The sequence below is a fragment of the Choristoneura fumiferana genome, chromosome 18 (genome assembly GCF_025370935.1).
Source record: "Choristoneura fumiferana chromosome 18, NRCan_CFum_1, whole genome shotgun sequence".
Taxonomy (NCBI): Eukaryota; Metazoa; Arthropoda; class Insecta; order Lepidoptera; family Tortricidae; genus Choristoneura; species Choristoneura fumiferana.
The window spans coordinates 2,111,550-2,255,728 of record NC_133489.1 but is presented as its reverse complement, the minus strand read 5'-3'; the positions used below and the strand labels follow the sequence as shown (position 1 = coordinate 2,255,728).

Below are 144,179 nucleotides of genomic sequence, written 5' to 3'. Positions count from 1 at the left end.
GCTCATAAAAACAATACATTTATCATTCAACTCATACATGGCTCAATACAGTAAAAAGTTTGTGTACCACTTTGCCGAACATTCGGTGATTTAGCCGAATATTCGGCCGAATACGAATATTCGGTAAACCTGCCGAATATGCCGAATACCGAATATTAACGAATATTCGGCCCATCCCTAATTTTCAGACCTATACAGGGAGGAAAAAATTGATGGACCTGGAGAGAAACTGCCATAAATAATTTAGTTAGCTCAGTTTTACTTAAAATAAACATTATTTTTTAAAACCCGGCCAAGAGCGCGTCGGACACGCCTAGGATAGGGTTCCGTAGCCATTACAAAAAAGTCAACCAACCAACCCAACCAAGTATATCTGTGTTTTCTGTACTGCTTACTGTGTTGGTGTGCAATAAAGAGTTACTGTATTGTATTGTTTTTGTTGTCAAGTAATATTTTTCTAAGGATTTCGTATTGTGTGCGGAATCTTCCAAGTTTAGGTATGTTGTATACCTTAGGCTGCTATTTACTATTAAACTACTAATAATTCTCAAGCAATCTTAGCCGTTATAATTTCCCTTATAAATTTGATATACTTATTTACTACCATTCTGATTTTTTTTTAATTATTCCACCCACCAGTTTAGATTTTAGAGAGGGTGGGGACGCTCGATTTTAATGACAAATTGCATTTTAAAGTTGAATATTTCGCAATCAGTTCACTGAATAGAAAAACTGTGTTCGCAACCCCACGATGGTTTTAAAAGACCTATCCAACGATATCCCATAGGGTAAGTCGAGAAAAAGAATCACCCCCACTTTACGCCTGGGAGGAAGGTCCCGTATTTTTTTTTATTTTTTTATTTTACCATTTGGTGGTCTGCTTGGTGCTTGACTTATATGTATATTCATGCCAAATTACAGCTTTTTAGTAATAACGGTCTCTGAACTTAGCCGCGGACGGACAGATAGACAGACAGACGGACAGACATGGCAAAACTATAAGGGTTCCTAGTTAACTACGGAACCCTAAAATAAAAGTGTATTGAATGATTTTGTAAATTGAATATTTTGCGAGATATGAAGGTTTTTGTTGAAAACATATAGAAAACAAAATATTTTTCACTTCTCGTAAAGTTCGTGTTTATGCTGAATCTAGGCGACATAAAATGGCTTTTTATTATCTAGTGTATAAATTAAAATCTTCTTAAAAAAATACATAGAAAATGACACCTCACTCGCATTTTTATTTATTAACCAACTGTACCGTCATTCGAAGCCTAAATAAATGAGAGTGGCAACACAGTTTACCTAATCTATGACGGTTAAAGTGCCTTTTTTCAGCTCTGGTCACACCAATTTACCCGCCTTTTCTCCCTCCAAAACCCCCACCAGCAGTGACAGAGGTGGCTGTCGTGGATTTCAGCTTCATTGGCTTTTAGTTTTCCGAACTATACGGTTGAGTTCCAGAACACACGTCTGCCTGGTGTAAATGAGCCGCAATGAAGCTGAAATCCACGACAGCCACCTCTGTCACTGCTGGTGGGGGTTTTGGAGGGAGAAAAGGCGGGTCATTGGTGTGACCAGAGCTGAAAAAAGGCACTTTAACCGTCATAGATTAGGTAAACTGTGTTGCCACTCTCATTTATTTAGGCTTCGAATGAGGTAAGTTGATTAATAAGCGTTTTATTGGAGGGTAAAACGCTGGTATTAAGCGTTGCCCCCCGCCCATACCCCCTGGGATGGGGTAGGACGTCTAAATTTTGATAGAACTCAGCAGATTCTTATTTCTAGCACCAAGATAAAGTTATAAACAAAGTTTCATTGATGTACATATTTTGCCGCCAAAATAACTATGTTATTTTTCCTGTACCTACTACTAGCACTTGTCTGATTTTCTTAAAGTCAAAACTGAGTGGCGATTAATTTCTATGACACATGGTAGGTAAATGGTAAGTAATTTCGAATCCAATGGAATTAAACAATCGTGTAAACAAAGCAATTTTTCACAATTACTCCTCCATCGGCTGTTTTTCCGGATAAGTGCAATTCAAATAAGTCAATCAATGATGAAGTCAATAAGCTAAAATAACTCAGCTACGACTATTTAGCTACGTCTTCGGCCTCTTCTGTATATTCGAATCCGATGGAATTAAGCAATCTGTTAAACAAATAAATGTGCTAACTGACATTGACACCGACTTGTCTATGGCCCTAGTGATGTGAATGCACTTTAATATACTTCAATCAGCAGTGAATAATTATGTTTACCAGATTGCTTAATTCCATTGGATTCGAATATACAAAAGTGGCCAAAGACGTCGATTGAGTCGTTTTAGCTTATTTACTTCATCCTTGGATAGACTTATTTGAATTGCACTTAGCACTTATCCGGAGAAACAGCCGTTGGAAGCCTATTCCATTCCTTAACAGTTCCTTTTGCCCTCCCTTTGCCTAATTGTATGGCGGCGAAACGTAGATGATTAATAAATTCATTATGAAAACTTGAACATATACCTCCAGTTGGAAGCGGCCTGCATCCACCGTGACCCCGTATATGGAGATAATGGAATAAAAACATGTAATTCCTGCACATTCTCTTCAAACCATATCCGGAATAGCACAATGTCTCTTATTTTCCTCTCTTCTCCTATTTATGTTTTTACTGTGTTTTTGTTGTGATGTATTGTGTTTTTCTTGTCAATAAATGTTGTGAGTTTGAGTTTGAGTTTGTTTGTTAATAATTTCAGGTGGTCTAGTTACAGCTTATGCAGCTGACTAGCGTTTTTTAAAAATCGTTTATTACTCCCAGTAGGTAATCCATCTTTTTATACTACGTTTCGCAAGTCAGTCAGATGGCTTTACTCCGCCGCATTTCGGTCATTTGGGGCCGTCGGAAGTATTATACATGAGATACCATCGGGTTTACCCCGCCGGACCTAATGACAGAAATAGGCAACGTCACTAGCTCCACAGATAAAATAGAGACGTGAGATAGATGTCTACGGTTGCGTATTGTTATTGTGACAGCTGTGACGAAGATGAGGATTTTGGTTTAGTCTCACACTTTCGATAATTAATTTAAAATCAATAGTTTTCCATTATTGGATGACATTGAGATGGGTACTTGATGCGAAAACAATGTGGTGAGATGAACATGTAGTGAGATGAAAATGTGATGAGATGTGAATTTAGTAAGTTGCGAAATGTGGTGAGATGAAATTTTAGTGAGTTGCGATGCGATTGTGGTGATATGTGAATTTGATAAGTACGGAGCGAAACTTTGATGCCGGTGACGTCATTATGACGCAAATTGACATATATGGTGTTTTATAAATAAGTACTTCTTCTTCTCTTTTAAAATATGGCTTTTCTGTCCTAATTAATAGGACAATTTCGCACACGAATATATTTCGACATTTTCAAAATACGCACAGGGCTTATCACGCTAACACACACGAGTAATATTTCAACGGGCAACATTACAGTGGCCGTGGTCACGAGTAGACTGAATGAAGTGTAGGGTGTCAAATCTAAGACATTATAATCTATATATATAAAAGAAGAAACTGACTGACTTATAGATCAACGCACAGCCCAAACCGCTGGGTTTAGAAACTTGAAATTTGAATATATGTTCCTTAATAGGTGTAGACACGCACTAAGAAAGGATTTTTCGAAATTCTCACGGGATAGGGAATAAATAGGATTTATATTTTCACTTCGAAATGGCCCTATTTCAGTAACTATACTTATTAGAAACTTCAAATTTGGCATGCAAGTAGGTAATACTAACAGCTAAAAACACTTTTCAGGATTTTACGAAATTCCCACGGGATAGTGAATAAATGAGATTTGTATTTTCACTTTTAATTAATGACCCTATTTCCGTAACATATAATTATTAGAGACTTCAAATTGACGAACAAGTAGGTAATACTAACAGCTAAAAATTATTTTCAGGATTTATCAAAATTCCCACGGGATAGGGAATAAAATGGGATTTATATTTCACTTCAAAATGGCCTATTTGCGTAACTATAATTATTAGAAACTTCAAATTTGGCATGCAAGTAGGTAATACTAACAGCTAAAAATGGTATTCAGGATTTCTCAAAATTCCCACGGGATAGTGAATAAATGGGATTTGTATTTTCACTTTCAATTATTGACCTTTTACCGTAAGTATAATTATTAGACTTCGAATTTGGTAAACAAGTAGGTAACAGCTTAAAACTATTTTCAGGATTTATCAAAATTTCCACGGGATAGGGATTAAAATAGGATTTATATTTTCACTTCAAAATGACCCTATTTGCGTAACTAATATTTGCGTATTTTCGGAATTATTAGAAACTTCAAATTTGGCAATGCAGGTAGGTAGGTAAAACCTAAAACAACTTAATCAGAAAACGCATAAGCTAAACCAATAAAACTGGGGACTGGAGATTGGGCAAATTGATGTAAATCTCGTAACAATTATTTAGCAGTGACATCCTGCTCATCCTGGCGAGGATCGTCTCTGTAGAAGGGAACTCCTCAAAAGTTGATAGCACACGCAAAAGACTTTACATGATTGTTAAATTTCAATGACAATGCGTTTATATGATAACCACCGCCTGATGCTGCAGCCAGGGTCGTCTGCTGATGACGGAACTCCTCACAAGGGCTGATAGCATAGATACGAAATTTTACATGTACGTTCAACGAGCTGACACAATTACTTGCCCACCCGCGACCTTTATGATAGCTACTTTTGTGCCCATGCAATGTGTATTCATGCAGTTCCTCCACCTCCACACTTTAAGAACACACAAATCACACAAATCCATCTATCACCACCACCACTTTACACTGACGTACGTACGTTTCGAACTCAACCAGAGCTCATCTTCAGAGCAACACAACCATTCAGCATGCTACGGTGTGAAATTTGGCATAGATGGACCTAAAGTAATGCAGAGGTGCACTAGGCCAAATTTAGAGAAATATAAAGAATAGGAAAATATCTCAACTTGTTTGTTTCTTGTTTGTTGGGTCATCTCTGAAATATTGAGCTGATATAAATAATTCTTTTATCAATAGAAAGATACACTATCCCTAATTGACATTAGACTACTTACTTTTTTAAAAAAATTGGAAACTTTCCGCAGAATAAAAATAAGTTTCAATTTTGAGGGGATTTTCAAAATTATTTCAATAATATATAGCTACAATGTGTCTCTAATCGACAATTAAGAATATTAAAATAGATCATAACAGTAATTCATGTCCCGCGGGAACTTTACAATTTCTCGGGATATAATCCTATATCGTGTATGAAGTCGCGGCAAAAGAAAACGCGTATATGTACTTTAACGTTTTCTAAAATTCCAATCCTGAATCAGCAACAGGGTTTCAAAGTTGGTAAGAATTATAATTAATTACGTATGTAGGTCGATTTGTATTATAAAATTTGCACCATCTGTTTAAAGAAAATCTGTCTGTATTTGTATTTCCATATAATCCTCCGAAAAATTAATTAAAACACGAAAAAAGGATCACAGAAAGTATATGTATGTTACTCCAAATTTAACGCGAGTGAAGCCGCGGGCAAAAGCTAGTAATAAAATAAATATCATGGGACACTTGACACCAATATTGACGTAGTCCCAAACTAAGCAAAGCTTGTACTATGGATACTAGGCAACGGATAAAAATACTTATAATATAGTAAATACATCTATTTATAATTTCGTCCAGGGGTACGGTAGACTCGAACAAATGCACATCAATTGAAGAGCGTAAAAAATTAGTCGATCCGAGTCGAAAATATATCCGCAAAATCGGATTATGGAGATTTCGTTAAATCTAATGGCACTGAAAACAACCGCAGTCGCCATTTGGGTAGTTAATAAACGTTCCGTTTCCATACTAGCTAGCTCTAGATACGGTCTGCCTTCAACACATCGCGTGCGTCACGCCAAAAAAGTATCCATTACAAAGAACTGTGACTCATGTGACTGTGTAAAACGAAACGTCTTGCGGAAACTTTGAATGGATCTTATCAAACTCAAAACTATCACCAACTACCTTCACTATACTATCTTCAGTTGTTTGACGTTTGTTCCGAGTCGCAACTTGTAGGTAGAAAATTCGGATTTAGCGAGTATTTTCAATAAAAATGGAATTAATTACTGTAGTAATATAATGGCGTGCGAAGTAACATGTCAAATCATCACATCAAAGTGGCGTGAGTGTCACGTCATCACGTGTCACAGGTTTTGCATTTCGTTCTCCATTGTGACCTTTTAAGGGCCCACACACGGTACGATTCGTCGATTTTCATCAATCGATCGTACAGACGGATCGTACCTTATATGGGCCTTTAGGTCTAATTTCTTTGATTATGAGACAGACATACGTAGTCGTCCCAAAGTTTCTGTCACTGGACATTATTTTTAAATTTAAACAGATTTTAGAAAAATTTGATTGAATTCCATTTTTTGATGTTGTCAAATTATTTTAAAACAATAAAACAGTCATTCGCTGCAATTTCTCACGATGGAGTGGACGTTGAAAGAAAACCGAATAGCTGTTTTAGCATTGCACCGCTGTGGGCACTCGCCAAGTACATTTTCAAGTTGCTCAAAATGTAATATAACGCTTAGGTTTGTGACCGTACGAATTTGACAGGTAAATGAAGTCTCCAGTGTTGAGGACAAGAAAAGAATGGCCGGCCTCGCTCCGTACAACACCAGCAGTGATCAAAGCGATCAAGGCACGCATAGCAAGAAATCCTGTCCGAAAACAGAAAAGTTGTTGGGCTTTGCAGATGGGGTCAGTAGAAAACCGTCAAAAGGTTTTAAAGAAGATCTTAGTCTGCGAGCATACAAAAATAGAGTGGGCACTACTTAATGCCCGTCTAAAAACAATAAGGTTTAAAAAGATCGGAAGTTGTTAAAGCGGTACGCGAAAAATCGACACGTGATATCCTCTTACAGACGAAAAGATTTTCGATATTGAAGAGAAGTACAATAAACATAATGATAGAGTGTACGCTAGGAGCTCTGAAGAGTATTCTCTGATCTTATTACGGGCCAATGAGGTTCATTTTGCGAAAAAGGGGTCAAAATCAGTGCGAAAGTGTACCAAGAGACGGTTTGGATAAGCATGTCAAAGATCTGCCCAACACGCTATTTTCAGGTCATAATTTTGTGTTCCAGCAGGATTCTGCGCCAGCACACAAGCCAAGACCACTCAAGCCTGGTTTGGCCGTCAAAAAATCGACTTTAATAAGACACGAAGAATTGGGCTTTCCTCCCAGTCCGAACCTTAATCCTCTGGACTTTTAATTTGCAGGTCTTATAGGGGAAGGTCTGTGCTAACCCCATAAAAATTTGGAGAGCCTGAAGTCATCTTTAAGAAAGCAGTCGCTGAAATAGACATGAAAATGGTGCGTGCTGCGATAGACGACTGGCTGCGCCGATTAAGGGCCTGTATTAAAACAAAGGAAGTCATTTGGATAAATTTTAAGTACTTAAAATTATTTTTTTATTAATGTACTTTAACTTGGTATATAATTTATTAAAAATGATTGTACTTTGTTTTTATCATTATTCATTTGTGACAGACTTTGGGACTGACTACGTAGTTATTTGGGCAAATAAGATTTAGGAGAAATATCTACTGGTGAAATACCGATACGTAGGTTAGCCGTTAAAGTGTTTGTGATAATAATTAAGGCTGGGAATATACGTCAGATTTTTCGATAAGTACGACAGTCTTTTACTGGCAAAAAATTTTTTCAACATATTATTATGAGTCTACATTTTACCCGAGCGAAGCCGGTTTTCTATCTAGTAACTTAAATATTTAAACATCCAAGAACCGNAAGCAAAACGCTTGTACAGTCAGCAGCAGCAGTACATGAGCAAATGTGTTCATAATTATCTAAACAGTCTCTGACTTATTACCTTAGTAAGAGTAGTAGAGCCGTATGTAGATCATTTGAACTGCTTATCCCTCTACTGTTGACTGATATTCTCGTGATTGTCGTGAATTTGTCATATGTTGATGATTAAGAACAGTCGGACTAAAGTCACCGGACAGACAGACGGACATACGGGTCAACTAATGTAATTTCACCATAGCGCAATAATAAAACTAGTGTGGTAACCGAATCCCTCCCTTCCCAATGCCAATTCAGGCAGTTTGCGCTGAGATAAATAAGTCTGTGTTTAAAATAGTAGATTGTACAACGAGAGCATAGAAGGAGTCATTTTACCCGAGGGTTCATATAGGCATCCGAGCCGGTACGGCGAGGGTGAATAGACACGTCGAGGAAAATGGGTGTAATGCTCGAGTTTACACTCTGCTTTTCATTCGATGGCGAGGAGATGAAATTATAACAACAGTGGAAACACTGTTCACCTACTACCTACACCTTTTATTTTTTCATTCATTGCTAAATAATTATAAATATTTAGTTTTCTTCATTAATTTGATTTATTTGATTGATTTTTTTAGTTTTAGAGAGATTAAAATAATAATAAAAATAAGGCCGAGTGCCTTGTCTTAGACGAAGATTTTACTTTATGCACTAGAGCATAAAAATTCATTTCATGTCGTCTAGATCCAGCATAAACACGGACTTACGAGCATGAGAAGTGAAAATAATTTTTAATACAAGCTTTTTGCTGACTCTACTTGCATTGTCATCAGACTTGCGTATATACACTACATTTCAAGTCATCCGACCACTGGAAATCGTTCAAAATGAGCTTGCAAGATTTGACCAAAACAAACAGGGCAAGTTAAACAAAGCTTGTCAAAGTCAAAGTCAAATATCTTTATTCAATTTAGGCTACGAATGTCAAAAAAAATCTACCACCGGTTCGGAAAAACTCTGTTGAGAAGAATCCGGCAAGAAACTCAACGAGGTATATTTTTTTATACAGATTTACAATTGTAAAAAACGCCTACTATTAAAAATGATCAACGCTGTGGTTTCACTTAATACATACAGAAATTAAGTAAAATTTTAATAGGTAGAGCTACTGATTTTAAGATTAGTTTATTATTAACTAGCTTAAGCTCTCCTTGTATCGTAGCGTGATGCTACTGTCTGTTACGGTCAATTTGCTCCGGAACTGCTGAACCAATTTAATCGAAAATTGGTACACATATGTAAGTCAGTGACACAATGACGGACGGGGTACTTTTGGTGGTTAAATTAGAAAATTAAGGGACTGTCCCCACCCATTGATTAATTTTATTTGACGGATAGATGTGATGCCGTCTCCGACTATTCGAAGAAAACAAACCGAGACGGCATCACATTTATCCGTCACATTAATTAAATCAATGGATGGTGAGACAGGGGGGTAAGAAATACAAACTACCTACATCATATCGTGTGACATATCAAAAACTTATATCGCTTACAATTTTAAAATAAATTTTGAAGATATTTAAGAAAATAGGCAAAAATTAACTATTCAAATTTACATACATAAATAAAATTTACTTTAATTAAAAAAAAATAAGAAAATTATTCTTATATTTTTAGATTACAGGAAACCCTTCAAAGTAACGTAAGAAATATTAAACCACGCAACCCCCTCTCCATGCGATTTTTCCGCACATATAAAGTAAAAACTAAAAATAAAAGTAAAAAAAAAAATTAGCGCTGGTTGAGTTCGAAACGCGTCAGTGTAGTGTGGTGGTGGTGATAGATGGGTTTGTGCGTGTTCTTAGTGTGGAGGTGGAGGAACTGCATGAACACGCATATCTTGCATAAACTTAGCTATCATAAGGTCGCGGGTGAGCAAAGAAATTTTAGTTCATGGGGATCAGCTTGTATTAAAAAATACTTTTTTACAAAATCTTAGCTATTATTGAGAGGTAACTGGTAACATATATTTATAAGCTTTCCTGCGTTCCAACCAGAGATGTGCGAGGATGGACCGCGAGGAATGTGTATTTCATGAACCAATAGGAATGCTTCATTTACCTTGTCTCGCTCCGCTCAGCTGTTTCCACCAGAGCGGTGATAACCGGATAGGTAAACGAAGCGTTTCTATTGGGTTAATGAAAAACACATCCCTCGCACATCCCTGGTTGAAACTCAGCCTTACTGGTTGATTTCTTGGATTTATTAAAATCTACACACGCTTAATATTGTATGAACAAGCAGAATACAACCATAAGTTAAAAAATGAAAAAAGACGCCATTTTTAAAAATAGTTCATTAAAATTGACAATGGTTTGTAAAATTTAAGTTTTTTCCAATATTTTTTATTCACATTTTTATTTTTGAAAGTAGGAATATTCTGGAAACACTTTGATGTAGCTTCAATTCGCTGAGCTTATAACCAATAGAGTTAAAATTTGATTTAATTTGAAGAAAACGCGAGTAACCAAAGCAGCCATGGTCAAGCATGCTGCTAGAAAACTTTCAACTCCTGATCACCAATTAAAAATAATCGTGTATATGACGAATTATCTAAGAATCTATAAATCATTTTCTAAAAAAAATATTCTAGATTTATGGCTACTTGCTGGAAACACATAAATCTCGAGTTAGCGCTCAGTTTAGTAGTGTCAAATTGTATGGAACTGTCAAGCTTAAGCCTGGATTAACTACTAAATCTCGATTTGTTTTTTCCTGCAAGACGGCCTTAGTCCATTAAACTGGTTTAAGCTTTAACTTCATACAGGTTAAATATATTGACCCGGATAACTCACGTCTTAAATCGAGTTTAGCTCGACATGTTTCGGGCTAATCCGTAGCCTTCGTCTTCGGAGCAACGCGACTCAGCGGCTGCTGCACACGCGCACGTGCAGTCGAAGACGAATTAGCCCGAAACATGTCGAGCTAAACTCGATTTAAGACGTGAGTTATCCGGGTCAATATATTTAATATGAGTGAGTCTCACAGTAGTTTCACGTTCAAAATTCATACAGGTTGATATCTTAACTGAACTACACTAAATCGAGATTTTTCTTTTTCATCAAGTGGCAAAACAAGTCGAAAACGAAAAATATCGACGAAAGGACTAGTGCTATGCTTCGGCTTTCTTGGCACTGACGGACTTTCCGAAAGCGCTGACATACAATTCGACGCCTACTTACAGAATAAATTTACGATTTCTTTTACACAATAGACTTGTTATTTTAATAAAAAACTTTTTTTTTAATTTTACTCATTCTTGTTGTAACTAAATATTTTTTTAGTAAAAAGGCAACTAAGGATTGCATTTCATTTCATTGTCATTGCAAAAAGAACGAAGCATAGTAAGTTTTGGAAGTGGATAGCCAGCATTACAACTCTACTGGTTATATGCCCGATACAAATACAAAATAAATATACACAACCAACAAACAAGCACAAAAAACACAATCAACCATTACAATGCGAAATCATTAAAAAATGTATTATTATCACTTTAGGAGTATTAAATATTTACCTACATAGTAATGGTAGATAAATAATTAATAATGTACAAAGTTGTCTAAAATATTTGTCACCATGTTTCATCTCTCCCTTGGCCCCCGATATGTATTCCTGGACCTTAGCCTGGAAGTCTACTTTGTTCTTCTTGTACATTGCTGCCTCAATGTTGAGAGGGTCTTCAAAGTTGAGAAGATCCTGAAACATTTGTTGATTATTAAACATTTTCAATCAAATACATTGTTACAAAAAAAAAAAAAGTATACTTAGTTTTTATAGCATTAGAAAAGGGTAAACAATCTTGATGAGATTGAAAAACGTTTTTAAAAAAACAGTAACTATTATTTATGATACAAAAAGCATGTACATAATTGTGTCCTTAGTAATTGTTACATATTGCTGACTTATTTTCAAGTTTTTCAATAAAAAACTGAATATCGCATACTTTCTTTTTAATACTAAAAAAAACGAAGTATAGATAACTGGTTAAAAAAATCATTATAAGCACATGCCAGATATTGTAGTCATAAAGGATTATCAAATCTATACAAATAAAATGATGTATAGTAAAATATGGAATCATACAATTGTGTGTCAGCCAAAAATAAATTTACAATGTCAAATTAGAATGCCAGCCTTCTGGGGTACAATGAGCAGCGACGGTGATCTGGGGGGTTTTTTTATTTGTATATAGGATAGTTTGTTTAATTTGAATTTTTGTATATAGTTCTTTTTTTTATTTAAATCTTTTTAAGTTATTGTTAGAAAGTTATGTTTATAAAGAAAATGTGTATTTTAAAAAAAATAGAATTAAGTTTAAAAATAATAATAATATTATAGTGAACATGAAACTACCGTGAGACTCACTCATAGTAAATATAATGACCCGGATAACTCACGTCTTAAATCGAGTTTAGCTCGACATGTTTCGGGCTAATCCGTAGCCCGACATGACGAGTAACTCGATTTAAGACGTAGTATCCGTCATATATTAACATTATAGTGGACAGAAAAAGCATTTATTTGTTTTATAAAAAAAAAAGATTATCTTGTGGACTTGCAGTGAAGACCGAAACATCCACAAGCGAGTAAACTTATAAGTACAAAAATACAAATGAAAAATAATAATGAACAAATAAAAACACTTACACTAGTCTTAAGACTATTTCAAAACTGGCTGAATTTAAAATTTATTTCAAAATGAAAATTAGTAAAATAATGAAATAATTAAAATGTCAATGTGATAAAATAAAAATTGAGTATGAAATCAAAATAATACCTAATAATATTTTTACAAAACCAAAAAACGGACCTACCAACTTATAGTATGTAACATTATAAGTAATAAGCAATGGTACATAATACATACCGTAAATAGAGAATTAAGTCCCCAAACCACATCTTTGAGCCGGCGAGTGGGGCCCAACCATGCTCGTCAATGAAGTCTGCCGGAGCAGTGAGAGGCAGATGTCTCCATCTACATTGATGTTTGGATGCAAAGACGATCAGGCATTTCACTTTTGGAGGCTGTTGAATAGGATTGCAGATTTATTACATTACTATTACTCATGTAATAATAATATACAAAATAATTATTTATTAATTTAATTTATTCTTATTTATATATTGTCTTATATTTCATATCATAATACATATCTCAAACATAATAATCTAACATCTAATCTATCTATTTATATATATATATTAATAGTATGAAATAATTATAATAAGCTAGGTTACAATTGTAACCTGCGTTAGACAAAAAAAAACTCCTGTAACCTTACTGTCTATTACCTCTTCACACTTAACGCTGAACATGAAATAAGAAATAGATAGTTATATAATATTAATTCATCCAGCCTATATACGTCCCACTGCAGGGCACAGCCTCCCTCTCAGAGCAAGAGGGCTTGGGCCATAGTTCCCACGCGGGCCCAGTGCGGATTGGGAACTTTGCACGAACCATTGAATCACTTCGCAGGTTTGTACAGGTTTCCTCACAATGTTTTCCTTCACCGCAAAGCTCGTGGTAAATTTCAAATTTAATTCCGCACATGAATTTCAAAAACTCAGAGGTGCAGCCGGGGTTTGAACCCACGACCCTCAGCTTGAGAGGCGATAGGTCAAACCACTATGCCACCACGGCTGAATTATATAGTGTAATCAGAATGAAATGTGTTTATTATTATAGTGAAAAGCCATAAATAAATATCTCAACTAGAAAGTTTATTCATAGATGTTAGGATCTTATCCTTATTAGGGCTGCACAGCCATGGAAAACAAACCATTTAATGTCAGCTAACACAATGGTAATAAATATTAGCACATAGGTACAGTTTATGATAATGTCAGTAAGAAAATTGGAATTTAGAGGACTACTTACAGCCATATTGTAGTCATCAGTAACGAAAACACTAAATTTAAACTTGCCCCCTGCCAGAAGCCTTCATCCGGGGTAACCGTCAGAACGAACTCATTCAAGACGTTAGGGTCATCATAATGTACGGAGCACGTTCTGGAAGATTCTCCTCCATCTCCTGAACTTCTTTCACTAGCAGTTTATCCCTCACTGATTTCTTTTACTCGTTTCAACTGTAATGCCATTAGGCGGCTCCGTATGTTCATTTTTTATCTTCCTATTAAGCGTAATCATTGTAATAACTAGTTGGGCTTATAAATACTTCAATATATCGGAAATAATAACATTCCACAATGTCAACTAAAGAGTTTACAATATTTGCGTTAAAAAATAGTGTTTTCTATTGCTACTGCAATCGCGCGACGTTTTTTTTTTGCCTTAAGTCAATCAAAAATGTCAAAACAAGCCATAGATAATAAACGTAGATAGTGATGTTGTTGTTGTCAAATGTTGTAGGGATCATACCAGATACCAGATTTAAGTGCTTTTAGTGTGTTGCTACCAGGGCTGTTAACGTTACCAAATTCACACTATAAGTAACGTTAAATAACGGTAAAAATCATACATATACCTAGTACCGGTAAAAAAATATAACGTTAAATGGTAACTTAACATATAGTACCGTTACCTGATTAACGTTATTTTTACCGGTAAATTTACTTTACATTGTAGGGCTAGTTAACGTTACCCAATTCACATTATTATAACGATACCAAAGTAACATTTCGGTAATATTTGCTATGCTACCGAGTGTTGCCAATTTAGCGACTGTCGCTAGAACTAGCGATTTTTGCTTAAGTGTTAGCGACCAAAAAAGGTTTTCACGACAAAAATGGTTTAGCGACTTATCTGGCGACTTTTTAACCGACTTCAAAAAAGGAGGAGGTTCTATGTTCCAATGTTAGTATTTTTATTATGTATGTTCGCCGATTACTCAGTCAATTGTGGATCGATTTTCAAAATTCTTTTTTATTCGAAAGGATAGTCTTTTGAGGTAGTCCCATTGTCACCAAGTCAAGATCTGATGATGGGATTTTAGGGAAATCGAGGGCAAACCTCAAATTTTAAAGGCACACCTATGGCGATTTTGGCATTTTTAGCATTAAAATAAGCATTTACATTCAGAAAGTATCATTTGGTAACTTATACCTGATGAAGAAGACCGTGATGACCAATGGAACTCATCAAAGCTAAGTAATGCTCGCTCGTCTATAAACGATCATGATGAATATACCTAGATAAGCGACTAAGAAGGAGCTTTAAGTTAACTGATCTGATGCTGAAGCTGCAAGGTAGGCAACGGAACTCTGTTATAAAACAACGTACCTAAGCCGTGTTTGGGCTTAATGGAATCGTTGTGAGATGTTCTTTGGCTACGAATCACTAAAATGTGAGAAATAAAGAAAAATTATAACAAAAAATAAAAAATAAAAAAATAACGGAAAATGGAACTGACTACAAATCCCTTGAAAATATTTTTTTAGGTACAGTCACCAGCATTAATATCTGCTACAGCGGAGTGTGCAAAAATATCTGACACGTCCTTCCGGCCCTAGAAATAGAGTCGTATCAGATATTTATGCAGATTTGTTGTGTCGGATATTGGTGCTGGTGACTGTACCTAGTAGCTCGAAGTCGGTGACTCAGCACGACCCAGCAGGATGGAACCCATAGTATGTAGGTGAGGTAGACGACTATTGTTTCATTCCTGCAGGGCTACTACGAAACCCGAAACTCGAAGTTCGTGTCGTGGGGTCCCTCTGACACTTATACTATTTAATACGAGAGCGAGCGAGAGGGACGGTATGATTTGAACTTCGATTTTCGAGTTTCGTAGTAGCCCTGCACAGTTGTGTTTCGACCGCGCGTTGATTACATTACAACGCCACGCAATGACAAAGTTTTCGGCGAAACTGCAAATGACAGCAGATCCACTCTGAAAAAGGATGGAGTGTCGTATTTCAAGTTTCCTTTAAATTTACGAAATTGCATAACTATCTTGATGTTTTTTTAGCATTTTGCTAAAAATTTACATTTCAATTGCTAAAACAAAATATGCTCGCCCCGTGTTCGTATATGTCTTTTTCGCACCTTAATCAAACTCTCGAGAACAAAAGAGACAGTCTAGCTTCCGCGGAGTGGAGAAAGCTGTGGACTTGAATAGTCTATTTTTTTATTTTAATGTTGAACGTAATTATTAATAACTTAATTTAACTTTGTTTTTCTATTAATTTCATTTTATAATTGCTGTTAATAAATTATTATTGAGAAAGGATACTATATTCATTTTGTCTGGCTTTTTTTCAACATTAATACATTGACAACATGAAGTTAAACATAATTTGTTAAAGAAAATAAAGATCATTTTCCCAAAAAAAGTGATTCAAAGACAAATATACGATCTCAATATAAGTATGACATATGCACTGTCCGACCCTCTAGCTATATACTCAAAAAGAGCACTTATGTAAATGGAATAAAACTTTATAATCACTTACCTGAATATTTAAAATCATTAGATGGTGCACAATTCAAAAATAAACTTAAACAATTTTTAGTGTGCGAGTGCTTTATGATCTAAATGAATACTTTTTGAAAAAATATTAGAATTCATGTAAAAATAATAAATTATAATTATATTTAAGTAATAAATTGTACGTCCGAAATGGGCAAACTGTTGAAACTTCTCATGCATAAATGTTAACATAATTTGTACACGGTTTTGAACAATAAACGTTCCTTATTTCTTAATGAAAGTTTAGAAATTTCATTGTTCGCTATATACAATTCAGCATGTAAGTCATCTACTTGGTTTTTAGGGTTCCCTTATAGTTACGGAACCCTTATAGTTTCGCTCTGTCTGTCTGTCCATCCGCAGCTTTGCTCAGGGACTATCAATGCTAGAAATCCGTACTTAATTTTGCAGTAATATATATGTAAATGAACTAAAATAATTTCTCTGCTTGCTTGCTTGCTTGGAAATTATTTTAGTTCATTGATATGGACCTCCGCAAAGTAACCCCTGATTCAATAAATTAATATATATGTAAATTATGCCGACAAAATGGTACTATAAAAAATTAAAATATTTTTCTTTTGAGTACCATATGTAAAGTGGAATGTTTTTTTTTCTCATCCAACCTTGTAGTGTGGGGTGTCGTTGGATATAGTCTAAGGAGGTGGCATGATTTTTTAAAACGTTCTTGGAAACGGAATATTCTCAAGAAAACTTAACCGTTATAGTTTTCTCGTAAGTTCGATATACCTACTACTATTCTGATTTTTTCACCCACCGGTTTACATTTTAGAGGGGGGGGACGCTCGATTTTAATGAAAATTTGCACTTTAAGTTGAATATTTTGCAAACGAATCACTGAATCGAAAAATCATTTCAGCAAGCCCCTAATGGTTTTAAAAGACCTATAGTCATACTTGTTAGAGACAAAATGCTGCACTTCGTGAAGAAAGCAAGCCGCTTTGCACAGTGATAGTACAGACTAAATTGAGTGATTTGACTCGCAGCAGCGGAAGTTTCACCCCTTAGGAACAGAGATGGCGCCACTTCTTTAAAAAATATTTCAAAAAATTCTACAAGCTAAAGTAATAAACCGATTTCAATGTTTAATATCGCAAATGAGAGCCTATTACATACGTTACTTATAAAAAAATACAAAAAAAATATTTACAAAAAGCTTTTGTCAAAAAACGCCATCTTAAGTTTTTTTTCTTACCTGATTTGTAGTTTTTACTTGATTGCCTAAAAAAACTGTATGCAACATGAATGGTTTAATGCATGTACATATTACTGAGTACATAACGAGTATTTAAAAAAAAATCCGACACCGATACCTATCATATTTAACGAAATATGACAGTTTAAATGTGAGCACAAATTTCTTTAAAAAATATTTCAAAAAATTCTACAAGCTAAAGTAATAGACCGATTTCAATGTTTAATATCTCAAATTAAAGCTCATAACATTCATAATTTACAAAAAATATAAAAAAAATATTTACGGAAAACTTTTGGCAAAAAACACCATCTCAAGTTTTTTTTTCTTACCTGATTGGTAGTTTTTATTTGATTGCTTAAAAAAACTGTATGCAACATGAATAGTTTAATGCATATACATATTACTGAGTACATAATAAGTATTTAAAAAAAATTTGACACCGATACCTATCACATTTCACGAAATATGAAAGTTTAAATGTGAGCACAAATTTCTTTAAAAAATTCAATAAATTCTACAAGCTAAACTAATAAACCGATTTAAATGTTTAATATCCCAAATTAAAGCACATAAAATTCATTATGTAGAAAAAAATATTAAAAAAATATTTACTGAAAACTTTTGGCAAAAAACGCCTTCTTAAGTTTTTATTTCTTACCTGATTGGTAGTTTTTACTTGATTGCTTAAAAACATTGTATGTTGTATGCAACATGAATGGTTTAATGCATACTTATATATATTTCTGAGTAAATAACAAGTATTATAAAAAAAACCGACACCGATACCCTTCATACTTCACGAAATATTTAAGTTTAATTGTGCACGCTTTTCTTACAAATAAATTTCAATTTAAGTGAAACTAGTACTCTGATTATAATGTTTAATGTTAAATGAAAAGAAGAACGAAATTACCTAATTTATTAAAAAAAAAGTTTTTTCCTGGTGTTACGAAAAAATATAATTACTAGAGATGTGCCGACTAGTCGCCGACTAGTCGGGAAAGCCGACTATCCGGCCACTTTCGTAGTCGGCGACTAGTCGGCGAATAGTCGGCAAAATGCGCCGACTATCCGGCTTCTTACTTTGTACGTATATTTCAATAAAATATTTATTTTCATGTAGGTATTGGTACACAGAGGGGGAATTACATTATATAAAAACCTTAAGCTGTTAATTTTTGTAGTATTTACTGTTTTTCCTTGCCCACACGAGAAATAATATTTTGTAATTAGTTATACCTACTTGACTTTACGGGAATCATTGTCTAATTGTTCAAAAAATCCTTACACGAGACTTTCTGTTTGACATCATAATGTCAGCCGAAAGACGTCCACTGCTGGACATAGACCTCCTCCAAGGCTCTCCACTCAGACCGGTCTTGTGCTTTCCGCATTCACCGCGATCCCGCGATCTTAACCGGATCGTCGCTCCATCTTGTTGGAGGCCTACCGACACCTCGTCTCCCGGTCCGCGGACGCCATTCGTGAACCTTCTGACCCTATCGGCCATCAGTTCTGCGAACAATGTGCCCTGCCCACTGCCACTTCAGTTTCGCAATTCTTCGGGCTATGTCGGTAACCTTAGTTTTACTGCGGATATCATCATTTCGGATTCTATCCCGCAGAGAAACCCCGTGCATAGCCCTCTCCATAGCCCACTGAGTGACTTTGAGCTTCCTCATGAGGCCCATCGTTAGCGACCACGTCTCAGATCCGTAAGTCATCACGGCAACACACACTGGTCAAAGACTTTGGACTTCAAACACTGCAATAATTTAGAAGAAAAGACACTGCGAAGCTTCCCGAACGCTGCCCAGCCGAGTTGGATTCGACGAGTGATCTCTTTCTCGAAATTGGATCTACCTATCTGGACCGTTTGTCTCAGGTATACATAGTCGTCAACAACTTCGAGCGCAGAGCCTCCGACTATTCCGGAAGTTGGCACAACATGGACATTAGACATGACTTACGTCTTGTCTATGTTTATTTTCAGGCCAACTCGGTCGGAAACTGCTGAGGTCGGCGAGCATAGCAATGAAGTCCCCCATGGTCTCTCAACCATGACTACAATATCGTCGGCGAATCGAAAGGTGATTAAAGAACTCGCCATTAATGTTGATGCCTTGTCCTTCTCAGTTCAGAATCTTAAAAGCAATCCTCCAGTGCAGCAGTGAACAGTTTCGGAGAGATCACATCTCCTTGTCTGACTCCTCGCTGCAGAGGAATAGGCGTCGTGCTCTAGTCCGGTAGTCGGACGGACATAGAGGCGTTTTCGTACAGTCACTTCAACACTTCGATATACCGGTAGTGAACTTGGCACCGCTGGAGAGCCTTCAGCACAGCCCAAGTCTCGATCGAATCGAAGGCTTTCTCGTAGTTTACAAATGCAAGGCAAAGGGGGAGGTTATACTCTTCGGTCTTCTGTATAACCTGCCGCAACGCATGTATGTGGTCTACGGTGTTATAGCCTTTTCGGATGCCGTTCTTTTTGACATGATTAAATTTTATTTTTTTGTTAGCTCTCACTTTAATGAACAATAATAGTAGGCATTATTTTTACATAATATTTTTTTCACAAAAACATCGCTTTGTTAGATACAAAAGCAAAAATCTAGAAATTATATAATACGAATAAAATAAAATAAACAGGTTCCGTCCGACACGCTTACAGGCGTCGGTTGCGACTTGCGCCCAACTCAGCTGGTTAACAAAGCGTCGCGGAAATCCCCGAAGTTGTGATCGGCTTGGCCGACTAGTCGGCCGATTAGTCGGCTTCTTTACAACCGACTAATCGGCTAGTCGGCTAGTCGGCCAAAGTCATGATCGGCACATCTCTAATAATTACTTTAAAATTAGTAATTATTAAGACAATAAATAAAAACTATACCGTTTCCGGCATAGTTGGTTCTTAGATGTAATATATATTGCTTAGTAGTTGGCGAATTTATTTAAAAATTAGCTTTTTATGTGATAGGTAGGGCTACAGCTTATAGATATGTCACATTTGAAATAAAAGACTATGAACATCAATGTTCATCAAATATTTAAATTAAAACCTATAAGTCCTCTTCGGGTTCATCGGCAGATGTAGAACTGAAAAGGAAAAGTCGTTTTGAAGCACTTGTGCTATTCCAATACTACAAAATCACAGATCTTTTAGACACGGACTGTGTTGCTGTAATTACTGTTGAATTATTTTTGTGCCTAGTTGATTACCATTAAATCTAAAATTTTGTGCCTACCTGTGGAAATCAGTGGTCAGCATACAAAATAACCCTGCATTGAATATTATATTAACTTATTTTTGATTTGTACAGCCACCTTTGCAGGATTTACAATGGGCAGTGCATGGTAAGCTGACCCGACGACACCCACAACGCATGGATCGCAGCCAGATTTGCAGCCACAATGGTCCAAGAGGCTTAATTGCGACCAAATCGCTATAACTGCCGACAATTCTGGAGTCCTTCTCTTTTGCCTTAGTCCATCCCAAGAAGATGGACATGGTATGGACATGCTCTCTATAAACATACACTGCGTGCAGCTTACCAAGCGGGCCAAATATGGAGAAACGCTCTGAAACCAAAAGTTTCCGTACCATGTCCATCTTCTTGGGGATGGACTAAGGCAAAAGAGAGTTGGAAAGGAAAGTAAGCCTCTTGGACCATTAAGTATTGTGGCTGCAAATCTGGCTGCGATACCATGCGTTGTGGGTGTCGTCGGGTCAGCTTACCATGCACTGCCCAGTGTAAATCCTGCAAAGGTGGCTGTACAAATCAAAAGTAAGTTAATATAATATTCAATGCAGGGTTATTTTGTATGCTGACCACTGATTTCCACAGGTAGGCACAAAATTTTAGATTTAATGGTAATCAACTAGGCACAAAAATAATTCAACAGTAATTACAGCAACACAGTCCGTGTCTACAAGATCTGTGATTTTGTAGTATTGGAATAGCACAAGTGCTTCAAAACGACTTTTCCTTTTCAGTTCTACATCTGCCGATGAACCCGAAGAGGACTTATAGGTTTTAATTTAAATATTTGATGAACATTGATGTTCATAGTCTTTTATTTCAAATGTGACATATCTATAAGCTGTAGCCCTACCTATCACATAAAAAGCTAATTTTTAAATAAATTCGCTAACTACTAAGCAATATATATTACATCTAAGAACCAACTATGCCGGAAACGGTATAGTTTTTATTTATTGTCTTAATAATTACTAATTTTAAAGTAATTATATTTTTTCGTAACACCAGGAAAAAACTTTTTTTTTAATAAATTAGGTAATTTCGTTCTTCTTTTCATTTAACATTAAACATTATAATCAGAGTACTAGTTTCACTTAAATTGAAATTTATTTGTAAGAAAAGCGTGCACAATTAAACTTAAATATTTCGTGAAGTATGAAGGGTATCGGTGTCGGTTTTTTTTTAATACTTGTTATTTACTCAGAAATATATATATAAGTATGCATTAAACCATTCATGTTGCATACAACATACAATGTTTTTAAGCAATCAAGTAAAAACTACCAATCAGGTAAGAAATAAAAACTTAAGATGGCGTTTTTTGCCAAAAGTTTTCAGTAAATATTTTTTTAATATTTTTTTCTACATAATGAATTTTATGAGCTTTAATTTGGGATATTAAACATTTAAATCGGTTTATTAGTTTAGCTTGTAGAATTTATTGAATTTTTTTAAAGAAATTTGTGCTCACATTTAAACTTTCATATTTCGTGAAATATGATAGGTATCGGTGTCAATATTTTTTTTAAAATACTTATTATGTACTCAGTAATATGTATATGCATTAAACCATTCATGTTGCATACAGTTTTTTTAAGCAATTAAATAAAAACTACCAATCAGGTAAGAAAAAAAAAACTTGAGATGGTGTTTTTTTACAAAAGTTTTCAGTAAATATTTTTTTTATATTTTTTTGTAAATAATGAATGTTATGAGCTTTAATTTGAGATATTAAACATTGAAATCGGTCTATTACTTTAGCTTGTAGAATTTTTTGAAATATTTTTTAAAGAAATTTGTGCTCACATTTGAACTGTCATATTTCGTTAAATATGATAGGTATCGGTGTCGGATTTTTTTTTAAATACTCGTTATGTACTCAGTAATATGTACATGCATTAAACCATTCATGTTGCATACAGTTTTTTTAAGCAATCAAGTAAAAACTACAAATCAGGTAAGAAAAAAAAACTTAAGATGGCGTTTTTTGACAAAAGTTTTTTGTAAATATTTTTTTTGTATTTTTTTATAAGTAACGTATATAATAGGCTCTCATTTGAGATATTAAACATTGAAATCGGTTTATGACTTTAGCTTGTAGAATTTTTTGAAATATTTTTTAAAGAAGTGGCGCCATCTCTGTTCCTAAGGGGTGAAACTTCCGCTGCTGCGAGTCAAATCACTCAGTTTAGTCTGTACTATCACTGTGCAAAGCGGCTTGCTTTCTTCACGAAGTGCAGCATTCGGCCAAAAAATGGCCTTAACAAGTATGACTAGACAGGATTTTTTAAAACGATCATGGAAACGGTTAGATTAATTTTTATGTGTTGTAGAGTGGTCTGCCTGCTATCAATGGTTACAACTTGCTACTTTGAGATATAGCGCATGAAAAAGGCTTCATTGTTGCGAAAAAAAAAAACGATAACAGAAATGGTCAGTTTTAGTACATATTCAAAGTATGGCGTCTCCTCATGTGAAACGAATCGGTCTGCCTGCTCTCAGTGGTTGTCTGGTTGTATATCGGAGCTATGACGCGCGCAAGTCGCTATATTGTTGTGAAAAAAAATACCGGCCAAGAGCGTGTCGGACACGCCCGAAATAGGGTTCCGTAGCCTTTACGAAAAAAATGAAGTACTTAATATTTTTGTAAGGATTTCATATTTTGTACGGAATATTCCAAGTTTAGGTATATTTTATACCTTAGGCTGGTATTTACTAATAAACTTCTAATAATTCTCAAGCAAACTTAGCCGTTATAGTTTTCCTTGTAAGTTTGATGTACTTACTACCATCCTGAATTTTTTCACCGGTTTAGATTTTAGAGGGTGGGGGGGGACGCTCGATTTTAACGAAAATTTGCACTAAAGTTGAATATTTCGCAAACTAATCACTGAATCGAAAAATCGTTTTAGCAACCACCTAATGGTTTTAAGAGACCTATTCAAAGATACCCCACACTACAAGATTGGGTGAGAAAAAAAATCACCCCCACTTTACGTCTATGGGAGGTACAGTCAGCGTCATTTAGTACGTAGGAGTCACGATCACCAAATACTTGGAAACATACAAAATAGTCATTACCAGTGACTCAGTCAAAGCGTTCAAATTGTTCGAGACATCCATCGTGTACAAATATACCGGATCCGTACACAATACGAAATCCTTAGAAAAATATTAAGTACTTGATTTTTTCGTAATGGCTCCGGAAGCCTTTCTTGGGCGTGTCCGATACGCTCTTGGCCGGTTTTTATCGGTCAAATATAAGTCAATGTAGCCAAACTTTTTACTTAACCAAACTGTATTGAGCCATGTATGAGTTGGTGGTGTTAAACGTGTTATTTTAATGAGGTAAGTACAGTGAGGCTTTACGATATGTTCAAAGAAACTCATTCATTACAATAGAGTTTTGAAATAAATAACAATTAAATAACAACCATCCGTTGTCTCCGCTTTACTCCACTGCCTCCGTTCCGCTCCACTACCTCCACTCCGCTGCCTCCGCTCCACTCTACTATCTCCGCTCCGCTGCTTCTGCTCCACTCTGCTGCCTCCGCTCCGCTCCGTTGCCTCCGCTCCGCTCCGTTGCTTCCACTCCGCTCTGCTCTGCTGCCTCCACTTTACTCCACTGCCTCCGCTCCACCCCACTACCTCCGCTACGTTGTCTCCGCTCCACTCCACTGCCAACGCTCCACTCCGCAGCCTCCGCCCCGCCGCCTCCTTTCCGCAGCCTCCGATCCGCAACCTCCACTCCGCAGCCTCCGCTCCGCAACCTCCGCTCCGCTCCACAGCCTCCGCTCCGCAGCCTCCGCTCCGCAACCTCCGCTCCGCCCCGCAACCTCCGCCCCGCTACCTCCGCTCCGCTCCGCAGCCTTCGCTCTGCATCATCATCCTCATCCTCATCCCGTAAAATGAAGCAATGGAGTGCCGAAAAAGTTTCTCGATGAGGGCTACGGCATAGATGTCGCTAGCGTCACTGCTTAAGTGGCTAAATAAGAAACAAACAAGCTGAGATATGAGGTGCATAGGGGAAATTCGTGTCGGTACCGTTGACCATCAGTGGTGTAGCGGTATAGCACGCGGTACGGAATACCGAGGACCTGGGTTCGATTCCCAGTGATGGTCTTATTTTTCTGGTTTTTCTGTGCATCTATATTTCAGTTTGTATTTTCAATTTAGGTTTTACGGGATGACCGTAAAAGTAAAAATTTGGAATTGAAATAAAAAATACAAAAAGATTCCAAAAAACCAATCTTAACCATTTTAATGACTGTAGTTTTTGATTGCCTTGACTTGAGGTTTGATTTTTTCACAGCTTTCGGGACTATTGACCTGAGTTTAGGGTTTTAATTTCAACTCGATACCTATACTCCGCGCGTTTACGAGATAAACGGACGGACAGCAAAGTAATCCTTTAACGGTTCCCTTTTTATCCTCTTGAGGTACGGAACCCTAAAAAACATTTGTTCCGACGCTTTTCAAATTTCGACCTATTTACTTGAAAATATGGGGATGAAAGTTCTTAAGGAATTCCAAACAAATTTACTATCAGTATATTTATTACAAATATGTGTAGCTATGCTTACTAAAAATGCCGTCTTAAGTATACTTAATCCTTACCTTACCCTCCTAACTTACAATAAAGGACGTAAGGTGTCAAGAGCTCAATATGAAGAATTAGTCCTTTTGTGTTGGCAGGGTAGAATACACGTCGTATTGCTAAAATGTGGCTACCCGCAAAATATTGTATGTTTTACCAAAGAACATCGGATGGATGGAAGAACAAAAAAAAATAGTTTATATCTATAGCAATGTAATAAAAATAGGTTATTTCGGTAAACCGTAGAAGTTTTTATGTACCTACTATTATTGGCAGAATAGGTATCCTAAATAAATTAAATACTTCCCAAAGATACTATTCCACGCGGACGAAGTCGCGGGCAAAAGTTAGTAATTACATATTACATACGATTTAACAATCGAATGTTCAGAGACAAATCCTTTAAAAGGAAATATTTTAGTGTAAGTAAGTAATCTTTAACTAATAAGGTTTCAAATGATTAAAACAATAAACTTTAATTTATAAAACATTCAATTGTATTTATTTCCTAAAAACTCGAAAATCAATCATATTCTAATAATTTGTCGCTCGTACAAAGTCACATAATTTTCCGTGAAATCCGCCGTGAGTCCGCGAGCAAGCGCCAACTTGTCAATGGGCGCGCGAGAAATTGAGGTTCCTACCCTGCCTACTTCCTTTTGTAAATAAATAGTGCTTTCTAAAAGTATCGCGATTAATACATGAAATAACTAATTAGGTACCGAATAATTCGTTCAAGTTTGTAGTCATATATTTATTGTAATTTAAAATAATAATGCTTAAATACATAGACAGACACATTTTAAGTAGGTTTAAATAAAAATATATGATTAACGATTACATTTATTTACACATCTAAGCCATACCTACATACCCTATAGTACTAGGGTTTTGCGAAAGTCAGCCCTGTGTGTCTTACGCACACATTGACGCGTGTACAGACGTCGTCGTGCCTATGTAGATTGGTAGATTCAAGGACGCGTATTTTGTATGGCGTGGCCGCCCTGTGGCGCCGTTGTACGTTCACGACGCCGTAACGTGCACCGCGCGGCACCGTGGCCCATCGGCCGCCGCGCCATTTTACGTTGATGACGCCGCAATGTGGACATGTGGCCGGCAGGGCTACTACGAAACTCGAAGTTCGTATCGTACCGTCCCTCTCACTCTCGTATTAAATAATATAAGCGTCAGCGGGACGGTACGATACGAACTTCGATTTTCGAGTTTCGTAGTAGCCCAGCGGGCCCTTCAGTCCCAAAGTAAGCAAAGTTTATGCTATGGGTACCTAACCTACTAAGCATCGAATAAACAAACATTCAACATAATTTTAAACATTTAACATTATACATACATACTTAAATTAGTACATTACTGCAGAGGCCATGAAGTAAGGGATTGATGGACGAGTTCGGGGTAGACGGATAAAACGAGTCCAGCAATCCCTGTTCTGGCCGAGGTTTGTGTAGTGCTTTTCTCAAACAATGTGAGGAAATATTTCATTCATCCATCCATCCATCCAGCCATCCATCCATCCATCCGTCCGTCCGTCCGTCCGTCCGTCCGTCCGTCCGTCGCATCGCATCGCATCGCATCGCATCGCATCGCATCGCATCGCATCGCATCACATCGCATAGCATCGCATCGCACCGCTTCGCATCGCTTCGCACCGCTTCGCATCGCTTCGCACCGCTTCGCATCGCATGCGAAGCGACGCGAAGCGATGCGATGCGACGCGAAGCGACGCCAAGCGACGCCAAGCGACGCCAAGCGACGCCAAGCGACGCGAAGCGACGCCAAGCGACGCGAAGCGACGCCAAGCGACGCGAAGCGACGCCAAGCGACGCGAAGCGACGCGAACCGATGCGAAGCGACGCGAAGCGACGCGAACCGATGCGAAGCGATGCCAACCGATGCGAAGCGATGCCAAGCGATGCGAAGCGATGCGAAGCGATGCGAAGCGATGCGAAGCGATGCGAAGCGATGCGAAGCGATGCGAAGCGATGCGAAGCGATGCGAAGCGATGCGAAGCGATGCGAAGCGATGCGAAGCGATGCGAAGCGATGCGAAGCGATGCGAAGCGATGCGAAGCGATGCGAAGCGATGCGAAGCGATGCGAAGCGATGCGAAGCGATGCGAAGCGATGCGAAGCGATGCGAAGCGATGCGAAGCGATGCGAAGCGATGCGAAGCGATGCGAAGCGATGCGAAGCGATGCGAAGCGATGCGAAGCGATGCGAAGCGATGCGAAGCGATGCGAAGCGATGCGAAGCGATGCGAAGCGATGCGAAGCGATGCGAAGCGATGCGAAGCGATGCCAAGCGATGCGAAGCGATGCCAAGCGATGCGAAGCGATGCCAAGCGATGCGAAGCGATGCCAAGCGATGCGAAGCGATGCCAAGCGATGCGAAGCGATGCCAAGCGATGCGAAGCGATGCCAAGCGATGCGAAGCGATGCGAAGCGATGCGAAGCGATGCGAAGCGATGCGAAGCGATGCGAAGCGATGCGAAGCGATGCGAAGCGATGCCAAGCGATGCGAAGCGATGCCAAGCGATGCGAATGCGATGCCAAGCGATGCGAAGCGATGCCAAGCGATGCGAAGCGATGCCAAGCGATGCGAAGCGATGCCAAGCGATGCGAAGCGATGCCAAGCGATGCGAAGCGATGCCAAGCGATGCGAAGCGATGCCAAGCGATGCGAAGCGATGCCAAGCGATGCGAAGCGATGCGAAGCGATGCGAAGCGATGCGAAGCGATGCGAAGCGATGCGAAGCGATGCGAAGCGATGCGAAGCGATGCGAAGCGATGCCATGCGATGCGAAGCGATGCCATGCGAAACGATGCGATGCGAAGCGATGCGATGCGATGCGATGCCAAGCGACGCCAAGCGACGCCAAGCGACGCCAAGCGACGCCAAGCGACGCCAAGCGACGCCAAGCGAACGCCAAGCGACGCGAAGCGATGCGAAGCGATGCCAAGCGATGCGAAGCGATGCAAGCGAAAGCGATGCGAAGCGATGCGAAGCGATGCCAAGCGATGCAAGCGATGCGAAGCGATGCAAGCGATGCGAAGCGATGCGAAGCGATGCGAAGCGATGCGAAGCGATGCGAAGCGATGCGAAGCGATGCGAAAGCGATGCGAAGCGATGCGATGCGAGCGATGCAAGCGATGCGCGATGCGAAGCGATGCCGATGCGATGCGAAGCGATGCGAAGCGATGCGAAGCGATGCGAAGCGATGCGAGCGATGCGAAGCGATGCGAAGCGATGCGAAGCGATGCGAAGCGATGCGAAGCGATGCGAAGCGATGCGAAGCGATGCGAAGCGATGCGAAGCGATGCCAAGCGATGCGAAGCGATGCGAAGCGATGCGAAGCGATGCGAAGCGATGCGAAGCGATGCGAGGCGAGCGATGCGAGCGATGCGAGCGATGCGAAGCGATGATGCGAAGCGATGCGAAGCGATGCGCCAAGCGATGCGAAGCGATGCGAAGCGATGCGAAGCGATGCGAAGCGATGCGAAGCGATGCGAAGCGATGCGAAGCGATGCGAAGCGATGCGAAGCGATGCCAAGCGATGCGAAGCGATGCCAAGCGATGCGAAGCGATGCCAAGCGATGCGAAGCGATGCGAAGCGATGCGAAGCGATGCGAAGCGATGCGAAGCGATGCCATGCGATGCGAAGCGATGCCATGCGAAACGATGCGATGCGAAGCGATGCGATGCGATGCGATGCCAAGCGATGCCAGGCGACGCCAAGCGACGCCAAGCGACGCCAAGCGACACCAAGCGACGCCAAGCGACGCCAAGCGACGCCAAGCGACGCCAAGCGACGCGAACCGATGCGAAGCGATGCCAACCGATGCGAAGCGATGCCAAGCGATGCCAAGCGATGCAAAGCGATGCCAAGCGATGCGAAGCGATGCGAAGCGATGCGAAGCGATGCGAAGCGATGCGAAGCGATGCCAAGCGATGCGAAGCGATGCCAAGCGATGCGAAGCGATGCCAAGCGATGCGAATCGATGCCAAGCGATGCGAAGCGATGCGATGCGAAGCGATGCGAAGCGATGCGAAGCGATGCGAAGCGATGCGAAGCGATGCGAAGCGATGCGAAGCGATGCGAAGCGATGCGAAGAGATGCGAAGCGATGCGAAACGATGCGATGCGATGCGAAGCGATGCCATGCGAAACGATGCGATGCCAAGCGATGCCAAGCGACGCCAAGCGACGCCAAGCGACGCCAAGCGACGCCAAGCGACGCCAAGCGACGCCAAGCGACGCGAACCGATGCGAAGCGATGCCAACCGATGCGAAGCGATGCCAAGCGATGCCAAGCGATGCAAAGCGATGCCAAGCGATGCGAAGCGATGCGAAGCGATGCGAAGCGATGCCAAGCGATGCGAAGCGATGCCAAGCGATGCGAAGCGATGCCAAGCGATGCGAAGCGATGCGAAGCGATGCGATGCGAAGCGATGCGATGCGATGCGCGAAGCGATGCATGCGATGCGAAGCGATGCGATGCGAAGCGATGCGATGCGAAGCGATGCCAAGCGATGCGACGCCAAGCGACGCGCAAGCGACGCCAAGCGACGCAAGCGTTGCCAAGCGACGCCAAGCGACGCCAAGCGACGCGAACCGATGCGAAGCGATGCCAAGCGATGCGAAGCGATGCCAAGCGATGCCAAGCGACGCAAAGCGATGCCAAGCGATGCGAAGCGATGCGAAGCGATGCCAAGCGATGCGAAGCGATGCGAAGCGATGCCAAGCGATGCGAAGCGATGCGAAGCGATGCGAAGCGATGCCAAGCGATGCGAAGCGATGCCAAGCGATGCGAAGCGATGCCAAGCGATGCGAAGCGATGCCAAGCGATGCGAAGCGATGCCAAGCGATGCGAAGCGATGCCAAGCGATGCGAAGCGATGCCAAGCGATGCGAAGCGATGCCAAGCGATGCGAAGCGATGCAAGCGATGCAAGCGATGCCAAGCGATGCGAAGCGATGCGAAGCGATGCGAAGCGATGCGAAGCGATGCGAAGCGATGCGAAGCGATGCGAAGCGATGCGAAGCGATGCGATGCGAAGCGATGCGAAGCGATGCGAAGCGATGCGAAGCGATGCGATGCGATGCGAAGCGATGCCATGCGAAACGATGCGATGCGAAGCGATGCGATGCGATGGATGGATGGATGGATGGATGGATGAAAAATATTTCCTCACATTGTTTGAGAAAAGCACTATACAAGCCTCGGCCAGAACAGGGATTGCTGGACTCGTTCTATCCGGCCTCGTCTACGACTCGGCCGTCTACCCCGAACTCGTCCATCAATCCCTTACTTCATGGCCTCTGCAGTAATGTACTATTATGCACCCAAGACTCGAGAACAGATATTCGTATTTCTCATACAAATATCTACCCCTATAAATTTCACCTCGATACCTCCACGCGTTCCCGAGAAAAAGCGTCTTAACAGAAAGACAGACGGACAGAAGGACAAAAAGTGATCCTACAAGGGTTCCGTTTTTCCTTTTGAGGTACGGAACCCTAAAAACGACGAGGAATGCGCGTATTGCGCGTGCATACTCGCTCGATAAATGAGGATAATCTGCCATTTAACGTTACCCAAGCTTACCGGTAAATAGTAATATAAATACCGTTAAAATGATTTAACGATACTTTTGAAATAACGTTAATTTAATGAATAGCTGATAACGTTACCATTTTTATTACCGGTAAAAAGTTGTATAAGTAACGGTAAATCGTTTAACGTTAATTATCATTTAACGTTAAATCGGTTGACAGTTGGTAACGTTACCACTTTTTAACGGTATTTAAAGCCCTGGTTGCTACGTTTCATAAAAACGCTTATGAGAATATTTTACTGTAGCTTAAACAGCGTCACTGATGTGTGATGTCACTTTCAGTTGTCAAGTTTAGATGGAATTAGTGATATTTATGAGTATCATAACATAATTTTATGAAAAACATTAATATTCTTATCAACTGACCATATTAAATTAGTTAGTGCAAATGGCAGAGATATCTTGGCCTTGGCAGTACAGCTTCCCTCCCTTTTTTACGTAAGTAAGAATGATATTTGTTAACTGTTACTGTGTTATCGCAAGAGTATTCGGTCTAGTTTACACATTACACAAACAATGTCCGTTTTGAGGAAAACTTGGAGGTATATTAATGAGGGGAATGTTCATATTGTTATTGGAATCGAAGAAGAAGACGAAGATTCCAACTACGTACTCCGTCTGATCAAAGAAGATGGTAAAAGTGTGCAACTAAATAACATTCGTAAGTCAGCTGATTTTGTTAATTTCGTTATGATGCCATTGATATCAAATACAAATTACGCTCAATTTGAGGTATTAGAAATACCTGCTCATGAATTACGAGAGTTGACCCGAGATTTGGCTAAATTTCGTCCCAAAGAGAGATTAATAAAGTCAAAAATAAGTTGTTATGCTATCAAAACAAGAAACTTAACCATTTTGAAACCTAAAGCGGCTAACTACTGTGTAGAAATTAAGCCAAAAGAAGGCTTTATGGCTTATGTTTTTAGGAAATATGGGAAATGCTATTATTGTCTGAAACAATATTTAAAATTACATGAGCAACAAATTTCTGACACTAGCAAATATTGCCCGCTCGATTTATTTTCTGGTGACCGGAATAGAATGAAAACAGCATTGTTTCACTTGTCAGAAAATCCACAGAACAATTTCAAATTGTTCGAAAATGGAAAGATCATGTTCTGTGAAAGGAATAAAAACCAGTTGACTGAAGTCATAATGAACATGCATATATTTAGGTCAACCAATGAATTCTTTGATTTTGTAATAGAAACATTATTATCTGTTGGATGTAAGCAAAGTTATCATTTAAAAACTGCCACGATTATCAAAAAACCTAGTAGATGTGATAATACTTCAAATCTTAACAAACAAACCCTGTTATTCAAAATATTACAAACCCAAAAACTATCAGAGGAATTAAAAGACATTCCAATAGCAACGCTTAATCTTGATTCTACAGACTATGTGTCATCAATTTTGGAACAAGTGGACTCTGAGACAAATCTTTATATAGACACAGACAGAGAAAAGTTCATAGAAAAGACTGATGCTGTACATTTAGCTTTGATATCTGCTATTGCCAAAGACTGTTCAATTATGATCACCTTTACAAATCAGTTTGATAATGACAATGAAGATCTAGAATATATCAAAGTAGATAAGCATAAAGTTGCTTTCAGACTCTCTGTGACAGATTTAGAACCAAAACTGCCAAAAACTTTGCCCAAAGAAAAGAAACAGAGAGAAAACTGATTGAGCTATATGAGAAACATTTAGCTTGGAAAAAAGATTGTGTAAGTATCAATAATAAATGAAAACTGAATTTTAATTTTAAGTCAATGGCCTGTTTGTGATGAATTAAAAATATATATGTACATTAGAATTTTGGCGTATCAACCAAGTGTATTAAAATTTAAAGTATTCTTCTGGGATTTCACATAAATCCAGTAGGAATTCCTATAAATTACATCTTGAATTTCTGTTATAATAAAGTTTGCGACAAATTTAATTTCTCTGTGCCCAGCTAGATAAAAAGTAGTCAAAAAGTAACTTCATTCCGTGAGTAAGCAACTGAAAAATAAGAGACTCGACTGGCGCATGGCAGCCCACCGAAATTATATCTTCATACATAAAATGTGGAGCGTGCATGGTCCTGACTATAGCAAATTTATAGAAACTTTTGCTTTTTTTTCCTGACTTTGCTTCATCATCAGCCTGAAGACCTGCTGAACAAAGGCCTCCCCCTTTGAGCGCCACAATGAACGACAACTCGCCACTTTCATCCACCAATCGCAACTCTTGTGATGTTGTCAGTCCACCAAACTAACTTTGCTTATCAACCTCAATTTTCAGGATCCAGCCACACTCGGAAACCCGCTCTAAGCAACTCGAAGCATGGCAGCAGCTAATAGCAGAATACCTTAAAACCACCAAACAATCCACCATAGACATAAGAGAGTCACAGAACACACCTCTGTTCAACAACCAAGCAATCAATAGAAAATTATCCCAGGAGTCTATTCTTGTTATACTAGAGTATATGGCTAAGGTGGGACAAGCGGCTCCCCTAGATAAGAGCAAGAATGTGTGGGAAGTGTATTGGCACTCGCTGGACGAATGGGGCAATATGGTGTATACCTGGGCCAGTAATAATGGCATGAATAATTCTGTTTGCACGCTTTTTGAGTTGCGAGAGGGAGAGAATACTGTTGATGAAGGTGAGTTTTGTTATTACGAATGACATGCATATGCATAATTCATAACAATATCAGAATATCCATCTTGACTTATGTCATATCCATTATCCTGGATAAAAAATATACGATTGGTTTTTTGGAGTCTTTTTGTATTTTTTTTTCAACTCCAAATTTGTTATCCGTACAACAAATTTGGAGTTGAAATAAAAAAATACAAAAATACTCCAAAAAACCAATCATAATTTGATTGCTTAGTAGCAACATCTCTTGTCTGGGTGAGCGGTTGGTTCCGAAAGAGTGTGACGTCGGTCGACGCCACATAGATGTCGCTAGTGCTGCTGCTTAAGTAGCAAAGTAGAAATACGCAACCTGAGATATGTATGCATAGGAAAAATTCTTGTCTAGATTCCTGTCCATGTCTCAGTTTGTATTTTCGGTAAAAAATATACCTATATTTCTTTATTTCAATTGCTTCACATACCTACCATTTTGGAGTAGTAATAATAACATTCAGTGGAGAGGATTTTGGGACTGTGAAGTTTGATCCTATGGTTTAGTGCAGATTCCAACAAATATTCAGCTATGACTAATTTTGCCTGGCAGTTCTTGACAGCTGCAATGCCTTGACCTTTTTAATTTTGATTCTGTATTTTTTTTTATTGAGTCGCAAAGGCCAAAGACACTCGCTCCTTGCTTTTGGGTACTTACATGGGGGCATGCAGTAGAAAAATCTATTATGAACTGCTTGGAACGAAACACCCAGCCAGACCGTATCGGACTTTCACTGGCTAAAAAACCTGTATGCATGTCACTAACCCCTTGGAGTTTAGGAGAGGGTTGGAGCAGTTTAATATCTGCTTTTACTTAAGCATTATTTGTTTTTACAGAATTTCACGGCCTCGATATGACGATTCTAATAAAGGCTCTGAAGTCACTGGAAGCTAAAGGCAAATGCGAACTGATGGAGTTTGACGACAACCAAGGAGTTAAGTTTTTCTAACAGTGTTTAGTGTTATTTATAAGTATATTTTTCAATGTATTTGTTAAGTTGACATTTTGTGATGTTGGAGTATATTGCCTGATATTTTATTATATTGCTTTTTATTTCATGATAAGAAAATGACAATATTGCAAACAGTTTAATAGTTTACACATTGGGTAGGTGCAAAGGGCTATTATTAAAAAAAAACAATTGGTTCTGTTCATATAACTCAGTTGGCAAAAATGGAATCCTTGTAAATTACTTTATTTGTACGTCCATCTGTTAAATCAAAACTCTTTTTGGCAGGAAGGCGTAAAGGTAGCAGGTTTATTTGTATTAATATGAAATATCCATGTCTGCCCTTTCTTGGAGCAGTGAAAAAAATCAAACTTCTAACTCAGTGTAATCAAAAGGTACTGTCATTAAAAAAGTCACAAGTAAAATTCGACTTGCAACATTTAACACAAACCAACTAAATACACATGTAAAGTAAAAAATCTAAGACTTTTTTTGTAAAAAAAAGTACTTAAATAATTCCGATTCGTCATTTATTAATTATTAATGCCTTTACAAGATAAAGTTATTCATTTTTGAAAAATATTGTTCAATAAAAAGAATCTTTTTGTCAAAGAGAAATAAAAAGTTAACAGCTATAAAAAGAACACGTTTATTGGAAATAATTTATTTCAACTCATTAATATTACAGTGTAAAATTGTACAATTTCGAAATAACCTTACAAACAAGACTACCGATATGGTACAAAACATTTTAACTTGTAAATTCTAAAACAGTGGAATGTATCAAAAAGGTTAACTGTTAATATGTTATTTTGAGCCTATATCGTCCCACAGCTGGGTGCAGGTATCTTAGCGCGAATTAAGACGCGGACATACTATTAAAACCATATTAAAACCCGACGCCACTCCATGCTTGCACACGCCTTTACTCATCAGTCGCATATATTTAGTAGCTTTTGCCCGCGGCTTCGCCCGCGTACAATTCGGTTATCGCGCGCTGTTCCCTTGGGAACTGTGCATTTTTACGGGATAAAAAGTAGCCTATGTCACTCTCGGGGCCATAAACTATCTCTATGCCAAAAACCACGTCGATCCGTCGACGTGAAAGACGGACAAACATACAAACACACACTTTCGCATTTATAATATTAGTATGGATGGTCAGTTACAGATAGAAACATGGGTCGCACGCCGTGGAGTGGCGACGCGTTTTAGTAGCAGGTATACTTCCGCTTTTAGGGCGTGCTTCCGTAGAAGCACAGCGGATAGAATACGCAGAATCGACCAATCGCAACAATTGAAAGCACGGAATAGACAAAACGAGAGGAAATGGTCACTGCTTTGAAAAAATGTATTTCAAATCAATACATCACCAAAACTGAACCTTGAAATAATGTTCGTAAAGTTCACTCTGAAAAATTATCGATTTTGAGGTTTTTAAATGATTTGTACAGTAAACAGTTTCTTTGTGCATTCATTTACGCTTTGAAATCTTGGCGATTACTTATTGCTTGTAGCTTCTGTTCTATTCGATAAGTAATACTTCTGAACTGGTAGCATTATTAGAACTTTATGATAAAGGTTAAAGAGTTGAATGTACAGGATGCTGCCACCTAGCGTGGAATAGCAGAAAGCTCTGAATAAAAAAATTTAGCCAGCTCCTGATAGATGTCTCTAAATTATTGTATTGTAAAATGAACTCTACGGCAGCACAACAGAATACATGGCTACAGAACTATCGGATGCTACTTGAATTGTCAAATTTGTCACTTCCTCTTGTTTTCTCTAATCTGTGGTTAAAATCAACGTCACAATATCACATTACAAGGGGAACTTCAAACTGTAGTCTATGATGGATCGGGCGTGGCGTGGCGTGACAGATGTTAGGAGGTAATGCCCAAGGGCGTCGCCAGGGGGGGGGCATGGACAGGTAGCTAACTTTTCTGATTCTCCATATCAACTTCCGATATGCTCATAAATGTGGGTACTAATGACGTTTCACAAAAAAAGTAGGACCAAATTGATAACAAAACGCTCGAATATTCGCCCGAGTAAGCTTGCTTTTACAAACTAATACCAACCTTAACTGAACTTATTATATTACATACACATTAATGCTAATAAGGGATCAGTCTTCAACCAAAATGTACATTTACCGTAATAACTATTGAATGGCTGCCAGAAACATAAACACACGACTAGCTAAAGTTTGTTGCAGAATAACGACGCCAGAGGCGCTGGCAATTTGTCCATGGTGTTTAAAACAGTTTTTGACGTTTTTTGAATGAAAAACTTTCATATAGTAGCTCTAAAAGGGTAGAAATTGGAGTAAAGGGGAACACCAACATTTTATAATAACATGATGTTATTGTCATATAATAACATTTTATATAAATAGCTTTAAGCATTTAACGTGAAAGTTGTGGTGTTCATATTCTCTGTTATAATATCTGGTAGACTGTATATGTTTTTATTTCGTGGCAGCCATCATATAAATCAACAAACCTTAGTAAATAAGTGACTAAATAAATATATAAAAATCTAATCAAATATATTATAAATTGTGCCGATACAAATTGTACTTTCTAGTTCATATATATACTAAAGTTATTATCAAATATTGGATAATATTAACCATATAAAATCAACCGCCAAACTATTAAAACCTTATGCCTATAGTTGTTAATTACTTTATTACAAAACGGGGTTATATATAAATAAATTATAATTAAATACTACGACATCACAGATACTTTACAATTACAACGGGATATAATTATTGTTTGGTTTGGAATTATTTTTCTTTATTTATAATCCTAACAATTACAGGATAGGATTATAGCTAGCCTAATCTGACAACATTTAGTTACTCACCCATAAAGCTTGTAACACTTGTAACTGTCAAACCAAAAGTTATAGACAAGCGGCCATCTTGTGCAAAAAACTCAAAATGAAGTAAATCAGATACTTTTATCTGTTTTATCTATAAAATTGACTGATCTCATAGATGTTGACTTAAATCTTTGGTATACGTAGTAGTATACCTACACAACTAAATTGAAATAGATCACAGCACGAGAACAGAAGCCATCTACGTTTACAGCACTCAATTATTCGTATCTGTCCTTAATTCTCACGCTGAGACCTACTACAACTCAGATATATAGCATGGCCACATCATATTTTAGAAGGCAAGTTATAACTGAATAACAGCTGTCAAAATGTAAAAATAAAGGTGTCTTCAAATATTTCCGGAATGTAAAATAATTATGTAATGATAATGAACACCTGTAATTACTATTTTGAACATGAAACTACCGTGAGACTCACTCATATTAAATGATATTATAACTTATAACTCACGTCGTCAACACAACACAACATAACATGTCGAGCTAAACTCGGTTTAAGACGTGAGTTATCCGTTAAAATATCATTTAATACCTGTAATTACTTTTAGAATTTTAAACGTGATTTATAAATGCTTCTACATCTACATTGACCAATGTTTAATGTGTACCGGGGTAAACATTTCTGGGGCGTTTTTATTCTCAATTTCATTACCATTCCAACAAGGTTTAAGACATGATGCTCAGGGTTAACTTTTCATAAAAACTAAAGACAATGAAGATGCTAAATCCAGCGCAATTAAAATTTTTGTAAATTGTCCTTCCGTTGTGCTAAGCGTGGGATGGTAATGAAATGACGTCAAACCGAGAGGCAAAGAGTATTAGTACCTATAAAGGAACCGAGAGGTCAAAACACTCTGATATTCCCACCGAGCGAAAAGTGTGAATACACTTTGATTGAATCCAAATTTTTGAAGAAGAATAAACACATAAATATTCTGGAATAATTTAAAGACACCCTCTAAAGGTACCTACATAGAAAGATCTGTAACTCCGCGAGCAGTCTCTGACACTTTTGTTTTTTTACAACCGAACTATTAAACTCACACAAATAATGCTATATAAACCTATTTAATATTTATTCCGACTGGCAACACTTACAAATGCTCACTGCACTCTAGCGCCGCGTTGCAGTAGCCATTGGCAACCCTGTCACCGTTGGCAGTGTTGCCATTTATGCCATTGGCAACCCCGTTAGTTTTTTCCGCGCATACTACTAAGTCTACTGATGGTACCACGGCATTCGTTTTGCCGCCAGGCGGGCGGTAGAACCACCAGGCCAAGAAAAAGAAAAGAAGAGAACAGAGCTTGCCTAGCAACGCCAAAGCAAGCATGTACCTGAAAGAAAAAGGTAGATAATTTTTAGTTTTGAAATATTGGGCAGTCGTGTGAAAAGACCAAAAATCTGGTATTGTAGGAAAACTCATATTTACAGAACAGTTTATCTGTGTTTCTTTAGGCTGACCATGTATAAAATTAAACTTCTTCTGTTCCTGGCAATTGGCAATCAAGTAACTTTCAGACCTGAAAGCCAGTAAAAAGCAACAATATTTTGGCGTACAAAGTTGCAGAACTTTCTACACTGTGAGGACCTTTCAGTATATGGTCTTCATTGTCACCATTACAAAGATCACGATATCTTAGGAGAATGCCCTCAAATTTTCACCTGCTCATATTGACGTTGTCGTAGAGCAAGCAAGCTCCGGTGTGGTCGCAAGTTTTCCCCCACAGCGAGCATGAGAGGTCGATGAGGAAGCCAAACAGCAGCGGCGCCGGGATCGTGCCCAGGAGACGGACTTTGATCCATTGGATGCCGAGCGCGAACGAGCGCTGGTCTTCACGCACGCATCTGGAAGAAAATGCGACATGTATCATCGTCATCGTCTTGGGTCTTTGTAGAAATTCGTGCTGGCCACAGTGTCTTTATATCATCTGCCGACAATCTGTTGCCGTCCATTGTAAGGGATTATTTCAAGGAGAATGTTTTTTGTCAAAGGTGGATGAATATCAGTCTATAGTTCGACACCTCTACGTATACTGGTACAAGTGCATAATCATAAATTTACAGGAGAGCTGTTCAAAGGTTCCAAAACCTGTAACTTTCTCATTTTATGATATAACTTTTCAAAATTTTGCATTGGTTCCAAAGAAAATATTTGCTTTCTACCTGTATTCATGGAATTTTGAAATTTCTTATAGTTTTTGAGAAAATTGCAGATACACTACTATACGCGTATTTTACATCTTGTAGTTGTGCGGTATACTGAGCTAATTACCACTTGCTCCAGTATACGGCGTAATGCGTAGATTACTGATCTAACGATATTTTTATATTGTATATGAATTTTTAGATGAAATACTTATATGGCTTGCAATGAACAATAAAACAGATGCTCTTTTACCTTCATCTATTGATTTATAAACGTTTTTATCACTTGCATCAATATACGCTAACATTAGCATGCCACTTGTACCAATATACCGCTAGTAATGTTTTAAACGTGCTATACAAAATACAGAAATATACCTTTATAAAAAACCTCACTTGAAATATAAATGGTTTTATTAAGAAAAGTAATTGTATTAAGTGCTTTAAATTAATGGAAGCACATTCAATGGATTCGTATTCCTGTTCAAATGTGTACTCGTATTTTATTGTGAAAGGTTCCTCATGTGATACATATATCGCATCGCACCCATTTGTATCCACATAACGGTTTAGCTTTTTGTGCCTCTTCAGGGTTCCGTACCCAAAGGGTAGGTATAAACGGAAACCCTACTTCTATATACTACTTCGCTGTCCGTCCGTCTGTCACCAGGCTGTATCTCATGAACCATGTTAGTTAGACAGTTGAAATTTTCACAGATTATGTATAACTGTAGTCGATATAATATATATATATAAAAAATAGAACAGAATAAATATTTAAGGGGGCCTCCATACAACAAATGTAATTTTTTGCCATTTTTTTGCTAATCCTAATGAAGTTGTATAGATGGTATGGAACCCTTCGTGCGCGAGTCTGATTAGCACTTTTCTTAAGCCAAGCTTTGACATGAAATATTGAGTCAAAGTCAAAATATCTTTATTCAATTTAGATTGTAACAAGCACTTATGAATGTCAAAAAAATCTACCACCGGTTCGAAAAAACCTCTGTTGAGAAGAGTCTGGCAATAAACCTAGGTATATTTTGAAAACAGATTTACAATCAGATTTTAGTGATATCTATACATCACAAGTATTTAGCACAACTACATATTTAAAACAGTTCTCAATTCGCTATTTGGAGTAAGCACTCGCCAATGCGGATCGGAATTATTTCCAAATTTCCCTATCCATGATATAATTATTAATTTTAATAATACGCCTTATATATTAATGTCTTCTTGACAATAGATTTAAATTTTGTGTCTGTTTCCGAGTCTTGGGAAACTTCTATAACTTCATACTGTTTACCCGTTTTCGCCATATACATAGCCAGGTACCATTTCTTAGGTGTGTATAAAAAATTGTGTATAGGGGGTTATTAAAAACCTGTACTATAGGTTTAAACCACATTAGGGTTACTAATTACTAATATGATCCAAGTAGAAAAATACTGTGATTCGAAAAAAAAAAGTTTTGCATGGAAGTGGAGTCGCAAGAAGACTTTCTAATTTCGATGTTTTCCCACTTATATCGTATTAGTAATCAGTAGCCCTAATATGGGTTACAGTATAGTACAGGATTTTTTTTATCAACCTGTAGGTATATTGAAATTTACTGTTCTCATTTTAATTAAAGCATGCATGCCTTCGCCTTCTTTTTGGGGATGCTCAACTACCAGAATGCAATGTTATATTTCTAGCACGCGTATATGTAGGTATAGCTGAGGAAACTAAATCACGTACTGGTACTGGGGTGGAACCGTTGTACTACCAATGTTATGTTGACATCCCATACATTTGCCAAAGAAATCATAGCGAAATAGATCACGAAAAGGTTTCACATTGGATTTAGTTTCCATGACTGTCTATGAGAAATACGGCTATTGTGGTCTTGCCCTCCGCAATTGTCAGACCAAAACATGTTTTTTTTATATATACTATCAAATTATGTGTTCGTAGAACAGTTTAAACGGTCCACACGCAGCGACGGCTAGCGCGTACACTGAGGCAACTGCCAGTTACACTGGACTTCCCCGGCCCCGCGACAATATCGGTGCCGCGTATAGTGGTGCATGTCGGTTGCCTCAGTATACGTTGTACCGATTAGCAAAACGGTGTTAGATGCATTCATATACGTCACTTTATTTCAAAACTAATAGGAATATCCGTGCAAATTTTTTGTGGTAGGTAAATAAGGAAATATTAATCACAAAATTGCAAAAACTAAAAATCAGAAATTTGTCACTTGTACCAGTATACGTAGGAGGTGTCGAGTTTATCACTGACTAAATAATTCATCAATGTATCCAGATAAAATGAAATGATCAGGTAATCTTAGAGAGGTGCTTTATATACTTCAAGCTATCTTTACCAAATCGCTATCACATCTATTTAAATACAAACAAGCAAGATTGTAATACTCTAAACTAAAAGAATCTTACACAAGTACTACAACTTGCAATGTAGGTAATAACTAACCTGAGCGTCGCGGAGAGAGCTGGCATAGTGGCAATAAATGTGAACAGCATCACGCAGAAGGAAAGAAACACGAAGAGCCAAAGATAGGGACAGGATGACGAGCAGATACTGTTGATTGCTGAGTATGAGACTGTCTCGTTTGAACCTAAGGGAAAGAGTTAACGATATTACGAAGATGACACCAAACATCTTCTGCAATATAGATATCGATCTGTCTAAAGCTTTTGATTTGCTGGAGCATGAGAGGCCTGTTCACAAAATTGAACCCTACGGCCTATCAGCTGTAATACCAAACTTTGTTATGTGCTATCTTAGAACGCAAAACGTGAATGTGAATAGAGTTACAGTCTTTTGCTTAGTGAAGATTGGTGTGCTGAACCTTAGAGTACCACAGGGTGCGATTTTGGGTTCTTTTCCATTTTTAGCTTAGAAAACAAAACTAGGTGGCTGGTGGTAGGTGGTTGGCGTCGTATTAGTTGTAAAACGTACCGTTTCGTAGCCAATATTTAGCCGAGTAACACATATTCGTAGTAGGTATACATAGAAGTCAAAATATTGTCAGTAATAAACCCGATTAGAATTACACGGCCAACACTCCTGCGGTGATGTACACAAACCGCACCGCTGCGACTTACCGGGCAAGCTGTATTCGGTACGGTTGGCGACGCACGCGCAGTCGCTATAGAGTTGCGCGGCGCCGTGCAGCGCGCGCGCGCCGCAGCCGGCGTGGCACGCCGAGTAGTACACCACGCCGTCGGCGCCGCACACCGGCGCGAACGGGGCGCCCGCGCAGCCGCACGCCGCGTTGCATGATGCTGCTAGACGGTCCGACCTGAATTATGAATGGATGTTATACTTTAGTCCAAAGTTAGGCGAACTAGATTGACAACTGAAATGTTACCAGTAATAGCAAAAAAAAATAGGCATAGGAATATGTCGATACAAGTTTGTCGATATTACATTGTGTAGACGCGGAATGAAAATGTTTGTCACTTTTGGACTTTATTTTCATAGCTTTAGGCCTGGAAACGACAAAAAGGATAACAACAAATAATAACGTAAAGAAAATTTCACAATATCGGAAATAGTTCCAAGCAAGCCGATGGCAGAAGTCGAATGACATATGAAATGTCAAAAAAACAACATAGCGGATGGCGTCCTTCCCGATGTTCAACATTTTTTTCGAAATCTTTCAAATAAAAGATTTCCTTTATTATTATTTCGTATTGAGCTTTTTATCAACATCGATATTAAGTTTTTTTTTAATATCGATATTACAGCACTGGTGTAACTGTGGCAACATTTGTGTGTAATACTGTCTAGTTGGTTCGCCTGATTCTGGACTCGAGCATAGAAGGTTACAAAAAGTCTTTCCCTCCCACTGTTTACAGTAGGTATTTCTTGATCCGAAATTTCATCATCATCATTATCATAACATCAGCCAGCATATAGCTGGACATAGGCCTCCGTCATCCCCATCAGATCCGAAATTTATGATCGGAAATTTTAAACCAAACGGCCGATTTTTTTAATCACATAAGAAAAATGTGAATGTTACACACACGCATAACCAATAGTTATTTCAACCAGAAATGCAAACTTACCCAGGCACAGTAGGCGAGTTGTACGCCACAGTGACCCCAGCGAATGGATAGTCGTCACACGTGAGCACGAAGCTGAAGGTGAATGCGGCGGCCACCACCGTGGCGGCCACGCACAGCTTGATGATGCCGGCGCAGGCGAGCTGCCACCGCTTGACCAGCCAGCCGCCGAGGAACGTGCCGCCGCCACCGGCCGGGACTGTGATCACACCTGAAACATCATCAACATACAATATTTATTTGCTTAAAAAGATACAGGTGGCCATGGAAAAAGTGTCCGGTCGACCCTAAAGTAACGGGCTACTTACAGAATAAACTTTTTTTTATGTCCCGACACCATTCTAACGGGAGCGCCAAAGTTCCGCATACACTTCGCTAGTCATACCGTAGGTAATTTTTGTCAGAATCATCGTTTGTCATATTTTTTTTCCACTGAAACTAAGGTTTTTCTGAAATGTTTAAATGGTCATCCTATAGTAAACTATAGGTTAGGTTTACAATAAAAGGTTAGGTTTATAACAATTTCAGAGAGAAGAAAGGAGTTATGACAAACGATCATTCTGACAAACATTACATTCGGACTTTCAAAAAGTACCTATGCGAGCCGATATGGACCCCATTCAAACACCATGTTATAGCTTACTTCTTCAGTTTACTCGTTACCAAGTCCTCTGCTATTGCAGCTACACCACCACCACATTTGATGAAACCGTCGGAGCAATTTAGCAATAGGTACAGGACCTACAACAGCCAGTTGTTAGGGGTGGCGTCGACGGCTGATATATGTACCAGAATGTACCTAACTCTTGGTTATGAATTCGGTGGTGATGAATAAAAACGATGCTTGGTGTAGATAGGTCCGTGGCAAGAATTTCTTTACTTACAAAAATTTTCCGATCTGACCTCTATACTATTATGGTCATTTAAGTCGTGATTAAGTCGGGAATGTGTTGAGTGAAACTCGTGAACTTTAACGCGAAAAGGCTAGACATTACCCAACAGCATAGCCGCTTCAGAAGCGTTCACAGCGAACTGGTTCTCAATCAGCTTGGGCAGAAACGCCGCGAAACCAGATATCAGCATGCCCTCACTGGCGCCAGCTAAGTTCAGAAACAGGAAGGTCGGGTTTCGCAGCAAAGCCGTTGCCGCCCGGGGCAGTTCCCGCAGCGAGCTGAAGGCAGCGGACTTTGAGGCTGTGTCGTGAGCTTCGGATACTTTCGAGGCGCGTATTTCTTCGGCTCCTGGAAAGAAGATTTTATATAAGTGATAGAGGTTGGTTGATTGTTAATTTTTTGGAGCGGCTTATACACACATAGAGTTCAATTCTTTGCGAAAAGGTTGCTCCATCATTTTTCGATGATCTATTTAGATGAACGTCTTGGTCGATAGTATGCCTGTTTTCGGTAGGATAACCAATTACATACAGATAAAGTAGGATAGTTGGCTTGAAGTGTCTTTGCACAATAGAAACTGGAGTAAAGAAATTCGTTTTTCGGGATTCATGTACGAAATTGCAGTGAAAGAATATCTTGACGAACCTACAGACCTACGGAACACCATGCTGGGCCCGCATGGAGACTATAGCCCGAGTCCTTTCATTCTGGTTGGAGGCAGGTACCCAGCAGGATTTAAATGGCATGGACTAAAGCAGTTGGTACATGCGTGTTACCTGGTAGCTCGTACGGGAACGCCAGCAGTGGGAAAGCCACGATGAGGCAGAGGAGCGCTGACAAAAGGAACCCGACCCACCAGGCTCCGATCCACACCGAGCTGACCGGTGTTATGCCCAATCTAGAAGAGAACACATCTGATGAAGAAGTCACTTATTGTTGAAAACTAATAGTTATAAAAGAAATAAACATTTTACTAGGTATTCATTGTCTGTCTGCCTGTCAAATCTTGCAAGTTAAATTTGACCAATTTCCAGCAGTCGGATTGGGTTGAAATTTGGCATACTTATGTAAATTGCGTGACAATACAATAATCTGGTAATGACATCCCGGTAGTCCGGCCTGGATCGTCTCCGCAGGACGGAATTCTTCAAAGGGTAATGGCATCAACTTACGACGTAGTTTGGTTGAGAATGCAAGTAAAATCGACAAAAAGTACAGTCAGCAAAAAAGCGTGCATAAAAAATAATATTTTTAACAAAAACTTATGTTTCACTTCTCATTCTTGTACCTAAAGTTGGTATTTATGCTGGACCTAGGCGACATAAAATTCCTTTTTATGTTCTAGTGCATAAAGTAAAATCTTCGTCTAAGACCAAGGTATCAGGTATCGGGTAGACCACACACAAAAAGTTTCTATATATTTTTTAACGATTTTTATTTTATGTCAAATTAAAAATCAATCAAATCAATCAATAAAACTAAAAATTTATAATTATATTACATAGCAACATGAAAAACAAAAGGTACCTATAGTAATCGAACAATTGTTTCCACTGTTGCTATTTAATTTCCTCTCAGTCGAAGTGAAAAGTAGTGTAAAATTCGACCATTAAACCTATTTTCCCCTCGACGTATCTATCCACCCTCGCCGTACCGGCTCGGGTAAAATGGCTCATTTTATATAGCTCTTGTTGTACAACCTACAATAAATCCATTGTTTACTGTGCCCAGTCTAAAAATTACGAATGCATAGCTAAGCCAATTAAATGAAAAAATAAATTTAAAAATGAATGAGAATAGTCATCGGTATTTCAAAATTCGATGTCTCAAAAACGGTGGAACCGATTTTAATTAAACATACCTAAAAATCACCACAAGAAAACTCGCTATCATGTAAAAACCGCATCGAAATCAGTCCATCCGTTTGACAGCTACAATACCACAGACAGAGAGGAGTTAAAATAGCTAAGTAGGTACTGAGATCAAATTGAACTCTACATTTAATGGCTTTTTATTAGAATTGTGTCTTAGGATTATTGTTTAATGGTAAATATCCTATTACAAGCGCCTTCCCCAACCCATTTTCCGATCACTGAAAGCGCAATTCACCAAAACTTCATTACTGCAAGAACAAACACAAACGTCCTAGAGATACACACCATGAGTAGGGTTACCATACGTCAGGATTTGTCCGGGCATGTCCGGATTTTTGACCCTTTGTCAGGATAATGGCCGGACTTGCCATCTTACGGATTTTTAGAAATTACCTCAGAAAAACAATTGTGTCGGGGAGGGGGCTACGGAGTCAGGTGAAGGGAAAGGGAAGCGTAGATCTACGATACATTACAGCGTGGACCGCAGCACCACACCAATTTCGACCATTTTTAGCTTTGCATTTTTCCCTTGTCACATGTATTGCTATAAAGATTGCTATTATTTTGTTCTGCCTGTGCCACAAATCGCCTGACTGCACTAAATATGTGACAAAAAATGACAGGACTTTTAGGGGATTTCAGGATTTTTGTCAGGACTTTTGAATTTTTCATATGGCAACCCTAACCATGAGCGACACTTCATCGGTACGTAACCGACCGCGTGGATGGCAAAGCAAACCGCATTAGCATGTGAAAACACTTGATGGTTGATGCTGATACAGAATGCCGACTGTGTCGAGCTTTGGGGATGTAGAATGTACTATGGGTTACTATGCGCTACGCGTTTCAAAATTAAGAATGTACTTGCTGAAAAATTAAAATGAATTTAGTAATTTATTGAATCAAGCATTACTTTGCGGAGGTTTGATATGAGCTGAAACAATTACCTACAGCAACAAAACAACAGACTCGCATCTAACATCTGGTAGCATGTGTGAACCGTACTGGTTCAACACTCAGAAGTAAGAAGTTTGAATGCAGAAACACTCAGCAGTATTGGAAAACAGTTTTATTGTTTAAAACTTACAATGTACAACTTAGTAGATAAATCGCAGTACTCTGAGATTATTTTACTAGCCCTGATACTGAAAAAACGAATGTCCCGGCATACCACCGTAGGCCGTCTGTCAAATCTCTTTCCCGCCATTTTACTTGCTTGTGATTGGTCGTCGATAAATGTCATCCCTCGACCGATCACAAGAAAAACACAACTATTTTTAATTATAATATTTTATAAATGGCTTAGAAAATTGTGAAATAAAAGGGGCACAGATCTTCCGAAGAGTAATTTAATTTAGAACTTCTAACTCCACTTTCTCACAAACAGAAGATCAAATCAATATAAGTGACATACATATTTCTTCTTAATGTCATAAGCTACGTAGAGAGTATTCATTACCTCAAAGAGGTTCCAACACCCCCTCTTAATGAGTACTCTCTTGGAAATCAAATACTCCATCTATCATGGTTATAATCAAATCACAACTTAACAACAGTTAAACCTAACTTACAGTAAAACTTTTCAAATAGCACTTTAGCTAGAGGCTTCGTGAAAATGTCAGCTAGCTGTTCACTTGTTTCAACATATTTTAGTTTAACCAAGCCTTTAGCTACTTGATCGCGCACATAGTTGTGTCTTATATCAATATGCTTAAGGCGCTTTGAATCAAGACTCTCTGCGATCTTTATAGCACCTTGGTTATCTTCGTATAAAACAACGACAGGAACACTACTGTACAACGACAGATCTTGCAATAACTTAGATAACCAAGCAGCTTCAGTACAAGCATGGCTCAGAGCCATATATTCAGCTTCTGTTGACGAAAGTGCAACACATTGCTGTTTCTTGGACAGCCATGAAACCGTACAATTAAAAAGTTTAAATACGAAACCAGTAGTGGACTTTCGATCTTGTAAATCTCCCGCCCAATCTGAATCGACATAGCCCTCAATTATATTAGTACTGGTGGCACTTTTGTCAAAAACTAAACCTAGATCCAACGTGGATTTTATATATCTGAGAACTCTTTTTACTGCTACCCACAACTCTTCAGACGCACATGACTGATATCGACTCAAAATCGAAATAGAATTAGCTAAGTCTGGCCTCGTAGCTAACATGCAATACATTATGGCGCCTATAGCCTTTCGGCACTTTAACTCAATAGATGTATTTTGCGACGCCGGCTCTAACTTTAGATTGTCATGTTTTGCGTTTGGGTCCATCGGTGTGGATATTGGTTTACAATCGGACATACCGAAGTTTTCTAGAATACCTTTTAAGTAGTCAGTTTGATTGAGAATCGTACACGAGTCCTTTTGTATTAAGTTTATACCAAGATAACATTTAGCTAGACCTAAGTCTTTAACTTTAAAGCTTTCTTTTAAGAACCTTTTTACGTTATTTAATTCATTATTATCTGTTGACATTATTAAAAAATCGTCTACGTATACCAGGAAATAGGTTTTAATCGAATCACTAAATTTTATATACAGACAATAGTCATTTTGGCTAGCAATAAAACCATATCCATTTAATGTTTTGTTTAAAGTATCGTACCAGTATTTAGGAGACTTCTTTAATCCATATAAGGCTCGATTTAATTTGCAAACTTCATTTAGCCCTACATTAAAGTTTGGGGGTACAGTTACATACACAACTTCATCTATTAATCCATTTAGAAACGCTGTGCATACGTCCATTTGATGAAGTTGAATACCTAGTTTGACACTGACAGCTACGAAAATCCTAAACGTAGCTAGTTGTGCCACTGGTGAGTACACTTCAGATGAAGACACAAAGTCTTTCTGTTTAAAACCACGCGCAACTAAACGTGCTTTATACATTTTGCTTCCATTTTCATCCTTTTTAACTTTAAACACCCATTTTGTGTCTACTGGCGAGCATTCTGCTGGTCTCGACACAACCGTCCATGTCTGGTTTTCTCCAAGAGACGCTTTCTCTTTTTCCATAGCTTCGATCCACTTGTCTGCGTCAGCACAATTTATAGCTTCTTCATACGTCTTGGGTTCTTGCACATCCGCAAAATTAAGTACACTAAACAATTCGCAGCTATCGTATCTTTCTGGTCGGCGAATCAGACTACGATCCCTCAACACGCGCTGTGGTTGTACATCACCACCAGGGTTCGGTTGCGTCATATTGCTATCGCTATTACCTACAGTTTGGTCTACGTCTGTCGGTTGGTCTCGTTGATCGCTTACCTCATCATCTTCAGAGTCTTCATCAGCCCCAGCACGCGAAGTGCTCGGTTTATTGTTCACCACCTCTGTTGATTTGTTATTCAACCACACTATATCTCGCGATACCTCTACAGCGTCCTTTTCGGGTACGTAAACTCGATATCCTTTCACGTTGTCTTCATATCCGACAAATAAGCCGATTTGGTTTTTATCGTCCCACTTCTTCCGCTTTTCCTTTGGAACATGAAAAGATACACGGTTACCAAAAACTTGAAAAACATTAAAGTCAACCGATTTATTTGTCCAAAGTTCATATGGCGTCTTTTTATCTACGGGACTTGTACCTGTTCTATTTAGAACAAAAACAGCCGTGTTCACGGCTTCCGCCCAGAATCGTTTTGACATTGACTTGGCTTTTATCATCGTCCTAGCTGCCTCGACCAAAGTCCTCATTTCACGTTCAGCCCTACTATTTTGTTGAGGACTATAACTTACCGTTCTTTGATGAATAATACCGTTTTTATTTAAAATTTCCCTTACCTCATTGTTCACGAACTCTAAGCCGTTGTCCGTTCTGAGTATTTTTACTTTTCTTCCGGTCTGATTTTCCACAAGAGCGATATAATTCTCAATGCACTTTTTGACCTCATATTTGTTTTTGATAAAATAAACAATCCTATAGCTGCTAAAATCATCTTTCAATAACAAAAAATATTTCGAACCGCCTATGGATGTAACTTCCATTGGTCCGCAAAGATCCGCATGGACTAACGCACACGGAACCGTTTCCCGCTTTTCGCTACGCAAAAATGGATCCCTATGCTGTTTTCCAGCACAACAATCCTCACAAACTGATTTCTCAACGTTTTTAAAGTTTATTTTGTGCTCCGTCAAGACATTTTTGACATGTGCCAAATTTTGATGTGCGAGTCGTTGATGCCAGTCATGCAGATCTAAAACGGTATTGCAGTAATAAGGTTTCTTACATGAGCGAAAAATCATTTTAAAAAGGTTACCGCTTCTTTTAGCCAAAGCACAAACATTGTTATCAAGATTTAAAATTTTACAAAACTTACTATCAATTACAGAGATATATCCTTTGTCTACAGCCTTGCTTACAGAAAACAAATTTACCTTAAGATCCGGTACAAACAATACATTAGACATCACAGTCTCTATCCAGACCTCACCGTTGTAAGCTTCTAATTTAACACTGCCTATTCCTTGTACCGGTAGCATCGAACCGTCTCCAATCTTGACGTTATTATGGCTTCCCATTGAAATTTCTGTAAACATGTCTGCGCTTCTGCACATGTGTTCAGACGCTCCAGAATCCATGTACCACTCAACTTCATTTTCATCTGTGTCTCCGATGAAAGCGTTAGCTCCACCATGACTGTTCACGGCACCATTTACATTTTGTCTTCCACGACCATCATTTCGACCTTTTCCTTGCCTTCCAAATTTATTGATTTTATATCTGCATTCATTTGCGTAGTGACCCTGTTTACCGCAGAAGTGGCATTTAATATCAGATTTACAAAATCTTGTTTCATGGCCAAACTTCTTACATTTTTGACACTGTTTGGAAATTGAGGCTAGTGCTTGGGTTGGTTGGTCTATTTTCATCCTGTTTTCTTCTATTATAAGCCTGGACATAAGCTCGTTTAAATTTTGATTTTCTTTGGATACTGACTCCCATGCCGTAACAAAATGTTTGTAAGCCGCAGGTAAAGACATTATAATTTTAGTCATCATCATTGTGTCTGATATATCTTCAGAATTTTCTTTTAATTTGTTTCGTATCTCCTCTAGTTTTGATATGAACATGCAAATACCTTCGTCTTCATAAGTCGTCGCAAAAAATTGTTGCTGTAGTAAATGCGTGTTGATATTAGTTTTAGGTTCGAAAACGTCCTTCAACTTTGTATACATTTGATATGCCGTCTTGCAGCATAGTATAAGACACATCGCACCATCCTCTAAATGAGTAATTATTATTTCCTGTGCCTTTGCATCCTTTTCTCTGAATTTATCATCAGGATTTTCATTTTCCTGTTCGACATTTTTGAAAAGTAATTTTGCTTTTAACTTTATGTCTATTTGAAATTTCCAACTTACGTAATTGCTGCCGTTACTTTTAAGTCTTATTGTATTTCCTGAATCCATTATCCAGTTATTTGAATAACAAATCTTTAGTTTCTTGCCTCTTCGTAATTTTTTTTGACACCGACCCGCTTTTTTTGTTTTTTTGTTTTTTTTTTATATCATAAGCGGTTATTTTTTCAGAATAAAATCGACAAATGATTTTATTTTATACGTTTCGTGTTCTGCTTGCCCTTATAGCCCATAACCTGTGAAATAAAAGGGGCACAGATCTTCCGAAGAGTAATTTAATTTAGAACTTCTAACTCCACTTTCTCACAAACAGAAGATCAAATCAATATAAGTGACATACATATTTCTTCTTAATGTCATAAGCTACGTAGAGAGTATTCATTACCTCAAAGAGGTTCCAACAAAAATTAATCAATATGTTAATAATAACTAATATATAAATATTTATAACACATGATGAACGGTTGTGCGTTGCTCTGAAGATGAGCTCTAGTTGAGTTAGAAACGCGTCAGTTTAGTTTGGTATATTCTGTGGTTTGGTGGTGGTGATAGATAAGTTTGTGTGAGAGAAGGTGGCGGTACTGCATGGACAGAAATTTCTTGCATAAACCTATACCTACAGAATGAAGACTAGGTCGAGCTTTTGGGATGACGCGAAATATTAGTATAGGCACTACGCGTTTCAAAAATAAGGATTGAATTCAATCAGTACAGCTTGGACTTGTAAAATACACTTTCCCATAAAATAGGAATTTTTAAAGTTCCGTAATCCTACGAGGAAGCCTCACACAAGGAGTTAATTAAGTAACTGAAAACCTGGAAGTATTTTCTCAGAATTGAGAGGATTTTTTTAGGGTTATAGGGTTATCGGTTAGCGCATTTCTCGTCAAACGAACATCACAATCCAGCGCGAAAATGCAGCCAGTCTTTATGTGCACTCTTAGAGTCTTCGCAAGACTTTATCATTTGAAAGATAATTTTTACTTAAATTTTAGGTTTCTTCTTAAATACTTAAATAATTAAAAAAATAACATTATAAAAACTTATTTAACATTTAAAAACAAGATTCACTACACACATTCACAAGACATTTTCCTGTATTTTAAGACATCGCTACTAAAAGAAAAGTCATAATGAAAAATGACAAAAACTCCGATTAAAATGATCAATATCTCCGAAACAACTAAAAATCGCTGAACATACACGGGGGTTAAATCGATAGCTTTTGAGCTGCTCTATCAGCTCTCAACGGTTTGTCGTTGGTTTCTGGGACACCCTGTATATATATACTTAGTTCAAAAAATATATTACATAATTTCCTACACAATTTAAACGGTTCAAAGTTCAACCCATCCCCTGCGAGCTCCAATGTATTTCTAAGAGCTCTTAGCCAAATAGAGCTAAGTACGTTCCTAATGAATTAAAATAATAGAACCCAACGTTCTCCATTGAATTGCTAAACGGGACACGCATATTTTACGTTTTGTTCCATAATTAAATTTTTGAGTGCAGAATTCACACCTTTTTAACGACATCCAACGGTTATTAAATTAGGCAATACGAAATCAGATAAAAAAACAGGGTTACTTTAGATGTCACTTTTCTACACTACGAGCGCTGTCTTTCCAAAGTGTCAATCAATAAATGACAATCATCAATATCGTGTCGGTCGATCCCTCTAATACTTATACTATTTAATACGAGAGCGAGAGGGACGGTACGATACGAACTTCGATTTTCGAATTTCGAAGTAGGCCCTCCTCTGGAACTTTTTCAGTTAGTGTCAAATATCAAAACGAAAAATATAAGGCTGTACTTACGATGGCTACTAAAAGTAATTGACAGAGCACGATAAATACGGATTTTTCCAATAAAATAAGATAGAAAACCATTACGCACTATACATATGTACCTACTCATACCCCAACAAATCAAAACCAGTAAAGTACCTACACCCTTTTCACTCTTCATCTCACGTATCAGATTAAAATGAACCCACAAAAGTGCAGTTCAAAAGTTCGCGAAATCATATTTCGCAGAAACCGAGCACGAAACTGAAATTAATTTTGCTGGCAACACAATGAGATGAAAGCGAGAGGGCAACTTTGGTTGAATGAAGCCGCGCGCTGCCAAGATTAAATATTTAAAAAAAAAGCTTGTCTCTGCTTAATGACATTTCCGCCATTTTGGATATTTAATTTTCTAATCCAGTAATTCTGGTTAAGAATGTTAAAATCGAATTTAAAGTACCTACCTACCTATTTACCTGTAAAGTTTGATAATGCCTCTTAACCATGTTCGTGAGAGGAAGGAAGTAGTATGAGAATATTTATTAACTTTTCTCTGCTTCATAATCCTCGCTCTCATAAACGTGATTATTTTATGTTGTAAAATAGAAAGCTAGTAATTTCAAGATAAGTCCATGACCTCCTGTACTGTATGGGCACTCAATAATAATTAAAGCTTAATTGAAAATATACTGTGTTTAAAAAATAATTTAATACCACATTATTTTTTGTTATTACCTACTCTATAGTAGGTAGGTAGGTAGGCAGGTAGTAAATATTTTCGGACATAGGTCCGGGAACTGTTGAAGATGTCATTTTAAAAATAATATCCAATTCAAAATAGTATTTTATCTACACCCATATATAGTAAATCCTCAATTATGCGTTCAAAAACCATAGGTATGACCAGCATTACGACATTGTATTCTATTATGAACACGGCTGTATCGTAATGGTCATTACGATGAGATTTCAGATAGAGGATTTAATATATGGATATAGATAAAATATTTTATGCAAAAATCGAAAATAACCAAGGTAAAGGACGCTCTACATTTCTCTCAGAGTCTAAAATGGAGGTGGGCTGGTCATGTTGCGAGATACGGTGACAATGGAAATGAAATGAAATGAAATGAAATGAAATGAAATTTATTTGCGGTAAATGTAGTACATTATAGTTAGGTATATGATGTTATAGGATTTTTTGTTTCATACATTTAGACTGTTATAAGTCATGCAAATATTATTTTTTGATACATGCAGCACATGCAACAATAAGGACTCCCTAGTTTGTATCAAAAGATTCTAAGTAGTTGACATTAAGTATTCATATATTCGATGGACAAGCAACATCACAAAATGGAAAGGACCCCTTGGCGCGAGAAAGAGAGGTCGCCCGTGCGCCCGGTGGCAGGACGAGATTGTGGCCAACGCAGGAAGAGACTGGATGACCACCGCCAAAGATAGAAAAAATGGAATTCTTTGGAGGAGGCTTTTACCTTGAGGGGGTCCACAAATTGAGCATGCATAAATATTCTATTAATTTAATTTTATATTTAATTTAATTTTATCTTACAAAAACAATCCAATGTATTCGCTATTGTAATTACCTAGTAGCTTGCATGCAACCAATAATCTAAATTATTTATTAATTGTTAATTTATTTTTGTGGAATGAAATAAAGCTATATTATTATTATTATTATAGATAAAATATTTTATGCAACTGTACGTAATTAGGCCGTAAAACACTCGTGTAACCCTATTAAGAAACTACGCTACGCCTCGTTTCATAAACCCACACTTGTGCTTTAGGACCCCTATTACGATACAGTTGCATAAAATACTATTATAGGTATGCATTTTTTTTATTGGCTCTGGCGAAAACTCCACTCGTTGCCAGTGTCAAATGTTGCCAGTTTTTTGTAACGATGACGAACAGAAAAAGGTTCTTACGCCTCTGAGTCCACTGTGGGAAAGTCCGTGTAGATCTTTAACAACTGTCCGCCCACGACGTAGCCCAGCGCTGGGCCCACCACCGCCATCGTGTAGTACACGCCTGAAACAAAGTTTTTTTTTAAACATTAACCAACTCCAGATGTGCATTATAATTTTGTGGATTGATAAAATTAATTTGAACCAATTTTTTTTTACCTATAAATAAAAAATATAGTTTTTCATCTATCTTCCACTATTTCTAAATTTTGAACTCTCTTTTTGTCGGTCCCTTACTAAATGCTAATTTCATCCACTTTCGCCGTTGTATTTGTTTCTCTAACGTTTACGCTAGCGATAGTTCCGCTTGAACCCTTCAGTTACGGGACCCTAAAAACGAGCACAATTTAAAACATTTTCAAAAAAGTAACTCGCTCTCTTATTTTTCAAAGGCTCCAAGCCCTCTCGTTCTGAGAGGAGGCCTGTGCTCAGCGGTGGGACGTCTATTGGCAGGGATGGTGAATGAGTCAATCTACGACATTTTACGCCGTTTGGTTTGATTCCCTGGCGCTTTTGCGACGCTCGGTAAACAATCGCGCGGTACGTCTCAAAAAGCGCGGCGCTCCTGTTTTTACAGCTAAAAGCTGCCACGGAGATGGCTATAAAGCTCGTGGCGCTGTGGAAGCGTTATTAAGTTTTTACGACCTGACAGACCTTAGACACGTTAGAATTTTGGAAGCTTGCAGGTGGTAGGACCTTGTGCAAGGTCCGTCCGGATTGCTACCACCATCTTGCTCGCTAATCCTGCCGTGAAGCAGCAGTGCTTGCACGTTGTGTTTCGGCGTGGAGAGTAAGACATCCGGTAAAATTACTGGCACGTGAGGTATCCCATGTTAGGCCTCTAAGTTGGCAACACGTCTCAATACCCCTGGTGTTTCCCTGGTGTTGCAGATGTTTATGGGCCATCCAATCGAATAAAATAAAAAAAAAAAAGTTGGTTTTGGTAACGTGCGTTTTAATAACCAAGACATTTAGAATAGCAGTAGCCTGTAGGGTTGATACATAAACGCGCGCTTCTGTACAGCTATTTTGGATATCTTCACCTTTAAAATGCGACTTATACGGGGTGTAACTTCGTAAAAATAAATCCCTTAAGCGCATAATAGAATTATGCAACTCATGTGTAAATAGAACAAAATAATATGATATCAAGCCCAAATAATAAAGGGGCAGGGCAGTCAAAGTGAAAGTCAAAATAGAAAAATGGGTATACACTTTTTTACACTGAATGTTGTCTCTGTATAATTTTATTGCACTGATTTGTGATGCGAAATAAGAAATATTTGTACTGTATTGTATTATAACGTCAATAATTTATGTAAATACAAGCACTTGCCAAAATTTCTAAAAAATCGAGTATCTTTTTGATAAAACATTTGTAGGGTAAAACACAAGGTATTTTTTACGAAATCAGGTGCACTTACATAGTGTCTTCTCCACTCGAAACAATATTTATATAGCTTTATATTGTGATTTAAAGTTCTAGGGTTTTCCAGCTTCTGCCTCGCTCGCACAGTACAACGTTCCCAACCCCTCGATACTCCTCAAGAGCCCTTCACCATGAATAGCTCGCCAGTAATGGAGGCAGGGCTTTCAACGGAGTATGGGCTACATGTGTGGCAACGGATACTGTAAAGGTTATAAGGGTGGCCTGGTAAATGGTGTCTATGGAAATTTTAGTCCTTGGTCATTTCGATTTAAAAGAAAAAATAAGTTACTTTTGAAGAAAATAAGAAAAATAATTTTGGTACTTTAAAACATCCGGGCTATAAAATAAACAATGGTCAGTGATTAGAGTTGTGTGTTTGTTTTGTAAAAATGACTTTCTGCCTAGTTTATTGTAGCGCATTCTTCTTGGCAATATTGGTCTTTCCGAAAGCGCTGGTAGTTTAAAAAAATACGTGTAAAAGTGCCCATTGCGGCCTATTTACTGATTTACTGAACTGAATTATTTGAATTTGGAAACTTAGTATTAAGTATCACACTGGCTACTTCACAACACCTAAAAGTTTTCCCGCCGATCATTAGGTATGTATGACATTTCTAACAAACGATGATGTTCACATCACAGAAATTGTTGCTATTAGTTTAACGGTCCCAATTTTGTTTTGTTTTGCACCTAATTTTATTTATTTTGTTCGAAATGTGAAAACAAAAAAATCATACCTATTTAAAAATATCTGAACGCGACTCATATTGCTAAACGGCATAGAAGCGAGTTCAGATATTTTTGATAAAATTTTTGCTCACAAGTTTATAAACTCGACTGTACTTAAACATCTTAAACTGTTAACATCTCTTAAATCATTGGTTTAAAAACATTCGTGTGCTGCCAAACGATTTCCAAACGCATTGCCGTGCCTTACGCAAAAACAGAGTTATTAAAGATGGCCGACTGTCGATCTTTGGTGTGTACGATACCCCGTCATTCGGACTTCCTATTGCTACGTTTGAACTGACAATTAACTGGATTTACCTTGAAAATAGAAATTACTAGCTGCTGACGGATGAGACTTATCAACAATTATAACGTGGTACATTTGCCCGAATTTCATATGCCATAAATGCCATAACGTATCGTTTTCTATACTTTCATTAATTGTCATAGAGTAATTTATTACTTAAATTGTATTTTGTTCAGAATTTATATAAAAACTAACCTATTGCATTCCATGACATATTTTTTTTAATCCTGAAAACAGCACGGTTCTATGTGTTTTATGGCAAACGTTGGTATGGCAAGTAAAATTATGGCAAGTTAAGTGATTCAGGTACACGCACATCACGATCCGTTTTACAAAATTATTGACACGTAGGTACCGCAATATTATTTATATATATACTGCAAGAGCAAAAAAATCTTTGTTCTCAGTTCTAATCGAATTTTTCAGCGATTACTGTTAGAAAAAAAACAATAGTTAGCTCATTTTACCTGACTGCAGCCAGAAATGAGGGTTATTAGTTTCGGCACTCTTTATTCCCACGTAAAAGTAGGTACCTAACCTACTGCAAACGCCGCCACCGCAGTGATTTAGCCGCCCATATTAATAAACGCGTAAGTGCGTTCAGCGGCGCTTGTGAGTGCGTTCTCGTGTCGGACGGGGAACGACGAGTTACTGGGTTATGGCAGTTGTTTTTTGTCTTTAGTATAACATTGGCTTGCTGTGGAATGGCAGAGAGTTGTTTGATTATATCCACGATCCAACCACAAGCAGAGAATAACGACACAAGTATGTAGCTCCTGCCCACGACTCCGTCTACAAGAAATTCCTTTATCCTAGGGTCTCAAGCTCGCTTCATAAGCAGATTTCATTCAAATCGATTCAGCGGTTTAAGCATGTAGAAGCGTGTAAAGTTCCCAATCCGCATTGGGCCCGCGTGGGAACTATGGCCCAAGCCCTCTTGTTCTGAGAGGAGGCCTGTGCCCAGCAGTGGGACGTATATAGGCTGGGATGAAGCATGTAGAAGTAACAGCATGTAGAAGTAACAAACAGACAGATATACTTTCGAATTTATAATATTAGTAAGGATTATAAGCTAACAAAACCAATAACCTAACCAGCAATAAGTTGGAAAACCCCGACTTTGTAACTTCAAAGTTCAATATCTCAAAAACGGCTGAGCTGATTTTGATGAATCGTGTCTAAGAACCATCGCTAGAAAATCTGATTTTAAATTTAAAAAAAACTGCATTCAAATCGGTTCACCCGTTTAAGAGCTACGGTGCCACAGACAGACAGACACACATAGCGGTCAAGCTTATAACACCCCTCTTTTTGCGTCGGGGGTTAAAAATGCGCTTCTATAGAGACAGAGTAGAGCACAGCAGAGACATGAATCTGATCAACCATTATTTACGGTCTAAGGTTCTACCTTATAGTATAGACCGACTAACTATGTTCTAACCAAAGACAATATATTTCTTACTATAAATTCAAAAGGGTGTTTCAAAAGGGTTACCTAAAGAAATATGGTTACAAGAGTAGGTAATCTTACTATCTTATCATCATCATCATCATCATCATCATCATGTCAGCCGAAAGACGTCCACTGCTGGACATAGGCCTCCCCCAAGGCTCTCCACTCAGACCGGTCTTGTGCTTTTCGCATCCACCGCGATCCCGCGATCTTAACCACCCTTTTACTATCTTATATACTAACATAAACACGAAAGTTTGTATGGATGGATGCTGGATGTTTGTTACTCTTTCACGCAAAAACTACTGAACGGATTTGCATGAAATTTGACATACCTACAGGTAATATATACCCTGGATTAGCATACAGGCTACTTTTTACCCCGAAATGTAGAGTCCTGTGGGATCAAAGGTTTAAGCTAGTAACTAATAAAAAAAAACAATATATTGTTGCCTCCCCCAACATCTACCGAATACAAACCATTTTACCTAGTTTTAGGCTGATCAAAGTATCGTCATAGTAGCATTATGCTTTAAAATATCAAATCTCATATATCATAGTAACTAATAGCTGCAAAGAAGCTAGTAGCTGCTTTATAGTACTAATAACAGCTATTAAAGAGCTACTTACCGAGGTACACCGAAGACATCTTCTTGGACACGTTCTCGTCGATATACGTGACGCCGAGCGTGAAGAGTGGCGTTGCGCCGGCGCCGTGCAGGAGTTGCGCGACCACGAAGATGGCGACGGCCCACGAGCCGCCTTCCGGAGCTGCGTCCGCGTCGCAACGGTGAGACGACTAGGGAAGAAAGAAGGTATTATAACTGTTAATAAGGCAGACTGGTTAGTCCAAAACGAGACAGCTAGTTGCCAGCGGCGTCTTTAGCCCATGTAGCGCCCGTGTGCAATTATTACTTTAGCGCCATCTAGGAAGCGCGCGGTCAAAATGGAATAGGTACAAAGTGCGGCGGCCGGCGCCCCTAACACCGCTGCGCCCGTGTGCAACGCACACCCTGCACTATAGGTAAAGAGGCCTCTGCTAGTTGCAGCAAAAGGAACACTGAAAAACAAGGCTTCCAATCTTGAAAATCTCTGCTGCAAGCCGTATGACCGTAACAAGGTGTAGGTAGTAGGATATCATCGTCATAAGCCACGTATTGTTGTCAAGTTGTAACTTCAACTTGCATTTTTTTAAACGTTAGCCATTAGTAATTGAGGGAATGTGGTGATTTCTCTTTATCATCATATAAGAAAGAAAGAAAGAAAGAATGAAAGAAAGAAGACATTTATTCACTTACACAGAAGACACACATTAACACAAATAAAAAAAAAATAAAAAACAGAAAAACACATGAAAATATTAAATACATTATACACAATGATGTGTGTCCCGCGAAAGTGAAACGGTCGCTGACTCAGCATTATGCTGAAGCGTTAAACGCCTGCAGCGCTGATTTTCTGCCAGAACCGTCTGTGACTCACGGAACGATACACAAATATAATAAATAAATAACGCACTTATCTATACATACACAAATAAACTTAAGAGAAAAATAAATAATAATAACTATAACAAACCAAGAAATAAATAAATTACAATGAACAATAATCACAGGTCGCATATAATCGCAGGTCGTCCACTGTTGGACATAGGCCTTCTCCATATGCCTCCAGTTGTTTCGGTTGGAAGCAGCCTGCATCTACGGTGAATCCCCTCAAACTCTCTACGTAGTAAGCTCCAAGGAGTTGGTGACGTCAGCCGAGTTTTGTCACTGTCTGGGCCCACCCTTTTCAGTGGTCCATAATGGATTTTTCCCGACTGCCTGTCCCTATATCTCATAAAGCACCTCATATAAAATTGTAAAAAACGAAAACATGTATACAAAATCAAGGACCTAGTGTCCTTGCTCCTTAAGGCGACTCAGCCCCAAAAACCCAAGGGTTGACTCAAGACTTACCACGGTGCTGTTCCCGTGGCACAGCCCCAGTTCTTCGCCAGCAGCCCGGTACGCGGGCACCAGGAAGTGTGGCAGCGCGAACAGCAGCGACCCGGCGCCCATCAACAGCGCGCCCCAGCCCAGCCAGCGCGGCTTGGAGGCGTGCCGCCGCCCGCCCAAGTACGTCACTGGGGCCAGGCAGATGAAGGAGGCCATGTCGTATCTGGTATCAGTTTGTCATGTTTTTAGATTATACTTCGTTTTCTTAACATTAGAAAGAAGGTAAGCTATCTTGACGTGTCTTTTTATTTCAAAACACTTTTTAAAAATAAATCACATCAAATATGTGACAATTAGCAAGGACATATGATCATTTAAATGCTTTTCGTATCATAAGTAATAGATATTGTTTTTTTTTAAACGTTTTTCAATAAAAAAACTCGTCAAGATTGTTTATCCCTAAGGTTTACCCTTTTTTCTATTGCTAAAAAAAAGAAAGTATCTATAGGGTCGAAGTGTATCCGCAAGGACCCTTAAATATAAGATAAGATAAGATCTATAGGAAAGAATAAAAATAATTATTCTTTGTTATGCTATTGATAAAAGATTGCTAGATTAAAAAGAGATACTTAGATTAAATTCTGACGTCTTCAAGTCATCAACTAAAATATAATGGTTCAATGATTAATTTATAAAAAAATTGTTACCTATATGGAAAAATACCGAAATCGGTTTCTTATAATGAACTTTTCTGTAAAAAAAATAATAAAAACCATTGGTATTTTTTTAGACAGTCCCAATGAGGGCTATCGTTTTTTGTCTCACTAGATGGCGCACTGTTGCGTGAGGTTTTTTAAGTATGGCTTTCAGTCAAAGTCTGTTTTTACAGGTGTGAAAACAAAGTTTAGATTAAAATCATATTTAATACAGCTTAAAACCGTACCATAAAAATATCGAGCATGCCACAGTGTTGCATAGTCCCCGTTTTGTTCGGGAAAAAGGGAGGACAGAGGTTTCCGAAAGACAAAACTGTCTCAAAACACAGACATTCATTGCCCCGGAACGCATATTTGCCATAATTAATTTCAGATATTGCAAAATATTCACAAAACTATTCTAATTATAAATAAACCCGCGTAGCTCACCCAAAACCTATGAGATTTGCCATTTCGGAGACCTCACGCTACACTTGCGCCTCTAGTGGCGAATTCATACCCGATAGCCCTCATTGATTTTTATGTTTGTTTATTTTTTATCTGTCACATCAAGCAAATTGACTTTCACCCACTTCTAATCGGGTTTACTTCAAATTTGGTACACACCTATAGGTTCAATGAAAATACATTCAATAAAAATTACAGTCAGCAAAAATAATTGCATTAAATTTGCAAAATATTTTACCAAACCCCTTAACCATGTCAGTAAAAGATGCGGATCGTTAGGCATAGCCCACGTTTCCATATGTTTTGAAGCAATACATCAAACATAAAAACTAGTGCTATATAGTCGATACACCACAAAAATAAACAGATAAATAATCTCACCCTCCTGCAATGACCCCCGTCTGCATGGAGCGCAGCCCGAACCGTTTCTCAATAGTCGTAATCACCACATTCACGAAGCCATTCACCACCATACCTGCACAAACATAAAGTTCAATTTACAATGACATCGGATTCGGCGCTTAGGCTGTTTGGTTAAGTTTATAAAGGCTGTATATTAGCTGTATAATATCAGATTTCGTAAAGTGAATAGCACAATTGGTCATGCGATAGCCGGGTAATAAGATGCGCCTGCAGTTAATCGGAAATGTATGTAATGTATATTACACGTTTTTTTTCTAACTTCTCTTTCTGTAATAGTACATTACTGCAGAGGCCATGAAGTAAGGGATTGATGGACGAGTTCGGGGTAGACGGCCGAGTCGTAGACGAGGCCGGATAAAGGTAAACGTCCACTTGTCGGTATCGTACGCATCGGAGTTGCGAAATGAATCAGGTTGCCAAACGTTAGTTGCGGAATGAACGAATACCTTCACTTATATTTTCACACGTGAAACTGTTTACATCGTAATATAGGGCAATAATAACAACCTTCCGCTTGCCGTCCCCAGCCCGGGCTATCCCGTCCCGGAATATTTATAGTGCGTTAACGTCCTTATAATTTCCCCAGGGACAGTGACACCAGCCGGGAGATTACCCCGCTTGCTTTAAGTGTGCTTTTCCCGAAGTGAATAAAATACCTGTTCGTATACTTAGGTTGCTTGTGCCATGAGAGTTCAAGTGAATGAATACACACAGCTACAACATGTCGTGGAATGACAGCGGGATTTTGACATTTATCTTTTCTTATGTTATCACGAAAGTGACGAGACTACCTGACCTAAACTAAGTTCAGATTTTCACGGTTGTAGAAAATAGAAGTTATTTTATTTGTACGGACTTTGTGTCAATTTTATCACGAGTAATTAAAGTTAATTGAAAAAGGTCAAGATAGACAGACAGACAGGTAAAAAGTTTACGATGTGGTCCTAAAAGAATTCTTACGGATCCCCAAAAAAAGGTAGTACTTATCAAAATGTTACAGGCCATTAATTTCATACCTGTGTACATGATCACAGCTTGCGTGAAAATAATTAATAAAATTTATGCAAATTATGCATATTTGCCACGAAGAATATGGTAACTTAGGGGTCCGTAGATATGTTCTCGGACGTTATGTTGTCCTCGGAAAAGAATAAACGAGGGCTGTCGAGGGAATATCAAAAGAAGGGTTTGTACCGAAACCAGCGTCGTCGAAAATGCTCATACGGGCATAATATATTTAGACACATTGAGATATGAAGGGTCCACGGAAAGAATATAGAGCTCACAAAGTACTATAACTTAGCATTGAATTAAATAATCTGAAAACAATATAAAATATATTTTTTTATCTTTTAAATAAATGGGTAACCATAGTAATTGTTCGTGATGATTAACTTTCAAACCGCTATAACTCAAAAAGTTGCTTAGGTGACTAGACACGTTCTTACCGTGGACCCTTCATATTGCTCTTAACTTCGAATTGAAAGACTTTTGAATCGTTAGCATAAAGCCCTACTTCGGGAACTTGCATGCAAGTTTTACTACATTGCAGTATTTGTTTGATCAACTGAATTTATTGTCCCCGAGTAGTCCGCAATGTAACGCAACTCGCAAGTTCTTGTATACCCAGTGCCATCCACGAAGACGGGTGATTTTGTCAAAATTAGACATTAATGACATTGTAATAAGAACCACGGCACGCGTCATCGTGAATGACTAGCAATTATTTATTTATATCGCGGATCTCGGAAACGACTCTATTTCGACGAAATTTGCTATGTGGGGGCTTTTGGGAGCGAACAAACTACTTATCTAGCTTGGTCCTATCTCTTCGAAAATGCGTGTTTAAGAATAATAATGGTTTTCAGTGAAATATCATTCGTAATAAGATCGGTAATTTCTGTCTGTCGTGGGTTGAATACTTATTAATATTTCCCAGTGCAGCGGACTGTACGCATTGAATCGCATCTCGGGCGTGAAACTGATAAATATTAATGACTTGAGCTAATTGATTCGTTTTGTAATTTCTTTTTAATTTCATGCATGTTAATAGAGGTTACGTTGCGTGTGAGAAAAAACTATTGTTTCTAGAACAATCATAAATTTTAAATTAAAAAAACACGGCCAAGTGCTTGTCGGATTCGCGCACAGAGGGTTCCACTCAAATTTGTGTAGGTATCTATGAAATAACAGAGTTCTTAAGATTGGTTTTTTGGAATCTTTTTGTATTTTTATTTCAATTCCAATTTTTTACTTTTACGGTCATCCCGTAAAACCTAAATTGAAAATACAAACTGAAATATAGATGCACAGAAAAACCAGAAAAATAAGACCAACACTGGGAATCGAACCCAGGTCCTCGGTATTCCGTACCGCGTGCTATACCGCTACACCACTGTTGGTGTGCATCTATATTTCAGTTTGTATTTTCAATTTAACAGAGTTCTGCTCCTAAGCAAAATATACGCAGTGTGGGGTTATTTTAGATTACAGTAATGTATGGTAATGTACATTATTTATTGCACAAAAATAAAGAATGAACCGAAAAATGGACCGAATACCTTCCTCGGACAAAGAGTTAGATTACCTATACTTGGTTTGGATAGGTATTTAACTAAATGTAAACAAAACAACGTCAATTGGTGTCTTAAATACTGAAATTCCCCCATTAATGATTAAACTATCTAAACATTTACATTTCTGTGTTGAAATACACTAGTCGTGTTTGTTTGTTTGTTTGTTTTACAAGTAAAATGTATAAAAACCTTGAATATACCAAATCTGGCAGCTGAAGTTTGTTTAAATTTCGTTAAATACCTATTCAAACCTAGTATAACTATTCAAAGAGAATACTACCAGCATCTTCGGAACCTTGCCTAAGGGGATAGTTGAAGTATTTTCAGTTTTAGGTTTTTTGTTTTTATTATATGTATTTATTTTAAATTTAGAATAGTTTTATGTACATACATAGGGTTAAAAACTTTTTTATCTGATTATTAAAATAACAGGTTTGTGCAGGTTTCCTCGCGATGTTTTCCTTCACCGCAAAGCTCGTGGTAAATTTCAAATGTAATTCCGCACATGAATTTCGAAAAACTCAGAGGTGCGAGCCGGGGTTTGAACCCACGACCCTCAGCTTGAGAGGCGATAGGTCAAACCACTATGCCACCACGGCTTGTATTGCGAAGCAATTCAATGGTGTGTGTGAAGTTCCCAATCCGCACTGGGCCCGCGTGGGAACTATGGCCCAAGCCCTCTTGTTCTGAGAGGAGGCCTGTGCCCAGCAGTGGGACGTATATAGGCTGGGATGATGATGATGATGATGATGATTAAAATAAAGAAGTAAATACTAATAACCAAGCATTAAGATAAGTACATGTACAAAAGTTAAATTTATCCCTTTAAAGAATTAGTCAACCTTTGAGTCAATGAGAGGGGCATTCATTTTGTCTTGCATGAGATTTGATAATTTAATTTGGACCTGTAATTTGGCAAGTATAGTGTAATGTAAACGTCCGATTGCTTGACACACTTAAAGCTAAAAACACTGATGGCGGAGGCGGAGCGGGACAGGGTGGAGGCGGTACCGGTTGTAATATTCGAGCTAACATGAAAGAGGCCACACAGAATACCGCGCCACGCTTATTTCCCGCGCGGTATTCTGTGTGGCCTCTTTCATGTTAGCTCGAATATTACAGCCGGTACCGCCTCCGCGCCGCGCCGTCAATGTTTTTCTAGCTTACGTGACGAGCCTTATGTAATGTGAATCACAATAAGAGTTTGAATACATCTTTTTTGGAAGAGAGGTCTCGAACTGTACTGTATTCCATAGGAAACAGAGCGGAACTAGTTTTAGCGTTCCAAGTTAAATGACCGTGTGTAGCAGTACAGTGAATCGAATTTAGAGCTAACAAAATAATTTTTGCTCTGATACGTGTTATGAAACGTATCGTAATATAGTAGATTACGTTACTACTGGGAAAATGGTAGGTACAGTATCTTAGGTGTAGTTTTCTCTGAGAGACAAGACAACGATTCTCTATGGTTTAGTTCCAACAAATGTTTGGCAAAATTCGACTTATCAGGATGCTCAATGATGAATGATAATTTTGAGACTCCTGATAAGTCGAATTTTGCCAAACATTTGTTGGAACTAAATCATTCTTTATCGGACTCAGATTCGTATGAAGTGTTACATTATTGTGGCAAGGGTTTCGTCTCGATGTTTTAGAATGCATGGAGATAATTAGATACAACAGTATGGGGTCTATTATTAATGAGCAGGTAAATTTAGTTTCATCTCCCTTGCTACGGCTTGGTTCTAATTTCAGGATTCTCTATGGGCCAGTGCAGTCGGATTACATTCCAGCAGCAAAGTAACTGCCAACTGTCCACTGCCCATACATTTCAATTGCAGTCAGAGTGCAGTTGTGCCGACTGCAACGAAAAATCTATGGGCAGTCGGCAGTTGCGGTTACGTTGGAGTTGGAATGCAATCCGTCTGTACTGGCCCATTGAGATGATATACTTTAACGTTTTAAAATCTGTCTGTCCGTCTGTGGCATCGTAGCTCTTAAACGGATGGACCGAGTTCGATGCGGTTATTTTAAGCGAAAGCGATTTTCCTCATGGTGGCTCTTAGCTATGTTTCAGTAGAGCTCAGCCATTTTTGATGTATCAAACTTTGAATTACAATATCGAGGGTTCAACTTTTCTAACTTGAGAACGTGACGCAAAGTGTCAACAGTGGATCATGATTGAACAGATGGAGTATAAGATGCGCAATAACTTTTTATCGTCTTTACCCCACTTTAGCCTCAACCTTCGTTGCAAAAATTATGCAATTTCTATTAAATTAAAAAAGGAAATCCCCAAACTATTAACTTTTCATTTAATTTTTTTAGGCTTATTGGGTGAATATTCGGGCGTTTGTACCGCCGTCATTGTTCTCAGCACTTTTTTATCAGATTTCAAGAAATAGGTACAATAAATATCAACATGTGTTCATCAATATGTGTCGGATGTTGATGTTTGTTGTACCTTTTTGCTTAAGAAATCTGATAAAAAAAGTGTTGTGAACAACGACGGCGGTACTAACGCCCGAATATTCACCCTATTACGAACACGATGCAAAATGTTAAAAATGAAGGTAGAAAGAGATGGAGAATACGAGCACCCGCGCATTAGTCCACGGCTTCTGGTTGGAATACAAAAATGCGCAATAACCTGTTATCGTATTTACCCCATTCTAAATCTTCGTAAACTCTATTAAATTGAAAGTATAAATTCCCCAAAGCACCAACTAACTGCGTTCATTGCATTTTTCAAAGCTTAATATAAAAGCGAATAAATCACAAGCAATATAATTATGCGGGATCATTAAGCCGGGGGCACACTGAGCGCACATTTTTATTTTATTTTGCGATAGTTACCTACCTACAACAGGCGTTGCGAAACGCGTAAATATTACGAGTGAAGTGCAGGGCTACTACGAAACTCGAAATCGAAGTTCGTTTCGTGCGGTCCCTCTGACACTTAACTACTTAATACGAGAGCGAGAGGGACGGTACGATACGCACCGAGTTTCGAGTTTCGTAGTAGCCCTGCTGGTGGTTTAATATGTTTTTCACTTCTCATGGTCTAAATGTAGGTCCCGTCATGGTTGAATGTCCGCGATCTCATGGCGCTCCCATAACGGCAGAGTGGAGAATGCCGATGTGTTTTTAGTGGGTATGCTAAGTTCTGAGAGTCCCACATAACTTTCCACGGAAGTATGCATAAAGCATTTTCACATCGCAAAAAAAAGGTCAATATAGCCTAACGAGGCGGGAGTAAAGTGAGTACTTTAGTCCCTAGGAAGTAAAAGTTTTTTTTAATTTACTTCGAGTGACTTAGATAAACTCGGAACAGCCAGTAGGTACTTGCTTAGTTTTTGGCATAAAATAAGATTGTGTGTGGACCATTTTCATGACGAAAATGTTACGTTCTTTGTCTACGTGGTCTTAGTTTCTATGCTTTTTCCACATAGAAGGTTGCGCCATTCTATTTATTCCAGTTTGTGTATTGACCATTTCGCCGATGCGATTTTGTTATATCTGTGTCTGGTTGGAAAAAAATACTTACCGCGAAAACTTTGTTTTGCAGAGCGTCAATCATAAACAATTAAAATAAATTGATTATTCTCACAATGTCGTCAAGTGATAGTGAAAATTATGATGTTGAGCAAAGAGCAAAAGACATAATTGATAATCTCTTGCCGCCGAAATCTAGAAAGATTTATTTAAAAACCTATGAAAGTTTAATGGACTGGAGGAATAAGAAACGCATTAATTCTTTCACAGAAATGACTATTTTTTCTCGCAATCGAGACTACAAGTCAATATAAACCCTTGGATAAATAGATACCCTTGCTAAAGCTCGGGTGGCTAAGCACCTCAGGTATATATTGGCTTATTTTAGTCCCTCGATAAAAAATATACTTTTTTTTCAAATTGGGCACAAAGTTGTAATTTTTTGACTCGTGAGCTGTGTATTTTCGGTCGTGCAATTTCTGCTGCATTCAGTATTATACAAAAGTCCAGTTCGTGCCAACGGACTGAGACTGAGTCAACTATCATGAAAATGAAAAGAATAAACTGAAGATGAGTAAATACGTCCAAAATATCTAATAGATCATCATCCCAGCCTATATACGTCCCACTGCTGGGCACAGGCCTCCTCTCAGAACAAGAGGGCTTGGGCTATAGTTCCCACGCGGGCCCAGTGCGGATCGGGAACTTCACACGCACCATTGAATTGCTTCGCAGGCTTGTGCAGGTTTCCTCGCGATGTTTTCCTTCACCGCAAAGCTCGTGGTAAATTTCGAATGTAATTCCGCACATGAATTTCGAAAAACTCAGAGGTGCGAGCCGGGGTTTGAACCCACGACCCTCTGTCTGAGAGGCGATAGGTCAAACCACTAGGCCACCACGGCCTTTTTTATCTAATAGATACTGGTAGTTAATATAGTTGGTGGAGCGTTCCGCAGTGCGGTTAGTGTGGACCCGTCTGGTGAACTCCACCACAAATCATAGGTTTATTAAACGCGGTGCAAGCATCCCCCCCGCACTTGAGAGATGGAATTAAGGAAATTACTTTTCCTGTACGTGTCTTGCCATAATTAATATAAATATTAAATAATCATTTCAGCCTATGTTCCCATTGCAGGGCACAGGCTTACTCTTAGAATGAGAGTGCTTGGGCTTGGGCTGTAGTTCCCATGCGGGCCCAGTGAGGATTGGGAACTTGACACACACACCATTGTTTTTTTACAGGTATGTGTGCTTTCCTTCATCGTAAAGCTCATGGTATTTTTTTAATGTAATTTCGCACCTAAAAGATTTCAAGGCCGGGCTCGAACCCACGAACGACTTAACCTAGTTAACGACCTACGACTTGAGAGGCCTAATGTCAAACCACAAGGGCCTAGTAGCTAACTATCGTGAGAGTTGTAGGCAACCCGTAGATGCTAGTGGCGAGTGGTCGTGTAGCATTCTAAGAGGGAGGCCTTTGTTCAACGATGGAAGTCTTCCAGCTGATGATGATGATGATATCTTTTCCTGATTTAAATTTTTAACCACTTTAAGAAATCAAATACGAGTACCTACATAAGGCACTTGTCCCACCGCCGACGATGAGCGAGAAGCGGGCAGAGCGAGTAACTAGAAACGAGTGGGCGAGCAGCGAGAAGCGAGTGTAGTTTTGTCGCTCGGCAGTAAGCGAGTGTTCGCGTGCGACGGGCGATTACTCGCTCCACTCGACTCGCTCGTGCGGGGCGGCCGCCAAGCTGACATCGCTGAGCGAGTATCTATAGCTGAGCGAGTTTTATAGCTCTTGTCGCTGCGACAAAAGATGTAAGAGCGAGTTCTCGCCGACAGTGTGAACAGCCAGCGATCAACTATTAATATATATGTCTCTTTTACTCACACAGGATCTTATATCTTTTGTTCGTTTCTTGAGCGAGAAAATAGTCGATAGCCAATCGTTTCCTCGCTGGCGGTGAGACAAGTGCCTAAAGTATGTAGACAGATAGTTGTTTAATTGCTATCTTCAATTTTATGACATAACAATAGCGGTGACCAGCAGGGTGCCATCTATCGGGCATAGCACGTTAAACACTAGGTCATTTACCTTATATAAGAAGGACTTCAGCATTAAAACCTCATACAAAATTTAAAATTCAAGCATCTACTTTGTCCTCGTATGTTATGTACAAATAGCATTCCCAGACGACTAATCTAGCAAACAAGGTAATTTCCTACACGTTGTAAAAGATAATAAGATTTGTTTAAATACACCTTACGTTTTACAACTGCATTGATAACGTTTAAACAAGGCATTGTTGAAACTTAAATAACACAATTTACACAAGTACCACCAGCATTAATATCTTTTTTTTTATTCGACTGGATGGCAAACGAGCAAGTGGGTCTCTTGATGGTAAGAGATCACCACTGCCCATAAACATCTGCAACATCAGGGGTATTGCAGATGCGTTGCCAACCTAGAGGTCTAAGATGGGATACCTCACTCAAGTGCCAGTAATTTCACCGGCTGTCTTACTCTCCACGCCGAAACACAACAGTGCAAGCACTGCTGCTTCACGGCAGGATTAGCGAGCAAGATGGTGGTAGCAATCTGGGCGGACCTTGCACAAGGTCCTACCACCTGCAAATCTGCCACAGCGGAGTGTACAAAAATATCTGACACGTCCTTCCGGCCTTAGAAATAGAGTCGTATCAGATACTTATGCACGCTTGTTGTATCAGATATTGGTGCTGGTGAAGCGGTTCACTTCATAGAGTCTAACATCTGTTGGTCTAAGTCCACCATTGAATTGCTTCGCAGGTTTGTGCAGGCTTCCTCACCATGTTTTCCTACACCGTAAAGCTCGTGATAAATTTCTAATGTAATTTAATTTCGCACATGAATTTCGAAAAACTCAGATATGCGAGCCAGGGTTTGAACCCACGATCCTCTGCTTGAGACGATAGGTCAAACCACTAGGCCACTACGGCTATTTCCATTTCTGTTACATCCGTAAATTTTTACGGCGTAAAGTGCTTTCTAATTAAATAGTTAAAAACAAACTAGACGGCTTAAACCTACTTGAGCCTATAAATTATTATTAAAAACCATTTAAGAACTTCAGCCAATAACGGGAGCCGCCGTAAAACTTAACTTCTCTAAAATTAATTATTACCGCTTACAGAAAGTTTAGAATATGGTTGAAGTTTGAAACGCGCGCCACCTGTTGTCCGGTTGAGGAACTTTTCTTTTTACCGTAAGCGCGCAGGTTTTTGATAAAGGGTTATGAAACTTAAGAAATTTAGTTTTATTATGCTAAGGGCTTCATAACAGCGTTTTTTTTCTTGTGGTTTTTATCCGTGCAAAGAGCTATGGAGAAAATGCTTAGAGTTTTTGGGTGCGATATTATCCGGGCAACGGAAATTCGCCGGAGAACTTAAGTCGCCGATATACCTCGAAGAATATGCAAGTTGAAAAGGTAATGGGCAGGTCACATCGCTCGAGAACAAATCCAATAGGGGAGAAAGGTCTACCAATACGACCACAAATTGGGAGACGAGCGACCATCTAAAGTTGTCCCATTCTGCATATATACATTTTGTTTAGGAGAGGAACTTTTTTTTTTCAATGTACGATGACCAAGTGGTTATAAAGGAAGATCAGCAAGACCAGTAGCAGATTACTGATTTGAGATCATTTGAGACCAATTTTTTTAGCTTAGGTCATACCTCCCATAGACGTAGTTGTCTTATCCCACCCATAGTGTGGGGTATCGTTGGATAGGTCTTTTAAAATCATTGGGTTATCAAGACAATTCAAAATAGAGCGTCCCCCCCCCCTCCTCTAATAGCTGAACTGTTGGTTTGAAAATTTTGAATGGCTTACCTATATGAAACTTACAAGGAAAATTAATAACGGCTAACTTTGCTTGAGAATTATTTGTAGTTTATCAGTAAATAGCAGCCTCAGGTATAAAATATACCTACCTAAACTTGGAAGATTCCGTACATAATACGAAATCCTTGGATAAATATACTTATTTTTTTTTCGTTAAAGCTACGGTATCCTATCTTAGGCGGGTCTGACACGCTCTTGGCCAGTTCTTCATAGATTCCTACCTACAGAACAAAACCCTCGGTGCACAAATCCGACTCTCAGTTGGCTGGTATTTCTCCCAGGTAATAAAGTAATAAAGGCCATTAATCCCGCGGTCGTCACGTGACAGCGGTAACTTTTTAATTAATTCCAAGTCTTGTAATTAACACGTGGAAGTTTGATTAACGTGTCGCGTCGGATTGAGTTGGCAAAGTCGTTGTTTTAATTATGCACATTTGTAGATGAGCTGTTTGTTTATTAATATAAAAGATAAACCGGGAATTACGCATTGAAGACAAGGTAAGAAAAGAGAGAAAAGGAGACACCTTTGTTTATACACTAGCTTCTGCCCGCGACTTCGTCCGCGTGGAATTTCTAGCCTATGTCGCTCTCTGGCCCATAAACTATCTCTATGCCAAAAATCACGTCGATCCGTCGCTCCTTTTCAAATGGTTTCGATGTGAAAGACGAAAAAACATACAAACACGAAAAGACAGACACTTTCACATTTATTTATTAAATAAGTATGGATATTCGATACACAGGTTAAAATACATTAAGAATTGCTGGTTTTCAGTGGGACCCATTTAAAAACTAGACACTAAAACATACAAAACATTGTCCCAAAAACCTCCAATTAGCACCCACAAAATAGGTAGACCTCTTTATCAAAACATTTTTTGATTTTTTTCTCGTTGTAACCCATAGTGTGGGGTATAGTAGGATAAGTTTTTCATATACACCACCACCACCATTATATTATCATCCCACCAAGACCTGTTCAGCCTTTAGAGCGTGAAGGAGTTACGAACACGCATACACGCACATTCACAAAATGTTTGCATTTTTAGGGTTCCGGAGCCAAAATGGCAAAAACGGAACCCTTATAGTTTCGCCATGTCTGTCTGTCCGTCCGTCCGCGGCTTTGCTCAGGGACTATCAATGCTAGAAAGCTGTAATTTTGCACGGATATATATGTAAACTATGCCGACAAAATGGTACAATAAAAAATTAAAAAAAAAATTTTTAGGGTACCTCCCATAGACATAAAGTGGGGGTGTTTTTTTTTTCACATCCAACCTTATAGTGTGGGGTATCGTTAGATAGTTCTTTTAAAACCATTAGGGATTTGCTAAGACGACTTTTCGATTCAGTGATGTGTTTGCGAAATATTCAACTTTAAAGTGCAAATTTTCATTAAAATCGAGCGTCCCCCCCCCCTCTAAAATCTAAACCAGTGGGTGGAAAAATTTTAAAAAATTCAGGATGGTAGTAAGTATATCAAACTTTCAAGGAAAACTATAACGGCTAAGTTTGCTTGAGAATTATTAGTAGTTTATGAGCCTAAGGCATAAAATATAACTAAACTTGGAAGATTCCGTATAAAATACGAAATCCTCGGAAAAATATTACTTAATTATTTCAAAATGGCTACGGAACCCTATTTTGGGCGTGTCCGACACGCTCTTGGCCGGTTTTTTTAAAATATTATCTGGTAGGTTCATTAGAATTCTAAGCCACATCCACTCTCGTTATAAGCGGCTACTTATTCCAACTTGGCTGCACCTGCCACGAGACAGATTGGACTCAGATGCGCTCCTAGAACACTAGAACACTTAGAACTTTACACAGTACTCACTAAATTACTAGAATAAACAAAGAAAGATTTAAAAATCCGACGGCCTTAAAAAACTTTAAATAAAGCCTTCTCGTTATATCAGGAGGCCTGTGGCCAGCAGTGGGACGTATATTTTAAGACGAGATTATGAATTTTCTATTAGGCAAAATTTTTACCTTGTTTCAAATTGTATTTTCTTATGACATGATTTCTGAAGTCGGTCTTTAGATTGATTGATAAGGTAGATTAATAAAGAGAGAGGGATCACCTTATCTTAAATATTTGATTTCAGTTATGATAAAAACATCTCGCGTCAAAACTTTTCCAAACTTTAGCTGTTTTATTATTCAACTAGCTTTTCCCCGTGGCTTCGCACGCGTAAACCATTAGATCTAGCAGCTGAATTAAATCTTCAGAACTTCGCAAAAGTCCCGTGGAAATTCCTTAGAAATTTCCAAAAATTACGTTGGTTTCATCAGAAACACCCGTGTCAAATTTCATGTCTCTAATCTCAGCCACATATATAAGCTTTAGCTATACTGTGTCTCAGCGGTTGATATTTTGGATCCGTGGGAATTTCGGGATACAAAGTACCCTATATGTTATTCCAAGTCTCCAGCTATCTACATACCGAATTTCATGAAAATCGGTCCAGCTTTAAGGAGTAACAAGCATACGTGTACAAACGCACATACCAACTTTCGCATTAGTTGGTAGGGCTAGTTTTTTCTCGCAACTACGCCCGCTTTCTACTAACTAAGCAATTTTCCGGGATAAACTACCCTATGTCCTTCGCAGTGTCTTGAACAATATCTGGAACTATCTCCGTACCAAATATCATCTGAATCGAATCAGCTGTAGCATTGTAGAAGTAATAGACAGCTAGAGTAACTTTAGCATTTTGGGTAATTCATCTATACTATTCTATACAATCCATTTTACTTTTAGCAATAATTTTTCACTTTCATTAAAGTAATCATTTTATAGTGTACTGTTTAATACTAATGCAAATTAATGTTTCATCCCAGCCTATATACGTCCCACTGCTGGGCACAGGCCTCCTCTCAGAACAAGAGGGCTTGGGCTATAGTTCCCACTTCACACGCACCATTGAATTGCTTCGCAGGTTTGTGCAGGTTTCCTCACGATGTTTTCCTTCACCGCAAAGCTCGTGGTAAATTTCAAATGTAAGCCGTGGTGGCCTAGCGGTTTGACCTATCGCCTCTCAAACAGAGGGTCGTGGGTTCAAACCCCGGCTCGCACCTCTGAGTTTTTCGAAATTCATGTGCGGAACAACATTTGAAATTAATGTTTATGCTACTTAAATTTATGGCAACTTACCGTTATGCCAATCCACATTATGCGCATTTACATTATGCGTATTCAGTTGGTTATGCCAATTAATGTTATGAGAATTAATAATTATTGTTATGAAAGCGTCGACTGTTTCGTACAACGGCACATCACTAGACGCGAGAAGTGGAAACTGACACTGACAGTTGTTGACGTGCAGATTCGGCGCGAAAAAAGAAGAAAACGCAAGAATAGAAACCAATAAGATTTTTCAGTAAAACTTGTAAGTTTCCCCCTTTAACATTATGCTAAATAACATTAAGTACGCTAATTTCGATTAGGACAATTAATTTTATGCGAATTAATATAGACCCATTAGTAAGGATTAATATTTCATTCTGCTGTGTTACCAAAATCGCAAACATTGAACTCTGAATTACTCGTACACTTCAACATCGTTAATTTCATTGCTACTTGCCTTAATTCGCAATATTGTTAACATCCTAATACTCTGCTCAATACCAAGTATAATTACTTCCAAGTACCGAGTATATACTAGGTATAAGTACCTGCTACGGACTCGGGGCCGACGGAGCGTGAAACAGGGTACACTGGGTGCAATATAGGGTGTAATTTCATTGATTGTAATTGTGTTGGGTGAATTTGATTTGAAGGGTTTTGAAATCTTATTGGGATGGAGTAAGTGTTCGTAGTAAACCGTGTTTCCTACTTCCGTATGGAAAAATGGGTTAAGATAAAAATAGTTATTTGTGTCACAAGGGAGCAAAATGGTGTATTTACAGCGAGGGCGTACATTGAATCCGGAATGTAGCGAAGGATTCTACAATAGAATCCTGAGCGTAGCCAGGGATTCTAAAGTAGAATCCTGAGCTTAATGAGGGATTCAAGTGTTAACGCCCAAGATGAAAATAATTTTTCACACCTCTCCTTCAGAAAAGTAACTTTTCCTACCTGGCGAGAGGGAGCAAAGTGCAACTTTTCTGTTCAAGGCTTTTCTAAGTGTTTTATTGCAAATGCCATTTTTTGAAATTGATAATTGTAAAGCTATGCCATTTTCTATGCTGCTTGTTCTTTAATAATATCTAGATTTTTTTTTTCATGTTTCTTAATGCTCGGTGTGAAAAGTTGTATGAGCCACTCAAACAAGTACGTCGGCAATACATTTTTTTTTCATAGTTTATCCAGTGCACCCTACCCCATTATAAAGATTCTATTACACTGATCGCGCAGTAATCAGTACAAGCTCGACAACAGCTTTAAAGTGTCAAGCGCAGAGCTGGTACTGGTAGCTAAACAACCCTAAATAAACCTCGACCTTCTTGCATCCGCACAGAGTCCTTTTTCTATTCGCACAAAAATTGTCTTTTATAACCTTTTTGTTTTATGAGTAGAAAGAGTTTACAATTATTGAAAATGAACTTTTCGCAGTGAAAGTAGAGTCTAAATCGCATTATTACAAGATAGAGTTGGAATTTTCTAAAAATTATACACTTTTTCTTAGGGACAATGTTTATTGGTTTGAAAATAACAAGACACATTTATCGTAAACATATTGTAGCTAGCCGACGTCGCAGAGGTAGATTCATCATCATCATCACCGTCATCAGTTTGGGGAAACTTCCACTGGTGAATATACGCTACCCCTTCATTATCATCATCCCAGCCTATATACGTCCCACTGCAGGGCACAGGCCTCCTCTCGGAATGAGAGGGCTTGGGCAGTAGTTCTCACGCGGGCCTAGTGCGGATTGCGAACTTCACAGCTTCGCAGGTTTGTTGTGCAGGTTTCCTCACGATGTTCCTTCACCGTAAAGCTCGTGGTAAATTTCAAATGTAATTCCGCACATGAAATTCGAAAAACTCAGAGGTAGCCGGGGTTTGAACCCACGATCCTCTGCTTGAGAGGCCATAGGTCAAACCACTCTGCCACCACGGCTCCCCTTTAGAACGCCTAAATGAACAACAACCCGCCACTTGCATCCACCGGTTGTCCACACTACAGCTCTCGCGACGTCGTCATTCCACTTAGTAGGTAGGAGGCCTGCCAACCAGTACTGGCTTTAGGGTAAGGCGCGGTGGGGAGACCGCCCAGGGCGTCGGACTTAAAAGGGCGCCTTCAGCCTAGACCTTCTAGAAAATTCCCAAAAGTTTGGAGCGCCGAGGAAATCTCGCCCAGGGCGCTGGAACTGCTAAAACCGGCACTGCTGCCAACGCTTCGTCTTCCGGTTCGTGGTCGCCGCTCGAGGACTTTCCTTTCCCAACGGTAATCTGTTCTTCGAGCCACGTAAATTAAAATTCATTCGTTTATTCTACAAATAAGCCGTAAAAAGAACTTTTATACGTTTTTTAAACTACCAGCGCTTTCGGAAAGACCATCATTGCCAAGAATGGCCGCAAGAAGCTTGGCAGAAAGTCATTTTTACAAAATAAATCTTTACAAATAAAATATGTGGTGTGGTATGCGTGTATTGAAGCGTGATGAGATGATGTACGTTTGAATTTGAAAGAAGAATGAATACCGAGTTTGAGTGAAGAACAAAATGAGATCATAAGGCACTTATGGCAGTAAAGTTGACAACGTGTTATTTTCGTTTTTTTTAAACGTAATTCTTACGATTTCTATTAAAGAAACAAATTACATTAAAAAATCAAGGATGTATGAAGTCCCTTAGTTACAAAACTAAACATCTTCTCTGCTCCACCGTCATAAATTAAGTGACAGAGACACGAACTGAACCTTCTCATAACACCGCTTTGGCGCAGAACACCAAAATTATTTAAACAAATTTAATTCCAACTCATGATCACTTCCTCAGTCCCCTGCCACATTTCCAGTCCCCTGGGTAACCTGCAGGTAAAGCGGCAATTGAGTTATGGCAACACTTGAGACGCACTCCAACGCAATCTTGCTAAAATGCTTTGCTCCATAAATGGGGTTAATTTTCTAAATTCAGTGTTGCCAGTAATGGCTAGAGTTGAGTGGATTGCGTGAAAAAAGGGTCGAGCTTAACAGTGATTCTTAAGTAAATATTTGATTGTGTAGTTATTTTTGTAGGACAAAAAGCTATGTGTACTCAAAGCTACCAAGTTTCTTGCGGCGTATTCTTCTTAGCAGAGGCCTTTGCTGCCTATTTGAAGAATAAGTTTTTTTTTTGATAAATAATAATATAAATACAATTCATGCACAAAATGAATTTAACGCGAATTTTTTTTTATTCAACTGGATGGAAAACGAGCAAGTGGATTTCCTGATGGTAGGAGATCACCACCGCCCATAAACACCTGCAACACCAGGGGTATTGCAGATGCGTTGCCAACCTAGAGGCCTAAGATGGATGGATGGATGGGTTTGTTACACCGCGTGTTTTATAACCGCAACCTTTAAGGAGAAGTAGTTAGTAAAGTCCCTAACATGAAAGTATGTTCATGCCTTATTAATGTTGTGTGAAGCAGCGCGAAGAAAAATAAAAGTTTAATCACATTTGATTTGTTTAATTTCGATAAATAATTATATCGTAACAAAATCTTTTTAAAGATTACAGATCACACAGAGAAGGAAGTCTGGCATTGACAGCAGCATATTGGCGGCAATAGTGCTGTGCCTCTTTCCTAGTGATGTGCCATTACATTCACAACGATTAAAACGTTACAACTTGTTTTCTTATAATTTAAAAACATATATTTTTTAAGTTTTTAACCGCCGACCCAAAAATAGGGGTTATAAGTTTGACTGCTATGTCTGTCTGTGTGTGTGTCTGTCTGTCTGTCTGTGCTCTTAAACGGGTGGACCGATTTGAATGCGGTTTTTTTATTTGAAAGCAGGTTTTCTAGCGATGGTTCTTAGACATGTTTTATCAAAATCGGTTCGGTCGTTTTTAAGATATTGAACTTTGAAGTGACACAGTCGGGGATTTTCCAACTTTTCGTTGGTTAGGTTACTATTCCAAACGTCGCACTTGCTGTCACAGATCCGCTTCTTCGTGTTAAATTATTGCAATGTCGCTTCATAGCACTAAAACCGACGTCTGTTCACTATTTGCATTGTGAATATAAAAAAATATACGCTGCAGATTGGTCATTTGTATCAATATTCGTATTTTACCAGCAATGAGGGCTATCGCGTATGAATTCGCCACTAGAGGCGCTAGTGTAGCGTGAGGTCTCCGAAATGCCAAATCTCATAGTTTTTGGGTGAGCTACGCGGGTTTATTTATAATTAGAATAATTTTGTGAATATTTTGCAATATCTGAAATTAATTATGGCAAATATGCGTTTCGGGGCAATGAATGTCTGTGTTTTGAGACAGTTTTGGCATTCGGAAACCTTTGTCCTCCCTTTTTTTCGAACAAAACGGGGACTATGCAACACTGTGGCATGCTCGATATTTTTATGGTACGGTTTTAAAGTGTATTAAATATGATTTTAATCTAAACTTTGTTTTCACGTCCGTAATAACAGACTTTGAAAGCCATACTTAAAAACCTCACGCAACAGTGCGCCATCTAGTGAGACAAAAAACGATAGCCCTCATTAACGATTAATAGTCATATCGAAAATACAAACTAATGTTAAATAGCACATAGTTAGTTAGATGCACAGAAAAACCAAAAGAATAGACAAGCGCTGGGAATCGAACCAGGTCCTCGGGTCCTCGGCATTCCGTGCCACGTGCTATACCGCTACACCACCACTGGACAGGGTACAGCTTGTTTGTTTCTTATTTAGTCGCTTTTTAAGTCACTTAAGCAGCGACTAAATAAGAAACAAACAAGCTGTACCCCTGTCCAGTGGTGGTGTAGCGGTATAGCACGTGGCAGGGAATGCCGAGGACCTGGGTTCGATTCCCAGCGCTGGTATATTTTTCTGGTTTGTCTGTGCATCTATATGTTTCAGTTTGTATTTTCGATATGGGTTTTACGGGATGACCGTAAAAGTAACAAAATTTGGAGTTGAAATAAGAAAAACAAAAAGACTCCAAAAACCAATCTTGATTAATAGTCATCCAAAACGTGGACTGTGTATATTTACCGCATATTAGTGGGTCATTATTCGATTCTGTATTCCGTATGATTTTCGTGGGCACATTTTTGTTGACTTACTAAGGTTATCTAGTAGAAGTACAGGACGACTAAAAAATTTTGACAATAAACTACCGTGAGACTCCCTCATTTTAAATGATAACACAACGGTTAACTCACATCTGAAACCGAGTATAGCTCGACATGTTTCGGGCTAATCCGTAACCCTTCTTCTGGGAGCAACGCGACTCGGCGGCTTCTGCAACACGCGCATGCATGCACATGTACGTCTAAAAATAATTGAAAATCTCAACGAATTCTACAGCCCATTCATTAAAAAAAAACACGAAAGTGAGGTGGTTCAAATGCTCGAATTATGACATGACCCTAGTATGGAATCCTACACTAAGCGTGGTCCGACACTAAATGGACCGGTTTTTAGGGTTCCGGAGCCAAAATGGCAAAAACGGAACCCTTATAGTGTCGTCAAGTCCGTCTGTCTGTCTGTCCGTCCGCGGCTTTGCTCAGGGACTATCAGTGCTAGAAAGCTGTAATTTTGCACGGATATATATGTAAACTATGCCGACAAAACGGTACAATAAAAAATTCAAAAAAATATATTTATAGACGTAAAGTGGAGGTGATTTTTTTTCTCATCCAACCCTATAAAGTGGGGTATCGTTAGATAGTTATCATTAGGGGGTTGCTAAAATGATTTTTCGATTCAGTGATTTGTTTGCAAAATAATCAACTTTAAAGTGCAAATTTTCATTAAAATCGAGCGTCCCCTCTAAAATCTAAACCGGTGGGTGGAAAAATTTGAAAAAATTCAGAATGGTAGTAAGTAGGTATATCAAACTTTCAAGGAAAACTATAACGGCTAAGTTTGCTTGAGAATTATTAGTAAAATATACCTAAACTTGGAATATTCCGTACAAAATACGAAATCCTTGGAAAAATATGACTTAATTTTTTCGTAATGGCTACGGAACCCTATTTCGGGCGTGTCCGACACGCTTTGGCCGGTTTATTCATTGCGTATTGCCAGGTGACCACTGACCGGCGAGCGTCTCCACCGCGCAATGAACAGACAACACGCTCGCCGCTCCGCTGCCCTCCCAGCTACCCGCTGGCGTGCACGCCGCAGCCTAAGTCCCAGGGAAACCCATCTCCCTAACCTCTTAGATCCTTTCAATAGCCAACTATAGTGAAAGGCATTGTCTTCCCACCCTCTCACGCCATTGTGTGCCAGTGTATCATTAATTAACTGATTTACATTTTAACGAAGTTTTTGTTGGAATTGTTGGTATATTGTTCGCTTGACCGGTTTTGACGTCTTTATAATGATTTTCGGAAGGATTGGTTCTGAAGGAATGACTTTCTGCCAAGTTTCTTGCGGCGCATTCTTCTTGGCAATGATGGTCTTTCCGAAAGCGCTGGTAGTATAAAAAATGACGTGTAAAAGTGCCCATTGCGGCCTATTTACTGAATAAATCATTTGAATTTTGAATTTGAATTTTTGTAATGAGAAGAAAATGAGTTTCAATGAGTGCAGTAAAATGCAGGTCAAATGCAGTTTAATTAAAATCCCACCAATATTAGAAACGTGAAAGTTTTTACATCTGTTTGTTACCTATTCACGTCAAAAACACTGGACCAATTTAGATAAAATTCGGTATACAGATAGTTTGAGTCCCTGGATAGTTTTTATTCCGGAAAATTGTATAGCGATAAAGGAATTCTACGGCAAAAGCTAGTATAACATAAAGTTTAAGAAAAAGTAAGTTAATGTTAAAATTTATTTTTATACGAGCTTTTACGTTGATTGTAATAGTATTGGTATTGTCATCTAATATATAATAAATAAACATATCTAGGTATCTAACAAAAATTACCTCTTTGATAACAGTGTTGTCAAAATTAGCGGTTTTATTCTGTGGGCTTCAGAAAAAAGCTACAAATCAAACACGCGATTTTTTGCCACCGAAATTGTAAAGTCGTTAGAGTCGTCTGCGCGACCAGCGATGTGTATAAATAAACATACAATAATTGCTCTTTTGAATATATTCAGGAGACCCACCTGCTCGTTTGCCATCCAGTCGAATAAATAAAATTAAAAAAATACAATACGCTAAATGTGTTGACCAGTGTGTAAATCGTCATACGATAAATAAATAATCCGTTTTTGCAAACACTCTTTATTGAATTTAATGTGTTTAGGTTCCATAAACATTTGTTTTTATTTTCGTATTACCGATGAAACCAAAGTGGCCCTTATTTTGTTAAGTAACTATTTAAAATATTATATACGCATAGCTAAGCTACATGCCTACTTACACAATCAAAGAACACAAGTTTTCCGACAGCATACGAGAAGAACAACAGTAGAGTACCGTACCGCCTCGGTTTCCCATCTTTTTGTTGCAATGCACCGTTCGATCCTAATTTTTCTCGCAACTATAACACGAAAATTTCGCTAGTGTTGCTCCACAGCGTTAGTCAATGGACTTCCCACAATTTATTACCACTGTAACCCCGCAATGTAACTTGCGCGATTTTTCTTCCCGTCTGTGCTTTAGGCACGTGGTGGGAACAAAACAAAGACTATTCATGGGCTAAACAATATCAATTTTGCAAATGGCGGGAGCAGATTCCTGTTATGAGGCCACCGCATGCTGCGTCACGCGGGGAGCGTAAAGTTTGAGACACACTGGGGATAAATTAGTAGTGATACCTCTTATATTAAATATAATGACCCGGATAACTCACGTCTTAAATCGAGTTTAGCTCGACATGTTTCGGGCTAATCCGTAGCCCTTCGTCTTCGGAGCAACGCGACTCAGCGGCTGCTGCAACACGCGCACTCGTGTTGCAGCAGCCGCTGAGTCGCGTTGCTCCGAAGACGAAGGGCTACGGATTAGCCCGAAACATGTCGAGCTAAACTCGATTTAAGACGTGAGTTATCCGGGTCATTATATTTAATATGAGTGAATCTCACGGTAGTTTCATGTTCAAAAGTGATACCTCTTCTTCTAAGTAGCTACAATTTCGTCAGAGTGGTCGTGGTCGTCGAATTTTACTAGTGAGCATTGACATCTATGTACCTTACGGCACTAGACTGGCTGTTTGGAACAAAACGCGCGGCGCATCAATCATCAATATTACTTTGACACAACCCCTGTCACGGACGTCAACTAACTTTAGTGCAGGGTTTCTGAAACTTTTTGCAGACACGGACCACTTTCACAATGTAAACAATTCAACAATGTTTATGGCCGGTGGTGATCTCTTACCATCAGGAGACCCACTTGCTCGTTTGGCATCCAGTCGAATAAAAAAAAAAACCACGGACCCCCTGTCAAAATTTTTCTCTGGAAATTTCCTAGTAACCCTTTATACATACTCTATGGACTGACCTAATGTGGGACCCCTGACACGCATGCTACGGACCCCTAAGGGGTCCGTGGACCCCACTTTAAGAAACCCTGCTTTATATGTATTTCGACCTTTATTAAAACGTTCTTTATGATTCTGGATTGTTATTTCTTTTAACTACCTATTATATGTTTAGATTTTATTATATTTAGAAACGTATACATTGTAAACTTATGGATTTTGATTTTATACATTATAATACTTACTCAAATAAGCACACTAAGGGGCTGTTTCACCATCCATTGATTAGCGTTAACCGACGGTTAAATGTGATGCCGTCTCCGTCTATTCGAACAAAACAAATAGAGACGGCAGCACACCTAACCGCCAGTTAACACTAATCAATGGATGGTGAAACAGCCCCTCAGCATACATTTTAAGCAACACTTCCAATGTGTAAATATAAAAACGCCCAATGTTTTAACTTGCAACTTTGCTTTTATTCGCAGATTAAAAAAATATAAAAAAAATCATAGAAATATTTTCCTCTGGGTGTACCCCCACTACGTTCTAATAAGACACGTAAATTAATAAGGGCAGTGATTTACTAAGCGCAATAAGCTGGTGATTAATCTATCGCTTTGGCTTCGTCACGCTGACTGTACGACCCAAGTTTTGCACGGGAAGAAAAGGGAGGACCTATAGAATAAACGTGCTTTCTCATTCACTCCAGATTAAATGGATTATGAGCAATTTTTAATTTGGTTTTGTTTTATGTAGTTTTACTCTTTTTATCATTATCGTCTTCTAATTGTATCTCTATCCACCCACCACGTCACTTCTCCCTTTGTCTATGGTTTTAATTTTTTTATTTTTATTTTTTTCTCCGTCTGACTGGGGCAAAGGAACTGGCTCATGCATACATGTTTATTTAACGTTTGGGCTCCACAGAAAACCAGCGTTACTGCACATAATGTGCGGCAACACATGCTGAGTAGACCCTTTTTGGTATCCTGCCGTGTCACCAAGTAACATAGTTTTAGTGCTAGTTCTAGTCTTAGTTTTAGGTGGCACTTTTTTGGAGCCAAAATAAACTTTTCTTTCTTTCTTTCTTTCTTTCTATCCCACTGTAGTTTAATTCCACGCCGCAGAGCTTGAGTCTGGAGTTCGCAATTAGGGTTTTTCGACTGGCGAAGTATCGCTAGATGGCGTTAGTGTCGCGAGTTCGTTTGACATTTCTGTCACGTTTGTGATTGGATAAATATCTAAATGAACGATACTAACTATTACTAACTATTACTAACGCCATCTAGCGATATTTCGCCGCACACTCACAAATCCGAGGCCTTATTGTTAAAACACTTGGAATCACAATCGTTTTTACCATTTCTTCCACACGGTATAAGACAAGGTGAGAAAGAGACGATAAATGCGATCGCCAACATCAGTGCGTTAGACAATACGGCCTCAGAGGGTCTATTAAGTAAAGTTTCTGACAATCGCAATCACAGTTCTTGAATATAAAAACTGTCATTAAAATATGATTGTGACCGCGACTGTCAGAAGCGTTACGCAATAGACCCTCAGGTCTCTACTAAGAGACCACGCTTTTTACGACACCCACGGAAAGCAAAGGGCCCGTCTTATTACAACACCGGGCACGGTATTGTTTAGCTATTTACAACAAGCTTACTAAGTACTAACGGTAACAAATACGGGACAGGAAAAAAATCCCGACATTCCATTGGTCCGTGTCCCGTTCCGGGATTTGCCGCGATCCCGGTAAGACCGCACATTCGTTTGGATTCCTGTGGACTTATCACGAGCTTAGCGGGTTGCGCTCTTTTATTATAAGGACGGGGAATAATGGCCATAAATGTCGCAGCAGCGGGAATAAATGAAAATATTTTTCTTAATTAAACTGTAGGTATATTCTTTTCACACCTCTCCTTCAGAAAAGTAACTTTTCCTCCCTGATGAGAGGGAGCAAAGTGCAACTTTTCTGTTCAAGGCTTTTCTAAGTGTTCTATTGCAAACGCAATTTTTTGAAGTTGATTATTGTAAAGCCCCGCCATTTTCTATGCTGGTTGTTCTGTAATAATATTTAGTTTTTTTTTGTTTAAGTTTCTTAATGCTCGGTGTGAAAAGTTATATGAGCCACTCAGGAGCAAAATTATTTTTATCTTGGGCGCTAACACTTGAATCCCTCATTACGCTCAGGATTCTACTTTAGAATCCCTCGCTACGCTCAGGATTCTACTGTAGAAACCTTCGCTACATTCTGGATTCAATGTACGCCCTCGCCGTAAATACACCATTTTGCTCCCTTGTGACACAAATAACTATTGTAAGATGTCTTTTTCACAATAGAAATATTTAGTACTTACTTATAAAATAATGTATTACATTTGTAAAAGGTTATTTAGTTAATAGGCAATAATTCAATATAGGATAAAATTACAGATCGTCGAAGTCTAATTTGGAATAATAAATAATGTTAAATTTTCTTTCAAGTGTTGTAATTCTGTCTCGTGACTCAAGAGACAAAAGTGACGCAGTTGCGTAGAAAAAATATGTAAATGTGTTAGAGTCACAAAAGGACGTTTTATTTAAAAAAAATATAAAGTTTTATACGAGACACAACGCCTCAAATAAATTATGATTGGTTTTTGGGAGTCTTTTTGTATTTTTTATTTCAACTCCATGTTACTTTTACGGGTATCCCGTGAAACCATATCGAATATACAAACTGAGACATGGATGCACAGAAAAACCAGAAAGAGACCAGCACTGCCTCAGATAAAGGCTAATTTCACAATTGAAAATAAGAATAATCAGTGATGCGTAAAAGTATAACAACTTTTACACGGACGGGCAGGTGAAGTAATAACGAGGCGTTGCTGGGTTACCTCGGCCATGCTGTTTGTTAAAAGTTGATCTGGGGTGTTAATGACGTGAATAAAAGTGGACGAACTGAGAATCTTTCTCCTATTTTGAAGTCGACATCACTATACTTTTACAAGTTCGTATGTGACACTCGGCAGAACCCTATCGCAAGAAGAGGGTCTGCCGGTTTTAGGGTTCCGGAGCCAAAATGGCAAAAAAGGAACCCTGATAGTTTCGCCATGTCTGTCGGACTGTATTTCTGTCTGTCCGTCCGCGGCTTTGCTCAGGGACTGTAAATGCTAGAAAGCTGTTATTTTGCACGAACATATATGTAATCTTTGCAGAAAATAGTACAATAAAAATTTAAAAAAGTTTTTTTTTGGGGTACCTTCCATAGACGTAAAATGGGGGTGTTTTTTTTTTTCATTCAACCCTATAGTGTGGGGTATTGTTGGATAGTTATAGTTTTAAAACCATTAGGGGTTTGCTAAGACGATTTTTCGATTTAGTGATTTGTTTGCGAAATATTAGACTTTAAAGTGCAAATTTTCATTAAAATAACGTTTGGCAACCTGTTTCATTTCGCAACTTTTCATTTCCCAACTGTTTAATATTTCTGAAACTGTAAATATTTCAGGATTTTTATAAAACCAACCTAACCTAACCTAAAGGGTTCTACACGATGGCCCTGAAATAATTCCTGAAATCTAAAGAGTATGCGAAATGAAACAGGTTGCCAAACGTTACGTTGCGAAAAGGCAGTAGGTACTCGCCCTGAACTATACACCCTACCTACCCGACCTACGCGACAACACTTCCATCCTCACCATTTAGATGGTTGGCGGTCCTCTACTGTGCGTTTTTCCAGAAATTTCCTGCCTCGCACAGCAAAACTCTGGAATGAGCTATCGCCTGCGGTATTCCCGGACCGCTATGACCTTCAAGTTTTCAAGAAAAGAGCGTACTCCTACCTTAAAGGCCGGCAACGCACTTGTGACTCTTCTGGTGTTGCAGGTGTCCATGGGCGACGGTAATCGCTTACCATCAGGCGATCCGCCTGCTCGTTTGCCCCCTATACCATAAAAAAAAAAAAAAAATACATGACAAAAATCGAAGACATAAAATCAAGTATATTCAATTCTGTTTTTTTTATATATTTTATAACACTGCGTTCCTACTTATTGTTTCGCGTTCCACAAGATTTTCACAGTAACTTATTGTAATCAGTAACGAAATTGGGTTATATCTGCAGCCACGGACGTTAGTGTCTTATTTATTTTTAGTCACGTTTTTTGTCTTGTTATGCGGTGGCACGCACGTTTTACGAGGATGGAGACCGCTCGTGCTTTTGTCTTATTATTTTATTGCAATAATGTAACATATACCAGCTTAGATTGTAAAGTGTGAATCTGAAAATGGTCTCCGGCTCGTTTGCAATGTGTGTAAAGAAAATTTAATAACATTTTAAGAAATGAAAATAATTTGAATGGGTTAAAAATAAGACAAGGACATTTTTACTTATTTATAATACATAGTCACTAATATAGTTTTATAGACACGACGTACTAATATATTTTTTATTATTTCCTTTTTTTTAATTAACCCTCGACGCAAAAAGAGGGGTGTTATAAGTTTGACCGCTATGTTTGTATGTGTCTGTATGTCTGTCTTTGGTATCGTAGCTCTTAAACGGGTGGACCGATTTGAATGCGGTTTTCTAGCGATGGTTCTTACACATATTTTATGAAAATCGGTTCAGCCGTTTTAAGATCATCGGCTCTTTTGTTCGCTGCTGTAGGAATCTTAGACGCATAATGGATATTTACTTTACTTTCAAACATATTTGGGACCTAAAGTTTGGAACACGCATGTATACTATAGAACTATGCAAGATTATGGAATTCTCGGCCTGATGCTGCAGCCAGGATATCCAGCACACTATTACACTCTATAAAAAATAATAGCACATATGTCGTGTTTGGATTCGTTTAGATCAGTACTCGTAATTGATTCTAAATACAATGCAGTGGTGGCAACACGACGAGCTGATGCTGCAGCCAGGATATCCAGCACACCAGTATACTCTTGAAAAAAATAATAGCAGATATGTCGTGTTTGATTCCTTTTGATCAGTATTTGTTATAGATTACATTTGCGTTAGTCTGTAAGATATTTTTTACGGGCCATGTTGCCCAAAATAAGTTTTGATTTTCACAGGCAATATAAATCAAAAATTGGACACAGAAATCGGAAGTGCAAATCATTCAATGTCATCTCTTTATTTGATAGTCAGTTGACCGGAAGTTCACGGTACATTGACCAGTAATACTTCGTTTCGTTTTAAGTGTTTTAAAATTGTTTTCTCATTTGAAATCTATTACGTACACTATTTACTGTAATTTTATGTAATATCGGAATTAGAATTATCTAGAACATACCTATTAATCTACATAAACAAAACTATATTGACTGGACAAATTCATATATCGCAATAGCGCTACCTAATTTACTGTGTCCTTTCTCGGGACTTTTACATCTAGCCCTGGACAGGTTGTCATCCAAATGCATTTTTAACCACCGCCGCAAAAAGAGGGGTGTTACAAGTTTCACGCCAATGTCTCTCTGTCTGTCTGTGGCATCGTAGCTCTGAAACGGACAGAAATATAGTTGTTCTCAAATTATATCGTGCGTGACCAAGGTAGAAAGGAATCAATCTTTGAAACTTTTTCAAAATGCCGTAGCCAAGCTTCGTAGTCAGGTTCTCTAACCACTAGGCCATCTGGTCGTCATGGTCGTCATGGTCGTCATTTATTATGCATAGTCCAATTAGTTTTAAAATAGTTTTCCATTTTTGAAACTGTTGACTAAATACCTATGCAAGCTTTTAAAAAGTCACTTCATAAAAAATAAAAGACAAGAAAAAACCGCGCAACATTTTTTTTTGCTTGAACAGATGGCCTGTCCATTAGCCTAGCATACGTTTTTAGGTCCCGGGTTCGATTCCCGTGTCGGGGCAGATATTTGTATGAAAAATACGAATGTTTGTTCTCGGGTCTTGGGTCTTTAATATGTATTTAAGTATGTATCTATCTAAATAATTATATTTATCCGTGGCTTAGTACCCACAACACAAGCTTTGCTAAGCTTACTTTGGGACTAGGTTAATTGGTGTTAATTGTCCCGTTATATTTATTTATTTATTATTAATAAAATGAATTAATCCTTAATATAATTGAATAGATTCATATTCGTAATCATTAATCGTGTTTCACGAAATTAAATCGTGTTTTTTTTTCTAATATTTTTACACAGTTGTCATTTTGAGGTAATTTCCACGGCTAAAAATCCTCCATTCACAAACACCGTGTTGGCTGTAAGGGGTTTCCAACGTAAATTAAAAAAAAATACTTTAATCCCTAGAGAATAAAAAGGAGCTTTACTCCCGATATGCAGAGACAAAAGTAATATTTTAAGAGCATGAGAAGTGAAAAATAATTAACTTATTTATTACAACGAAATAGATCATTACGTAGCGAGCAAGCAGAGTTATGAGCCCGAACGTCACGCTCTAAACTAGTCAATTTAAAACGCCCCGATCTTCAAACAGCCTTACCTTCCTTGGGTTAGTAATTTTTTTTGGTGCCGTTTATGGTGCCCCCCAAGACGTGATGTGACGTGATGCCCGAAATTGCACTGGCTGCAATTTCGAACTTCGTGTCTTACCCGTCTCGCTGACGCTATTTTCGAAATTCGTATTAGCCCCCAGATCCACTAGGTAGTATAAGATAGGTTAGAAATTGAATGGCAAATTGAAAACCTGTATTTTTAAATTGGCTGAAATCCCGACAATCCAAACCTATCAATCCGGAAGGCTGCCGTCGGAACAGTTTAAAAATAAACTTCCGCTGTTCGAGTAGTTATTAAAGTTCCACGTGATCCGGTTAAAACAATGAAACGGTTGCTCATATAGCTTGCGTTTTTGAGGAAAAATACCGGTTTCAAAATGGGGGATATCCATTGAATAGTCAATGCTAATGAGACTGAAAATAACTCATTAATAAATTACCTATTAGGCACTTGTCCCACCGGCGACGATGAGCAAGAAGCGAGTAGAGCGAGTAACTAGAAACGAGTGGGCGAGCAGCGAGAAGCGAGTGTAGTTTTGTCGCTCGGCTGTAAGCGAGTGTTCGCGTGCGACGGGCGATTACTCGTTCCACTCGACTCGCTCGTGCGGGGCGGCCGCCAAGCTGACATCGCTGAGCGAGTATCTATAGCTCAGAGAGTTTTATAGCTCTTGTCGCTGCGACAAAAGATGTAAGAGCGAGTTCTCGCCGACAGTGTGAACAGCCAGCGATCAACTATTAATATATGTGTCTCTTTTACTCACACAGGATCTTATATCTTTTGTTCGTTTCTTGAGCGAGAAAATAGTTGATAGCCAATCGTTTCCTCGCTGGCGGTGAGACAAGTGCCTATGGTTTTAAAAATTGTTTTAAACGAGTGAACGTCTGCGGGATATTTTTGGCGTTATCCTTTTTATTTTAAACCCGTGAAAAAGCCGTGGTGGCCTTGTGGTTTGACCTATCGCCTCTCAAACAGAGGGTCGCGGGTTCAAACCCCGGCTCGCACCTCTGAGTTTTTCCAAATTCATGTGCGGAATTACATTTGAAATTTACCGCGAGCTTTGCGGTGAAGGAAAACATCGTGAGGAAACCTGCACAAACCTGTGAAGCAATTCAATGGTGCGTGTGAAGTTCCCAATCCGCACTGGGCCCGCGTGGGAACTATAGCCCAAGCCCTCTTGTTCTGAGAGGAGGCCTGTGCCCAGCAGTGGGACGTATATAGGCTGGGATGATGACTGAATGTACCTACCTTACAAGACGTTTATATTTGTACCTATGCATGTCCTAGGGCACCAACTATTTTAACCTATGTTTTCTCTTTTTTCACATTTACTGCCAGCCAATGTTGCTTGGTTACAGTCTGAGTAGTTTTTAATTAAGTATGAATAATTGTATTGTAATAATTACTGCGGCCGGCCCTCTTCGAAGGGACCAGTCTGAAAACCAGCGCTGGGTAACATAAACTCAGCACATGCTGAGATTGGGACCCATTGCCCTTACTAAGCACATTGTTCTAACCGCAAATTAATTGTAATGTCTAAGTTAAGTTTGTGGCAATAAAGATGTTTATTATTATTATTATTATTATTAAATAAATTATTTGAATTTGTATTTGATGATGTTCTTCCGTTATGCTAATAAACGTGGAATGGTAAATGACGTTTAACCGCACGTTCAAAACGCTTGAATATTTGACTTTGACTTTGATTCTACAAGAATACAAGAAGTTATTCTACATTGTAAGATTTTTTAAACCGGGTTAACGCTCTCGCGCCAGTAAAATGTCTTGCCATGTTTAACAACTGAATCTTTATCATGTTATGCTTTTAGCAAACTGCTGAACAAGAGTTTTATTCAAGGGCCAAGGGACAAGCGCGCGCGGAAAGCTTTCGTCTAAGTATAGGTTGACCACGAGAGTTGACGTCAATGATTACACACACAGCTAAATGAAGAACTGATTGCATACTAGCCTAACCGACAAAAAGGTGGGAAAGCCCCGACATGGCACTTCAAAGTTCAATACCTCAAAAGCGGCTGAACCGATTTGATAAAATATGTCTAAAATCCATCGCTAGAAAACCTACTTCCAAACAAAAAAAACCGTATTCAAATCGGTTCACCCGCTTAAGAGCTACGGTCCCACAGACAGACACACAGCAGTCACACACACATACACACATAGCGGTTAAACTTATAACACCCCTCTTTTTGCGTCGGGGTTAAAAAGGAGAATGAATTAAATGAATGAGTGGATGTCAAATCCCGCTGTCATTACATGACGTGTTCTTGTGTGCGTGACCTCAACTCTGGTGGCACTACCTAAACGTATTCCGTCTAGACTGAACTTGAAGTGTCGTCAGTCTGAGGTGCTATACGGGGTTGCCTAGTGTAACAAACACTTGGTTAGCGGCGATGACTTTAGTGACGAGCGTGAACGGGAACGTTGGGAGAGGAAGGCCTAGACGAACGTACCACGATCAAATCGGGGACGTTCTGAAGAAAGGTCGGGTCAGGAGTACTCTAAACCGACGTGCATGCATGAAAAGATTGATGAATGTAGAGGAAGCGAGAGTTGTATGCCAGGATGGTAGCAAGTGGAAGGATGTAGTCTCTGCCTATCCCGTTGGGAAAAAGGCGTGATTTTATGTATGTATGTATGTACTTTTTAGTGACGCTAAAAAAATATTCAACACTAGATAATAATGTATTTCTTACGAAACGTTATACAGTCTTTTATAAGCTCCCTTTTCGACGCAGTTGCATGCATCATCACCGCGGGTTGGCACGTGATATTGCATGCAACTGCGTCGATATATCGGGAGCTCATTAAAGATAATCACTGTCTACATCCCGTAATAAATGTTAATATATTTATTGTAAATAAACGCGAATCATAATTTTATAACCTAACCAAAAAAAGTTGGAAAACCCCTTCAATGACATCACTTCAAAGCTCAATATCTCAAAAACGGCTGAACCGATTTTGATAAAACATGTCTAAGAACAATCGCTAGAAACCTGCTTTCAATTATAAAAAACCGCATCCGTTTAAGACACACAGAGATACAGACACATAGACACACATAGCGGTCAAACTTATAACACCCTCTTTTTGCGTCGGGGGTAAAAAAACTTTTACTCAAAACTACTACTAGGGTGAGCAAAGAATGAAATGGGAGTTAAAGGGCATGGAAAACAAATGCCTCTGCTTGTGTTATTTAATTGTGTTTGTGAGACAATTTGTCTTTGTATACCAGCAAATTGTCATTGTTCATTGCAGACAAACTGCATTCCAACTCAACATAACTGCCAAATGCTTACTGCCTACATTTTCTCTTTCAGTTCACAAAACTCCGCGAAAACTGCACGCAAACTGACGATAGCTGACATTCCAATGGAGGGGCATTCGGAAGCCGCAGTTAAAATGCAGTTGGAAAGCAGTCCAAACTGCCCTAAGAATATGTCCTTATTTAGCCCTTGTCTCCAGCTAACCGCTTGTTAGTTGTACCACAGTTAATTTGGTGAGCAAATCGCCGTAAATCTAGTTAACTCCGCGGAAGGCCTTACTGGTGTTTTTATTAAACTAATTAACTCGATTTAATTAACCCATTTGTTCGGGCCAGTTAGGGGCTGTTTAATTTGCTTACACGTGTTTTGGCTATTGTTGGTTTGATCTGTGGTCGAAATAAAGTAAAGGTGTAATTTTATAAGCGATTTTCACATTTGGAGTTTTTCATTATACCCTTAACCAGTTTTTAGGGTTCCGGAGCCAAAATGGCAAAAACGGAAACCTTGTAGTTTCGCCATGTCTGTCTGTCCGTCCGCGGCTTTGCTCAGGGACTATCAATGCTAGAAAGCTGTAACTTTGCACGGATATATAGGTAAACTATGCCGACAAAATGGTTTAAAAATAAAAAAATTAAAAAAAAAATTAAGTGGGGGTGATTTTTTTTTCTCATCCAACCCTATAGTGTGGGGAATCGTTGGATAGGTTTTTTTAAACCATTAGGGGTTTGCTAAGTCGATTCAGTGATTTGTTTGCGAAATATTCAACTTAGTGCAAATTTTCATTAAAATCGCGCGTCCCCCCCCTCTAAAATCTAAACCAGTGAGTGGAAAATCTGAAAATTTAGGATGGTAGTAAGTATATCAAACTTTCAAGGAAAACTATAACGGCTATGTTTGCTTGAGAATTATTAGTAGTTTAAGAGTAAATAGCAGCCTAAGGTATAAAATATACCTAACCTTGGAAGATTCCGTATAAAATACGAAATCCTTAGAAAAATATTACTTAATTTTTTCGTAATGGCTACGGAACCCTATTTCGGGCGTGTCCGACACGCTATTGGCCGGTTTTTTTTTTAATTAAGTAACTTTCGGTTCATCATACTCGGAATCATTAACATTATTGTTTTTTTTACTTTTTCCATACAGTTTATATACGTGTCGTCACAAAATGGACACCATAAAAATTGTATGGAAAATGTGGATATGTTTTTTCTTCATCAAAATCAGTAGTGTTCGTAATTCTAAAAAGAAGAACCGAGAATTATCTATTTCTGAAAAAAAGTGAGTGAGTGAGTTGAGTGAGCCAGTACGCTCGCCGCTGATCGGATTTTCATACAAAAGTAGTTTCATTCAAATTTACAAACAACACACTGAAACAAAGTAAAACTTTGCTACTATAATGGGAGCAGCTATTTTGATGCTTATAATTAGTTTTCGTTCATATTCAATGTAACAAAATAAAATCACATTAAATTTAAGTTTTGTATGAGAAATGGAAATTCGTTATTGTTTTTTCCCGTTACATTTTATTTTAACCAAACCTAATTAGAAAGAAAGAAAGAAAATACATTTATTTAACGCCATAAAAAACAAACATAGGAACAAACATAGAACAAATAAAGACATACATGACGCTAAACAGGTCCCCACTCAGCATAATGCCACGGCAAGCCGTGGCGCTGATTTTCAGTGAGGACCTTAATTAGGTTAAGCATCGTAATGACTTCTCCCATTATACGTAGTTGCAAAGTTGCATTTTGATCTTGTAGGTAGGTACTGCTGCTTGTAAACTAGAACGAAATACGTTTGTCCGGGACGCGAGCGAACTGGGGACTGTTAAAGTGAAAATCCTCATTTACAGTTCGTTGGATCATCATCATCATCATCATCATCCCAGCCTATATAGGTACGTCCCACTGCTGGGCACAGGCCTCCTCTCAGAACAAGAGGGCTTGGGCCATAGTTCCCACGCGGGCCCAGTGCGGATTGGGAACTTCACACGCACCATTGAATTGCTTCGCAGGTTTGTGCAGGTTTCCTCACGATGTTTTCCTTCACCGCAAAGCTCGTGGTAAATTTCAAATGTAAGAAAATGTATGTAATGTGTGTATGTATGTGTGTGTGTTCGTTGGATCATTTTGTTATTATTATGTTTCAAAACTTTATTTCGATGGGACTTTCTGAGATTAAATATTGAAATATATTTTATGAGCATAACAATAACCGCTATGCGTGTGGCATGTAGATTATAATGGGTCGTAACACCGTAACTATCGCCTGGCACGAGCCACCTTTATTGCCACGTGATGATTGCAATGTGATGATTGCAATGTGATGAGGGAATCAAACAAATAAATCCTTTACAGTGCAATCTGCCAGGCTGTGGAATCGGCTACCGACCTCCATCAGGCAATCCCCCACCGTGGGATCTTTTAGGGTAGGCTTGAGAAGAATGTGGCTTGCACCTTCTCCTTAAATATTTGAGAACATTCCTTTGTTTAATATGCTTATACATATATTATATGTATTATGGTCATATATATAGTAGTTTATTTATTTATATTGTAGTTTATGTGTTATATTGTTTAAAGCACTGTATAGTAGCTTCCATTATTTTAACTCTTAAACTCACCCTTTGTCGGACCCTAACGTATTGCTCCTCTCCTCTCATCCACTCAAAGGTTGACTGGTAGAGATCCCTTAAAGGGATAAGTCCGCCTTTGTACAAGTATCTTAAAGTTTGTCAGTTGTATTTTGTTAATTTTCTTTTGTACAATAAAGAGTTTACATACATACATAAATAATACTTAATATAAATATTACAGACGGTAAAATGTGATGCCGAGTGGGTTGGATTTGTCATTACAAATCCTACCTATAAGTACTATAACATTACTGACAATCGGAATCAGGATACTTTTATGGTATAACTGTGTCACTTATTTAAGATGGTAGTACATATAAGGTAGCTTCAACAGTTACCCGTTTCGGGCGTACAATATTATTGTTAAGAACATAATTAATGTAAAAGAATATAATTTAAATAAATAAAATGAATGTATTATAAATTGAACAATAAAGTCAAAGCAGTATATTTAAATACTTAATGGCTAATTAGGTAGTTCTACATATATTACCCCTTTAAGTCATAAAATACTTTATCCAAAAGCCAGTTTATCAATAAGAAGGGTGAAGGCATATCTCATTAATATTTTTCATATACGTATAAAGATTATTTTATGTACTAAAACCTGGCTACGCCCGTGTAGGCTAGTACCTAAATATTATTACAACTGAATTTCCAGCCAAAGTACCTAACGAAGGTCTAAAAGGGAGGCCTATGTCTAAAAGATCAATATTTAAAAAACGGTTGAACCGATTTTGATTAAACTTGTGTAAGAACCTCGCTAGAAAACCTGCTTTCAAGTAAAAAAAACAGCAAAATTGAAAATACAAACTGAAATACAGATTAAAAAACAGAAAAATAAGACCATCACTGGGAATCGAACCCAGGTCCTCGGTAATCCGTACCATCAGTGGTGTAGCGGTATAGCACGCGGTACGGATTACCGAGGACCTGGGTTCGATTCCCAGTGATGGTCTTATTTTTCTGTTTTTTAATCTGTATTTCAGTTTGTATTTTCAATTTCGGTTTTACGGGATGACCGTAAAAGTAAAAATTTGGAATTGAAATAAAAAATACAAAAAGATTCCAAAAAACCAATCTTACAAAAACAGCGTTAAAATCGCGGTCCACCCGTTTAAGAGCTACGGTGCCACAGACAGACCGACACACATAGCGGTCGAACTTATAACACCCCCGACGCTAAAAGAGGGGTGTTAATAAGTTTGACCGCTATGTGTGTCTCTGTGTGTGTGTCTGTCCGTGGCACCGTAGCTGAAAACCCCCGATCCCCCGAAAACCGATTTGAATGCGGTTTTTTACTTGAAAGCAGGTTTTCTAGCTATGGTTCTTAGACATTGAGCTTTGAAGTAACAAAGTCGGGGGGTTTTCAACCTTTTGTGGTTAGGTTAAGTTATTGCGTCAGGGGTTAATAAACCAGTGTAACAGCCACTCACCCTGGACAGCTCCCGCCCAGCACAGCCAGAAGAGAGCCCACTTGGCGGTCCGGAAGCGTTGCAGCCAGCGCGGGCGCAGGGAGCCCCAGCCGCAGCGCAGCTCGGCTGGCGGCTGCTCCGTCTCGGGTTCATGCTCACGCTGGAAAAAAAAAACAAGTCTCAAGCTCATACAGTTTCACGTACAAAGAAAAGTTTTTAGAAAGAGACTCGGCTAATATCGGCTACGTAGAGCGTTGTGACCACTAGATACTGATGTGACGTTTGTCAGTCGTACAGAGTACGGACGCATTTAGATGAAAATATATAATAAAGAGTTGCTGAAACCCCCCAAAACTTGAAATTGTACGATGGCATCTTTAGGAAAAAGAGGAAACTATCCTTTTTCTAGTAGTTGCAACAGCTCTGTATAGATATCCAAAGTTTACATGTCATTAATACGACGTAAAATAATTAAGTCGATTTCGCGCTGTCATCGTTCATCCACCATTACGTCTCGTATTTCGTTTTCTAGAATTTTTTTACCGTACAACGGCAAAAACTACTAGACACTGGCAAAATTGAAAATACAAACTGAAATATAGATGCACAGAAAAAACAGAAAAATAAGACCATCACTGGGAATCGAACCCAGGTCCTCGGTAATCCGTACCGCGTGCTATACCGCTACACCACTGATGGTCAACGGTACCGACACGAATTTCCCTATGCATCTCATATCTCAGCTTGTGTTTCTTACTTAGTCACTTAAGCAGCGACGCTAGCGACATCTATGCCGTAAGCCCTCAAACTTTTTTGTGATGGTCTTATTTTTCTGTTTTTTCTGTGCATCTATATTTCAGTTTGTATTTTCAATTTCGGTTTTACGGGATGACCGTAAAAGTAAAAATTTGGAATTGAAATAAAAAATACAAAAAGATTCCAAAAAACCAATCTTAACTGGCAAAATTGTGTTGTGTTGTGCTATTATTCATTTGTTTTAGTTTTCATTATTACTTTCATTTGTCTATAAGTTTTATTTTACAAGTTTTACATACTTAGTTTCACCTGTCCCGTTGTCTGTCTGTCTGTCTATACGTAATCAAATCTTGCAAGTTAAATTTGACCCACTTCCAGTCTGACTTGAAATTTGAAATACTTATGTAAATCGCGTGACAATACAATAATCTAGTAATGACATCCTGTCAGTCCAGCCAGGATCGTCTCCGTATGACGGAACTCTTCAACCGTTAATAGCATCGACTTGAAATTTGGTATGCAAATGTAGTTTGGGTGACAATGCAAGTACAGTCAACAAAAAGTACAGTCAGCAAAAAAAGCTTGTATTAAAAATGTTTTTTATGGTTAGGTTACTTATTAATTGATAATGATATGTATTATTTTCTTTTCAATATAAATAAAATTTATAGGATTGTTACCTTGTTATATATACAGGTCATTTACATACCTACAGAACATTTTATGGCTGAATAGCTGTACCTGTTTAGGTCCAGGCAGTATCTCGGACAAAGCGGTGCAGTGATCCATGCATTCTGTGATGTTGCACCCGAATGACGTGTCGGACATTATCTGAGCTTGTGTGTCGGTGCACCCTTGAATTATCTCCCCAGAGGTGCCAGGCTTTACCCACTTTTGGGGTAATTTATATTTAAATAGTATATAATATTGTTTCAATTCAATCATACATTAGGGTTAGGGTTTGTGGTTGCTTAACGTCGTAAAGTCAATTTTGCGTCTGTGTGAAACCGCACATTTTGTCACACACACACAAACATCACGTCACGCCTGTTTCCCAAATGGGGTAGGCAGAGCACACGAAACGTTACCGCTTCGAAGCCACTTTTAGCAATTGAAGGTTTTAATTTAAGTACCTAATATTATAAAATTTCTTCATAAATGGTGCTAGTTGTTACACACATATTTTAAATTTATTTTCCACCGTAAGATGCCACTAACTAAACTAACTAAAGTCATCGATACAGCTGTAAAAGTATGCAAGTTGAAGTGGCAATGGGCGGGCCACATAGCTCGAAGAATAGATAACCGTTAGGAGAAAAGTCCTCGAGTGAAGACCACTAACCGGAAGACGAAGCGTTGGCAGGCCTCCCATTAGGTGGACTGAGGACATCGTGAGAGTTTCGGGCAACCGGTAAATTCAAGTGGCGAGTTGTCGTTCATTGTGGCGCTCTAAGGGGGAGGCCTTTGTTCAACCGTCTTCCGGCTGAAGACGATGCAGATGCCACTACCCAAATCGCTCTGTTAAATGACTAACAAAATAGTTTTCATCACACTTGCTCGTAAACAGTGTCGTATTATGCAGGCTACCTTGGTTGCAACCCCCCAAATAAAACCCTCGACCTTAATGTGCTTGTCATGAAACCCGTGGTCGGTAAATGAGTCATTGCCCGTACTAATTTTCATGCCATGAAGCCCAAGGTCGGTAAATGAGTTTGTTACTGCATGGCGTGCTGCTGCTCCGTGCGCGCGCTGCACACGCACGCCATGCACATGCTGCGGATTGCCAAGAGCGCAATCAGCGGTATCGGCAATTTTTGATAAAATATTAGTTTTTCTTTTACAAATATACAATTTTACTCGCAAATGTGATGAAAAACATTGTATGTCGCACGGGCGGTACTAGAATTACGAACATCGACTCATTAAAGCCCTGTCTTCGACTTCGGGCTTCTAATAGACTCTCGTTCGTAATTCCTTATTTACCGCCCTTAAGACACACTATTTTGTAAATTTTATCTTTTTCACTTGGAAACAGAACAATTCTTGGGACCCTTGTGGCATAAACAATAGTTAATGTATTAAGCTCAATAAAAGCTCGTAAAATATAGGACCGGAACCATTACAGATCCGATATTGGACGTTTTTGATGATGATTTAATGCGGACAATCTTCCCGCCCGCGCTGCGCACGCGACTCGACGTGGGAGTTTCCGATTCCTTAATCAGTGTGACTCAGGAACAGATTTAATACCTTCAAGAGAGGTCTCAAAAGCAGCCAAGTGAAGAAAAAAAAGTGAAAAAAATGTTAAGATAGCACGAAAAAAAGAATAAAAAAAATGCTCTTGTGACGAAATCATATTGTTGGTCTTGCAAACGGTGCAGATCTTCCTTTTTAATCATCGGGCCATACATTAAAAATAAAAAATCAAGTATGACCGACACAATTTTCAGACTCTAAAACATATAATAAGTACTAAAATTAGTATATTTATTCATCATATAGGTACATCCCTCCTTTATCCTTTTGGACCATAAAAAAAGGAGGGGGAATTAAAAATCTTACATTCACCAGACCACGCCAACTAATTTATTACAATTCTATTCTTTAAGTACGTAGATACATTATTAATAAATGCATAATATGAATTCCATATCTGGGTACGTACGGTAGTGTCCTGGAGCAAAAAGTGAAGTCTCACCATCCATTGATTAGCGTTAACCGACGGTTAAATGTGATGTCGTCTCTGTCTATTCGAACAAAACAAATAGAGACGGCATCACACCTAACCGCCAGTTAACACTAATCAATGGATGGTGAAACAGCCCCTTAAACTTGCATTATTATATCCCAAACAAAATGACTTGGCGCCTACATAGATCTCAAATCTCAATTCTTTAGTCGGCGAAATCAACAACGACGCAATCTGTCTCTCATTTCATATTGGTTTATACTATTTTAAGTTTTTTTATTATTTCTCCTTCTAATGTATTTTTCCATATTTATCGAATAAGTAATTAATTCCAAGCTTATTTATACTCCTATGTCTGTTAGTCTGCGCCGATAAATCAACTGAACACACAAACAGTACAAATTAATTACATTAGTGAAATGTAACATGTTTGGCTTATCTTGTTGGCCCAGGCAATAACTCTTAGACAATGGGAGCTCTATGGTGGAGCTATGGTGTCTTTAGCCGATTACGAAGACAGGAGGGAGGTTATTTGTCATTTTGACGCTTGCCTTGGTCAGATGCCTAAGGACAGAACATATAAATTTCCATTTAATAGGTTTCTAGTGCGGAAACCACGGAAACCCTATTAATAAGACTTTGCTGTCCGTCCGTCTGTCCGTCACAGGCGTATTTCATAACCCGTGATAGACAGTTGAAATTATCACGGATTATGTATAACTGTGGCCGCTATAACAACAAATACTAAAAACAGAATAAAATAAATATTTAAGAGGGCTCCCATACAATAAACGTGATTTTTGCCGTTTTTTGCTAATGTCTAATGAATGTTGTATAGACGGTACGGAACCCTTCGTGCGCGAGTCCGAGTCGCACTTGGCCGGTTTTTTCCTTTTGAAGTACAGTAAAGTATAGATAGTGTCACTATAGTTGAGATCACACACACAAGAACATGTGTAATAACAATGGGATGTTGACAGGTGACATTCACTGATTAATTTCATTCATTCTCCTTTTATGCAATCAGTACTTCATGTATAGGTACAGTTAAAGGAAAAGCTTTTCCATGTCAAAGCCTTTATGACATTGGCATAAGATTGATTTTGACTTGGCCTGTGTAAAAACTTTTTTCACTACATCTATAGCTGTGTCTAAATTAATCGATAAATGTTTTTACAGTGTAAAAGAATACTTGGCAAATAACGGGTGATGTTTATTTTAGGTAATTTTATTTGACTTAATGTGTTTATGGCATGGGTATTTCATTTGTGAACGACTATTAGTGGACATTAGACCTGTATAAACGAATAATATATTTTAACGATAATTATTATAATTTTAAAATTTAATGTGTTAATAATTTGCACGCCTGCATGCAGGCTGGATACAATGGACAAGAAGACTGTACTGTAACACCATTTATACTGTATTCTAGCAAATAAACGATTCTGATTCTGATTCTGATTTTGTGTGTTTTTACTTCAACCCTTGTGGCACTACCTAATATCTATTCTAGCAATGAGGGTTTCTAAATATCCTTAGATGGCGTTAGTATCGTGAAGTCCACCAACAATGTGCGAGGATCTGATTGGAGGAATCTGTTTTTTCACTAACCAATAGAAACGCTTCATTACCTCGCCTCTCACAGCAAAATCTCTAGCATAGTAAAAGAGCACAAGTATGCACATCCGACTCTTTAGGAGACTCCGGCGCGGACGCTTAGGGTTGTCGATGTCTATTTTAGATTAATTAATTACCTACTGGCAAATAATTTTAGTATGAAAGTAAACTTAAACTTGTTTAATATCTGTGTCTAGAGAAACCAGATTCTTTGCCGCTCTATTATTATTATTATTAGGTATACTAAATTTAAAAATATTATTTATAAATTCGCCGAAGTGGTGATGGCGACTGTGTACATACTACTCATGTTTCCTATACATAATACTATAAGTATATTTTTATAGGTAGTTAGGTATCTATTATTTTTTTATGTGTCCTTGCACGAAACTATCACACTACACTTATACTACTAATTTACAACTATACCAAATACAAAAAATACGTAAGTGAGGTGATCATCTCGCGAAGCGAGCGCAAGACGAGCGAGCTAAAATCGAACCGTACAGCACCGCCGGCAGCGCAGCCTTGACTAAAAAACCTTAATTAATCCATTTATTGAATCAAGCGTTACTTTGCGGAGGTCCATATCAATGAACTAAAATAATTTCCTTGCTCACCCGCGACCTTACGATAGCTAAGCTTATGCAAAATATGCGTGTTCATGCAGTTCCTCCACCTCCACACTGTAAGAACACACACAAATCACACAAACCCATCTATCACCACCACCACACTACACTGACGCGTTTCGAACTCAACCAGAGCTCATCTTCAGAGTGACACAACCGTACACCATGCTACCAGTTGTTAGACTAACGAACCACAACCACCGTTTTAACTTGTCACTGTAACTCCCCAAGTACCCACATACGTTTTATGAAAACAAAACAAAACTACCCACAAAATATTAATAAATTTTTTTTTAACCGTCCTTCAAAACTACCTTGATTTTTATTTATTTACTGTCAAGGCATGTTTTATTAACTACCATTGCTGAAATTAGATCCAAGCCGTAGCAAGGGAGATGAAACTAAATTTACCTGCTCATTAATAATAGACCCCATACTGTTGTATCTAATTATCTCCATGCATTCTAAAACATCGAGACGAAACCCCTTGCCACAATAATGTAACACTTCATACGAATCTGAGTCCGATAAAGAATGATTAATTCTTAATTAATCCTCCTTAAATTATCAGTGTGTGCGTGCGGCGGGTGCGTGCGTACCGGCGTCAACCGGCGCGCACGCATTTAAGCCGCGCGATTTACTTTTGTTCGTAGTGAGCCTACTTGTTCTCTTTTAGTATGTATCTAGTGGAAACAGCTGAGCGGAGCAGGATAGGTCAATGAAGTGTTTCTATTGGTTAATGAAAAACACAGGTGTGTGTGTTTTGCAGATGGTAGGACCTTGTGCAAGGTCCGCCCGGATTGCTACCACCATCTTGCTCGCTAATCCTGCCGTGAAACAGCAGTGCTTGCATTGTTGTGTTTCGGCGTGGAGAGTAAGACAGCCGGTGAAATTACTGGCACGTGAGGTATCCCATCTTAGGCCTCTAGGTTGGCAACGCGTTTGCAATACCCCTGGTGTTGCAGATGTTTATGGGCGGTGGTGACCTCTTACCATCAGGAGACCCACTTGCTCGTTTGCCTTCCAGTAGCATAAAAAAAAAAAAAAAAAACATTGCTCGCAACACATCCTCGCACATCATTGGTGGAAACGCTACTTTAACCGTCACAAAATTCTTCATTTGTACACTTTGTCAATGCTCGTAAACCAATGATCGCGTAACTAGATTGACATCTCGACGGCCTTGTTACTTAAGTACTTCTAAGTAGGCACAATATAATCTTCCTTCCTATTAAATACATCACGCGTTCAATGATCGTTTTAATCTTGTACAAAGGCCCACAACAGCTGACATCCGGTCTTTTATACCTCGAAGCATAAATCCTAATAGGTATACTTATATACTAAGGTACAATGGTAATGCAGCGATCGCCAGTCCTTTGTGCAAGTACCTACTCTGATCTAAAAGGAAAACTATTACAACTTAGTAAATAAATAAAATACTTAAGTTTTTCTCTTTTCATGCTCGTAAAGTTCGTGTTTATGCTGGATCTAGGCGACATAAAATGACTTTTTATGCTCTAGTGCATAAAGTGAAATCTTCGTCTGAGAAAAAAAAATCAAAATAGATCAATAAAACTAAAAGCTTTATAATTATAATAGTAATGCGTGAACAATAAAAGGCACATAGTAAGTAAACAATTGTTTACACTGTTTCTATTTCATTTCCTCTTAATTCAAGTGAAAAGCAGAGTTCAAAACTCGAGCATTGAACCCATTTTCTCCTCGACGCGTCTATCCACCCTGACCGTTCCGGCTCGGGTGGCTATATGAACGTAAAATAGCTCGTTTTATGCTCTTGTTGTACAATCTACTATTTATTGTTGAAAAAATAAAAATATTTTGTACAAGCTTTTTTCGCTGTCTGTACATTTCGTTGACTGTATTGCATTGTTATCCAAACGACTTGCGTACCAAATTTCAAGTCGATGGCGTACCGTTGAAGAATTCCGTCCTGCGGAGACGATACTGGCCGGACCACATAGACTGAGAGGTGGCAGGAATTTTTAAAACGATCATGGAAACGGTTAGACTCATTTTTATGTGTTGTAGAGTGGTCTGCTGATGTGAATAATTTTGGTCTGCCTGCTCTCAGTGGGTGCAACTTTGAGATATAGCGCATAAAAGAGGCTTTATTGTTGCGAAAAAAAAACGATAACAGAAATGGTTAGTTTTAATACATATTCAAAGTATGGCGTCTCCTCATGTGAAACGAATTGGTCTGCCTGCTCTCAGTGGGTGCAACTTTGAGATATAGCGCATAAAAGAGGCTTTATTGTTGCGAAAAAAAAACGATAACAGAAATGGTTAGTTTTAGTACATATTCAAAGTATGTCGTCTCCTTATGTGAACCGAATTGGTCTGCCTGCTCTAAGTGGTTGTATTTCAGAGTTATGATGCTCGCAAGATGCTTAATTGTAAAGAAAATTCAAGGTAATGGTAATCAATAAATAAATCTCAGAGACCGTTATTACTAGAAAGCTGTAATTTGGTATAAATATATTTATCTATCACGCCAACAAAGTGATAAAATAAAAAAAATAAAAAAACATTTTTTTAGGGTACCTCCCATAGACATAAAATGAGGGTGATTTTTTTTTTCTCAACTAACTTTGTATTGTGGGGTATCGTTGGATAGGTCTTTTAAAACCAATGGGGGGTTGCTAAGACGATTTTTCGATTCAGTGATCTGTTTGTGAAATATTCAACTTTAAAGTGAAAACTTTCATCAAAATCGAGCGTCTCCCCCCTCTAAAATCTAAACCGTTGGGTGGAAAAATTTGGAAAAATTAAGGATGGTAGTAAGTATATCAAATTTACAAGAAATATTATAACGACTAAGATTGTTTGAGAATTTGTAGTAGTTCAAGAGTTACTAGCAGCCTAAGGTATAAAACATACCTAAACTTGAAAGATTCCGTACACAATACGATATCCTTAGAAAAATATTAAGTACTTGATTTTTTCCTAATGGCTACGGAATCCTTTCTGGGGCGTGTCCGATACGCTCTTGGCCGGTTTTTGTTAATTCAACTTACTTGTATAAGAAGTCTTCTCTAAGAAGTTTGGCTAAGTGCCACTTGCAAGCGCATGAACGACACCGTCGGAGTTGAAGCGTCGTGAAATCAGGAATCGATTACGAAATCCCCATCTTTGTTACCAAAGCTGATTACACTATAATTATAACTGATTGCCGCAGATAGTCGGGCTCTCAGATTATCGCGCTTGGTTATAAGTCACAGCGCCGTCTCAGTTCAAAGTCGTGGAGGTTTAGCCTTCACCTTAGCTCTCCACTCCTGTCGGTTAGCGGCCTCGTTCTCCCACTGAGACGGCACTATGGTGCAACTTTTCATGGTTCTCTTTAGCACGTCCTTATACCTCAAAACTTGTCCGCCATGCTTACGCTTGCCATCCTCAAGTTCTGACCAGAAGACGCGCTTCGTCACCCGCTGCTCTGACATTCGCGTAACGTGGCCGCTCCACCGAAGTGGTCGCCGCATGAGGTTGGACTCAATGCAACCTACCTACATTGGCTCTGCGCAGCACTTCGGTATTCCGCACATAATCAGACCATTTGATCCTTCAAACCTTTCGGAGGCATCTTAGGTGGAAACGGTCTAGCATGCGGATGTGCCTGTGATACGCGGTCCACGCTTCAGCAGAGTGCAATAAGTTAGGAAGGACGATGGACATGTACACAGAGATCTTTGTGACTAGTTTAAGGTCATGCGAACAGAAAACCTTGAAATCCAACTTACCGAATGCTGCAGCTGCAGCTCCGATTCGGCTGTTAATCTCGGCGTCAAGGTCACACACACACGCGCTAGCACACAACCTTGCTTCACCCCACAGGTAACGGGTAAGAAGTTTGATTGTTCACTGTCGAGAGCGATGCAGCACTGCATGTCGTCATGCAGGAGTCGGAGAAGTCTCACAAAGTTTTCTGTGCATCCTATCTTACTGTGTATGTACCACCCATAGAGCTTCTCGAGGGACACTATCAAAGGTTTTCTCGAGATCGACGAAGCAGATGCACATGCGGCGGCTTTGCTCTCTGTTCTTTTCCTGTAATTGCCGCAGTGAGAAAATAGCGCCCAGATTAACAGCCAAATCGGAGCTGCAGCTGCAGCATTATATAAGTTGGATTTCAAGCTCTTCTGTACGCATGACCTTAAACTAGTCATAAAAATCTCTGTGCACATGTCCATGGTCGTTCCTAACTTATTGCACTCTGCTGAAGCGTGGATGGTGTATCGCAGGCACATTCGCATGCTAGACCGTTTCTACCTAAGATGCCTCCGAAAACTTTGAAGGATCAAATGGTCTGATTCGTGTGTGGAATACGGAAGTGCTGCGCAGGGCCAATGTAGGTGGCATTGAGTCCTACCTCATGCGGCGACAACTTCGGTGGTGCGGACACGTAACGCGAATTAGGTCGAATGCCAAACTGAGTCTCAGGCAATATTTTTTCAGAAAGTTCCTTAAGGCGGTTCATTAGGACTCGGGCAAATATTTTCCCAGGGACTTACATCAGAGAAGTACTCCTTTGTTCTTATATAAGACTTTCAAGGCTGATGGGACTCTCTCTTCTCTCCACATCAGCTGAAAGAGCTCCCATACGGCCGTATGCAATTCCTCAACGCCGTTTTTGAGCAGTTCACCCGGTATAAAATCAATTCCGACCGCGCGCTTATTTTGTTGTTGCTTAATACTTAGCAAGAACAACCTTGCTTTGTCTCAGCGGCTAGTCCAGCTTTATGTCAATAGGAAGTTGGGAAATTGAGCGAACGTGTTCCAGGTCAACCGACCTATCTACGTTCAGCAGAGAGTTGAAATGTTCTGCCCATCGCATCAGCACTTCTTCCTTACCTTTAAGAAGGCCTTCGCCACTAACAGGCTTAAGTGGGACTTTTGCAAGTGAAGTCGTGCCGATTAGCTTTTTAATTTCACCATAGAACTTCCCTAGCTGATTAATATTTGCAAGCCACTGCAAATAGCGAGCTTTGTCTTGCCATCACTTGTCTTTTGTACCCCTGTGCTGCCGTAGAGGACGTCGGTTATCAATCGCCTTTCTAAGGACTCCATCATTCTCATCAATCCAATCCTCGTGTTTTGGTTTTGGACTTTCAGACCTCAATCAGCATCAAGATCGCCATGATCTTATTAGAAAGAGGCAACGCAGCAATCAAGTCATAGTATATTTTCCTTGATCCCGAGATCCGTAAGCCTATCAACGGTTAGAGACGTCGGCTTAGTTCTACCAGATGTACAAGGCAAGGAGGATGGAGGCGGAGACGAAGTTTCGTGACAACAAGCCTATGATCGGTCCAGAAGTGTGCACCACGCATGACACGGGTGATTAGGACTTGGGAAACATCTCTTTGGCGTACGATGGCATAATCTATCAGATGCGTGTTTGGACCTTGGATGCATCCACGTGTTTTAATGCTTGGCGGGAAGTCTGAACATTGCGTTTGTAACTGCAAGATGAAATTGTGCACAGAAATTTAGTAGCAGCTGTCAGTTATCGTTCATTCTGCCTACTCCGTGTCTACCTAGAACATTAGGCCATGCAATAAAGTCCTGTCTGACTCTGGCATTGAAATCACCCAACAGAAGGATCTGCTCCCTGGGTCGTACACTCTCCATACAGTGACTCCACGGAGCTTATCCAACATACAACATGATAACATTAAGGTATTTGTTGTTATCCAGGTGGAGGCGCAAAGTGATCACGCGGTCCGAGATGTGCACCGGATTCTCTTGTAACTTCTTAATGAGTTGATCCTTGAACCGCAAATCCTACGCCTGACCTTCGCGGCTCGGACGAGGCGAGTCCTTTCCAGAAGAATGTGTACCCGCCACCTTGCTCCACCAGCTCACCCTCATCAGCAAGGTGTGTTTCGCTGAGAGCAGCTACATCGATATTATAGCGAGAGAGTTCCCGAGCTACAATGGCGGTCTTATGCTCTGGGCAGGCGTTGTCATTACGATCAAGAAGAGTTCGCACGTTCCATGCACCAAATCTCATTTGCGATTGATTTATAGTATTATTATTATTTATTTTGATCACGTGTTTTAAGATGCGAAGGCAGCCGCGGTTACACTACACCTTCCGTGTGTTTGGCGTGAGCTTTTTTCAGGACACCTTTTCTAGCCCCTTCCAAGGCTAAGCAAAGAAAGCAGTACCACCCTTCATAGGGCTGCTCTGATGCTCCGGGTGCTGCCGAATCCTCTCAGTCCCCCCAGTGCAGAACGAAGCGACCACGGTGTCATACAACACCCCCAGAGCCGCCCACGTGTTGGCCTCAGACAAAGCCCGGTTGCATCAAACCAAAACCTTTCTACTTTAGCCATTCTCCGTGGGACTTTGTTGCTTCTAATATTTGTATAAATGAATACGGACTCCTTAATATGTAATGGTAATTCACCGTTTCACTTGATACCCAGTAGAGGATTACAAAGAAAAATCAAGTAATCGTGAAACCAGGAATCGATTACGAAATCCCCATCTTTGTTACCAAAGCTGATTACATTATATTATATAAGTTTTGAGGTATAAGGACGTGCTAAAGAGAACCATGAAAAGTTGCACCATAGTGCCGTCTCAGTGGGAGAACGAGGCCGCTAACCGACAGGAGTGGAGAGCTAAGGTGAAGGCTAAACCTCCACGACTTTGAACTGAGACGGCGCTGTGACTTATAACCAAGCGCGATAATCTGAGAGCCCGACTATCTGCGGCAATCAGTTATAATTATAGTGTAATCAGCTTTGGTAACAAAGATGGGGATTTCGTAATCGATTCCTGATTTCACGACGCTTCAACTCCGACGGTGTCGTTCATGCGCTTGCAAGTGGCACTTAGCCAAACTTCTTAGAGAAGACTTCTTATACAAGTACCGGCCACGAGCGGCCAAGAGCGTATCGGACACGCCCCAGAAAGGATTCCGTAGCCATTAGGAAAAAATCAAGTACTTAATATTTTTCTAAGGATATCGTATTGTGTACGGAGTACGGAATCTTTCAAGTTTAGGTATGTTTTATACCTTAGGCTGCTAGTAACACTTGAACTACTACAAATTCTCAAACAATCTTAGTCGTTATAATATTTCTTGTAAATTTGATATACTTACTACCATCCTTAATTTTTCCAAATTTTTCCACCCAACGGTTTAGATTTTAGAGGGGGAGACGCTCGATTTTGATGAAAGTTTTCACTTTAAAGTTGAATATTTCACAAACAGATCACTGAATCGAAAAATCGTCTTAGCAACCCCCCATTGGTTTTAAAAGACCTATCCAACGATACCCCACAATACAAAGTTAGTTGAGAAAAAAAAATCACCCTCATTTTATGTCTATGGGAGGTACCCTAAAAAAATGTTTTTTATTTTTTTTATTTTATCACTTTGTTGGCGTGATAGATAAATATATTTATACCAAATTACAGCTTTCTAGTACTAACGGTCTCTGAGATTTATTTTATTGATTACCATTACCTTGAATTTTCTTTACAATTAAGCATCTTGCGAGCATCATAACTCTGAAATACAACCACTTAGAGCAGGCAGACCAATTCGGTTCACATAAGGAGACGACATACTTTGAATATGTACTAAAACTAACCATTTCTGTTATCGTTTTTTTTTCGCAACAATAAAGCCTCTTTTATGCGCTATATCTCAAAGTTGCACCCACTGAGAGCAGGCAGACCAATTCGTTTCACATGAGGAGACGCCATACTTTGACTATGTACTAAAACTAACCATTTCTGTTATCGTTTTTTTTTCGCAACAATAAAGCCTCTTTTATGCGCTATATCTCAAAGTTGCACCCACTGAGAGCAGGCAGACCAAAATTATTCACATCAGCAGACCACTCTGCAACACATAAAAATGAGTCTAACCGTTTCCATGATCGTTTTAAAAATTCCTGCCACCTCTTAGACTAACAAGAATTTCACTACCGAGCCTAACCTACAATCTCACGGGTTTGCAGTGGCAAAATTCGGTTGCAATATTACATACATACATAATGTACATTAAAAACTAAAAAAAAATAAAAAAAAAATAATTAGGTATATTGTTAATAAACGTTTGTAAAAAAACAAAGGCCTGATATCCTGATAAGCACTTAGTACTTACGCCTGGGACTGCGTGACATTACGTACTAAACTTATTACGATTGTTTTTACCTGTAATCTATTTAATCGTGATCAGAGGTCGGACAAAAAGTGCGGATGACGTAAAAATGACGTAATCTTGCACACAAGATGATGTTTTTATTTAAACTTCCGTGTGACATGTAGTAACAAAGTAGCATTAATTAAGTAACAAAATAATCGTAAATAAATCAATGGAATTCAGTGAATGAAATAAGTTTCATATCGTTTAATAAAGAGGTTGATAAATGATAAGTGATAATTGGGCCAATCAACTATTTTACCGACACTTTGGGCGTCTCCTGCGTTACCAAAATTGTCTTTAGCGTTACCAAAAAATCGTACTACCAACAAGATATTTCACGGTTTTATAGGTTGAACTTACGGACGGCATGTATTCATGTACACCATCTATTAAATTACAGAAAAAACATGTTTACTCACAAAAATCTGCGATTGTTTGAAAAATGTCGCGGACAGATTAGTGTCCGTAAAAAAGTTGATTGGCCCAATTGCTTATGAAAATCAAAAATACTATTTGAAATCATCCTATAAGTGGTTTGACGTCATCGGCACTTTTTGTCCGACCCCTGATCGTGATACCTACTTTTAAACGAGCTGCTATTTATTTAATTTATTTAGGGGATCCCAGAAACGGAAAAAAATGCTGTGAGAAAGTTTCATAGAAGAAGATTATATTTGTTGTTTCGACTTTTCGGTCGCCCAGGTACAGTCAAGGGCATACATTTATGTGTACGTTACCAAGACGTCAAAAATACCTACATCTTTTTGCCACTAACCATAAGGTCAATGTATAAGTAGGTATAAATATATTTGACGCTACGGTTGTATAGATATTTTTGCCTTCAACTGTACTAACTAATTTTAACAATTAAACTTCAGGATCTTACTCAACAATGGCGTCAGATAGTGAGCATAAAACCAGTAAGTATCTAATCTAATTGTAGTTTTAAAAATCATTGTAATTTTTTTCAGACACTAAATAAAACTCGTACCTACACAACCCGATGGCAAAATGATGGAAATATGAATGACGAAAGAGACAGCAATATCCCGAATTAGGGGACGCAACGTCAAAGGTTATTTACGTCATGCCATGCCGGAACCATTGTGCAACTCTCACTTTCGTCGAGATTGTGAAAGGTGATCTCATCGAAATTACGAGGACAGCGTACCTACAGCGTCTCTCAAACACTTGACGTGCTAGCAAAGACAAGCTTAAGAGAAGTCTCTTCGTTCCACTCTCCATACAAACGTAGCTCCGGTCTCATTTGAAAACTAGGCAACAGAAATAGATGAAATTTTGTAAGTATGGACTAGACGTAATTCGACGTAATTTCATATAAATGTGTACCTTAATATCAGAATTACAGGAGCTCAAAGGTCGACAAAAAAAAGATGTCAACTTTGCACGAGAATTACAGACTAATAAAGCATTTTTACAAAAATCGAAAAAACCACAGGCATAGAAAATATAATGAATATCTTGATTGTTAAATATATCTGATTTCTGTGCTATACTTTTCGTATAATATGAGGACAACGAATAACGAAACCCAAAATTCAACCGCCCAAATCTTGAAAAGCCTACAGCTATCTCGATATAAATTACGGACGTCGTTGCGGAAGGCATGGGGGGACGGCTGCGAGCGCTTATATCACGAGCGATAAAGATAGCAATATCCCAAACGAATACCTAAGGTTACGACGTATATTTTTTAATTCGTAGCAAATTAATTCGCAATTTCGCATAACTAAATACCCATTAATGTTGATGGTCATAATGTAAATTGGCATAGCGATCAGATAGCATAATTTTAATAATAATAATAATAATAATAATAATTTATTTTTCGACCAACTTGGATCATTGAGTTAGTAATACATTGAATAAAACTTAGGCTAGTGTTAGTTAAAACATAACAAACAAAACAAGCAAAATAAGCATTACGTTACTTTGCATAAGTATTTAAAGTATAATAATATCTGAAAAGTTAACTACTATGGTGAAATACCTATTATCGGGCGGTTACACGGTTAACGGTGCGACTCGTACTTGTCCGGTTTTTTTTAACAAAATAAGTACCAACAGAATAACAACGCTGCGGCAGGCCGCAAAAATGTCCTGTTTTGTTTATTATTGTATTAACTTTTATTTTTTTCCTTGTATATTCTACTAGCTTTTGGTCCGCGTGTTTGCCCTTGTTGCAGTTCTCCCTATCCCGCGGGAATTCCACTAAGTCTGTCCTTAGGTAAATAAATATCAGGGGACAATTCACACCAATTGACCTAGTCCCAAAGTAAGCTTAGCAAAGCTTGTGTTATGGGTACTAAGCAACGGATAAATATAATTATATAGATAGATACATACTTAAATACATATTAAACACCCAAGACCCGAGAACAAACATTCGTATTTTTCATACAAATATCTGCCCCGACACGGGAATCGAACCCGGGACCTCAAGCTTCGTAGTCAGGTTCTCTAACCACTAGGCCATCTGGTCGTCAAACAGGGTATTCCTTGTAAAGATAATCTTTATATGTATAAAAATTCAGCTTTCTAGCGAGATGGGTTAAAAACATGGTACGGATATTTACTGTAATAAATTAAATGTATTAATAAATAGTTTGCAATGCATTTCTATCTAGTACATATTTAATGATATTGTACCGGATAACTCACGTCTTAAATCTAGTTTAGTCGACATGTTTCGGGCTAATTCGTAGCCCTTCCTAGGAGCAATGCGACTCGGTGGCTGCTGCAACACACGCACTGAAGCGCACGGTAGTTTTATGTTCAAAACTAGCTAGTAGGAACAAGCAAACAAAAAGCACAGAGCTAAAAACTTGTTTTTTTTTTTCAAAACCCATTTGTAGATTTATTTCTAATAGCATAAATCTGTAAATTTGTATTTGATTTAAGACGTGAGTTATCCGGGTCATTATATTTAATATGAGTGAGTCTCACGGTAGTTTCATGTTCAAAACTGTAAATTTGTGATTATATTTATGTGTGTGTGTGTGTGTCTGTGTGTGTTTGTTAGCCCTTCACGCCAAAACGGCTGGAAGAATTTGATGTAATTAATTAGGTACGTAGTTGGAAGTCTGAAATAACACAAACGCTACTTTTAATCCCGAATTCCCGATATTTCCACGGGATCTGAGTAAAAACGCATTTTTTTTAATTGCCAGGGAATTTAAATTCAGCGCTGGCGATTTTTATACGACATTAATAAAATCCGCGATGTAAAAAAATCCCGCGGGAATTTTTGCGAATCCCGGAATTTTAATTCAACAGCTAGACTTAATGGGTTTATTTCATACAATCAGCCGCAGAAGTGGATGAGAGGTTACGGTGCTCAAAATTACCTGTATACGAGTCTACTGCCTGTGTTCAGATCATTTTGATAACCATAACTGCTCATCTACTGCTGCTGACTGTACAATTTCTATTGTAAAAACATTCTGACTAGAGTCAATTACCTGGCAACCGACACACATTAATAACAAATTACTCTATTCTAGTATTTCAGGTTGTCGAACAAGAACCTGTATAATTACTAATCGATATAGTTACAACATGTACTGAATGAAGAATGGTTCGAAATATATGATTGCTAAAGGTTTATTGACTTTTGTTAGCGTGGTAGCGTGGATATATCTTAAATTACATCATTATATTGTAACTTACTAGCCATAGCCTTTTAAATAACCATATAACCATTTTTCTTTAACAGTATAGGCTTGCGTTTGGCCACAATCACGCCTGATGGAAAGCGAGGATGAGGCCTACGATGGAGCACGCTTGCCTAGTAAATGCTCATTCACCCTAGACTTGAAAGCGGCCAAAATTGTAGTGTTCAGGAAACACATCAAACACATTTCAAAGAAGCAAGCAAGCTTATTTTCTTTTGTTATGTTTTAATGTTTATCTGGGCACAAACGGTACAATTTAACTTAGATCTAACATTAACCAATAAAGATGTCATTAGATCATCATCATCATCCCAGCCTATATACGTCCCACTGCTGGGCACAGGCCTCCTCTCAGAACAAGAGGGCTTGTTCTATAGTTCCCACGCGGGCCCAGTGCGGATTGGGAACTTCACACACACCATTGAATGGCTTCGCAGATTTGTGCAGGTTTCCTCAAGATGTTTTCCTTCACCGCAAGCTCGTGGTAAATTTCAAATGTAATTCCACACATGAATTTCGAAAAACTCAGAGGTGCGAGCCGGGGTTGAACCCACGACCCTCTGCTTGAGAGTCGATAGGTCAAACCACTAGGCCACCACGGCTTTTTATGTCACCGTTTGATAATACATAAAAATTAAAGTGGGTTGGCGTATCAACATTTGTACAAAATATTCTAAACAAAATTAGAGAGGTAGTCAAAGAATTGTATACTAAACTAATAAAATGAAGCCTAAAAGAGAAGCCTTTAATCTAGGCAGAGGCATTCTATGTACTGTGGGAAGAGCGAATAAATATTTCTATTTTCTATTTCAAGCAAGTGAGCGTGAGCAAGAATGTAATTAATTATGCAAGAAATAGTGCAAGCAAGCAATTATTCTAGCATTGATAGTGCCCGAGCAAAGCCGCGGACGGACAGACAGACAGACATGGCGAAACTATAAGGGTTCCGTTTTTGGCATTTTGGCTCCGGAACCCTAAAAAGGGTTTCTATTTTCATTGAACGAGACCCTAAAAACAAACCTATACCTTAATACTACACTAGCAAATGGTATTGACCTCAAACTCAGATTGTTAAGTCATGACCCCAGGCGTGACGCAAAATTGGTTAACTTGGAACTGCTTATCTTGATCTGATAAGTAAATTGACAGCACAAACTTATAATAAGAGAAAGTGAAGAAAAAATGTCACGCAAGGAAAATGCGTGGGCTCCTGATAGCTACGAAAGAAGTCAAAGCCTATATACGTCCCACTGCTGGGCACAGGCCTCCTCTCTGAATGCGGCCTAGTGCGTATTTGGAACTTCACACACACCATTGGATATCTTCTCAGGTGTGTGCAGGTTTGCTCACGACGTTTTCCTTCACCGTAAAGCTCATGGTAAATTATAAATGTAATTTCGCTAATAAATTCCTAAGAACTGTGGCGCGAGTCTAATATCGAAGCCACGACCCTCTGCTTGAGAGACCATAGTTCAAACAACTATACTTCGTTTTTTTAGCATTAGAAAAAGGGTAAACCATCTTGACGAAGCTTTTTATGGGAAAACTTTAAAAAAAAACAGCTAATATTACTTACGATACCAAAAAAATATAAATGATCATTATGTCCTTGCTAATTGTTACATACATTTGCTGACTTATTTTTCAAGTGTTTTTTTTAATAAAAAGACACGTCAAGATCAATTACCTTATTTTTAACCCCAACTCAAAAAGAGTTTCACCGCTATTGTGTGTCTGTCTGTGGCACCGTAGCTCTTAAACGGGTGGACCGATTTGAATGCCGTTTTATTTATTTGAAAGCAGGTTTTCTAGCAATGGTTCTTAGACATGTTTATCAAAATAAGTTCAGCCGTTTTTGAGATATTGAACTTTAAGTGACAAAGCCGGGGGCCTCTCTCTCTCTCTAATGTTTTAAATCTATAGCGTACTTATAGGTAACAAAGTAAATAGACTGTAATTTAGTCTGTAAAAAAAAATTGTGAATCAAAATGTGCAAAAACTCTTAAAAATCACTCGTATTTTGTCACTTTTCAGGTTGGTACCTATTTTTAATTCACATTCAAATGGTTCCAAACTATGTACTCTCGCAAATAATACAAGAACTTGACAAATCCGTTCGTAAATGGCAGAGTTTTGAAGTAATTAAATTAAAAAAATACAACCTAATCCAGAGCCGCATATTACTTAAAATATTATCTCAAAATTCTCTAATTCTAAACTACAATAGAAACAAAAAGAAATACCATTTTCATTCGTTCGCATCCAACACGCAACTTTGAATCGAATTCGAATACGAACACGCGTAAGTTTGCGACCACGAGCGTCCGTGACGTGCTACCGGCTCGGGCCCACACGGGTTACTGAAGGAATGAACTGAAGGTCTATTCTATGGGATTAGTGTTGCCAACATCAGTAAAATCAGAGTCGCTAAACAATGTCAAAAGTCGCAAACAAGCGCTGCAAACCTCCATGTCCATGTCCATGATAACGCATATCGAGAAATGAATCGCGTAACCAGCGCCTTTTCATAATCAATTTCGCTATGATTTCTTTGGCAGATATGGGGTGGATATAAGAAGTAACACGAAGCGATCCAGTATCTTTGACTGTAATACGTTTAGTCATGACTATGTAGAGCGAAGAAAAAAAAACGCTACCCAATTTCAGAGGATACTTATTCTAACTTTATGCAGTGTTACATACTTACTATTGAATCCTCGCCTAGTGTATGATAATTGTTTATGGACGGATACAAGAGCTTTTATAGAAAGTAATTCTAATTTTTCTTAGTCCATAAAAAAATATATGTATTATTTGAAACTCTACAAGTGATCCAAAAGTCGCCAGTGAAAAGTCCCTCAAATTTAATTTATTTCGATAAAGTCGCTAATTGGCAACACTATAATGGAGTACGAAGCCCTTATGAATAACAGTGTAGGAAAAGGTTTCAGGTGAAACTGAAGGTTATGGTTTACAGTGTAAACTGTTACGAAACTACTTCAGGATAAAAAGGTATTCTATTGTTTATTCCGGACTTCTAATATGATTCAGGCAAAATTTCATAGCAATCGGTTCAGTTATTAAGGCGCGAAACAGAAAAAATAAATTAACTCACTTTCGCATTTTTATAATATTAGTAAGGATGATGGAACAAAAAACTGCCTTAGACACACTTTATGGGTATCGTTTAATAATTTAGTATTTTTTTTTTACTCTTTCGTCAATTCCATGTCATGATCATGTTTTAATTCAGATTGAATTAAAGCTACAAAACATGTATTTCTGACATGACAGTCACAATTTGAATGAAAATGGTCCTCTCTGGCCGTACTCGTCCTACTGCTAATCACAAACCTACCCTCAGGTTGAGCAGTTCCCACGTGGGTGCGGATTAGAAACTTCACATATCACGGATTTATGTGTTTGCAAGTTTCCTCGCGTTTTCCTTTACCGAAAAGCTCAATGAGTAAGAAGTAGGTAGGCATACTCGAAACTTTTGCTTTCAAATATTGGGACTATCCCGCCAATATCGAAAAAGATGGTTTCTGCTCAGACGTTAATTCAACATGCAATAAGACTTAAGTGTAACGATATGTTACTGTTGACAAAGTGACATCACAATACACTTTCTACCTACGGAACTGCATGCAATACGCAGTGATAGACATACAATAATAAACATACACAAGATTAAACGAAAACTAACTCTATGCTCGAGCCATAACAACTTCTGCTCATGAATAAGCAATCGTTGTATTTCATTCTCGTTTTAATCTGTATTCTGCTTGTACTGCGCACGTGCGATGACGTGACTTCAATTTGAATTTGGAACAAAATTAAATTCGCGCCATATTTATGGCTTTTATAAGGAAATCGAGAGTGGCCAGGAAGGTTCTTTTCTTCTTTTTTAAAAGGTTCTTTAAGAGGAAGGACCTTTTAATTGGATCTTCATTTTTTAAAACATCCCTTTTATTTGCTTTTAATAAACCTAGGTAAGTACAGTTAGAAACTAAATTGAATGAGTGGTTGTTGTGAAGCCTAAAAATATCTACTCATCCTTTTATATGAACTTGGTAGAGTCGGTGTCAGTTTAGCTCATTGCTCTGTGCTTCTACCGCCATGTAAGTAAACCAGTTAAAAAATCTACCAAGAATGACCTAGGTATCATTTATTCCGGAATTCATAAATTTATGACAGATTGTAATAAGTTTTTTTTTTAATAAAAAAACGTAGTTTAAGCCCGTGTTGGCTTCCCTCCATAGAAATCACAAAAGCCTTATCTTTACAATTTAAAAATTACGTTTCGCAAAAAAACATACCTACTGCGAACAGGGCAGTGATATATAAAATTACTTCACTTGAAAATAACATTTGTAAGTAGTAGGTAAAAGAAACTGTACAGCTACAAAACTAAAGTCCTTCTCCAGAACAAAACCAATAATACACTATGCCAAACGGGAGCGCCATAGTTGGCATACTCTTCGCTAGTCAATACCTACCGTAATTTTTGTACGAATCATCGTTTGTCATAATTTTTTCCCACTGAAGCCTTAATTTTTTCTGAAATTTTTAAATGGACATCCTATAGAAAACTATAATAGGTTAGGTAAGGTTTAAGATTGGTTTTTTGGAATCTTTTTGTAATTTTTATTTCAATTCCAAATTTTTGCCACGCAATCAAATTAAGCAAATTAATTAATTAATTAATAAAAACACCCGGACAAGAGATGTCGTTATTAAGCAATCAAATTAAGGAAATTAATTATAATAAATAAAATAATAATAATTAATTATAATTAATTTGAGCGGTTAGTTCCAAAGTTCCAATTCAAATCTATCTATTATCATCATCATGTATTTTCGCATAAATATTATTCCCGAATGTTTTATTTGCCAAACGATTTTATATCCCAACTCTCAATTTTCTTCGATATCTAAAATTTTTCTCAATCTATTTTCTTAAGGTTTTATAGAACACAGTAATAGTTAGGTTTGTTTTATGAAAGTTCCGAAAATAATATGGTTTCAGAAAAAATTGAGACTCGGGAAATGAAATAGTTTAGTGCGATTGGTCGACGCTTCTGGAGGATCCAAGAGCTGGTATTTATTTGCGTGTATCATGGGAACCCTGTCACAGGCAGATCTTTTAGACGGGGTGTTCTTTTGTAGTGACATGTTTATAGTATAATAAACTCTTTACATAAGCCGTGGTGGCCTAGTGGTTTGACCTATCGCCTCTCAAACAGAGGGTCGTGGGTTCAAACCCCGGCTCGCACCTCTAAGTTTTTCGAAATTCATGCGCGGAATTACATTTGAAATTTACCACGAGCTTTGCGGTGAAGGAAAACATCGTGAGGAAACCTGCACAAACCTGCGAAGCAATTCATGGTGCGTGTGAAGTTCCCAATCCGCACTGGGCCCGCGTGGGAACTACGGCCCAAGCCCTCTTGTTCTGAGAGGAGGCCTGTGCTCAGCAGTGGTACGTATATAGGCTGGGATGATGATGATGAAACTCTTTACTGTACTTTCTTAGAGTGCAACTGATTATTCAAAAAAAATAGTTAATTAACGTCACAAGAGAGTCAGTAACGAGATGGAGGGATGACCTGGTTAAAGCCACGGGTTCACGGTGGATGCAGGCTTCCAACCGAAGCTTCTGTAGCTCTATGGGGGAGGCCTATGGCTGATATGATGACGATGTGGAACACTAATCAATGGATGGTGAAACATCCTCTTAGTTAATTACCAGTCTGGCGTGCGCGTCGTCGCGGCGCGCGCGCAGGTCGATGGTGTGGAAACCGTCGTCGCCGGCGTCGAACGCCTTGTTCACCACGCCCACCTCCGCCATCTTTAATCTAAAACATAAAATTAGTTAGACAGCAAATCTTACAACAACCGCATGAGTCTAACGGAAACTAAATGACCAATAACAAATACATTTTCACACCTCTCCTTCAGAAAAGTAACTTTTCACACCTCTCCTTCAGAAAAGTAACTTTCCTCCCTGTCGAGAGGGAGCAAAGTGCAACTTTTCTGTTTAAGGCTTTTCTAAGTGTTGTATTGCAAATGTATTTTTGAAGTTGATAATTGTAAAGCCACGCTATTTTCTATGCTGGTTGTTCTTTAATGATATTTAGATATATTTTTTTCAAGTTTCTTAATACGCGGTGTGAAAAGTTGTATGAGCCACTCGGGAGCAAAATTATTTTCATCTTGGGCGTTAACACTTGAATCCCTCATTACGCTCAGGATCCTATTTAGAATCCCTCGCTACGCTCTGGATTCTATTGTAGAATCCTTCGCTACATTCTGGATTCAATGTAAGCCCTCGCCGTAAATACACCATTTTGCTCCCTTGTGACACAAATAACTATAACGTCCATGACGCCCGCATTTTAAATTTGCTCATGTGCGTAGTTTCAGATTTGAGATGCTCTACAAGGTGGTTGTTTAGCCACAATCCAAATTTTAATTTATTCTGAATGATTCGGCATTGATAAAAGGACACGTCTAAGTATTTTTCATGGCATTAAATATATTTTTTTAAGTATTTTTCTTTGCATCATTAGCAGTTGAAATTCTAGGTTAACCCCAGTAAATCAAGTGAATTTCATAGTTTAAGAAATCACAAACTTAAAACCTAAAATTGCTAAAAGTGGCTCCGAAGCGGTAGGTCTGTAACGTCTGCTTACCCCATTTGGGAATACAGGCGTGATGTTTGTGTGCGTAAGAAAAACTACAGCAGAACAATACAAAAATTAAAATATGAAGAAAGTGAAACGCAACCTAAAATTACCCAAACATATTTAATACTGAATAATATAACAAAAGAATGGTTATAATGTTAAGTTAATAATTTAAAATGACGGTTACATAAGACAACAAACTCAATAAGGACATGCCTACACGCATTGTACAAGTATTCAGAGCGTATAACAATAACAGTAGAAATTCCTCATTGACAACCAACGATCTAGATATTTCGAAACGTCAAACAATCGCATGGGAAGCATAACATGCGCACGCGCCTGTCTAGCTACACATTAAAAAGAGCGTAAGTAGCTTAATGTGTGTTGCCAGTGATGAAATATTTATCCGAGACCTGGTGCTTCACTATAGACCTTAAATGAATAAATAGGCTCAGAGTTGCTCAGTGAGCTATGGAGAGAGCTATGCTTGGGGTTTATCTATGGGATCGAATCAGAAATGAGGAGATACGTAGAAGAACAAGGGTCACCGACATAGCCAAGCGAATTAGCTCGTTGAAGTGGCAATGGGCGGGCCATATAGCATGGAGAACAGATAGTCGTTGGGGCCGAATGGTTCTTGGGTGGAGGCCGCGGATCGACAAGCGCCGCGTAGGACGTCCACCAACGAGATGGACGGATGACCTGGTTAAAGCCGCGGGTTCACAATTAAGCAACTGGCGGTGTACGGGGGGGGGGCTATATCCATCAGTGGTCGTCTTACGGATGAGATGATAATGATGTTGATGGAGCAGCTTAAAAACATACATTACACCTGTGTGCAATGTAAACGTGGTGTAAACACAGGTGTAAATGGTGTAATATGCTTCTTCTTCTTCAAGTGCCACTCCTCTCCTCCACTCCATTATTGGCAGTCAGTCCTGCGATTAGTGTAAGTTTTCGGTTACGAAATACGTCTCGATCGCGTTTAAATCTAAATTTGTATGCAAACACTAACAGCGCCTCTAGCGGAACGTTTACGATGTTCGTGTTTCCATACAAATTGAGATTTTAACACGAACGCGATCGAGATGTATTTTGTAACCGAAAACTTGCACTACGGGTACGGTATCTTATCATATCAAGCGCCAATCTGAACTCAGCTCGATAGTATTAATCCCTATTACTCCCTGATATTACGGAGCATCTTACGTCTACCTGGCTTTCGCTTCCCGGGCACGTTCCCCATCATGATGGTCTGTAGGTAGGAATACATACTGCCGCAGTACATGCGTCGAGGTAGGCAACTTTTCTGTTTGACTGTCCGCACAAGTTCCAGGTTATTTCCATACGAAGCAAAACTTCTACGTTTGTTTGTTTTTACGTTTGACGACCGGATGGCAAAGTGGTTAGAGAACCTGACTACGAAGCTTGAGGTCCCGGGTTCGACCCCCGGCCCCGGCCGGGACGGATATTTGTATGAATAATACGAATGTTTGTCCCCGGGTCTTGGATGTTTAATATGTATAAGTATTTATTTATCATATTTATCTATATGTATAATGTCCCACGATATTTATTTATTTACGGAGCTCTGATGTCATGGTCCATGGTGTATTACGCAGTAGCCAGTTGAAGTTCCGCGTGATGGCATACGTCGATACCTTATAGCACGGCGTGACGTCACGGACCCCTATTCCCGACCCTTGACGCTTCATTTTTGTAATTTTTTGTTTGATTGACAAAAAATATAACACTACGTGTCCAATACTTTGGATTTTGTAACTGACGAATTAGGCTCTTTCCGCCACCAGGGCTACTACGAAATTCGAAAATCAAAGTTCGTGTCGTTCCTTCCCTCTGACACTTATACTATTTAAGGGGGCGTCCATAATTACGCGAGGTCTTCAAGAGGGGGAGGGGGTCAAGTAAAATCTTTCCAAATCTCACTTGGGGGAGAGGGGGGGTTTTTAAAAAATATTACGTAATTATTTTTTTTCAACAGAAAACCGTGTAAAATTTCGTGAAATAGTTCTAGGGCCGGAAGGACGTGTCAGATATTTTACTTTCAATAGTATAAGTGTCAGAGGGAAGGAACGACACGAACTTTGATTTTCGAATGTCGTAGTAGCCCTGCTGGCGGAAAGAGCCTAATTCGTCAGTCATCTGACATAACAAGCGTGCTTAAATATCTGATACGACTCTATAGTCGTATCAGATATTTAAGCACGCTTGTTATGTCAGATATTGGTGCCGGTGACTGTACCATCTTGTATGTACCCATTTTCTGCAATAAACTTTATCTTATCTTATCTTATCTCTATTAGTTCATGATGAATACATTTAACATTTTTTTTTACATTTTTATTTTATCCCGTGTTCTGTTATTTTCATGTGTTTTTATGTACAATAAAGAGTTTTACAATACAATATACAATACATTCCTCGCATCGCAACACATCCTCGCACATCTCTGGTGGAAACACAGCCTTAATACACATTAAGGAAACGATGCTAGCGGATAGTCCTAATTATTATTATGACATGTAAGTATATGCAACAAACGTTGCCTGCGCCTGACACTCCTCGGCCAGTGATCGATCGATCGGTCACGCGCCGGTGCGCACCCATAATGCGGCGGACGCCGCGCACCTTGTGCAATATGGGTACGCGATTACAACAGGGTTTGGGTGTTGGCGTATTGATGCTGCTTCCTATGGATATCCTGTAGTTTAGGGTTTTTTTATAGATGGGAGCAAACGAAGCGGGTCACCCAATGGAAAGCAATCACCGCCGTCTATGGACTGGACACTATAGCACAAGTTGAGTTACGATGCGTTGCCGGCCCTTTGAGAAAAGAGTAAGCTCTTCTTTAAATAGCATTTTGGGGGGAGGTTCAACTTTCCTAGTTGGTTTGGTTATACCTACCACAAATATATATGAACCATTTGGAGGGTCTTTGTTTGAAAGACTCTCGCCTTTACCGTTTGAATTTGAAGAAAAAAGTTGGAAACAAACTTCAAAGTTCAATATCTCAAAAACAGCTAAGCCGATTTCTGGGTACAGCTATGGCCCGTGATCGCATTCACCATCTCTTTCTATCGTCGTCCTACACCGTGTAACAGAAAGAAGTGGTGAAAAAAAATCGTAATTCCACGAGCGTTAGCCAATAAGGCCTCTAGCAATACCACAGTACAGTACATGCAAATCCACAGGTAAATGCAGGAGTGATGGTTTTCACAGAGGCAAAATATCGCTAGATGGCGTTACTATCGTGAGGTCCGTGACATTTGACGTTTGCTCGTGATTAGTTGTTTGTTGTTTCTTTTAAAAAATATGGCTCTGTCCATCGGAGGACAATTTTGCCAGTGTCTAGTAGGTTTTGCCGTTGTACGGTAAAAAAATTCTAGAAAACGAAATATGAGAGGTAATGGTGGATGAACGATGACAGCGCGACTCCGTGATTAGTTAAATAACTAAATGAGCCAATCGCAAGCAAACGTCAAACGTCAAACGGACCTCACGATACTAACGCCATCTAGCGATATTTTGCCTCTGTGAAAACCCTCATTAATCATTCTTACACAAAGACCCGAGACCGATGGACGGATGACTTGGTTAAAAGTCGCGGGTTCACGGTGGATGCAGGCCGCTGCCAACCGAAGCAACTGGAGGTCTATGGGGGAGGCCTATGTCCAACAGTAGACGTCCTACGGCTGAGATGAGGATGATGATGACATAAAGACTTTGTCTCACTAGATGGCGCACTGTTGCGTGAGGTTTTTAAGTGTGGCTTTCAAAGTCTGTTATTACGGGCGTGAAAACAAAGTTTAGATTAAAATCATATTTAATACACCTTAAAACCGTACCATAAAAATATCGAGCATGCCACAGTGTTACATAGTCCCCGTTTTGTTTGGAAAAAAGAGAAGACAAAGGTTTCTAAAAGACAAAACTGTCTCAAAACACAGATATTCATTGACCCGAAACGCATAATTGCCATAATTAATTTCAGATATTGCAAAATATTCACAAAATTATTCTAATTATAAATAAACCCGCGTAGCTCACCCAAAAACTATGAGATTTGACATTTCGGAGACCTCACGCTACACTAGCGCCTCTAGCGGCGAATTCATACGCGATAGCCCTCATTAGCAAGCAAAAGTATGGCATAAATTCGGAATCTTACGAGTATCAAAGTAAATAAGTCTAGTAGTAGGTAGTTTCACTATCGAGACGATTGCGTGCCGCGTGTATGTTGTTGCTAAGTCGCTGCAATAATTATTCAACAGTTTACATCGTGGGTTTGCGTAATTTGTTCCAGTTTTCTGGTCAATTTGAAGATTATTTAAACCGAAAAAAGAGGGGTGTTGCTAGTTTTAATGCATTCGGCCAGGCACTGGAAGCGATTATGCAATACTAGTTTCGGGGTTTCGCAAAACGAGGCTACTTTGCATCGATTATTGTTCCAAATTTCGTAATCTTTGTTTTATTTTTAAAATTATTATGCTGTGGTATGTTCATATATGTATTCATGTAAAGTAGATCACCCCTTCTATCATGCTGACTTGCTTTAACTACGTCATAATGCGGCCTGCAAGGTTGTATGAAATCTCTTTGCAGGCCGCTAGTGACCGCGCGCACGCAGCTGAGCCGCAGCGCCTGCAGCCAGATATTCGGCCTATTATTTGTAACACAACGTCAATATTTCATGTCATGTTTGAGAAAAATACAGAACTGGAGCATAGTTACCCAGTGGGGGGCAAAGTAGCCTCGTTTTACGGTTCTGGATTTGGGCAGGACCAGGACGGAGCGTGGACTTCACCAGACGTGACCGTTCTAGCTTCACATTGATATTCAGTGTGCCCCTGACAATATGATGATCATTTCCGGTTTTCACCTTGCTGATCACAGAGACATCACTGAATACTCGCTTCTTGGTCTGTGGCGCCGTAGCTCTTAAACGGGTGGACCGATTTGAATGCGGTTTTTTATTTGAAAGCAGGTTTTCTAGCGATGGTTCTTAGACATGTTTTATCTAAATCGGTTGAGCCGTTTTTTTTTGTTTTTTTTTTCAAAGTCAAAGTCAGTTTTTATTTGCATAAAATGTGGTACAAATTGGTTCTTAGCATATTAAGTAGTCGCACACAAAGCATTCAAAGCAAGTAGCGTTTATTCGACTGGATGGCAAACGAGCAAGTGGGTCTCCTGATGGTAAGAGATCACCACCCCCATAGACACCTGCAACACCAGGGAGCTTGCAGATGCGTTGCCAACCTAGAGGCCTAAGATGGATACCTCAAGTGGCAGTAATTACACCGGCTGTCTTACCGTTTTTGAGATATTGAACTTTGAAGTGACAATGTCGGTGGTTTTCCAAATGGTAGGGCCATGTGCAAAGTCCGCCCGGATTGCTACCACCATCTTGCTCGCTAATCCTGCCGTGAAGCAGCAGTGCTTGCACTGTTGTGTTTCGGCGTGGAGAGTGAGACAGCCGGTGAAATTACTGGCACGTGAGGTATCCCATCTTAGACCTCTAGGCTGGCAACGCGTCTGCAATACCCCTGGTGTTGCAGATGTTTATGGGCGGTGGTGATCTCTTACCATCAGGAGACCCACTTGCTCGTTTGCCATCCAGTAGAATAAAAAAAAAAAAAAATTTTTGGTTGGTTATTAGGTTATTGATAAAAATCATCATACACTTACTCCTTGTTCCACATACTCTCTTGCCTCAACGTCCTGTTGCTGGACGCGGCTGCAGTTTGCACATAGCTCATGAATAAATGCATTCCATCAACTGGCCATTTCGCCATGCATAATATTATAACCGCAGCGTTGCAATACTTTTCTAAAAGGCAAGGCCAACAAACCCGTTAATTAACTACCCAGTTAACGCGCTCGTTAAATTTGGCGTTCAACTACATTGAAAATACAAACTGAAATATAGATGCACAGAAAAAACAGAAAAATAAGACCATCACTGGGAATCGAACCCAGGTCCTCGGTAATCCGTACCGCGTGCTATACCGCTACACCACTGATGGTCAACGGTACCGACACGAATTTCCCTATGCACCTAATATCTCAGCTTGTGTTTCTTACTTAGTCACTTAAGCAGCGACGCTAGCGACATCTATGCCGTAAGCCCTCAAACTTTTTCGGCATTCCTTTGGAACTAACCGCTCACCCGGACAAGAGATACGGTTTTACGGGATGACCGTAAAAGTAAAAATTTGGAATTGAAATAAAAAATACAAAAAGATTCCAAAAAACCAATCTTAATTCAACTATATTGCTGTAATTTAGAAGTTAATCTCGACAGTTAAATCTATACCATGAATGTAACAGACGTGTGAGTACAGTCAGCAGTCGAAATGTGTTTAAAATAACCCAACTGTCGAAAACGCCGCATAAATACGCCTCTACAAATAATTTACGCCGTCGCTATCGAGTATGGTTACTTTAAACTCATGGTAGTGGTACGGAGGGCAGGCTAACGACATGTTAGAGTATGTATGTCGCACAGTCGTAGCTGTGTTATACGTTTTTTTATATAAGGGGCAAACGAGCACGATATATACTTACTAACGTACTTACTTATTAACGTTTTTCGAACTCGGTACCACTACCATGAGTTTACAGTGACCGTACTCGATAGCGACGGCGTAAATTATTTGTAGAGGCGCTGTACAATTCTCCATACAAAATTTACGCCGTCGCTATCGAGTACGGTCACTGTAAACTCATGGTAGTGGTATTGATGGGAAACAATCACCGCCGCCCATGGACACCTGCCAAAACGAAGGGTATCACAGATTTTAAAGATCCCTAAGCTGTGTGTATATTTTGTTGTTGGCCTATCTGTACGATAACGGTGCATTTGGTTTTATAACTGTAATTAAACCTTGAATAGTCTTGATTAGTCAAACAAATCATAGGTCAGGCATATAAGGCTACTTCCGTAACTTAATGATAGCGATATTGACATCTTAGGTGGCCTCGGATCACGCCTGGGGTTACCTGCAGCTAGGGATACCCAACTGTGTGTTGACCCATGGCATGGCATCCGTAAATAGCAAGAGAATACCCAGAACCTATACTCAACATCATCATCATGTCAGCCGAAAGACGTCCACTGCTGGACATAGACCTCCCCCAAGGCGCTCCACTCAGACCGGTCTTGTGCTTTCCGCATCCACCGCAATCCCGCGATCTTAACCACACCGTAGCTCCATCTTGTTGGAGGCCTACCGACAGCTCGTCTCCCGGTCCGCGGACGCCGTTCGAGAACCTTTTGACCCCATCGGCCATCAGTTCTGCGAGCAATGTGCCCCGCCCACTGCCACTTCTGTTTCGCAATTCTTCGGGCTATGTCGGTAACCTTAGTTCTTTTTTTTTTTTTTATTCGACTGGATGGCAAACGAGCAAGTGGGTCTCCTGATGGTAAAGAGATCACCACCGCCCATAGACAACTGCAACACCAGGGTATTGCAGATGCGTTGCCAACCTAGAGGCCTAAGCTGGAATACCTCAAGTGCCAGTTATTTCACCGGCTGTCTTACTCTCCACGCCGAAACACAACAGTGCAAGCACTGCTGCTTCACGGCAGGATTAGCGAGCAAGATGGTGGTAGCAATCCGGGCGGACCTTGCACAAGGTCCTACCACCTGCACCCGGTCCTGTTCTACTGCGGATATCATCATTTCTAATTCTATCCCGCAGAGAAACCCCGAACATAACCCTCTCCCGAACATAGCCCTCTGGTTGAGACTTTGAGTTGAGAACCCATACTACGAAGTGCAAAATGCGAACTTCGTATTTTGCCGTCCCGCTTATGCTTATATTATTTAATACGAAGTGAGAGGGACGGTACGATACCAACTTCGATTAAGCCAGCACGGGGCCTGTAGGAAATTTTATCATGGGGTCCTTGATTTGCTTCAACTCTATCCATCCATACTATAATATTATAAATGCGAAAGTGTGTGTGTTTGTGCTTGACTGTTTGTATGTTTGTCAGTCTTTCACGCCGAAACGGAGCGACGACTCGACGTAATTTTTGGCATAGAGATAGTATTTTATTGTATTGTAAAACTCTTTTCTCAAACATGACATGAAATATTGACATGTTGTGTGCGTCACCTCAACTCTGGTGGCACTACCTATACTGGTTTTAAATTAATTTAAAGTCTAGTCCAAGCAAACCAAGACCGCAGACTTATGTCTAGTATATATAATAGTCCCTGAGCAAAGCCGCGGACGGAAAGACAGACAGACATGGCGAAACTATAAGGGTTCCGTTTTTGCCATTTTGGCTGCGGAACCCTAAAAACCGTGGTAGTATAGTAGTTTGACGTATGGCCTCAAGAGAGTCAAGAATTCGAGCCCGGGTTTCGCACCTCTTAGTATTTCGGAATTTATGTGCGAAATTACATTTCAGATTTACCATGACCGGTACATTAAGTAATATGTAAGTAAATCAAGTAACAACGTCGTGTCGGACACGCCCAAAATAGGGTTCCGTAGCCATTACGAAAAAAATAAGTAATATTTTTCTAAGGATTTCGTATTTTATACGGAATCTTCCAAGTTTATGTATATTTTATACCTTAGGCTGCTATTTACTCATAAACTACTAATAATTCTCAAGCAAACTTAGCCGTTATAGTTTTCCTTGAAAGTTTGATATACTTAGTACCCTCCTGAATTTTTACAATTTTTTCCACCTACTGGTTTAGATTTTAGATGGACGCTCGATTTTAATGAAAATTTGCACTTTAAAGTTGAATATTTCGCAAACATATCACTGAATCGTCTTAGCCAGTTTAATACATCAGTGGTCTTAGCAAACCCCTAATGGTTTTAAAAGAACTATCCAACGATACCCCACACTATAGGGTTGGATGAGAAAAAAAAATCACCCCCACTTTACGTCTATGGGAGGTACCCTAAAAATTTTTTTTTTTAATTTTTAATTGTACCATTTTGTCGGCATTGTTTACTTATATATCTAGCATTGATAGTCTCTGAGCAAAGCCGCGGACGGACAGACAGAAAGACAGACAGACAGACAGACATGGCGAAACTATAAGGGTTCCGTTTTTGCCATTTTGGCTCCGGAACCCTAAAAATGCAATGTTTATGAACATTACATAAATTAAACGAACTTATATAATTCTCCGTATCGTAGTTAAGGCTTACAACATTCACCAATTTTAGACTACTAGGTACAAACAGGTTATTAAGTTGAACTCACTTCTAAAACGCTGTTAAAAATCCATGTCACTTTAATCCAAACTCAAAACACACTCGTGCTATTTTCGAGTCACCACTCAGACTAAGACACTCAAGACAAAAACTTTTCACTTTTTGATTCAACTTTTAAACTTCGAACTCAAACGTCGTGCGCAGAAAGTGAGCGCGCTACGTGCGCAGCCGCACCTGTCTCGCGAGCGACTGCCGAGCGCCGGTCAAGGACCTACCTCTACCTGGCAGGCCGGAAGGGCCGCCATGCCTTGCTTGTCATGGGCTTGCGCATGGGATCAGCAACTGGTTTAAAGAGAATCAGGCTACATTTCCACCAGAGATGTGCGGGGATATGTGGCGAAAGAATGTGTTTCAATCATAAAGGCGCGGCCACATGCAAATCGCTCAACGCTCGTTTCCAACGTCAAATCTAGTCACGTGACTCTTCTTCTTAAATTTAAGAGCTATACTCTTGTCGGTGGAGTAAACGGTGGAGTAACCACTCCGCACGGTCTTTGGCCACAAGACACCCGCCCTTTCCTTCACCTGGTTAAAATAGGTCAGTCTGGTCTTCCTCTACCTCGTTTTCCTTCTATTTTGCCTTCCAGTAGGTTTAGACAGAAATTGTCATGTCGTATCAAGTGTCCTATCATATTTCCCGTTCGGCAATTTATGGTCTCCAGTAACATTCTTTTTTCTTTGACCATGGTAAGAACTTCATTGGTTTTCCGTTCTGTCCAGCTAATCCTTTCCATTCTCCTCCAACACCACATCTCAAAGGCTTCTAGCCACGTGACATATAGCGATAAAGCTGAAAATGTTGAGCTTTATCGCTGGGAAAAAACCACTTCAATTGCGGAAAAAACACTGTTATTTTTTTTCATTTGCTCTAATTTCTTTTATTTGTACCACTGCCACGACTGCTACTAAATGAGATTAAGAAATCAGCTTCCAAGACCAAGATCATTCCTGCAAGTACCATCTTGTCGCTGCTGTTCGACGCGGCGACTTGACGCTACTTTTTTTGAGTCGCAGGAAATTCAAAATCACATTCAAAATGGGTTCACGTGACCAGATTTATCGCTGCAGACGAGCGACGAGCGACTGCATGTGGCCACACCTTTATAGATAAATTTACTCATTCAAATCGGTTGAGCCGTTTTAGAAAAATATCGTAGTTTAAAATGACAATGTATGTATTACATGTGTGTATGTATGTAAACTTTTTTATTGTACAAAAATGATGAAATGATTTATGAGTGAAGACCAAAAAGTTGCACGTAGATTTAATTTCCACTAACTTTTTCCATTGTGACACGAAAATTATCCATACAAATTTGTATGGATAATTAATGCAGCTTTAACGATGTGCACCTTTTTGGTCTTCACCCTTATTGTACTTACATAAATGATGATGGAATTATTACAGGAAAATTTTTATTACTTATAATATTAATGATTTTTTAAATAGATTCTAAGTGTCTTGAGTACTTGATTAATTTTATCATTATTATTGTATTGGATATAGGGATCACTCAATTCAATTATTTTTCTATTAGATTAAATATTATTATTGACAAATGAATTTGTACGCCGAAAGGCAAAACATGCCGAACATTATTGTAAACCTAAGACCATTAATTATGTAGGTAAACTCATGTTTTACAAATTAATCATCTTATCTTATCTTATCTAAAGACAAGTAATGAAATACAATTGACAAACTTTGAGATGTAGGTACAAAGGCGGACTTATCCCTTTAAGGGATATCTACTCTACCAGTCAACCTTTAAGCAAAGTTATCACAGACTAAGGTACGGAACCCTGGCAACTGATGTGATTCCGGACGGAGTTCAAAACATTTGTGTATATTTTCTAACAGCTCTGTTAGTGGTGTTGTGAACTTATGAATCGAATCATAACCGGTCCAGAGAAACAAGCGAGTGCCAAGATCGTCATAACACGACTTGTATGTACGTGCAGAATGTAAAAACAGTCGGCGCATTGTCTTTTCACCTTTTGGTGTATGTACAGTCACCGGCAATAATATCCGCCACAGCGGAGCGTGCAAAAATATCTGACACGTCCTGCCGGCCCTAGAAATAGAGTCATATTAGATATTTATGCACGCATAGTCAAAATACCACGCACAGGACTTATCACGCTAACACACTCGAGTAATATTTACCTCAATGAACTAAAAGAATTTCCTTGCTCACCCGCGACCTTACGATAGCTAAGCTTATGCAAAATATGCGTGTTCATGCAGTTCCTCCACCTCCACACTGTAAGAACACACACAAATCACACAAACCCATCTATCATCACCACCATACTACACTGACGCGTTTCGAACTCAACCAGAGCTCATCTTCAGAGTGACACAACCGTACACCACGCTACCAGTTGTTAGACTAACGAACCACAACCACCGTTTTAATTTGTCACTGTAACTCCCCAAGTACCCACATACGTTTTATGAAACAAAACAAAACTACCCACAAATTATTAATAAATTTTTTAACCGTCCTTCAAAACTACCTTGATTTTTATTTATTTACTGTCAAGGCATGTTTTATTAACTACCATTGCTGAAATTAGATCCAAGCCGTAGCATGGAAGATGAAACTAACGCGTCAGTGTAGTGTGTTGGTGGCGATAGATGGGTTTGTGTGATTTGTGTGTGTTCTTACAGTGTGGAGGTGGAGGAACTGCATGAACGCGCATATTTTGCATAAGCTTAGCTATCGTAAGGTCGCGGGTGAGCAAGGAAATTCTTTTAGTTCATTGATATGGACCTCCGCAAAGTAACGCCTGATTCAATAAATATTTACCTCGACGTTTCGGCAACATTACAGTGGCGGTCACCAGTAGACTACTCATAGCACTACTACTCGTGAGTCGTGACCGCCACTGTAATGTTGCCGAAACGTCGAGGTAAATATTACTCGTGTGTTAGCGTGATAAGTCCTGCGCGTGGTATTTTGACTATGAGTGAAAACCACGAAAGTTTAAGACATTATATTTATTTGTTTATGCACGCTTTATTGTGTCAGATATTGGTGCTCGCGACTGTACTTGTACTATTACTTATTATGTGGTATGCGTTAGGTTTTTGATTATACATTTAGTTATATTATATACCTACTTCCTAGCTGTTGCCCGCGACTTCGTCCGCATAGAATTCATTCCTTTATCGAACTAAGTATAATATATTCCGGGATACAAGCTATCCTATGTCCTTCTCCGGGACTCAAACTATCTGTACCTAAGTATACCGAATTTAATCTGAAGTAGTTCAGTGGTTTAGACGTGATGAAGTAACAAACAAATAAACCAAAAAACAAACGAACAGACTTACAAACTTTCGCATTCATAATATTGTTGGGATATATTATTATTATATTCATTTGATAGGAACTTGTTTAAAAATTGTGTTCGATACAGCGCCATCTATAGTTCATCTGCTGAACTAGATAGCTTGCTATTTAATCAAAATGATCGATGCCCGTTGACATTCATGAACCTCAGCAGTTACAAAATAAAACACAATGTGGTGGCGCTAGTATCGCGCATTGCAATCGGCATCGGAGTAAAAAGTCCAAAAAATCAACCGGTCTCTCATTTCGGGCACCCAACTTTACAAATTGATAAGACCACTTATTTGGCTGACGCTACCTACACATATTACAAATTTAATATTTTTTTTTTTTTTTTTTTATTTGACTGGATGGAAAACGAGCAAGTGGTCTCCTGATGGTAAGAGATCACCACCGCCCATAAACATCTGCAACACAGGGGTATTGCAGATGCGTTGCCAACCTAGAGGCCTAAGATAGGATACCTCAAGTGCCAGTTATTTCACCGGCTGTCTTACTCTCCACGCCGAAACACAACAGTGCAAGCACTGCTGCTTCACGGCAGGATTAGTGAGCAAGATGGTGGTAGCAATCCGGGCGGACCTTGCACTAGGTCCTACCACCTGCAAAATGCTAACATAATGCTAGCATAAATATTATTAAAACACTAGCGTTTACCCGCGGCTTCGCACGCGTAAATCATTAGATACAGCAGTTAGATAGATAGATAAAAAACTTTATTCACAAACATGCCATGACAATTCTACATAAACACAGTTGAATTGAAATTCCGGGATTTTATTAAATTTTCGTGGGAATTCCCTAAAATTACATCGTGGTTTTTATTGACTTTAAATTACAACAACCATGCCAAATTTCATGACTAGACCCAGCGATTGTTATTTCGAGATTTTATCCCTATCCCGTGGGAATATCGGATAAAAGGTAGCCTATGTGTTATTCCAGACGTCCAGCAGCCTACATACCAAATTACATGACTCTAAGCCCGCGGTTGTTATTTCATGATTTTATCCCTATCCCGTGGGAATATCGGGATAAAAAGTAGCCTATGTGTTATTCCAGATGTCCAGCTATACGTACCAAATTTCATGACTCTAAGCCCAGCGATTGTTATTTCGAGATTTTATCCCTATCCCGTGGGAATATCGGGATAAAAGGTAGCATATGTGTTATTCCAGACGTCCAGCAGCCTACATACCAAATTACATGACTCTAAGCCCAGCGGTTGTTATTTCAAGATTTTATCCCTATCTATAGTCCATTCAGGATAACATTGGACTCTAGAAGGTCACAGAAGAAGGGGTTCTAAACATTTTTTGTGAAGTCGTAATAATGATGATGATGATGATGATGATGAATAAAAGAAGTAATAAGACGAAGTCATAATTTTGTTTACTTTGTAAGTAGATTAATACGTAATGTACTTAAAAAATAACACAATATTAATACGTAATTCTCTACATAATATTAATTTAATTTATATTTATACATAATTTAATAACTGTTTCGTGGACTCATCCGCTCTTATTCCCTGTTTAAAAATATTCTACTCATAGTTTCTGCTATGAAGTTCAAGCTTTTTCCATTCCAAATTTCATCAAATTTGGTGCAGTGCTTTAGTTGTGTTAACTATTCTTATATGATTAAGGGTCATCACATTTTAATCCAAACTGGCCTATAAATAATTTACAGTAACCTTCTTGAGTTAACAATATTATAAGCCTTCTGTTTCTTGCAGAATGTTCTTTACCACTGCCTCTTTAGCTATTTTATAGGAAGACATTTCTGTTTTTAACTAAATAGGAAAAGTTTTTTATTGTTCTTAAATTATGATATGAAAAATATCAAAGTTAATCTCGTTAATATTAATGGTCAGAAAAGCATTCTGTATACAGCTTAACTCCTTGGTTCAATTTGGTAACTTACTTAAATATTTTACAGAAAAATTGACTAAAAAACCTACTTCATCTACCGTTTTTCTGTAATAAACAATAATATTAAACAAATATAATAATAACAAACAATATAGCAATTTTGTTAAATTAATTTTTTGCTTAACAATTAAGTCTTACAAAAACCACATTGACCTTCGACCTAGGTTTAAAAAAAAGTGACGCTATAATTTATGATTTGTAATTTTTTTCTATTAATTTTAGTAACCGATTTTTTTTATTTAGCTCATGTTTTTTCATTTACTTACATATATATACATTTTCTTACTTTCCTTGAAGTCGAAATGAAAAGCCGTATTTAACTCGGGAAAAACCAATATGATGATAAGGTGACAAGTTATCTCGTGTGATATTTGTTCTTTTATTCCCTTGTTTAACAATCTACTCTATTTGCCAATCAGCGTTTAGTACGGGGTTTTGCAGATTTATTAAACCACATGCAATTGTGACAATCTCGTCCAAATATTTTAGATGTTTATGGTTCACCACTGCATGTGGTTTCAACATGTGAAACTCTTGTACTTTTTTTATCACCCTTTCGATGTTAGCACTAAGAGGAGATATTACATTAGTTTTAATTACGTCTTCTTTTATTAATTTACTGTACGATCGAACGCTTGGTGGGCAAAGAATCTTCGCATTTTTGGTGCTCAACAAACATTCAATTCCTTTAAAACCTCGGCCGGCCATAATTACAGCATTCGGAGGAACAATATCAAGGAAGCCGCTCTTGCAGGCGATGGCTTTATCTGATATTCTTCCACCATAACCTTTGGATATGAATGCAATAAAGCCAACTGCAGTGCATGCTATCAAATATTTTACGGTATTGCAAGATTTATTTTGCGACCTAGTCTGCGCTCGTCTAAAAGCTTTACTGGGTTTTTCTATTTGGATCTCAAAGCAGTCTATAATCATTTGGACCTTGGAGTATTTCATTCTTAACATCAGTGGCAAGTTTTTCTTAATTTCATATAAACTTGGCAGATAAACAATATTTTGCAAGAATGTGGCTAACATATAGACATTTTTTTCAAATAAAAGCCTTATAGTACACCTTGGTATTTCAAATTCATCACTCATTTGAATAAAAGTGTCATTAGTTTTTATTTTAAATAATGTTATAATAATATCAAGTGGCAAGCATGAACTTTCTTTTGCAAGTAAATCTATTGCCCACACATAGTTTTTCGGCAAGCCTAGATAAATTTTAGGTTTACTTGCTATCTTCGCCATTAGATGGTTTCTTCCATGTTTACCCGCATACTTAGTGTCACTTGAATTATCACTTTTCTTTTTTGATTTCAGTTTGATTATACCAGAATCAACCGCAACCTAAAACATAAATTCAAAGATGTACATTATTTCATGTTCATATTATATTGGTAATCAACAACACGATCAGTATTGACAATGAATGAACTATCTATTGTTACCGTTATTTCAATAGTATCCAGTTACATCTACACATATATTACTTACCCATTTGAATAATTTGGTTTTTATTAACAGCTGAACTTACCCATAATATTTTTTACATAAGCAAGATTGCAAGATACAAAGGTGAGTGGTAGAATAGCATTTTGTATCCAGTTATCCAATGACATACTGAATAGCAAAATATCTGACCGTCAAATTGTATGCAGTAATAGGTAATTATGTTCGTAGAGTGGGCTAATAAATGCTATTCTGCCACTCGCCTTAATATTTTGCAATCTTGCTTCGTCGTCGCTACTGCAATATCGCGTTACTAGCATTTTCAATAAGGTACAAGTTTCATTGTCAGAACAGTACAATGTTAGTACTGTTCTGACAGTCAAAATTATACCTTATGGAAAAAGCTACTTACGCGGTGTTGCAGTAGCATCGACGTTATACTAATCGTTAGTATTGAAATAGAGGTCACTATCGATTGTACAAAAATATCGATTCTATCGATAGTTTTCCTAATTTTCTATTCAATACTATTGTTAGTATCTGTAGTTTATGCATTATTATACTCAAGTCCAAAATGAGGCGAACTAGATTGACAACTGAAAATGTTACCAGACATAGCAAAAATAAATAGGCATAGGAATATGACAATACAAAGGACAATAGGCAAATTTGTATGGGCACCGTCCACCCACCAACAGAAATGAAACATGTCTCATTTAATATATCTTGGCAACCTGATGATTTTTTACTAGGACAAGGATCGCCCCATGTTTGGGGTATCTTTTAGTTTTACCTATAAGGTAATTTTTTTTTTTCATGAGACACTTGACACCAATCGATCTAGTCCCGAACTAAGCAAAGCTTGCACTATGGATACTAGGCAACGGATAAACATACTTATATAGATAAATACATACTTAAATATATATTAAACATCCAAGACAACAAGCATTCGTATTATTCATACAAATATCTGCCCCGGCCGGGAATCGAACCCGGGACCTCAAGCTTCGTAGTCAGTCAGTTCTCTCTAACCACTTAGCTATCCGGTCGTCATAATGTATCGTACGGTCGTACCGGTCGTACGTATCGATCGTCACATTATATTAAATGATCATGTTCAAAAAGGTTGTCATATTGTTAGTAACATAATGTTTCTGTAACCTTCTTCCTGTAACTCAATGAAATGAGCAAAAATACCCATACATAGGGCAATCCTCGTCATGGTAAAATCATCAGGTTGCCAAGATCTATTAAATGAGACATGTTCCGTTTCTGTCGGTAGGTGGGGACATTTCTGCCCATGGCCCTTTATTGATATAACCTTGTGTAGACGCGGAATGAAAATGTTTATCACTTTTGGACCTTATTTCCATAGCTTTAGGCCTGAAAATGACAAAAAGGGTAACAACAAATAATAATGTAACGAAAATTTCACAATAACGGAAACAGTTCCAAGGGCTGACACTCTTTCCCGGCCCGGATAACACCGACATGGAAATACTGGCCCTGTTTTTTGTGTACACGCCCATAGAAACTGACAGGAGCTTCTATGGGCGTGCACACGAAAAACAGGGTCGGTATTTCCATCCCGGTATTATCCGGGCCGGGAAAGAGTGTCACCCATTCCAAGCAAGCCGATGGCAGTTAAGTCGAATGAGATATATGAAATGTCAATAAAACAAAATGGCGGATGGCGTCTTCCCCGATGTTCAACATTTTTTTCGAAATCCTTCAAATAAAAGATTACTTTTATTATTATTTTGTAATAAGTTTTCTCTAACATCAATATTTTTTTTATATTGATATTACAGCAATGGTGTAACTGTGGCAACATTTGTGTGTAATGAACTGTCAAGTTGGTTCACCTAATTCTGGACTATTGATAGGGCTATCGATATTATATGACATTATGGCCTTTAACGATTTATACTTATGTGATTCTCACTCATAGTCAAAATACCATAAACGGGACTTATCACACTATTTTTACACAAGTAATATTTACCTCGACGTTTCAGCAACGTTACAGTTGCTGTGGTCACGAGTAGGTAAATATTACTGGTGTAAAAATAGCGTGATAAGTCCCGTTTATGGTATTTGATTATGGCCTTTCACCAATTAAAGCTATTGATTGAAAAACCATAAATTTTTCAGCAACACTAGGCAAAAAGAGCTAGACTCGAAAATTTAAAAATGGATTGTTACTTACTCGCGGTGTAGGTATATTTTTCAGAGTGGCACTCAATTTAAGCCTTGCCCTAGCGCCAGCCAGATAATTCTCATAGTTTTGTAAATCCTCTTTCACCTGTAAAAATTATTTTTTAAATAATTACAATCAAGATAAAAATATGATGTCTAGGCACTCTAATGCTTTTTGTTCTTATTTTGCTCTTATTTTGTTAATGAATAGAGTTCAACTAAAAATTCAAAGCATGTGAGTGGTTATTACGATACAAATTTTTTAACATAGTTTTGGGCGTGTCCAACACGCTCTTGTCCGGTTTTTTTTTCTAAACCTTTACTACTTTTTCTTTAACCCTATTTCGGGCGTGTCCGACACGCTCTTGGCCGGTTTTTTTTTCTAAACCTTTACTACTTTTTCTTTGTCCCGGTCCGAGTCCCCACACTTATGGCAACCCTAACCTAGATGTTTATTACAATACCTAGGTATGGTACAGTCGAATGCAAAAATATATATACGGCCATAGCATCAAATTATGTATAAGTCAACCTTATGTTTAGTAGCATAGTTGTATAGATATTTTTGACATACATACATACATAAAAATCACACCTGTATTCCCAAATGGGGTTGGCAGAGCACACAAAACGTTACCGCTTCGGAGCCACTTTTAGCAATTTTAGGTCTTAAGTTTGACAAAAACGGTACAATAGTGACAGGTTGCTAGCCTGTCGCCTACGGTGTACCTTAACCTATGTCCTCAGTCGCCTCTTACGACATCCATGGAAGAAATGGAGAGGTGTTATTCTAACCCGACACCACACGGGAATATTTTTGACGTCTTGGTAATGTATAAATATTTATTGCACTTGAGACTTGACTGTACTTGTTGTTACAATATGGATCATATAAAGTAGTGGTCTTGATATATCATAGACTTTAAAACAAGTAACTTACGTTTAAATGATCTTCACAACAAAGAAGTTTTTTTTTCTTAGGGCAGTTCCGACCCACCAGTTGGCACCAATTTTCTGTCAGTTCTTTTCTAATGCAAAAGAATTTCAGACCAGGTTTCTTCACACTGGTATTAGTGCATGCCGGAATGAAACATATTTTGTTTGTCCGTGGTTGATAGCCTTCATCGTCCAAACTCATATCGGCTGATTTCAAGGTCCAGTTTCAGTTCCGTGGGTCGTAGTAGCTTTCAAAATCGAATCCAGTCAAAAAGCGAGTGTCGTCGTCAAAGTAGGCAATATCAAGGGCCCGACGTGAATAAGCAACAGTCGTAAGATCGAGATTATATCCAGAAAGAAACACGAGAACTCGAACGTAGAGGTCAAAGAGTATATAATCACTACGTTTTAAGAGTCGGAACTCTCATACAAAAACGATGCCACGATTTTAGTATGAATTCAGTGTCTTTTTGGTGCCAACATCAAGAAACGAACTGCACAGACTAAACAGGGCCGAAAAAGTCACATTGACAAGTAGTGTTGATATTGTAACAGCATAGTGTTGTGCTTTTTTATCGATATAGATTGTCAAAAAACGGCACGTAGTGGTGCGCTTTTTATTAATTAAATGATGGAATTAAAGAAAAAAAAGAAGTTGTTTTTCTTAATAATAATTTATTTTCATGTCATGGATCTGTTTTTCTTTACATAGGTAAATACAGTTTCACGTTACACAAGTAGTACTTAGACTATTATTTTTGATCAAGAGTGTTTAAATGGTACGGATTTAATACATTTTGACTGCAAAATTGAGTATAACACTAAATCTAAATGGCTTGATCTGTAAGTGAACCTCATTGAGGTTTTAATCACTACAAAGGAAACAACATTGAATCGTGTAAATGGAATTCTTGTTAGACTATAAATTATAAGTACGCTTTCCCTGCCGGCGATCTCTTCACTCAGAGATTTTATCGGGTTAAAAAACACAAGTGCTTTCTTATACTGTAATCGATGAATCACACTAAGACTAAGAGAACATGTCATGCCAACAAATAATAAAAACTCGTCATTTTTTTAAATAGCCTATTCAGTGTCCCACATAATTTGCTTGATTGAATCAGGCGTTAGTAGCGCGAAATTCCACGACTATACTATAAATATTTTTATGTAATAATCCAGCCCTCTTCCACTATCAGATAAATCGATATAATTTATTATGTCACACAGACCCAACTTTACCACCAAGACGCTAATCCGTTTCTGAGTAAACAATATGGTTTTACTCTGAGATGGATTTATTTCACATAGGCGGTGTATTTGTATAGATTCAGTATAAAATCATTCCCGGTTAATAACATTAGACATATAATTATTTTCTACAGCTCATCGTGCTTAGGCATGGGTAGACAGAAATATCGGGTCTATGTCGTGTTGGTTATATTTGAGTAGTGTAATATAATTATGTTGATTTAGGGGCTGTTTCACCATCCATTGATTAGTGTTAACTGGCGGTTAGGTGTGTTTTGTTCGAATAGACGGAGACGGCATCACTTTAAACCGCCAGTTAACACTAATCAATGGATGGTGAAACAGTCCCTTAATGTTATAATATAAACGAAGAGGGTGGGCTTACTGCTTAATATGATAATATACAGGGTAATCAATCCAAATGGGTCAGTAGGGAGAAAATAATCAGAAACTATGAGAGATAGCGAAATCTGTTCTTAGGAACCATGGCTTCGATTTTTAATAAAAATGGCATTCAAATTTTTTGATTTAACTCATACATAACTGAAAATCAAACCTCGTCAAAATCTCTGTAAACTAGGTTTATAAATTCTGCAGATTTTTTCGTTGTTATTTTTGATTGTGTGGATCATAAGTGAAAAGAAACACATTTTACAAGATATTTTTTTTTTTTTTGCTGACTGCTATATGCCCCTGGTTACCAAAGTACTTGACAAGACAACAAACGAGTCCAAACTCGATGCAGTTGTGTTGTTTATCACGTGTATATTGCATGTGTATTGATGGTATTTATTAGGGTTATGGTTTATGGGGGCGACTGAAAAACATGAGGACTTTGTTCAGCAAGGCGCAGGCATAAGCTGAGTCGCTGTCCCTTTTGATAGTTTGATTGTACTTATTATTTGTTATGTACCTAAGTAGAATTTGTAAACAAACTATTAAATCAATATCT

General features: G+C 38.6%; 2 protein-coding genes, 1 long non-coding RNA gene and 1 pseudogene across 4 annotated transcripts; 1 reads left to right on the top strand and 3 right to left on the bottom strand.

Annotated features, from left to right (window-relative positions):
* Positions 1 to 11,042: 11,042 nt before the first annotated feature.
* On the bottom strand, positions 11,043 to 14,129 carry LOC141438424 (NEDD8-conjugating enzyme UBE2F-like; annotated as a pseudogene).
* A 17,207-nt stretch (positions 14,130 to 31,336) lies between these two features.
* LOC141437648 (vacuolar protein-sorting-associated protein 25-like) lies at positions 31,337 to 34,797 on the top strand. 2 transcript variants are annotated; one of them, XM_074101099.1, is made up of 3 exons: positions 31,337 to 31,504; positions 33,362 to 33,726; positions 34,593 to 34,797. In XM_074101099.1, the coding sequence occupies exons 1-3, from the start codon at positions 31,455 to 31,457 to the stop codon at positions 34,703 to 34,705; spliced, it is 528 nt and encodes a 175-aa protein (XP_073957200.1). In that variant the 5' UTR covers positions 31,337 to 31,454; the 3' UTR covers positions 34,706 to 34,797. The 2 variants fall into 2 exon arrangements, with proteins under 2 accessions (XP_073957200.1, XP_073957201.1); XM_074101100.1 differs by lacking the exons at positions 31,337 to 31,504; positions 34,593 to 34,797 and adding exons at positions 31,511 to 31,727; positions 32,469 to 32,802 and having other exon boundaries at positions 33,362 to 33,452.
* A 556-nt stretch (positions 34,798 to 35,353) lies between these two features.
* On the bottom strand, positions 35,354 to 132,266 carry Oatp26F (Organic anion transporting polypeptide 26F). The gene is made up of 15 exons (XM_074101991.1): positions 132,080 to 132,266; positions 121,881 to 121,989; positions 98,578 to 98,716; positions 63,172 to 63,265; positions 61,649 to 61,850; positions 60,321 to 60,489; positions 55,734 to 55,836; positions 45,512 to 45,633; positions 44,838 to 45,083; positions 43,846 to 44,053; positions 42,877 to 43,073; positions 42,242 to 42,386; positions 39,281 to 39,463; positions 38,150 to 38,952; positions 35,354 to 37,993 (listed from the first exon to the last, which is right to left on the bottom strand). The coding sequence occupies exons 2-14, from the start codon at positions 121,980 to 121,982 to the stop codon at positions 38,712 to 38,714; spliced, it is 2,151 nt and encodes a 716-aa protein (XP_073958092.1). The 5' UTR covers positions 121,983 to 121,989; positions 132,080 to 132,266; the 3' UTR covers positions 35,354 to 37,993; positions 38,150 to 38,711.
* Positions 132,267 to 137,186: 4,920 nt separating this feature from the next.
* LOC141437917 (uncharacterized) lies at positions 137,187 to 142,243 on the bottom strand. Its single transcript, XR_012452432.1, has 3 exons — positions 141,981 to 142,243; positions 141,051 to 141,146; positions 137,187 to 138,736 (listed from the first exon to the last, which is right to left on the bottom strand). It is a non-coding gene; the product is annotated as an uncharacterized lncRNA (long non-coding RNA).
* Positions 142,244 to 144,179: the final 1,936 nt, after the last annotated feature.

Bases quoted from the DNA above. Each gene is read 5' to 3' on its own strand.
- LOC141437648 (XM_074101099.1), top strand. From the start codon at position 31,455: ATGGCAGAGATATCTTGGCCTTGGCAGTACAGCTTCCCTCCCTTTTTT. The intron at 31,505-33,361 runs GTAAGTAAGAAT...CTCAATTTTCAG, and splicing joins AGCTTCCCTCCCTTTTTTAC to GATCCAGCCACACTCGGAAA. The intron at 33,727-34,592 runs GTGAGTTTTGTT...TTGTTTTTACAG, and splicing joins AGAGAATACTGTTGATGAAG to AATTTCACGGCCTCGATATG.
- Oatp26F (XM_074101991.1), bottom strand. From the start codon at position 121,982: ATGGCGGAGGTGGGCGTGGTGAACAAGGCGTTCGACGCCGGCGACGAC. The intron at 63,266-98,577 runs GTGAGTGGCTGT...ATGTTTGTGCAG, and splicing joins CTGGGCGGGAGCTGTCCAGG to GTATGGTGGTGAATGGCTTC. The intron at 39,464-42,241 runs GTTAGTTATTAC...ATTTTCTTCCAG, and splicing joins GCTCTCTCCGCGACGCTCAG to ATGCGTGCGTGAAGACCAGC.